This window comes from Gorilla gorilla, chromosome 17, assembly GCF_029281585.2.
Source record: "Gorilla gorilla gorilla isolate KB3781 chromosome 17, NHGRI_mGorGor1-v2.1_pri, whole genome shotgun sequence".
Lineage (NCBI taxonomy): Eukaryota > Metazoa > Chordata > Mammalia > Primates > Hominidae > Gorilla > Gorilla gorilla.
In genome coordinates, this window is record NC_073241.2 from 60828577 (window position 1) to 60972755 (window position 144179).

General features: G+C 39.9%; 2 protein-coding genes and 2 pseudogenes across 6 annotated transcripts in view; 1 reads left to right on the top strand and 3 right to left on the bottom strand.

Moving 5' to 3' along the window:
* TTR (transthyretin) overlaps positions 1-4303 on the top strand; it is a 6968-nt gene extending 2665 nt beyond the window's left edge. Inside the window, exons 3-4 of the mRNA XM_004059289.5 lie at positions 601-736; positions 4050-4303. Of these exons, the coding sequence (XP_004059337.2) occupies positions 601-736; positions 4050-4157 (244 nt within the window). The 3' untranslated portion in view covers positions 4158-4303. The remainder of the gene's footprint in view (positions 1-600; positions 737-4049) is intronic.
* Positions 4304-27698: 23395 nt separating this feature from the next.
* B4GALT6 (beta-1,4-galactosyltransferase 6) lies at positions 27699-91473 on the bottom strand. Of its 5 annotated transcripts, XM_055368280.1 has the most exons (10): positions 83258-89984; positions 82193-82299; positions 71949-72065; positions 63679-63792; positions 51106-51230; positions 44089-44205; positions 36391-36578; positions 32460-32582; positions 31745-31846; positions 27699-31223 (listed from the first exon to the last, which is right to left on the bottom strand). In XM_055368280.1, the coding sequence occupies exons 3-10, from the start codon at positions 72046-72048 to the stop codon at positions 31076-31078; spliced, it is 1017 nt and encodes a 338-aa protein (XP_055224255.1). In that variant the 5' UTR covers positions 72049-72065; positions 82193-82299; positions 83258-89984; the 3' UTR covers positions 27699-31075. The 5 variants fall into 5 exon arrangements, with proteins under 5 accessions (XP_055224255.1, XP_055224257.1, XP_004059334.1 ...); XM_055368282.2 differs by lacking the exons at positions 82193-82299; positions 83258-89984 and adding an exon at positions 91408-91473; XM_004059286.5 differs by lacking the exons at positions 82193-82299; positions 83258-89984 and adding an exon at positions 89992-91125.
* On the bottom strand, positions 74986-75075 carry LOC115931540 (uncharacterized; annotated as a pseudogene).
* A 40103-nt stretch (positions 91474-131576) lies between the features above and the next one.
* LOC109023962 (Golgi SNAP receptor complex member 2-like) lies at positions 131577-131958 on the bottom strand (annotated as a pseudogene).
* Positions 131959-144179: the final 12221 nt, after the last annotated feature.

Consider the following 144179-nt stretch of genomic DNA (forward strand, 5'->3'; position numbering starts at 1 on the left):
CTTCCATCCAATCATCAATCTTGAATCACAAGGACTCTTTCTTAAGTAAACATTATACCCGGCCGGGCGCGGTGGCTCATGCCTGTAATCCCAGCACTTTGGGATGCCAAAGTGGGCATATCATCTGAGGTCAGGAGTTCAAGACCAGCCTGGCTAACATGGCAAAACTCCGTCTTTATGAAAAATACAAAAATTAGCCAGGCATGGTGGCAGGCCCCTGTAATCCCAGCTAATTGGGAGGCTGAGGCTGGAGAATCCCTTGAATCTAGGAGGCAGAGGTTGCAGTGAGCTGAGATCGCACCATTGCACTCCAGCCTGGGTGACAAGAGTAAAACTCTGTCTCAAAAAAAAAAAAAATTATACCTACATTCTCTTCTTATCAGAGAAAAAAATCTACAGTGAGCTTTTCAAAAAGTTTTTACAAACTTTTTGCCATTTAATTTAAGTTAGGAGTGTTCCCTACTTCTGACTTAGTTGAGGGCAAATGTTTATAACATGTTTATAACATGTTTATGTGTGTTAGTTGGTGGGGGGCTATTATTTTGCCATGCCATTTGTTTCCTCCATGCATAACTTAACCCAGACTTTCACACCTTATAGGAAAACCAGTGAGTCTGGAGAGCTGCATGGGCTCACAACTGAGGAGGAATTTGTAGAAGGGATATACAAAGTGGAAATAGACACCAAATCTTACTGGAAGGCACTTGGCATCTCCCCATTCCATGAGCATGCAGAGGTGAGTATACAGACCTTCGAGGGTTGTTTTGGTTTTGGTTTTTGCTTTTGGCATTCCAGGAAATGCACAGTTTTACTCAGTGTACCACAGAAATGTCCTAAGGAGGGTGATGAATGACTGAAGGTTCTCTTTCCTATTATACAAGAAAAAATTCACAACACTCTGAGAAGCAAATTTCTTTTTGACTTTGATGAAAATCCACTTAGTAACATGACCTGAACTTACATGAAACTATTCATAGTCTATTCATTCCACTTTATATGAATATTGATGTATTTGCTGTTGAAATAATAGTTTATGAGGCAGCCCTCCAGACCCCATGTAGAGTGTATGATGTAACAAGAGATGCACCATTTTATTTCTCGAAAACCCGTAACATTCTTCATTCCAAAACACATCTGGCTTCTCGGAGATTTGGACAAGTGATTCTTGGCAACACATACCTATAGAGACAATAAAATCAAAGTAATAATGGCAACACAATAGATAACATTTACCAAGCATACACCATGTGGCAGACACAATTATAAGTGTTTTCCATATTTAACCTACTTAATCCTCAGGAATAAGCCACTGAGGTCAGTCCTATTATTATCCCCATCTTATAGATGAAGAAAATGAGGCACCAGGAAGTCAAATAACTTGTCAAAGGTCACAAGGCTAGGAAATACACAAGTAGAAATATTTACAATTAAGGCCCAGGCTGGGTTTGCCCTCAGTTCTGCTATGCCTCGCATTATGCCCCAGGAAACTTTTTCCCTTGTGAAAGCCAAGCTTAAAAAAAGAAAAGCCACATTTGTAACGTGCTCTGTTCCCCTGCCTATGGTGAGGATCTTCAAACAGTTATACATGGACCCAATCCCCCTGCCTTCTCCTTAATTTCTTAAGTCATTTGAAACAGATGGCTGTCATGGAAATAGAATCCAGACATGTTGGTCAGAGTTAAAGATCAACTAATTCCATCAAAAATAGCTCGGCATGAAAGGGAACTATTCTCTGGCTTAGTCATGGATGAGACTTTCAATTGCTATAAAGTGGTTCCTTTATTAGACAATGTTACCAGGGAAACAACAGGGGTTTATTTGACTTCTGGGGCCCACAAGTCAACAAGGGAGCCCCATCTACCAAGGAGCATGTCCCTGACTACCCCTCAGCCAGCAGCAAGACACGGACCCCAGTCAGGGCAGGAGCAGGGTTTCAGCAGCGCCCAGCACAAGACATTGCCCCTAGAGTCTCAGCCCCTACCCTCGAGTAATAGATCTGCCTACCTGAGACCGTTGTTTGCCCAAGAGCTGGGTCTCAGCCTGATAGGAACCATATAAAAAGGTTCAGTGACATACTGCCCACATGTTGTTCTCTTTCATTAGATCTTAGCTTCCTTGTCTGCTCTTCACTCTTGCAGTATTCATTCAACAAACATTTTTTAAAAAAAAGCATTCTATGTGTGGAACACTCTGCTAGATGCTGGAGATTTAGAAATGAAAATACATCCCCACCCTTGGAATGGAAGGGAAAGGACTGAAGTAAGACAGATTAAGCAGGACCGTCAGCCCAGCTTGAAGCCCAGATAAATACGGAGAACAAGAGAGAGCGAGTAGTGAGAGATGAGTCCCAATGCCTCACTTTGGTGACGGGTGCGTGGTGGGCTTCATGCAGCTTCTTCTGATAAATGCCTCCTTCAGAACTGGTCACCTCTACCTTGGCCAATGACCCAGGTGGTCATAGTAGATTTACCAAGGGAAAATGGAAACTTTTATTAGGAGCTCTCAGGCCTCTTCACTTCATGGATTTTTTTTTTCTTTTTTTTTGAGACGGAGTTTTGCTCTGTCACCCAGGCTGGAATGCAGTGGTGCAATCTCAGCTCACTGCAACCTCCGCCTCCCAGGTTCAAGCAATTCTCCTGCCTCAGCCTCCCGAGTAGCTGGGACTACAGGTGTGCACCATCACACCAGGCTAATTTTTGTATTTTTTGTAAAGACAGGTTTTCACCACGTTGGCCAGGCTGGTCTGAACTCCAGACCTCAGGTGATTCACCTGTCTCAGCCTCCCAAAGTGCTGGGATTACAGGTGTGAGCCACCGTGCCCAGCTACTTCATGGATTTTTGATTACAGATTATGCCTCTTACAATTTTTAAGAAGAATCAAGTGGGCTGAAGGTCAATGTCACCATAAGACAAAAGACATTTTTATTAGTTGATTCTAGGGAATTGGCCTTAAGGGGAGCCCTTTCTTCCTAAGAGATTCTTAGGTGATTCTCACTTCCTCTTGCCCCAGTATTATTTTTGTTTTTGGTATGGCTCACTCAGATCCTTTTTTCCTCCTATGCCTAAGTAATCCGGGTTTCTTTTTCCCATATTTGGAACAAAATGTATTTATGCAGAGTGTGTCCAAACCTCAACCCAAGGCCTGTATACAAAATAAATCAAATTAAACACATCTTTACTGTCTTCTACCTCTTTCCTGACCTCAATATATCCCAACTTGCCTCACTCTGAGAACCAAGGCTGTCCCAGCACCTGAGTCGCAGATATTCTACTGATTTGACAGAACTGTATGACTATCTGGAACAGCATTTTGATCCACAATTTGCCCAGTTACAAAGCTTAAATGAGCTCTAGTGTATGCATATATATTTCAAAATTCCACCATGATCTTCCACACTCTGTATTGTAAATAGAGCCCTGTAATGCTTTTACTTCGTATTTCATTGCTTGTTATACATAAAAATATACTTTTCTTCTTCATGTTAGAAAATGCAAAGAATAGTAGGGTGGGAGAATCTCTGGGCTTGGAGACAGGAGACTTGCCTTCCTACTATGGTTCCATCAGTATGTAGACTGGGACAATACAATAATTCAAGTCTGGTTTGCTCATCTGTAAATTGGGAAGAATGTTTCCAGCTCCAGAATGCTAAATCTCTAAGTCTGTGGTTGGCAGCCACTATTGCAGCAGCTCTTCAATGACTCAATGCAGTTTTGCATTCTCCCTACCTTTTTTTTCTAAAACCAATAAAATAGATACAGCCTTTAGGCTTTCTGGGATTTCCCTTAGTCAAGCTAGGGTCATCCTGACTTTCGGCGTGAATTTGCAAAACAAGACCTGACTCTGTACTCCTGCTCTAAGGACTGTGCATGGTTCCAAAGGCTTAGCTTGCCAGCATATTTGAGCTTTTTCCTTCTGTTCAAACTGTTCCAAAATATAAAAGAATAAAATTAATTAAGTTGGCACTGGACTTCCGGTGGTCAGTCATGTGTGTCATCTGTCACGTTTTTCGGGCTCTGGTGGAAATGGATCTGTCTGTCTTCTCTCATAGGTGGTATTCACAGCCAACGACTCCGGCCCCCGCCGCTACACCATTGCCGCCCTGCTGAGCCCCTACTCCTATTCCACCACGGCTGTGGTCACCAATCCCAAGGAATGAGGGACTTCTCCTTCAGTGGACCTGAAGGACGAGGGATGGGATTTCATGTAACCAAGAGTATTCCATTTTTACTAAAGCAGTGTTTTCACCTCATAAGCTATGTTAGAAGTCCAGGCAGAGACAATAAAACGTTCCTGTGAAAGACACTTTTCATTCCACTTTAACTTGATTTTTTCAATTCCCTTATTGTCCCTTCCAAAAAAAGAGAATCAAAATTTTACAAAGAATCAAAGGAATTCTAGAAAGCATCTGGGCAGAACGCTAGGAGAGATCCAAATTTCCAATGTCTTGCAAGCAAAGCACATATTAAATATGATCTGCAGCCATTAAAAAGACACATTCTGTAAATGAGAGAGCCTTATTTTCCTGTAACCTTCAGCAAATAGCAAAAGACACATTCTAAGGGCCCACTTCTTTACTGTGGGCATTTCTTTTTTTTTTCTTTTTTCCTTTTTTGAGACTCTGTTGCCCAGGCTAGAATGCAGTGGCGTAATCTCAGCTCACTGCAACCTCTGCTTCCTGGGTTCAAGCGATTCTCCTGCCTCAGCCTCCCAAGTAACTGGGATTACAGGCGCATGCCACCACGCCTAGCTCATTTTTGTATTTTTAGTAGAGATGGGATTTTGCCATGTTGGCTAGGCTGGTCTACGAACTCCGACCTCAGGTGATCCACCTGCCTCAGCCACCCAAAGTGCTGGGATTACAGGCATGAGCCACTACACCCGGCCCCTACTCTGGGCATTTCTTTGATTAAAGAGAAGGGGAGCGCCAACAAGATACACCTGCAGCAACTCAGGCCGTCTGATCAGTTCAGGCCAGATCCACACTGCAACCAGCCAGGTCAGGGGAAAACCAAAGAACCCCACACACCCAATTTACTTAGGCTGATCCAAAATCCATGTATGGAGAACTCACATGCACCAGGCACTATTTTAGGTGATCTGAACATAAAGAATAGGACCCAGTACCTGCATTTATTTAAAGAACTCACAGTCTTTTGAGAACATAACTGTTTCATCATGGTTTGGCAGGAGGCTATGGTACAAGGCACAGCAAGGGTAAGAAGGAGGAAGAAACCAACACCCTACAGAAATCAGGGAATGACTCTGAATAGGTGTCACTTAATCTGAGTGTTGGTAATTTGTCAGATAGACAAGGGAAAAGGTATTCTAGGTAGAGAGAATACAGTTTGCAAGGCCCAGCCAAGTGAAACCATTTGATAAGTTGAGAGAGCAGATGACGATTCAGAATGTTGAAGGGCAGAGGTATTGAGGTGGGATGGGTTATGCTGCTATCACAAATAACCCCAAATCTCGGGGGTTTAACAAAGTAAAAGTTTAGTCTCACTTGTGCCAGGTCCAATGCAGAACTCTTTGCTCTAGAGACTCTTTAGGGTGGCTTTCCTTCTAATGGTGACTGTTTGAGACAGTTTGATTTAGTCTTGTGGCTTCAAGGTCACTCTGGTGACATTTAGCCAGCAGACTGAGGGAACATAGTATGGTATTAGACCCCTCTGTGCTGAAGTGTCACACATGAGTCCCATTGACATCTCACTGGCCAGAGCTAGTTACATGCCCCCATCTAGATGTGCTGAGAAATGTGGCCCCTGGCTGGGAGCCATTTCCCAGAACAACTAACTCTATGCTCTGGAAGAGGAGCACTAATCTGAGTTGGCCAACAACCATCTCTACCACAGTAGGGTTGGGACTGGTGGGGCATGAGGCTGGAGTGAAGGTTGGTTTTATCTGCCACGCATTACAGCTGTGAATTTGTCTTAAAAGCAACACGGGTCCATTGAAGGGAACCTTGACATCAGTCATGTGGCTGGGACAAGAATAGTTACCACTTGCCCATCATCTCCAACCAGGATTCTCCAGGAGAACCTGAGTTAGACACATGGCTTAGGCCTAAACCTACCTGAGTGGTCTTTCTATTTTCCTCCAAATTCAAATCTCAAATCTTGCTACCCTCTAACTGGCTATGTTGAGAGAGGAAAAAACTTGAAGAGAATACAGCGTAGCTTTGGACTTTTTCACGTGCACTTTTCCCAAGATACGTAGCAAAATCAATGTCTCCAATTCTATTAATGTTGTTAGCAAGTCCTTGTTCCATGCATATTGGTTAATCCATAGCAAATTGCCATTTTTATAGATTAAATGGCCAAATATTGGCAATTTCATAAGGTTCAGTCTATTACCTACCATGATTGTATTGGTCACTAACCTGCCTATTTTTAGAATGCTACATATTCATGTGGCTGTTGTTAAATAGCTATGGATTTTTATAATCAAAACAGGTTGAAAATATGAATCAGTTTAAAACCACATACGGCCAAGCACGGTGGCTCGTGCTTGTAATCCCAGCATTTTGGGGGGCCGAGGCAGGCAGATCACTTTAGGTCAGGAGTTCAAGACCAGCCTAGCCAACATGGTGAAACCCCATCTCTACTAAAAACACAAAAATTAGCTGGGCATGATGGCGGGCACCTGTAGACCCAGCTACTCAGAAGGCTGAGGCAGGAGAATCGCTTGAACCCTGGGGGGTGGAGGTTGCAGTGAGCTGAGATCACGCCACTGTACTCCAGCCTGGGCGACAGAGCAAGACTCTGTCTGAAAGAAAATAAACTATATACGTATTTTTAAAGGAACTGGTTCATGCAATTATGGGAGCTGGCAGGTTTAAAATCTACAGGGCAGGCCCACAGGCAGGAAACCCAGGGAAGGGTTGATGTTGCAGTCTCATCCGGAAGCAGAATTCCTTTTTCCCCATAGGTCAGGAGGAGGAGCCTGAGTCTATTCTTTTAAGGCCGTCAAGTGATTGGAAGGGGCTCACCCACATTATGAAGGGTCATCTACTTTGCTCAAAGTCTACGGGCTTAAACGTCAATCACGTCTAAAATATACTTTCACAGCAACAACTAGGCTGGTGTTTGACCAAAAATAGGCCTAACCAAGTTGACTATAAAATTAACCATCACAGTACCCTTCCCCAAATTTGTTCATCATAGAATGAAATCTTTGGCCACATTCCTATTCTTGAGGTCACGGGGAAAACTGGTATATCATGATGAAGATCCCTCCAGCTTTAGGGAATTAAGAGATGCCTGTGTTTCTGATTAGTGGGGAAGGCTATGAATGGAATTAATTAACATACTCATTTATCTTTTGGGGTATCTTATGGGAATCAAGTGTAGGGCTGGCTGGAGCCCACCAAGGTTGATATGTTAGAAGCAGGATATTGGCAGGATTTTCTTATAAGCATTCATTGGCATTTCAAGGCTTTAGGTGAGCAGTTCCTCACCATTTAAATTAATTGAGAACTCAATAACTACTCTGGCAAAATTAAGTTTCTCTGCTTTTCAGGGCTTTCCAAAGCTCCCCAGATGGCTTTGGGCAAATTGCTTAATCTTATGTATCTATTTTATTATCCCAAAACAAGCCTCCAAACCTAGCATTCAGTGGCTCTCTAAACTGAACCTAACCTACCCCTCCAACTTTTTCCATCGTGAGTTTCCAGCTCTCTGCTTCTGAAAATCTAGTTCCCATCTCCCTCTCTGCTATGATCACACTAACTCCCACCAAGACATTTTAGCTGATGTGGTTTTCTACAACTTAGACAACTATTCCTCCACATGTCCCATCTTTTAAATACGATTCATAATCTCTTTAATATACACAGAGTTCTAGTGAATTGACATTAAATAAATGGGCCCCCTGTATAAGATGGCAGATGTGGGTGGACATGCAGTCCACATGAGAGGTTCAAATGGCGAATACCATGAGACAATATGGTCAGTATTGCAAGGCAAAACGAGAAGTTGAGCTAAATATTAAAAGTAATTTTTGACTTTCAGAATGGCAAACATTTCAATGAATATAAACCTAGGACAAAATTTGGAAGAACCCCGCAGGAGGTTTTATTCATTTCCTGGGGCTGTGATAACAAAGTACCAAAAACAGAGTGGCTTAAAACAACAGGAATGTATTGTCTCACAGCTCTGGAGGATAGAAGTCTGAAATTAAGGTATTTTCTGGGCCATACTTCCTCCAAAACTCGCAGGGGAGAATCCTTCCTTGCCTCTTCCTAGCTTCTGTTGGTGGCGCTTGATCTTTGGAGTTCCTTGGCTTGCAGCCACATCACTCCATGATCTGCCTCTGTCATCACATGATGCTCTCCCTGTGTCTTTTTCCAAATTTTCCTCTTCTAAGGACCCCAGTCATGCTGGATTAGGGTCCACCCTAATTACCTGCTCTTAACTAAATACATCTGTAAAGACTATTTCCAAATAAGGTCACATTCACAGGTCACGATTTTTGCAAAGGCACTTTTAGGTCTTTGTTGTTCTGTATTAGTATCTTCTGCTTATGTCCTTTTGTGGCCATTGTTATGGGTGAAACTATGCCCCCTGAAAAAGACATTAATAAAAATCTGACGTAGTTGGCTCCATCTTGCTTCTAACCGTCAAGCTGTACCTTAGTCATTCCTGGGCATAGGCCAAGCTAACTTTGAGATGAATGTATTTTCTAGTTTAACCTTAAAGCAAGAATAATAATAGCTTTTCCCAAACTAAACCACCTTTGTAAAACTAATAAAAGGGCACAAGTTTAGGATTTTGAGATGTGCCTGAATTATGCTAAGATACAGGCATAATTAAACACTAACCAGCCACTCACTATTCTGGAGGTCACAAGATTTATAACTTCCCCAATTACTCCTGTAAATAACATCACCATTATAAAACCTAAGATTGGCCTTTTAAAAGGTTTTTTCAGACTTTTACACTTCTGACAATCAACTGACTTGGACTTCACCTCAACCCACAACTGTGACTCAACTGGTCCTGTGGCCCCCACCCAGAGGCTGACTCAGTGCACAAGGACCGTTTTCCACACCCCTATGGTTTCAACTCCAACCAATCAACATTCCCTACTCCCTAGCCCCCTGCCCACCAAACTATGCTTTTTTTTTTTTTTTCCTGAGACAGGGTCTTGCTCTGTTGCCCAAGCTGGAGGGCAGTGGCACCATCACGGCTCACTGCAGCCTCAAACTTCTGAGATCCAACAATCCTCCTGCCTCAGTCTCCTGAGAAACAGGGACTTCAGGTGTACACCATCACACCTGGCTAATTTAAAAATGTTTTATAGAGACAGGGTCTTACTATGTTGCCTTGGCTGGTCTCCAACTCCTGGGTTCAAGCAGTCCTCTGCCTTGGCCTCCCAAAGTGCTGGGATTACAAGTGTGAGCCAGCACACCTGGCCCACATTTTCCTTTAAAAACCCCTAACCTCCAAGCCTTTGGGGAGACTGATTTGAGTAATAACTCTAGTTCTTCCACATGGCTGGCCTTGCATTAATTAAATTCTTGCTTTACTGTAATACCATGGTCTCAGTGAATTGCTTTTGTATGCACAGCAGGAAAAATGCATTAGGCAATTACAGACCAAGGGAGCAAACAACCATTTCAGTCGAAGCAGCATGGACAGAGGACAGTCAGCGACCAGATAACACATTCCCCTTTATGTCAAGATGCTCCATAGCCTCCAAAAGGTGGATGGAATTCATGGAAAAACAAAGAAGGCTGAGCATTAAACTGGAAGTCAAATTGAGTTGGTTTCAACAGGTAAGATTAAGTAGGCTGATACCAAAAGGAACTATGGACAGGAAAGCTAAGTTTAATTCAGATATATGTATAGCATCGCTCTCTCTCTCTCTCTAATACACACACACACACATACTCACACACTATTTGTTCTGTTTCTCTGGAGAACCCTGACTTATACAGGTACTGTACTGTCATCCACCCTTTGAAGGTCCCTTTGTATGGTAATAGGGAAGACTTGTAGGTTCTGGAGCAGGGGAACAACATGATGGAAGTTGAGTTTAAGAAAACATTTAATCACTGATCATCAGAGAAATGCAAATCAAAACTACAATAAGATATCATCTCAGTCCAGTTAACATGGTTTACATTATAAAAAAACAGGCAATAACAAATGCTGGCAAGAATGTGGAGAAAAAGAAGGGAACTACCATTTGACCCAGCAATCCCACTACTGGGTATCTATCCACACAGAGGAAAAGAAGTCATTATATGAACAAGACACTTGCACACGCATGTTTATAGCAGCACAACTCGCAATTGCAAAAATATGGAACAGCTGAAATGCCCATCAATCAATGAGTGGATATATATATATATATATATACACCACAATTTCTTTATCCACTGATTGATTAATAAAGCTGCTTTTTATGGCTGTGTAGTATTCCATTATATATATGTATATATACTTTTTATGGCTGAGTAGTATGATATAAAAGGAACCAGATAATGGCATTTGCAGCAACCCGGATGGAATTGGAGACCATTATTCTCAGTGAAGTAACTCAGGAATGGAAAACCAAGCAGCGTATGTTCTCACTCATAAGTGGGAGCTAAGCAATGAGGATTCAAAGGCATAAGAATGATACAACGGAATTTGAGGACTTGGGGAGGGGGGGATGGATGGGAGCGAGGTGAGGGATAAGACTACAAATTGTGTGCAGTGTATACTGCTCTAGTAATGGGTGCACTAAAATCTCAGAAATTATCCCTAAAGAACTTAATCATGTACCAAATACCACCTGTTCCCCCAAAACCTATGGAAATAAAAAATAAAAATAAATAATAAAGAATGTGGAGAAAATGGAAGCCTCGTACACTGTTAGCGGTAATGTAAATTATTGCAACCACTGTAGAGGACAGTTTGGAGGTTCTTCAAAAAGCTAAAAATTCAGCTACCACATGATCCAGCAATCCCACTGTTGGGTACATCTCCAAAAGAAAGGAAATCAGTATATCAAAGAGATATCTGCACTCACTCCTATGTTTGTTGCAGCGCTGTTGACAATATCTAAGATTTGGAAGCAACCTAAGTATCCATCAACAGATGAATAGATAAAGAAAATGTGGTACGTATACACAACAGATCACTATTCAGCCATAAGATCCAGTCATTTGGAACAAGGTAGATGGAACTGGAGATTATTATGTTAAATGAAATAAGCCAGGCACAGAAAGACAAACATTGCATGTTCTCACTTATTTGTGAGATCTAAAAATCAAAACAAGTGAACTCATGAACATAGAGAATAGAAGGATAGTTACAGAGGCTGTGAAGGACAGTGGGGGGCTGGGGGGAGGCAGGGATGGTTAATGGGTACAAAACACAGAAAGAATAAATAAGACCTACTATTTGATAGTATAACAGGGTGACTATAGTCAATAATAACTTAACCGTATGTTTTAAAATAACCTAAAGAAGGTAATTGGATTATTTGTGACTCAGAGGATAAATGCTTGAGGGGATGAATTTAAAAAGGAAAACAAAGTTTGTAGGAATGAACATCATAGGACTGATTGGGAGAAGGTAGAGGAATCATACTGACATATTTGTAGCAATGAAATTTGAGGTGATGTGATGTTGCATTAGGGAGGCAGACATGGAAATGCCGGAAAAGGAATGCATGTCAGATCTTAAAATGTATATGTGGTGGGAAGAGGTTTGATTTGCATTCCTCAGGGAAAAATCATGAGGTAGATTAAAAAGCAACCAATGCCTTACAGGGGGATGAATGATGAGGCTCTGATCCCATTTACCTGTGTGGACTTTCTACCTTGTGAATCAATCATTTGTATCCCAATATGAAAACACAAAGTCAGTCCTTGTAAAGAAGCTGTGTGTGCTGTGGGTATGGTTGACGGTAAATGTTTAACTGGCTCTTTGGAGAAAAAAAGCTAGCTCATGTTTGTAATGTTTGCCAATTTTCATGGTAAAAACAATCTCACCATGGCAATTTCAAACTACCACCATGATGTCACTAAATGCACAGTTGGGAAGAGTTATACAGTAGTCTGGTGTAGTATTTCTACCATACAGATACAATAGAGAGAAACAGCCTCAAGAGGACAGGTAAGGTAGTTAGGAAGTAATAAGATTTGACTATTTATTACCTTTGTTTGAATGTAAGTTAATGCTAAGTTCAATAACCAGCTTACAAAATTTCTGAAAATTTAAAATAAGCCATTAGTTGCTGATTCCAGCACACTACTGCATATATCCTCTGTGTTACAACTCCTTTCTATAACGGTGTGAGTGGGTATGTGTGTGAATATTGAGGGGGAGAGTTTAAACAACAGTGTCATTTAAAAGAAGGGTATTCATTCTCATAAAATGTCCCTGCCCTTTTTAATAAGATGAAAAAGCTACATATGATGTCTATGTAAGGCACACTCAAATAAACATAATATTTGAATGGGACATTTATATGTGAGAGGCTATTTCACAATTACCTCTTCTAAAGGCTCTCCTTTGCCACATATTCTATCTTTAGGGAACCAGGAATCCCCATTGAAATCAGTGGATGCCCTGAGACTATGAACCTAGACTTTACAGGTAAAAATTATTGGTCTGGTCACATATAGAAGTTGATTAGTGATTTTTTCCCATTAACCATCCTGATATTTCAAGATGCTAGATTGCTAAAGCCTGGAAAATCATTTCTGATATAAGAACAGATATTCAGCAGTTTTGGAGATGGAAGCAATGCCAGAGATGGGACTATTTCTTCTTATTGTTTTAGATGTAAACATTAAAAAAAAAAAAACCAGGATGCACACTTAGTCCCTACCTCTAAGTGTATTTGTCTCTCTCTCTAGTCATCTTCTCCTCTCCCTTCCCAGAGCCCAGGACTGTGTTTTGGGAGCTGAGTTAGAAGCAGCTGCGGAATGGTGCTGCCTAAGGACAAAAGAGAAATTATTGGAGACGATATAATAAATGAATGGAGTCATGTGAAATAGGGGAGGCATGGAAATGAGCACGTGTGGTCAGCACTGCTGGAGAACCCAGGTCAGAGAGCAGAGGGCAGCTTGATGGATGTGGATAGCTCATGCACCTTGCCCCTTGTATGTCAGGCCAGGCACTTTGTTAGTGAAAGCAACGTAGAGGAGTTGTTTCTCCCACATCAATCGCAGGTTTTTAAGTAGAGATGCATCATGTTTAGATTAATATTCCAAATCAGTGTTTCTTATTTTTAAAAAAATCTATACAATGTGCTGTGGTTTGATTGTATCCCCTCCAAAATTCAGGTGTTGCCAATGTGATGGTACTATTTGAATAACCCTTATTTAAAATACTTGGGACCAGAAGTGTTTCAGATTTCAGATTTTTTTCCAGTTTCTGAGTATTTGCATTATTGGTTGAACATCCCTAACCCAAAAATTTGAAGTCCAAAATGCTCCGCTCAGCATTTCCTGTGAGCATTCTGTTGGAGCTCAAAATGTTTTGGCTTTTGGAGCATTTCAGATTTCAGATTTTCAGATTGGGGATGCCTGTATTAAGAGGTGGAACTTTTAAGAGGTGATTAGGCCATAAGGACTCTTCCCTCAGGAATGTGATTAAGGCTCTTGTATAAGACAATTCACACAGGCTTCAGCTCTCTTGCCCTTCCCCCCTCCAAAATGTGAGGGCACAGTGTCTCTCCCTTTTTGGAGGACACAACACCAAAGTAATCTTGGAAGCAGACACTGGGCCCTTACCAGCTGGCACCTTGATCTTGGACTTCATAGTCCCCAGAACTATACAAAATAGATTTCTGTTCTTTATAAGTTACCTAGCCTAAAGTATTTTGTTATAGCAGCACAAAGAGCCTAAGACACCGTGTTTATTTAATTTTTCATTTTGAACTAGTTTTAGCCTTTCAAAGAAGTTAGAAAAAATAGCACATAGAGCTCTTTACCAAACTTCTGTTAATGTTAACCACTTACGTGACCATAGTGCAATTATCAAAATCAGGAAAAGAACGCTGATAGAAATACATTTTAGTTTTATCCAACCTGTAACAGCTTCTCAGTCTTTCTTTGCTGTAGTAGTTTTCTAGAGCTGCTGTAACAAGTAACAACAAACAGCATGGCTTAAAACAACAAGAATTTATTGTCTCACAGTTCTAGAGGCCGGAAGTCCAAACTCAAAATGTTGGCAGAGCTGTGCTGTCTCTGAAATCTGCAGAGAATTCTTCCTTGCCTCTTCAAAGCTTCCTGGGCTTGCAGCTACATCACTCCAGTCTCTGCCTCTGTTGTCACAGGGCAGTCTCCCTGTGTGTCTTTGCCTTCGCATGGCTATCTTTTTATAAAGACACTAGCCATATTGGACTAGAGGCCACCCTAACCAGCATGATATCATCTTTTAAAATCAATATGTATTTATACATATGTATATGTATGCATCTAATTTTTAAAATGTAACCATCTTAATTTTTCAGTGTACAGTTCAGTAGTGTTAAGTATATTTACATGCTAGCGAAACAGATTTCCAGGACTTTGTCATCTTGCAAATCTGAAACTCTATACCCATTAAACAACAACTCGCCTTTACACCCTCCCCTCAGCCCCTGGTAACCTCTGTTTTCCTGTTTCCATAAATTTGACTACTTCAGTTGCACATAAGTGGAATCATGTAGTATCTGTTTTTTTGTGACATGTATGACTCTGTCTTGATGAATTACATCTGCAACAGCCCTACTTCCGAATAAGGTCACACACCGAGTTACTAGGGGTTAGGATGTGTTTATCTGTTTTGGGGGATCACAATTCAACTTACCACACTTGTCTTTCACGACTGACATTTTTGAAGAGTACTGATCAGTTATTTCGAGAATATCCCTCAATTTGGATTTGCCTGATGTTTTTCTTGTGATTGAATGGGATTATGCATTTTTGGTAAGAATATTATAGAAATGATACTGTGTTCTTCTCAGTGTGTTACATCTAGGAGTTTATGTTGTCGATACATTATATTCTGTGGCCCATTTTTGATAAACAAAAAGTTTCACACAATCCACTGGTGGGGGTGGGTGAGGTAATCTCATGGTAGCATGAAAAAGGCTGAGAGGGGAAGAACACTGGAACTTGGAAAACTACACATGATGTTGTTGCTGATGATAATAAAGGCTGGTGATGATGAAAAACAGGATTTAACTAGAAATGGAAAGGAGAGAATGGTGTCAATACGCTACACAGTCCACATCCCCCAGGAACACACCTATGCGGTTGAATCAGTTGGGTTTATTACTCCTTCCAGCAAGAGAAAACATATTCCATGGGAAACCGTGGGGCATCTCACTAAGAGGGTGTTAGAAAAAACCTATTAGAGGACTTGGGCTTTGGTTGGGTGACTTCGGGGAGAGCCTAAGGAACTGGGGATAATTCTATGATTGGGTATCTCAAGCACTTCTACAGGAAGGGCAGACCAGAGTAGAGATAAAGGTATGATTTGCAAAGCAGCAGCAGTTACTCATTTTAGTGGGAGGATGACATTTGGTATTTTATGGGTTTCACAGTGATTTTTGTTTTTGTCTTATGCTGTCATGGTCTCAGAGCGACCTTGTTTGGTGTTGATGTTCTGTGAGATTACGTCCAAGGGATCAACACAGCTCAGCTAGGAGAGAGCCAGACCAGCTTGTAATAACATTGAGGCCACTTCTCAGATACCAGGATGTTTAAATATTTCCTTCTTTTCCTTGATGTCTATAGGGGTATTTAGAATAGAAAATCAGCAGATGAGTGATGCTAGCTTTGTTGTGGGCTGTGAGAGAATTAGAGGAGTCTAGGAAGCCTCAGGCTTCCGTCCTGGCTAACCGTGTGAATGGATGAGAGAGTAACTGAGCTCAGGGATATGGGCAGAAGAACAGATTTGCAGTCACAGATAATGAGTCCAATTTTAGCCACACTGAGCCTGGGGTAATCAGGCCAGTTTCCAATCTCATAGCTTCGAAGCTGGCACTGTATGCACACACACAACCTGAAAACAAAAACCACTAATATTGAGATATCTTCTGAAAACAAAAATCACAAAGCCTAATCACAAATCACAAATACCTCCTGAAACATTCTGATAGCACCTGTCAAACAAGAAAATTTAGAGTATCTATGCCTCTAACCGCATTTTGAGCTACAGCAGAGGCAGCACTTCCTAAGACTGTTTATTTCCCACCCAAACACTTAGTTTTACAGCCAATTCCTTCCTCTGACTTCACACTTCATAGAACACACCCCTCCCTGAGCCCCATTACATCTTCTTACTGCCTTTCAAAATGGAAATAAGCTTAGAATCAATTCCATTTTCCTGGCTCCCCATTCTCTCTGGGTTAGAACTGCCCCAGTTAATTTAAAGTCAAGGCAGATGGTAATTCATCTTTGGCAATCAATGCAAGTGCTGAAGGAGAGGCGGGTCACACGCAGGCTTTCTTAAATCAACACTTGTGTGGAGCTTCCCTCCAGGCTCAGCAGTCACCTACCTGCTGTTGCTGCCATTACTTTCACTCCCCAGGAGGGGGAGGGTGGTGGAACTGGGTATAAGGCCTGGTGTGGAAGCGCAGTAACAGGCTTCAGGAGAGAATGCTGAGACTGACCTCAGAGCCTGGGCTGCTGCCTGAAGGACTTGTGCTGAGCTCAATGAACACTACTCTTGGCTTCATTAGGAAAGTGTATTTGGAAAAGATATGGGAATATATTTCTAAGTCTCTGGAGGACAGTGCCTAGCACACAGTCCGTGCTCAATAAATATTTGAGCAGGATGGAGCAGCATTCTTGGAAGGAAGGAATGAGAGGTTTGACTCTAGGTAGGCAAATAGCTCTCATCTGAACCCTTCCTGAGCCCATGGACTTTATGAGGGTGTTGTTTTTCCTCTTGCTCAGATGTGAGAAATGGCATCATGACCCACCAGTATATGAGAAATTGACCATTTTGTTGGGAAACACTAGAAAACTACCAGCTCTTGTGGGTAACCTTGTGCAAATATCGACTGGCAGTTTCTGCATCTGTGGATTGATTTCAACAACTTAGTCATTCGGAATATTTAAAAATAGAACCAGTCTATTCAAAGTGTCCTTCTGACTAGGGCCAGAATCAAAACAACAAGGGTTGCCTCTTTCAAAACAACAACCAAAACCTGCTAAGAAGGTGTTGATTGAGGGAGCTGAAAGACAGACACCCTCTGCTCTTCTAGGCCTCTTCACAGAGCAGCAGCGAGGGATGGGAGAACTGCCTGGATCCAGGCATTGCTAGGGTAGTTGGGGCCTGCACAGGGGATGGGGGTCCTACATGGGGATTAGGGACCCTCGCAGAGAGTCAGCGCCTTGCCTGGGATTCGTCTGTAAAAAGGTAAACACAAAAAAAGGGAAATTCACAAATGCTCCATAATGGACGTTATAGCTACAACACCAGCATCCATCCCATTCATTCTTCTCCCACAGAGTAGGAATGAAAACGATCTCAGCCATAGCTCCATGAGGAGGGGAGTGGGAGTGAGGAACGCATTGGTATAAATCAGTGAAGTCTCATCATCTTTGCCATGCACTTGGTTTAGGGATGGCAGGGATCTAAAATGGCCCAATCACAGGGAAACCCAGGGCTTCTCTTTTATGAATAGATAAAAACGTGGTAAGTCCCTGGGCAAACGCAGCCCCGGCAGGTGCTGGCAGCCATCCTAGGACTGCGAGGGGAGCCATCCTCGGGAGAGGGGGCAGTTCCAGGAAGGGAGAAAGTCAGTCTTGATGACACTGCTGAGTGGCTGAAGCACTATTTCTGGAATGTTCACCACATTAACTAAAGAGTTTCCTTTTTAAAGTGAGTTTGATTCAGTTATTTCGTTATTTATGACGAAGAATGTCTTAACTGATACAGCTATAAAAATATTCATCATCTTCTCTGTGGTAAGATAAAAGGAAGTACAAAGAAATCAGTAATGGATCTAAAATAGGCTTTCTCCTCACACATAATGTTAAATTGAAAGAGTCAATCCTATGATATATTGAGAATAAAATTGTCAGAATTTTTTCAAAGGTAATTATTTTATTATACTCTTCTTGAAAATAATTTAATGTTAAAGAAATTAAAATTATAGTAACCCACGGTTTTGCCAAAGTAGAATGTTTTTTATTAATAGATTATTAAAAATGTTTAAAGTTGCAATCATAACTGTGAGATTTTTTTTATGCTTTAATGATTTTATCATAACCAATTTCCCATGTTTCTCATACTCTACAATCATTTTCATTTTTTGAAAAAATTACCATCTTGTTTATATACTATAATTAGACCACCCCATAACGTGATACATACTTAGTTTCAACTTAGTTTTTTGTATTTGTAATTAGTGCTGCAATTAACAGATTTACGAAGCATACAGCTCTTTCCTTCTGCTGAATTTGAATTATTAAGTGAATGACCTAACATTTCTAGGAGTATATAACTCCTAGACTAAGCAAGGCCTTGGGTATCAAACTACTTGGGAAGAATTCTTGGCTCCATTCTCGCAAATAGTATTATCTTGTTATTGTCTTGTACAGATTACATAAGCTTTCTTTCCTTGTTTGTTTTTTCTTTTTCCATTTGTAAAATGGGAATAATCATAGCACCTACTCCAGAGAGTTACTTTGGAAACCAGTTGTCATAATACATGTCAAGGGACTTAAAACAATGTATGGTACATAATAAGCTCTCAAGAGCTCTATTACTGTTTGGAGTAATATTAGCATATGAACACTTTAATATAATAAGTTCTATGGCATTACGGCCTCACCAGTGCTGCTTATTGATAATATTTTGTCATTTTAACAGACCTACCATTATATCTCATAGTTATCTTAACTTTCATTTAATTACTGAAGGTGGCCATTTCTCCATGTCTTTTATTTTTTGTGTGTATTGTCTATGTCCTTTAATAGACGATTTTATAAAGTATGTCTAATAGTCCAAAGGGGCTGGGACTTGTTAATTTGTATAGGTATGTGTATTAGTTTCCTATTGTTACCGTAACAAGTTACCACAAATTCAGTAGCTTAAAGCAACACAAAATGGTCATCTTACACCTCTGGAGGTGTAATTTTAGACTTCTGACCAGAAGTCTAAAATTAAAGTGTTGGCAGGGCTGTGTTCATTCTGGATGCTTTGGGGAGAATCAATATCCCTGCCTTTTCCAGCTTCTACAGGCAACTTACATTCCTTGGTTTATGACCCCTTCTTATAGGAACCCTTGTAATTATATTGGGTCACCTAAAAAATCCAAGTTTATCTCCCCAGTTCATGATCCTTAATTTAATCACATATACAAAATCCCTTTTATCATGTAAGGTAACGTATTCACAGGTTCTGAGAATTCGAATGTGGACAGCTCTGAGGGGCAATTATTCAGCCTACAACGGCATAGATGTATTGATTCATTCAACGTACATTAATTGAGCACCTACTCTGTTCCAGGTGCTGGAGCTATAAAGGTATATGGAGACACACAGCCTGTTGGCAAGAAACACTCTTAGCAATGGAAAGAAGGAATGGAAGGAAGGAAGGAAGGAAAAAAAGAGAGAAAGGGAAGGAAGGAAGGGAGGGAGGGAGGGAAGGGAGAGAAAGGAGTGAAGGGAGGAAGGGAGCGATGGGAGGGAAGGGAAGGAAGGGAGGAAGGGATTAAAGAAAGAAAAAGAAAGAGAAAGGCTGGGGAGGGAGGGAAAAAGGAAAGAAGGGAGAGAGAGGAAAGAGAAAGGAAGGAGGAAGAGTGGAAGAGAGAGAGGAAAGGAGGGAGGGAGGAGGAAAGCATTGCCATGGAAATACTTAAAATGCTATGGTAGCATAATAGAAAAATGTGTTCTAATTCCTGCGGGCCTGGAGGCTTCACAGAGGAGGGGACAATTGTGTTCGTTCTTAAAAACTAAGTAGGAGGCACCAGGCAAATAACTAGGAAAAAGCCATTCCTGGAGCGAAGAAACTGCAGAAGGACTAAGATTTGAAACAAAACGGCAATATTCAGAGAAAGGTGAGCCAATTCCGTTTAGTTAGAGGCTCGGGTATTTCCTAGCGAATGGCAGAAGACTGAAGGGCTATGCTAAGAAATTAAAGAGCTTGTGTGTCATGGGGAAGCTGGTGAAGGTTAAGAAGGGTAACGATCAGATCTGATCGATGCTTTCTCAAGTGCAGTCTTGTGGCTGGGGGAGACTGAATGAGTGGAGCCGAAAGGCTGTTACAATCGCCCAGTGAAGGGGTGGTAAATTTCCCTTATATTTCTTCCGGTTTTTACTAATATCTAATAAAAAGTAAGGGAAATAAACTAGATGACTTTAAAGTTCCCTTCTTGATCTGTGATTTCATGATTTCTACTCAATTTGTTCCCCCAGTGAGATTAGTAATTAAAATACTTTAGCTTCTGGGCCTGGAGGGAAAAAATTACATTTACTCCCAGGAAATGACTTTTAAAAGAAGTTTTTAGGTAAGTAGCTACTAAAAATCATTATTAAAAAATTACTCCATCATTTCCCCCAATGAGTCCTAATATGCATTTGGATAGCTTTTATTTCCTTATAAAAATATACTATAAAATTAATGCCATATTCTTTTCACTTAGAAGCAATGAAGCCCTTCAGGCTGCGGACAGAAGGGTCAATGCGTGTGTGTGTTTAAAACTTTAATGCCCCTCAGCCCCCTACATGGCTTCAATGTGCTCCACTGTGTGGGTAAACAGAGTTTATTCAACCAGTCCTCGCTGGATAAACATTCAGGTGCTTCCAATCTTTTGCTAAACAATGTGTCCATCAACTTGAACATTTGTTGTTTCATATCTATAGAGATGTTTCTTTAGGATACACGCCTGAAAGAAGATTTCTGGAACAAAAGGTAAATGCTTTAGTAATTTTGTTGGATATTGCCAACTTTCCCTCCACAGAGGTGGTGACGATACCAGGCAATGTATGACCAGCAATGTATGACAATACCAGACTCTCCACAGCCTCATCAACAGTGTTCATGAAACATTTGGATTTTTGCCAGTCTGACAGGTCAGAATTGATACTTGCAAGTAATTCAAATCTGCATCTCTCTTACTGTAAGTGGAGTTGGTCATCTTTCATACAGGACCATTAACCTCTTTTTAAAATAAATTTTTAATTGAGAGGATTGTGGATTCACATGCAGTTGTAAGAAATAATAGAGAGAGATCCTGGACACCCTTTACCTAGTCCCCCTCCTCATGGCAACATCTTGCCAAATTATAGTAAGATGTCACAACCACACTATCGACATTGATACAGTCAAGATACAGAATAGATCCTGACCTTTCTTTTTATGACATTTTTATGTGAGTTGAATAAGATGGGGAAATTCCATTTACTCTTCCCAGTAATGACAAAAAAAAAAAAAAAAAAAAAAAAACCTACACCCTGTACAAAACACGTAAGTAACCTACCAGAAGACTCTGAAAGGTGCAGTGAAGAAGCACACCAACTAGGAACATGTGAACTGGAGGAACCCAGCTGTGAGCAACTTGAGTTTCTTCCGGCCTCCTTAACATCCCAGCCTGGGTGCTAGAGACATCTATCACTTAATAGAACAGCCGCACCCCAGAAATGCCAATAAGGCAGAGTTTTAAAAATCCCCCAAGAAAAACATGCTCTAAGTATAAGGACTTAAAACATGCTCTAAGAACTTAAAAAAGAGCAGCCCCTTTTTTAAATATATACATATTTTAAGTTATAGAACACATGTGCAGAACGTGCAGGTTTGTTACATAGGTATTCCTGTGCCATGGTGGTTTGCTGCACCTATCAACCTGTCATCTAGGTTTTAAGCCCCGCATGCATTAGGTGTTTGTTCTAATGCTCTCCCTTCCTCTCATTCCCCCAACCCCACCCCGCAACAGGCCCAAGTGCGTGTTGTTCCCCTCCCTGTGTCCATGTGTTCTCATTGTTCAACTTCCACTGCAGTGTTTAGTTTTCTGTTCCTCTGTTAGTTTGCTGAGAATGGTTTCCAGCTTCATCCTTATCCCTGCAAAGGACATGAACTCACTCTGTTTTATGGCTGCGTAGTATTCCATGGTATATATGTGCCACATATTCTTTATCCAATCTATCATTGATGGGCACCTGGGTTGCTTCCAAGTCTTTGCTATTGTGAATAGTGAAAAGCATCCCTTTTATCCATACCTGTCTGCTCTCCAGAGGGGCACCAGCAAAGAAGCTATGCCCCTCCTCTGCCCCAACCAGCACTGCTGTGGACGATCTGTTTCCCATCCTCACTCACACCCTCTCTGCGGTAACCAGACGAGGCCCCTCCCTTACACAGCCTAAGGTAGAACTCTGGAAGCTTTCCTTCTTTTATGGGACCTGTCCAAGACTTTTGCCCAATTTTCCATCAGGTTTACAAGTAGGCTGTAAAATTTTAGAGGAAAAGGGGGTTGGCCCTTTTGAGAAGCCCATGGCAAGCAGCTCCCTTTCTTGGTTATGGGCTGCTTGGAAAAAATTGTATCTAATTTACCCCCATTCCCCCAGCACTAAGCACAATGCTGAGACGTAGTGTGTTAATAAATGACAAAAAATTATTGGTGTTAGAGAGAATAAAGACAAGGCTACCTGAGTTGCTAAACAGGCTAAAAGACTGCATAATTACCCTATGCAAAATGACATTCATACCAAGGGCAAGGGAAAAAGAGTATAATAAAAGGGGAATCTAGTTACCATAGTGACCCTGTTCTGCTGAAACAAAAACACTCAACAGGATTTAACGAAGAATTAATAACCATCATGATTGTTCCTGATTCTGACAAAGACGGTGGTGGAAGAGAAGAAGGGAGAAGGAAAAGCAGGCAACAGAGGGGTGGAAAGGGAGGGAGAACTGTGTCAAGAACATCTAATAATCCTTGGAAATTAACTAGATACATTGCTAAAACTACCTCAGATGAAAATTATGCTCCAGAGATAAATTAACACTTTCTCTTTCATAAGCCATATTAGGTGTTTTCACAGTCTGCTCTGATGTGCTTTCCATGTCATCTAAAATCACACAACCCTGTGAGGAAAGGGACCCTGATTCCTATTTGCTACATTTCTTCTTATGACTATTACTGACAAATTTCAATTGTACACTTTTGCCAGTTTTACTAATTGTTCACATACATGATCACATATAGGGTAATCACTGACTTCATTTTCTAGTTGAATTAAAGAATGCAGTATCATTCTTTAATCTTTCATCAAAATATTAGGGTCATATAACACTGTATATTTTGTGGGAAGGGTGACTTCACTTTTCACGTTTTTTTAAAAAAACAATAAAAATGATCTTGGCAATGAATTGCTATTTTTTCTCTTACATACTAACCTCTATTAACTGACTTAGAAGATACCTTTTAATTTAAAAAAAATATTGAGTATAAAAGAGCCAGGCTCTCTATTCAGATACATTCATAGGTGTGTCACACATTTTGACAATGGCCCTTAATAGTCCTAATGAAGGCACTGATCCTACCTAACACAATCAAGTATGAGGTATATGTTTTCTTTTTTCTTTTTTTTTTTTTTTTGAGACAGAGTCTCGCTGTCGCCCAGGCTGGAGTGCAGTGGCGCGATCTTGGCTCAATGCAAGCTCCACCTCCCAGGTTCCCGCCATTCTCCTGCCTCAGCCTCCCGAGCAGCTGGAACTACAGGCGCCTGCCACCACGCCCGGCTAATTTTTTGTATTTTTAGTAGAGACAGGGTTTCACCGTGTTACCCAGGATGGTCTCGATCTCCTGATGAGGTATATGTTTTAATAGAACAGTAATTTAGAATGCCGTTTAGTTCTTCCCTAATTAGATGGCAAAGTGTTCCCCTGACAGACTCACTCATTCATTGAGCACCATGCCAGATGCTAGAAGTACAAAAATAAATAAGACACTGCTACTCTCAGATAGTTAGCAGTCTTTGGGAGGAAAGAAAATTTGTTAATCAAACACATGCAACAGTATAAGCCATGCTTTTAATGGAGTTTAGGTACTGTGGGCAGACGTGAAAGGAGTGAGTGGCAAACTGGTTGGCCAGAGAAGGCTTCCAGAGGAGCTTATTGAGTCAAAGAGGTATGTAGGCCAAGGTCGGTGGCTTACACCTGTAATCCTAGCACTTTGGGAGGCCGAGGCAGGCAATCACTTGAGCTGAGGAGTTTGAGACCAGCCTGGGCAACATAGTGAAACTCTTTCTCTACAAAAAAAAAAATACAAAAAAATACAAAAATTAGCTGGGTGTGGTGGCATGTGCCTGTAATCCCAGCTACTTAGGAGGCTGAAGCAGGAGAATTGCTTGAACCCAGGAGGAGGAGGTTGCAGTGAGCCAAGATGGTACTACTGCACTCCAGCCTGGGCAAGAGAGCCAGATCCACCAGATTCTCTGGTGGATAAGATAGGAAAGATTGTGTACAAAGGCAACGGTTAAGAGGCCAATCGGAGCAGCTCATAGGTAGCTAAGGAATGGAAAGAATGGAACAGGAGTGAGAGGTGAGATATCCGTCTTGGAGAGGCAAGGAGAATTCAGATCATGAAGAGCCTGGTATGAGAAGCAGTAACACTTGGACCTTATCTGTAGGCGGTGGGAAGCCCCAGGAAGATTTTCAGCAAGGTGGCATTTCAAAAGAGACAATTTCTGTGGCAACATGGAAAATGGAGTCAAAGAAGATGATACATCCTTGCAGTGAGAAAAGATGGAGTGAGGTAGGTGGATCACTTGAGTCCAGGAGATTCAGTCCAGCTTGGGCAATATGGTGAGACCCTATCTCAGAAAAAAAAAAAAAAAAATGGGGAAGGTTTGGGCAGTTGTTGAAGAAACAAAAGACCCAGGCAGATTGAAGACAGAATTAAAAGGTAATGTTGACTGTGGGGAGGAGAAAAAAGGAGGATGACTCAGATTCATGCCTTGACTTGCTAAGGGGATGGGAATACAGGAAAAGACTAGGTTTTGAAGAGGGATTTGATACATTTACCTAAGGACCTGGTGAATTAAAGTTTCTGTGAACAAACAGGTGGGGATGACCAATAAATTGATAATGAGTCAGATGCTAATAATAATTCCAAGCTGGAGATAAGGGCTTGGGAATTTCCTGTATATATCTAGTGGGTCCATGGAGTTAAAGCTCTAGAAGTACAAGAGATTGCCTGCTGCATTTGACTGATTAAAATTTAACAATATCAAAAATTGAGTTCCTTACCCTTACTACTGACATCTCAAATGCTTGAGAGCCACATGTGGCTAGTGACTACTACATCGGACAGCATGGACGTAAAACATCTTCATCATCACGAAACGTTCTATTGGACACTATTAAAAGTGAGTATTGATAGAGAGGGCGAGTGGAAGGCAGAGGAAGGACCTTCCAAGGAAACTGCAGATATGTGTGAAAAGCCAAACCCAAAAGCCAAGGTTGGAGAGAGAGAGAGCAGGGACTCCGGCACATCGGGGATATTTGACTTCCTCCGGTATGATACTGGGAGAAGCTGAGTTACTAAACGCCGTCCATGAACTACATATTGTAATGTGTGCTTCCCATACCATCTAAAACCACACAACCCAGTGAGGAAAGGGACCCTGATTCCTATTTGCTACATTTCTTCTTATGACTATTACTGACAAATTAATTTTTTTTTTTTTTTTTGAGACGGAGTCTCGCTCTGTCGCCCAGGCTGGAGTGCAGTGGCGCGATCTCCGCTCACTGCAAGCTCCGCCTCCCGGGTTCGCGCCATTCTCCTGCCTCAGCCTCCCGAGTAGCTGGGACCACAGGCGCCCGCCACCACGCCCGGGTAATATTTCGTATTTTTAGTAGAGACAGGGTTTCACCGTGTTAGCCAGGATGGTCTCCCATCTCCTGAACTCATGATCCGCCCGCCTCGGCCTCCCAAAGTGCTGGGATTACAGGCGTCAGCCACTGTGCCCGGCCGACAAATTTCAATTGCATACTTTGCGCCTGGCCGACGAATTTCAATTGCACACTTTTGCCAGTTTTACTAATTGTTCACATACATGATCACATGTAGGGTAATCACTGGCTTCATTTTCTATTTGAATTAAAGAATGCAGTATCATTCTTTAAATATAAGCCAAGAATGTGCATGAAAGAAAAGCTTGTTAATCTAAAGCTGAAAAACTGACTTAATATGAGCCAAGTTTTTGTTCCCTGTGTCAGGTACTGACACAGTGGCACTCAGTGCTCTACTACAGTTAGCTTATTTTTAATCATTTCAATTATCCTCGGGTAGAACATCATCCTTGATTGACAGAACAGGAAACTGAGGACAACAGACGTTTGAAAATGTGTTAATGTTTCACAGATAATGGCAGAGGACCCCTGGATTCAAACTCAGATCAGTCTAAGTTATAAGTAAAAATTCTACACTATTTGCTTATAACCCCCACCTTCCACAGAGCCCACCTTATGCAAAATCCTTAAGCAAATTTTTAAGGTCTATTGCAGAACAATTATCTCAACATCTCCTTCTAAAGTACATGTTTACAGCTGAGAAATACGTGCTGGAGAAAAGCTGCTCCTGCAAAGATGCTCAATTAGTTAAACAATCAACGTTTGCAAAGGACAGAAATGAGCCCCTCATTTGATAGCATGTGATTCTTCAGGTATTTCTGCTACATCAGTGTTACACAGAGAGGATGTAAACTCCTTGAGGGTAAGTAATGTCTGATACCTCTCAAGATCCTCCAGAGCACATACTTAAACTGATAAAATTAGGAAGATTGTATTAGCAAGGGCATGCAACCAAAATCTGTTAGCGGAATGTGTTGAGAAAGATGCAAGTTTTATTTTTCACACCGTTTTTTTTTCTTTTCATTGTATAGTTGAGTGGCAAATCACTTTTCTGAAGTCGCTTAAATCAAGAGCAATACAGTACATGCTCCTTAAGGACAGACTTCTCTAAATACAATTTAGGTCCAGAATATACCCAACCACCTTAAATCTTTGTCTAAAGATAGCACAAAAAGTGTGTGTGTGTACAGTGTGTGTGTATATATATAGAATCTCAAGGAGGTATATATGATCATATATACACACACACACATATATATATGATCATTAAATGGAGTTACTATGTTTTCACCAGACGGCACATTAATACCATAGTGGGGCAGACTAAGCTGACTAAATTTCATGGCTTTAAATGATTATGATTTTAATGATTGGTTTTAGTTGTGACATGCAGTGACAATATCCCTATAGATCATATTATACACAGAGTAATTACAACTCATTTCACAAATAGTAAGTTGATAAAACTCATGATCTTACAATCTAGTCTCAAATACAAATCTAGTCCCTAGGTATTTTTGAGATTTGGCTCTTTGCCTTAAAAATCATCGATACCTGAAAAACAAGTAGTAAATTAAGCATAACACACCAGCTTAGTTTATTGAAGTTGTGCAGGAAAAAGAAAATTTATGCTAAAATGAATTCTTAAATATTTATCTTGATATAATAGATTACTAATTGTTGTACTAATGAAAAATACTTAAATACTACTTTTTGAGATAAAAGGAATAAGGTGATCTCCACCTGTATTTAAGCTGTGGTTACCTTATGCTTATATTGCAACCCTATTGTCAACCAAGATATTCATCAATAATTCATTTAAAATTTAGGATAACAAACAAACAAAAATCCCAGGTAACCCAAAAAAGTTCCTGAGAGGAAAATAACTACATCTTCACACAAAGTCTTTAGAACATTATATTTCATAAAAGACAATGATAAAAAAGTACAAACATTTCCATGAGAAGCAAAAAAAGAAGAAAAGTGGGATACAAGAAATTACTAGCATTTATTTCAGTGCATTTATGTAGAAGCCTTTCATCTAAATAAATAAAATAATCTTAGGTACACTTCCTCTTCCTGATAAACAATACTATAACCATTTTAGTTCTCTCAACCGGCATACTTGCAAATACAAGACAATAAATCTACAATAGTATTTGTTTGAAAAACACATAAAGAAATATATCAAAGACAAGCAAAGGCCAAATAAAATGACAAAATCTGCTTTCACTTGTAGGAAGCCTCCAGAAAGCGAATATTGTATTGGACATTTTTCCATTTTGTTTTAAAATATCAGTATCTTGGCTGGCAAAAGGGTATATAAGGAAATTTTTAATACATAACTGTATCTACTTAATATTATAAAGTTTTCTTACTGAATAACTGTTCACAAAAACAAAAACTTAAATGTAGATTTTAAAAATACTCATAAAACCCTAGTTTTGGCAAAGAATTAACTATCTCCACTGTGAATTATATATAGTTCCAGCAAATGTGTACTCTTCTCCTTTTCTTCTCTACAGACAGGCCCATTAGTCATTACTTCTTTCTGTAGTTGAAAAGCACCACGTAATTTTCCCAGTTAGTGCCATAGGGACCTCCTATTAGCCCTAGGTCCACATATACCGGTTTCTTGACTTTGAGACTAGGAAATACAACAGATAAGTTATCAGAAGATGTCTTCATAATTTCAGAAAGATCTCAATTTGCTTGACTTCATTTGTTTAGAAATGAAGTAATAATACTCCTTCCATAGACATACCTAGCATTGCACTGGATATGGAATAGGCAATCAATATATGCTCATTAATAAATCCTCCAAACATCCTATAAAGAAGATAATTTGCATTTGCAATGTATTTGTTAATCTTTATGTAATAATTAATACAATGAAGATAAACGGGCACAGCTCTGTCACTTACAGAAACATATTAAGGTCACTGTTTATAGGCAAAAATAATTTTAGGTCTACACTAAAAAAGCAAAACAAACAAACAAAAAGCAAACTAGGTGGTTTTCACAGGATGACAAACCATATTCAAAACTGAAAAAAAAGCAAAATGTTTATATCTCACTCCTGAAACAAAAATTAACATCAGACTTAAGAAAATAAGGCAGATACTAGTAGTACTAAGTTTTCTTGAAACTGTAAAATATATATAAAAATGAAAAGATACCGAATGTGGACAGCTCCACATTGATCAACAAATGTTAACATTCTCAATCTCTTTCATTGACTTTAAAAACTATGTAATAGAAACAGAAAATGAACTAATACACAAATGAAGTACAAATATAATTTTCAGAAGGTTTGATTTTTCATCGAGTACCATAAAAAAACTGAAATATAAATATTTTGGAAATAGTTCTAAGAAATAAATATGAAAATATTTTGTTTGGTATCATAACAGAGAAGCTATCCATTTTCTCAAAGTATAAGGATTCAATTATTTTATGATTTAGTTTGTGGTCATTTGTGTTATCAATATTGCCATAAAAATGACACTTCAAAATAAAACTTACAATCTGAGATAAATAACCATAGTTCTGTTTTAGGTAAACAATCCTTGAGGCAAATATTATCCAAACGTTTCTCATATATAGATTTCTATTGCTCATCATTGTTGTTGAACATTCACTTTATAGATATTTAATTTTTTGTTTAAAATTTGTGAAAATATCAAGATATTTTAAAGAATCTTTATAATTGCTAATTTTCAAAAAAGAATACTGTTCGGCTTTACTGTGGAAAAATTCATCCAAAATTAAGATATGTACTTGATATCAGGTAGTAAGACCTTTTTTCAGAGAACAGTCATATGAAGATAACTGGACAAAGCCCTGACACTCATGCAAACATGTAAGATATTAGATATAGAAGACATTATGGCATCAGTGCACCAAATAACTCATCATGTATTTTAAGATAATTCTATTAAATTATGCTTTTAGATACTATATATAGAAGACATTATAATATCAGCACACTGAATAACTGATCATGTATTTTAAGATAATTCTATTAAATTATACTTTTAGAAAGAAAATTTTAGTAATTAACACCAGAGATATAATCTCTTAAAAGTGAAAAAAACAAAATACAGTTTGAATGAAACTAACATTCAAGGGTCCCCTCCAAAAGTGAAATTCTATGTCTGAGAACTAAACTTAAAATTTGTTTTTATCTACTAAGTATTTATCTTCATAAAAATAGAATATTTAATTCTTATCTAATAGTATAATTCATTTGTATAAGTACTATTGGGTTTTCTTCCATAGATCATTCTTTTAAAAAAACTGACTTGATTTCTTTTTAAATGAAGATACTTTTTTTTTTGGCTCTTCTGAACTGGAAATAATAAAAGTGCTGTTCACCGTGAATTTAAAAAAAATACAGAGTATAAACACACAACCCTGGAAACATTTTTTGAGGCACAAAATCCCTGACACACCAGAGGTACATGAAAGACATTTAACATAAAGAGATCCTTTATATCATGTCACATCACAACTTTTAAGATTTTTCTTGGTAATACTCATGCAATATGCATAAACAATATGGTTGTGATTTCTAGCAAAATCAGATGAGACTGCAAGCAAGGAAAAACATAGGTAATCCCGGTAGGAAGAAAAGCTATTTAAGTCCTTTCTTCTTTTCCTTTAAAGCCTAAGAAAGCTGTGACTTCTTCCACACAAAAGGCTGAGGTCTAAAGCTCAAAACTAGTATAACAGTTTACTGTATTAGTTGGCTGTCAATTATTGACAGTTCCTTCATTTCACACAAGGGTTAACCTTTGTTTAGTGATGTAAATTTAGTGAGTTTTTTTTCATGCAAATAAAAAATGTCTATAAAAGTCCAATAAAGGTATAACCGATTACATGCAAAACTGCAACAATCTAATTTTTCAACAATTTGCACACATTAATTTATATCACATATATACAAAATATGTTTAAACGGAAATAAAAGCATTCTCTTGAATTAAATTATAGATTTTAGTATAAAAATTTTCTCTTCGGAGGGAGCTCTCTTAACTTCCGATCTTAAGTAGTGGCTTCCGGTTTCTGCGGTGCTCGCCACAGGGGTGTGTCTCAGAGCAGGGATGACGGGTGAGAGAAGGGTGACTGTATATAGTCCCACTCTGTAAACACTGTGGACTGCTGGCTCTTCTCAGAGAAAAGGGCACTGTGACACAGCCAATCACTGACCTCCATTAAGAGTATGCTCCAAGTTTATGATCCAGCATTGTGGTCTACCTTGCCACGACAGCCACTTCTTTTAATAGTCTTCGATTGGAGCTAACTCTGGCATGAGGTTTACAGATATGTTTGTATACAACCTATCAACCAGTATTTTTGGCCTATATATTAAATTGTTCAATCCATCGATGTACTGACGCTCCTTGGAATACCTTAGTAATTTATACCTATAGTTTTAGAGGAAAAAACAAAAAAGCAACAAAACATGTTCAAAAAGGAAAACTGATAAGGACTGTGTTCAAGGTCATCTTATAATTAAAGCACTTAATGCCCTTTACAATTTCTGGTTCTTGTGCATAATTTAAGAATCTCTAAACCATTATTCTAAATTAGCAATTTTACTACTCAAAAAATGCCACCTGAAAAAATTATTTTGCACTTTTACAATTAGACATCTTTAATAAATAAAACATTATGCTTTATGTTACGTAAATACTTTTACATAAATAGTTAACCAGGCTCTTTAACGTAAATATGTGTATTTATTAATGTATATATAAGTATATCTCTTAAAAACAAGCACCAAAAATGCTTCCTGTTGTAAAGATTCCCTTCAGCAAAAAATACTTCCCTTCCATTATGAAAATTCCCTTCAGCAGCTTTTTTGGGGTTCAATGCATTTTTATTTACCTTTCATTTATTCAACAGCTTTGGAAACCTTGGTATCTGAAGATGACATTCAACTTACCGTCCTAAAAACTGGACTTCACCTCTATGGTGATGAGGAATTGACTTGTATTTTCCTAAGTCTCCCTCTGGTCTGGTTACATTATATCCAGCATAGTGAACTCTACAATGCCATATATGGAAATGAAAATATAGAGAAATAAAATATGAAAATGGGTTATGTGAGTTCAATTTTAAAACACAAAAGAATGCTCTAATCCAGGGTTCCCCAACCCCTGGGCCACAAACCAGTATAGGTCCATGGCCTGTTAAAAACTGGGCCGCACAGCAGGAGGTGAGCGATCATTACTGCTTGAGCTCCACCTCCTGTCGGATCAGCGAATGGCATTAGATTTTCAGAGGAACACAAACCCTATTGTAAACTGCACATGTGAAGGATCTAGGTTGTTTGCTCCTTATGAGAATCTAATGCCTGATGATCTGAGGTGGAATGGTTTCCTCCCGAAACCATCCTCCTGGGTCCTTGGAAAAATTATCTTCCAGGAGACTGGTCCCTGGTGCCAAAAAAGTTGGGGACCGCTGCTCTAATTATATGCTGCCAATAATTTCAGAAAGCAGACTTAATGAAAAAAAAGAGAAATATAAAATAGGGTTTAGAAACCTCAAACATATCCCATCCCAAAGAATGTTCTTGGAATGGATAAGTACTACAATTTACCTAATATAAATAAGATTTATAAAAATTCTATTAGTGAACAATTTGTACCTCAACATACCTGTTCCAAAGGTCATCATCTTCTCCTCCCCATCCCCAGAAGGCATTAGGAAAACCATTGATCTTTCTAAATTGTTCCACTGTCAGCCCACTTACACCACCAAAAAATTCTTTATATGGAAGACTAGAAAAGAAAGACACAGTATTCTAAAAATAAAATCATAATAGTTTCCCATGTGAAATGAAGGTTTCAGTCTTTCATGTGCTTTGCAAAATATGCCCTTATATTCTATATAGACAATTATGTTAGAAAATGTAAAGTACACCAAGACATAAAACATTTTTATATTCTAGTGAAACAAGTACATGTACATGTGTTATGTTAAATGTAAAGCACTTATGGAAACCTAAATTTAATATTTAGTATACAAATAAGACTCAAAATAAAATCTGTAAGGCTCAAAACCCAGTGCCCCAAAATTGTATATTTTCACAACAAAAGTAAACATGATTAAATATATTTATAATGGTCAATGCATATCAGATGTTCCTAAACTAGTAACACTTAAAAAATTAACTGAATTATAAATGCATTATTTATTATATAGAGCAGGATAAATATCAATTACAAAAGACAATTCTAGCATTTAATTTTCTAGCTACCTACTTTTATAATGATCTTATCTGTTGGAATTATACTCTCAAAATATTCATGGATATTTACAAATATATTCATTTTCAATGCATTGATATTTACAGAAATAACTATATTTTTATTTGGATTTTATTTTCCTTACCCTTCCCTAACTTACACTCCAAGGAATGTGTCAAACGATGCAATGTTTTTAAACTGTATTTTTACTTAGCTAAACTGTGTGTTTAGGTATAGATTGGCTTTCTGACATTTAGGCAGCGTCCTTAGACCTGCAATCCTGAATATATTCCCATGGACTGAAACATGCCCCTGGGGAGCAGATGCCAGAGCAGAGAAAACGTGACCATGCACAGCACCCAAAAATCAAGCTGAGGGAAACCTGGCTGCAACCACAGCAAAGCTGTCTCAGAGGAGGGAGCTTTTTGTTAGACACTCGCCTCACATTCTGAGAAGGACGTGCTGTTTGTCAGCTGGGGTCTTGTGTGGCACACAGACCAGGGAAGACTGGTTCCTTCATGGAAGCCTAGGGTTGTAGGAGAAAGCAGTCTTGCCCTCATCCTAGGTCAAAGGTACTCCAAGATGGTAATAACAACACTGATCCTAAAGACAACCATACTCTCCTGAGACCTCTCAAGGCTCACACTTGGGAGCTTAGTGTTCTGGTATTACAGTAAGACTAGCTGGGGGTTCCACAGGGCCAATAAGCATTCTTGGCACCATGTACTTCCCACATCAGATGGATTATTCTTGCCCAGGCTAGTAGTTTAGGAAAAACCTGAGATCGTCAGATAGGGAAACATGAATCAATGTGTCTGTGTGTTTATTGACATGTATAAATCAGCAAGCCTATCAATTCCATTTACTGCTCTAAGTGGAAATAATCAATTGTGCTATATGAATAATGGAAAGTTATTAGGTAAAATGAAGGTATAACAGATAAACTAAAGAAGAGAAAACAAAACCCAACAAGTCAAACTCTTGCAGTGTTTATCTTACACTGTAAAAGTGGGAGAAACACTACACCTGAGGGTCTGAGTTCTCTGGTCAGCAGTAGTGTGGCCATCACTGTGGGGCAGGGACGCTTCACCAGGCTTCATCCCACAGCTGAAGTCTATGCACTGCCCAGACCAGGCCTTGATCTACTGCCATTCTCCCAGAGCTACATTCTAATTTCTCTACAAACGTCCAAGATGCCTAACCAATCCAGGGACTAGTCTAGATGGATATAAATACAGCTGACGCTTGAACAACACAGGTTTGAGCTGCACAAGTCCACTGATACACAATTTCTTTTTCAATAAAAGTTACATAGAATGTGCCTCTCCTGCCTCCTTTTCCATCTTCAACTCTTTCACCTTGCCACCCTTGAGACCCCAAGACCAACCCCTCCTCTTCCTTAGCCTACTCCATGTGAGGACGATGAGGATGAAGACCTTCAGGATGATCCACTTCCACTTAATGGACAGTAAATATATTTTCCCTCCCTTATGATTTTCTTAATAACATCTTTTCTCTAGCTTACTTTATGGTAAGAATATGGTATACAATACATATAACATACAAAATATGTGTTACTCAATTGTTTATATTATCGGTAAGGCTTTTGGCTAACAGTAGGCTATTAGTAGTTAAGCTTTTGGGGAGTCAAAAGTTATACTAGATTTTCAACTGCATTCCGGCGGCTGGGGGAGGCGGTCACCACCGTAACCCCTGCATTACTCAAGGGTCAACTGTATTTTATTAGAAATTGATATTTTCAAGTTAACAACAAATTATTTAGACAACAAATTCATTTAGAATTTAACAATAAATTAATTTAGAAATCTTAGCTTATATGACCTTTATGATTTTTTTTTTTTTTTTTTTTTTTTGTGAAAATCGGTTACCCTGGATCTAATGTGATTCTAGCAAACTGACTGAAATCAAGTTTCCAGAAGTGGTAAGAACCAGATTGTTGCCGGGCACAGTGGCTCATGCCTGTAATCCCAGCACTTTGGGAGGCCGAGGTGGGTGGTGTCACAAGGTCAGGAGATCAAGACTATCTTGGCTAACACAGTGAAACCCCATCTCTACTAAAAATACAAAAAAATTAGCCAGGCGTGGTGACAGGCGCCTGTAGTCCCAGCTACTCGGGAAGCTGAGGCAGGAGAATGGCGTGAACCCGGGAGGCAGAGCTTGCACTAAGCCGAGATCGCACCACTGCACTCCAGCATGGGCGACAAAGCCAGACTCTGTCTCAAAAAAAAAAAAAAGAAAAAGAGAACCAGATTGTGAACCTTGATGGCCTTCTTCAAGGTAATCCCATACTCAAAGTTCAGACACAGAGGTAATAAAGAAAAAGGTTTTCTAATGATAACAATGACCAGCAAAGAAAAAAAAAAAAAAAGGAAGGAGGAGAAGGATGAGGTGGAGAAGGAGAAGCAGGAAGGAAGGAAGGAAGAAGAAGAAGGGGGGAGGGGGAAGAAGGGGAGCGGAAGGGGGGGGAAGGAGTGGAGCGGGAGTGGGGAGGAGGAAGAGGAAGAAGAAGAAAGAAACAAGCATTCTTTTCCTGCTTGTGTCAGACTTTTTGCTTCTCTGTACTCTAGATTAGCACCAGGCAAAACTGTGACACAGGCAACATCTTCCTGCCCTAAGCAACAAACAGCTTTATTTTCTCTCTACTCCCATTAGGCCAATGAAAACTGTGATCCTTTCCCCATATTAGACTTGCATTCTTTCATGTCCTTTTAAGTTACTATCTCAGCTCTGAAAACTCTTCACATTTTAAATTATCTCCAATTAGAGAAGGAAAAGATTTGTTTTTTTTTTTATTATTAAAGGGCAGGTCAAGAATGCACACCTTAGGAAGAAGATAAACAGCAGAAGAGAGGGCTTTGTGGCCCTCCAAACCATCACTGGGGGAGAGCAGGCAGGAGTCAAGATGAGTTATGCACCTACCACACAGCAGGCACAGAGCACATGTGATCTCACAGCAGCTCTATGGATGGAATCTATTATCCCAGTGAACAAGGAATACACCTTCAGAGATGCAAGTGACTAACCTGTAAGCCCTGGAACTGTAAGTGTGAGAACCCAAGTTTAAATCTGTGTGTGCTTGACCGCAGAAACCAGGCTCTCTTTCCCACCACACCACATTCAAACCTCTGTGTAAGGAAGCACCCAGGGGAACGAAAAGCCACTCTGTGTCCTGGCTCCCCAGGAGGACACGATGGAGTTAAAGATGATATTCTTGGGTTCTTGAGTTCTCTCAGATGTAGTGACATACTGCTGCTACCATTTCAATGCTATGACTGTGCAATTATATTGTACAATATCAGGAATAGTGCACACTACTTACATATACATGTATTTATCCAGCTTTGCAGCAAAATGACGTGGCATTTCTCCACATCCGTAATAGTTCCGGTCATTTTCAGGTAGATGATCCACATCGTGGAAGATTACACAGTCCCAGACACTGTCTTTCATGGCCTCTTTGAAGCCCACGTTGAAAAGCATTGCACGGTTAAAAGGTTGTGTGCCAGTCTTCATGGAGCAGACCAAGAGAAAAAAATAGAAATGTACTCACACTTCATCATCTGACTTTTTTCTTTTCCTTTTTTTTTTTTTTTTTGGTACTTTTAGTAGAGATGGGGTTTCACCATGTTGGCCAGGCTGGTCTCGAACTACTGACCTCGTGATCCACCCACCTCAGCCTCCCAAGGTGCTGGGATTGCAGGTGTGAGCCACCGCACCCGGCCCCCATCTGACTTTTTTCTATTATTTTTCAAACTTGTTGCATCATGGTCAAATGATTACAATAATTAGACCCAAATGAAATAGACAAATAATAAATATACTTCAGGATTTTCAAATACACTGTTTAATTTACTTACTATATTATTTTATAATTTAATAACACAGAAGAAAACAGTATCTAGTCCATTGGTACATCAGCACATTTAAATAATTTGTATTTCTGCTCTACTTCAAATACATCAGGATATAGATTACTTGTGGCGAGAAAAAAAAAGTCATTAAAAATAATATAGGTTTTATTTTGTTAGTGGAGCTTTCCATATGCTGTCAAGACTAAGAGAAGAGGAAACTGGAAGTGACTCAACAGTGACCCTTCTCTAAAGTACCAACACCAAGGAGGTCTAACTTTCTATTATTAATGCTTATAATAAATACCAAGAACATTTTAGACAAAAAACAATTGGAACTTACTACACAAAGCCCAACTTCCTTTATTACAACCATTTTCCTTTATTATTACAGAAAATACATTAGAGTACATGGGCAATAAATAGTTTCTACTATTGCTTATGATAAAGATTAAGGGCATTTTTAAGGGACAAAAAATAGAATTTTATTACACAGAACCCAACTCCCTATATTACAAACATTTTCCTTTATTTATCAGTGAACATATATTAAGGTGCACCGGCAATAAAAAACCTTCATTCTGCATATAAAGAAAATTAAAGAGCATTTACCAATGTTTTAGCAACATCTAACAAAACCATTTCTAAAATATATTAAAAAAAAGGATTACGATAGAAGTAAATGAGACACACATTGTAGTCATCATCAGAGCACTGCCTCAAGAGTGAAAAATTACTAATTTTTAGTCCTAGGCCTTGCACTAACTTGAGGTAATAGAAGTCACTTTATTTTTTACAGCCTCTTTTTTCACCAGTGAAATAAAATAAAAAGAAAAGGGAGTTAAATTATAATGTTATGACTAGTACATCAACATCAGCTTTAACAAACTACTTTTCTTTAAGGTTTTAAAAATTGTTTATATTAAATGTTTTATTAAATGTGGACATAATACTCAAAGGCTTATAAAAGAAATAAGAAGTCCCATATCTAATCCATCTCCATCCAAGAGCAATACATTTCAACTCTTCCCATTTATTCTGGTATTTATCTACATATTTTGAGGAAATGAGTGTTCTGATATTTCTTGCTTCTTTCACTTTAGACACTGTCTCTTGACTTCTTATCATGGTAGTGGAGGAGTTAAAACCACCACACCTCCTGCCCCTACTTCTAGTCTCTCAATATGGTTTTATCATAATTTTTGGTTAAATCAAGACTTTACATTATTAGGACTATGTAAATATTTAATATTTCTTCAGTGCTGAGTAAACTGTTTTCTTTTGCAAACTGGGAGTAACTACAGTTTTCTATATAACTATTATATTATTACTTTGTACTAAAGGCCCAAGAAATATGCCCTACACCTATTAATAATTGATGTAATCATTCAAACACATCAAATCATCTATCAATTCCTTCTCCATCTCTCAAGCCCAACTCTCCCTTGCCCTCTCCAGACCATGTGTGAATATCACCTGAGTCGTCTTCATTCCCTAAATCACCCACGTCTTTTCCTTGGCTTTCTCAATTTCCTGAGGCACATTCTTCAAGAGCTTCCTAAGTAAAGACCCATGGAAAATAGGCTTTTAGCCAATTAAGGACTGAAAATGCCATTAGTCTACTCTCACGTTTGTCATTTTGGCTGGGTAAAAAATTCCAGGAAAAAAAAAATTTCCCAGTATTGCTGAGAATGTTCATAGGTTTCTGATTCATAATCATTTGTCGTTTTTCCTAGAATTCCCAGTATCCCTCATCTTGTGCCTATGAAAGCCCTGAGATCCTGGCAGGAAGAGACACAAGCAGGTGGACGTCGAGAGGAACACACCAGCAATTAAGTTGCTCCTCTACTTAAGAACCTCCAGAAGGCAGTGGGGGGTTTTAAGCGGAGGAGAGACTTACATTAGGTCAGCATACATTAATATAAAATTACCACCTATCACATACATTTAAATGTGAAATATGAGGTAACAATACCAAAAGTGGTACAAGCTGGCATGGAGAACTGGTCTTCAAGTGTTACCAGACCTTCTTTCGGTTTCTAAAACATCACTTTATCCAGTGTCATCTGAAGGTTTTATGTAGAGGAGTGACTTAACCTACCTAACACAGGATAATCCAAGCCCTCACCCTGCACTTCCTTATTTGCTTCTCTGATTTCCTCCCCAGAATGTTCCTCAGCCGGCTGCTCTGGCAACATTGACCTCTTTGCTCAAACACACCAAGTATTCTCCTGCCTTCTCCAGAGTGCACAGCCTCTACAACAGCATGGCGTGCTCCTTTACATCATTCCAGGATGCTCTGATCTCACCTCCCCAGAGAGGCCTTCCCCAAATGCTCTGCATAAAAGAGCACCACTACCTGCCCTTACCACTCTCTGCCCTGAGTGCCATGGAGACACTGCAGAATGATTTACTACTGCCTGTCCTTCTGGGCCAGCAAAAGAAGGGGCCTTGTCTGGTTTGTTCACTGCCATATCCCTTTTGTTGAATAAATGAAACCAGGCTGCAGGGATCTGATAAAGTGACAGGCTGGCCTTTTCCTTTGGAGACCTTCAAATATCAGATCTGGACTCTTTTTCCAGGAGATAATTTATTTCTCTAGCAAAGACACCACTATGCCCTGCCACAGCTGGAGGGGTGGGGAGATTCATACCTGGCTGTTGGCTTCAAAAGGCCAGACAGGGAAAGGCCTGGGGTCCCTAAGGTCAGCATGCAGATTTACTCAATCCCCCTGGTTTTATGCCCTACCACACAGGTGCGTCAGCACTCTCAGCAGCTTCCTGCTACACTTTTTCCACAAGATAAACTGGAAAAAGTTTCTACAAGATACAACAGAGTAATGACCTGGCAGTACAAGTAAAGATGAGCAACTGGGAATGTGGCTGTTTTGTAGTCAAATTTTTAAACAATCTCCTTACTTTAGTGCAGTGCTTCAGCCTACCTTCTGTGACAGCACTGAGACAGAGGTGTGTCCAGCAAATTGACTCTAGTCTTGTCACATCACCCTCTACAAGCATGTGGGTTTGCACATCCTCTGTTCTGCTAGGCATCAGCACTCCATCTGCTTCCTGACTTAACCGAAACGTGTGAAAATCTCTCACCCACGACTTTCTGTCCTTGAGGTTTAATAACTTTTCAAAAGTTTTTTTCTTTCACTCTCATTTTAGGAGTTTGGAAAGAAGCAGTGAACCCATGTCCATCCTCCATATTTAACTAGAATTCCTGAGCTGCTCTTCAACTGCTTAGCACTCCCTGGGTACCTGTCTAGCAGAAAAATTACTTTTCTATTTCAAATATGGTGAAGATGTTTCTAGCTCAAAATCTCACTCTATCAAATACACGGTCCTGAATTAATATTGATCAAGCCTGAGATTAAGACTTAAAAGGTTTGAAAATAAAAACGCAGACCTTAGTTGCCTTGCAAAGATTGTTTCATCACGTACACCAAATAACTGGTGCTGAATTCTCAGGATAATATGCCTTTAAAAACAGAGACAGGCTGCAGTGACTCATGCCTGTAGTCCCAGCACTTTGGGAGGCCGAGGCGGGTGGATCACAAGGTCAGGAGATCGAGACCATCCTGGCCAACCCTGTCTCTACTAAAAATACAAAAATTAGCTGGGTGTGGTGGCACGTGCCTGTAATCCCAGTTACTCGGGAGGCTGAGGCACAAGAATCACTTGAACCCAGGAGGCAGAGGTTGCAGTGAGCCGAGATCACGCCACTGCACTCCAGCCTGGCGACAGAGCAAGACTCCATCACAAAACAAACAAACAAACAAAAAAACCCGAGACAGCTCTCTCACCTCTCCACACATTATGGGGAATTGAAGTTTACACAAAGGAAACTAGCACTTTCCTAGATCAGTAAAACTGATCTAGAAATCTACAACTACAGCTCCATGAAAGTAGATAAGAATTTTCACTTGTTAGGTAAAACAAGTCACATTTCACAGTACAGATTGTTACATTAAAAAGTACATAGGGCACAAAACTTAAAGAATGATTTACACACACAGAAGTATGGTATGTTATATTAAATACCAAGCATTTCCATGGAGAAAAAGCAGAGGTAAAAAGCTGAGAGTGAGAAACAAAACAAAAAACAAAACAAAACAAAAAGGCAGATTTAGAATAAAGGAACTGGAGAAACTATAACCATTTTAGGAACAAAAATTTGACTATTTTCCAAAAATGAGCCAGGCATGATGGTGGGTGCCTGTAATTCCAGCTACTCGAGAGGCTGAGGCAGGAGAATCGCTTGAACCTGGGAGGCAGAAGTTGCAGTGAGCTGAGATCGTGCTATTGCACTCCAGCCTGGGCGACAGAGGGAGACTCTGTCTCAAAAAAAGTTTTTTTTGAGTATTTTCTACCAAAAGAGAGAGATAAAAGTATCTAATAATACAAGCCAGGTAACTTTGTCTATCATTTATACTGTTACTTACCTATTCAAAACTAAGGAAATAAAGCCTAGCAGACTTTTTAGTAGAAACTGACAAGCAGAGTCAATGGAACACAGAGACCAGAAAAAGACCTGCATACATATGACGTGTATATATTAAGTGATTTTCAACAAAGATGCTAAAGCAATTCAATGGCGAAAACAGTCTTTGCAACAAGTGGTGATGAAACAACTAAACGAAACTTCACTCTTAGCTCATATCATATCTAAAGATTAACTCAATGATTAGCCTAAGTGTAAGAGCTAAAACTATTAAGCTTCTGGAAGAAAGAGAAAATCATACAGAACAATTTCTCAAATATAATACAAAAAGCCCAAGCTATAAAAACAAAAATCAATAAATTGGACTTCATCAAAATTTAAAACTTTTCAAAAAACAGTCAAAAGAATAAAAAGGCAAGCCATAGATTATATTTGCAAAACTTATGTCTTACAAAAGACTTGTATTTAAAATACATAAATAATTCTTACAACTCAGTAAAAACAAAGACAACCCAAGTAAAATATGAGAAAAAGATCTGAACAGAAACTTCACTGTAGAAGGTATGTGGGAAGCAAATAAGTGCATGAAAAGATCATCAACATTAATCATCAGGGAAATAAGATACTACCACAGACCCACTAAATGGCTAAAATTAAAAAGACGAACAACACCAAGTGCTGGCAATGATGTAAAGCAATTGGAAAGGTCAGTATACATTAACAGAAAATTACCATCTATCACATACACTTAAATATGAGGTGACAATACCAAAAGTGATACAAGCTGCCATGGAGAACTGGTCTTTAAGTGTTATCAGATCTTTTTTGGGTTTCCAAAACATCACTCTATCCATGTTTAGAAATAATGTAGAAAATTAAATTCTTTTTTTCACTTTATTTTTATTTTTATTTTTTGAGATACAGTCTCGCTCTGCCACCCAGGCTGAAGCGCAGTGGCGCAATCTTGGCTCACTGCAACCTCCATCTCCCAGGTTCAAGCACTTCCCTGCCTCAGCCTCCCAAGTAGCTGGGATTACAGGTGCCTGCCACCATGCCCGGCTAATTTTTGTATTTTTAGTAGAGACGAGGTTTCACCATCTTGGCCAGGCTGGTCTTGAACTCCTGACCATGTGATCCACCCACGTCAGCCTCCCAAAGTGCTGGGATTACAGGTGTGAGCCACCATGCCAGGCCAAATTCTTTCTTTATGTTTACACTTCATAGCCTTTAAACAAAGACTACAAAAAGTAAGTTGAGGTCATTTCAACTCTATTTAAATTAGCTATGTTAAAGAATTATGATTTATTCAGCTTTGATAGCATCTGTTCAGAAACAAAATGAACATGCTTTTTTTGACAATATTTTAAAATTCCATTCTCCCCCTGGTTATCTCTTCTAAAAGAATCATAGAATCTCAAATTTGGAAGGGATCTTGGGCATCACATAGTTTAGTCTTCCATGCAATGTATGCTTTTTTTTTTTTTTTTTTTTGACCTGTCAGTTCACTGGATGCATATTTACTTACCAACTGTAGAGCTGGGTCTATATCCTACAACAAAAACAGTCAAGGTTCCTCTACCAAGAAAGATGACTTTGAAAATGGAAAACTGAAAACAGGACAGAAAATGTTTAATGTATACTACTTTTTGTTTTTAGGTTTACTAACTGGCTGTCATTCAGGTGTCTCTGATTACCTAATAAATTAATCCAATATTGATTTTCAGGGATAGCCAGCAACTACCCCATAGTACAAAGAAATCCTCAATCGAGAATTAACTATGCTTTGCTATTGTGTTAAAAAAAGAAAAAAACTTTCCTTCCTTTTCTGTAGTTAAATTCATGGGTCATAAACTGAAATGTTTTTTCAAATTAAACACTGCGAATATAACCGAGGTAACTGTAGGGTGCTTTGGTATAATTTAGAAAAGAACTTTGAATTGTACCAGTTATGAGTCCAGATGTCTGTACATGAGTCTAAATGCTGCCAAGTAGCCTAAATTAGAAAATAAACAGTTTCTCAATTAAATGAAACTTTACAGAGGTTTTCAAAAATAAACATCATAAGCCTAATGAAAACATAAAAAGTAATAATACTACAAGCCAAAGACACATTTAATCCCGTAAGGTAAATATCAGCTGTACGGTTATTTTAAAAACCATAGATTGACAATCCAATATTTAGAATATCATTAAAATATAACGAGGCTGTCATACTAAAGTGAAACATGATTGCTGATTAAGTCATTTGACCAAATTACAATTATTATAAAAGAAATATATGGGCCCAATCCAAAATGTAAGTTCACCCAAGTATAAAACTAAGAATTTGGCCGGGCACAGTGGCTCATACCTGTAATCCCAGCACTTTGGGAGGCCGAGGGGGGCAGATCACGAGATCAGGAGATCAAGACCATCCTGGCTAACATGGTGAAACCCTGTCTCTACTAAAAATATAAAAAATTAGCCAGGCGTGGTGGCAGGTGCCTGTAGTCCCAGCTACTTGGGAGGCTGAGGCAGGAGAATGGTGTGAACCTGGGAGGCGGAGCTTGCAGTGAGCCGAGATCGTGCCACTGCACTCCAGCCTGGGCAACACAGCAAGACTCCGTCTCAAAAAACCTAAACTAAGAATTAGACTTACCTTATTAATCCTAAATATGTTTAATCTAACCATATCTAAGAGTTTAGATTCTAGTATACTTAGTGACCACTCTGAAAAGTATTCTCACCTGTTCAATGACATAAAAGGCAAATTCCAGCCGCTGTTTCTGGAGCATTGGAATCAGATGTAAGAAAAAAATTGGAAGATGTTCATGGCGATTACGGAAAGGAATGAGAACTGCCACCTTTAAAACAAAATAGTCATGTATGTAAATAAATATATCTAGCACATCCTAGAGGTAAGGATAAAAATCAATCCTTGAAAACTTCTGATGGTTTTAAAGCCACACCCTTATGAATTTTCTCATCAGAGATACAACAGTAAGCAAACACGGAAAAAGCCCTTGCTGCATGCTGCTATGGTCTTATAAAGCTGAGAGATAGAAGGGGCTCTGAAGGGCTTTCTAAAGATTGTGGTCTTTAACCTATGAACATCATGAGAAATTGAGAGTGATAAATCAGATGTGGTGACTGCAAAGACTACTTTGGTGGCGATATGGAGGGCAGACTGGAGAAGACCAAAAATTGACTCAGGGAGCTAGTTAGGCAATTAGTACCCTCGTTGAGAAAACAGGTAATGGTAGCTTAAACTAAGAGGAGGATAAAGGAGAAGCGAAGTACATGGGTTTTCAACACATCTAAGAGGTAAGCTAGCAGGGTTTGGCTATCAATTGGGCATGAAAAGTAAGGGAGGGGAATGTATCATAAGAGTAACGTCTCGGTTTTAGAGTAGATCCTAAATAATAACTTTCTGGATTTTGAATTGAGTTTAAAAGACATTTCACTTGAATATCTACTATCTTACACATGGTTTCTCTGTCCTAGAGATATTTTCAGAAATATAATAGAAACCAAAATCTTCACACTCCAGCCACAGCATACAAAAAACCTCAATCATACATGATATTGTCCCAAAATACACATGAAGTTTGATAATTAATATATTTTTCATTTAGTCAAAATGCAGAATTAAGTTTTTCACACATTTTAAAATTTATTTCAGTGGTAGGATAATATTCAGTTTAAAATGAAACTGGTAACAAACCATAACAAGAAAAGATGATGTAAGCAGCACAGACATTTGTCCTTTATCAACCAGAGAAATTTGTTCTCATACAAAAAGTAAAAGAAAAAACACGTACATGGAAATGAAAATAGTTTCTTAGTACGTTAATCTTTCTTCTAATATGAAATAAAAAATCTAATGGAACTCTCAAACCCAACACTTAAAAACACCATTTATAAAATGTTCTAGTGTAATACAAGAATAAATGAATGATCATCAATCATCACTAATTCAAATCCTCTATTTCTTGGATCCAAACTTTGTCATATAATCTAGATCTCCTTACAATTTAGATTTTGCCCTTGAAAAACCTAAAGTGTTTTCAAAATTACTTTTCTCAGCAACTTCCTAGCTGAGCTAGCTTTATTATTATTGTGAATTTTCTAATAAAATTGAAATTAAAGCAAGTTTTCTACAGATCATAAATTCCAAAATCATTAGATTTTCAAAAAAACACAACAGTGAAAGTATATCTAACCAAAATACCTCTGTGTTACTCTATAATCTGGATTTTTTAAATATACAATCTAAACCGGTTGTAACAGAATATTGTGAAAGAATATTAAATCCATGATTTACTAAAATTTTACCTATACCAAACAAAGTTTATTAATAAATAAGTAAATGCAAATAATTGACAATACTTAAGTTTTGCACCTAATCCTTTTAAAATCAGGACATGATATTAGATATCATCAAACGAAAATAATATTTAACCATGTATTTTACGTTACCAGGATCATAGATGGCAGAAATTTTTAAATTATTCAAACAGTTTCATTTATAAAGAGAACAAAAAATGATTTAGTAAAATTGAAGATGTCTAAACTATGAACTCCACCATTCATTTTCCCTTAATGCTGATGGGATAGCAAAAACAAGGGACAATGGCTGCTATGAGGCTGATGTTTTCATGATAATAATTAATCACGGCATATCTATCTGGCAAATGGTAGGAACTAAAGAGGTCTGGTGCTCCTGCCAGCCCAACTTTGGGTCCCATTCCTTTTTGGTTTCCCCATAACGTCTCTCTTGGCTCAGAAGCCTGAGGACCATGAGGCTACCCCAACAATACCGACCCAACACCCAAGACCTCCTTCCTGCCCCTGCACAATGGCTGCCAACTGTACTGGAACTATATACTGAGGGGGACTTACTGCTGGGCTTCAGCGCCAATGGCTAGCATATTCAAGGAATTCCCGAATCAAAACAACTGCCAAACCAGCTCAGGGGTTTACTTTTAGGATGGGAAAGTGCTATGAAAAGCAAAAGGAGCAAAAGAGGTTAGATGGTGAGTACATATCCCACCACTGACCTTATCTAAAGCATATCCATGTGATAACATGTAGCTTAATAAGTCAAGCCTGCCCTTCTTGATTTTGAATTTGGCCACGAGTTGGCCACCTATGACATAATGTCAATGAGCTGTAAAAGCAGTTAAGGCCAATTACAGATATTTGAGGGAAGAAATTATTAAATGGCTGCAGAGTCCCGATTAAAGACAGTGCATATTAATTAAAGACAATTAGACTGAGTGATGAGCTGAACATATAAGGATAACTAAAAGGTAAAGTTCTAGCTCCTAATACAATAATCTCTTCAATGAAGTATTTAAATATCAAGTGTTCTTTTTTTTTTAAATCTTATAAGGAAACTGAGATGGTAATAAAAGAAATTACCAGTGTCTTGGCAAATTCAAATAAGCTAACCTAATGTGCTAACAGCAAATAGATGTCCAAATTTTAATGAGAGGGTTATTAAATAGTGTGAATATGTGATAAATCTAAGGCAAAGCTTTTATTAAAATAAAGCTAAACAATATTTTTTTTTTTTTTTTTTTTTGAGACGGAGTCTCGCTCTGTCGCCTAGGCTGGAGTGCAGTGGCGCGATCTCGGCTCACTGCAAGCTCCGCCTCCCTGGTTCACGCCATTCTCCTGCCTCAGCCTCCCGCGTAGCTGGGACTACAGGCGCCCGCCACCACGCCCGGCTAATTTTTTGTATTTTTTAGTAGAGACGGGGTTTCACTGTGTTAGCCAGGATGGTCTCGATCTCCTGACCTCGTGATCCGCCCGCCTCGGCCTCCCAAAGTGCTGGGATTACAGGCGTGAGCCACCGCGCCCGGCCAGCTAAACAATATCTTAAAAGTTCATCTGGCACATCAGTTCTTGTGTTTGTGGAAGAATGTCCTCCATAGTTTACAATTTTTTTGTCTAGAAAAGATCTCAGTGTTCTGTGATCATTTATTTTAAGGCTTAATAGCCTGTTTCAGGACATTCTTCTATGTGCCCTAATTTGCTGTTTGAGCCACTCTCTTGTTGATACACCTCCAGTGGAGACCGAGAATATCTGGTCATTATCTTCTGATAAAACAACATTTCATCCTCCTGAATCTCTCCTCACCACCTCTTGATCAAGCAAAATTATTCCATTCAGTTTGCTCCTACTTTAAAACCACAAATCTTGCTGAACATATGCACCATTTTTTCCCTTGCTTATTTTCTCCTATATACACCATGAGGAGATCATCAAGAAAAATGTGTATCACATCAATTTTTCCCACCAACTTTCTGTCCTGCTTTCAAATTTTCAGCACACCACCAGCTACAGTGTCCCTAAATGACATGGCTTTAGGCTTGGTAACCTTAAGGTGAATCTAGTTATCTGCCACTGAGTAAGCAGAAGCTAGTAAGCCCTCATTCTCCTTCAGTGTTTTTAGTTTCACCTTCCTATTCCTCCTCATTTCCAGTACCTCCAGGAGCAGTTCTCAAACTGGAGGAACTTGGTTAAAAATGCAAGTTCTTGTTCCTTCCCACCAATAGAATCAGAATGTTTGAGGACTGAGTTCAAGAATCTGCATTTTTTTTCTTTTAGAGATGGGGTCTCATTCTATAGCCCAGGCTGGAGTACAGTGGTGTGATCACACCTCACTGCAGCCTCAAACTCCTGGGCTCAAGTGATCCTTCTGCCACAGTCTTTCAAAGCACTGGGATTACGGGTTTGAACTACCACACCTGGCCAGAAATCAGCATTTTCACCATATGCTTCAAGCAGTTCTGAAACAGGGAGGCCAAGACTCATCTTTGAGGTACATTGGACTATAAATGAAACTCCAGGCCTCTGGGTAGACAAGAGCATCAAGCAGCTGCCTGGTTCTTTAAGCCTGGAAGTTATAGACCAAAGTTGTTCATCAAGCCCTCCATCTGAAATCTGAATGGGAAGTCAATGTCACAGGTAAACACTTCACTTTTAATGACCTGCATAGCATTCTCATGTTCTTCTTTAGATACAAGCTTGCCCCAGAAGGTGTCCAACCTGCGCAGATCTTCTACTTAAACCTGCAGCATTCAGGAATACCTAGGAATTGCTGAAATTACTAGTGGTTTTTTGTTTGTTTGTGTTGCCCAGTCTGGAGCGCAGTGGGCACGATCTTGGCTCCTGGGTTCAAGCAATTCTCCTGCCTCAGCCTCCCGAGTAGCTGGGATTACAAGCCTGCACCACCACGCCCGGCTAATTTTTTGTATTTTTAGTAGAGACGGGGTCTCAACAGGTTGGCCAGCCAAAATTACTAGTTTTGAAAGATCTCAGTTCTAATTAATTTGCCATCAACTAACTGCATTGGTATTTTTCTCATTTAAAAAAGGGGCCTCAAATATTAAGAATCAAGTTGATGACAGATGTTTAACATAAATCTAGTTATTTCTTATTTCCCTCTCTCTCCACTGTTCCAATATGAGAATGGAACATTATCAGTAAGCAGGCAGGGACGGGTAGGGGGAGAAACCATTTAACTAAATATTTAGTGAGATGATAGTTATATAATATTTATATGAGTACAGCTCACTTCTGAATCATCTCCAAAATTCCTTTCATACCTTTAGCTGTGTAATTCTGAACTAAAGACTATATTCTGAGAAGGATTTGCTAAAAGTTGAAAATAAAAGCAGCATTATCATATAGTTCCTAAATAAAATAATTTATTTTGAGACAGCTTGCTCCCTCACCCAGGCTAGAGCGCAGTGGTGCGATCTCGGCTCACTGCAGCCTCCACATCCGAGGTTCAAGCAAATCTCACGCCTCAGCCTCCGGAGTAGCTGGGATTACAGGCATGTTCCACACCATGCCCGGCTAATTTTTGTATTTTTAGTAGGGATGAGGTTTCACCATGTTGGCCAGGCTGGTCTCAAACTCCTGGCCTCAAGTGATCTGCCCACCTCAGCCTCCCAAAGTGCTGGGATTACAGGTATGAACCTTAGATCCCTGAATTAGTTTGTTCCCAGGAACTCTTTTCCATACTGTTACCTACTGAATCATATATAGTTTATAGTCAGTCTACTAATATCTTTAAGTAGGAAATACTCATGTGATACACCTGTCTCCTGGAAAATGAGAAGAAAACAAACAAAAAATTTAAAATCCATCTGGTATAGATCACTGGAAACAGGAGAAGAATACTTCATTTTTCCTATCCTAAACTGTTCTACTAGTATGCTACCCAGAGCACACCTGAGGGGTGTGCTATATTCTGTACAAACAACTATCTGAGCATCAACCTCCATGCTATCCCACAGCCTCGGTGACTGAGTGTGCTTCTTTTTCTATTAGCATTCAATATACACACTCAGCACCCAAGTGTTAAAAATAATTTATGTGCCCAGGCTATTTTTAAAAGGTGGAATGTATGTAAATTGGGCCGCATTTCATATAGCTACGAATGTGAGGAAAATCAATCAAGAAATATGAAGAGATTCATTTGTTAAATGAATCTGATCTGGGAAATAGTGTAAGGTAATTATAAAATTAAATGTTTTGCTAAAATTGGTACTGGAATCCATTTAAGCAGCTTCACAACTTGTTCAAGGCAATAAGAAAGCTGACCATTTATTGAATCATTTGTAACAAGGCCAAAAAGGCTTTTATTTGCCTTATAGAGTCAATTCAACAAAACTGTGTTTAGTGCTTACCTTACACAAGACAACGTGCTCTGTGTTGGGAATACAGATACAAATAATACACATCTTCAAACACGAAGAGTTCATGGTAGATGAAGTCAGAGGGTCTTTTTCATGAGTTTAACAGCACATGATTTTCCTTCCTACTAGTGGTTTTTTTAGGGGGTGGGGGGAGGTGAAAATACAAATATTCTAGAAGTATACTAATTTTTAAAAGATAAAACTGAAACTGTTTCCAGATCAAGGTTATATCACAATCCTTTAGGAAATAACACTTGATTTATCAGTTGTAGTTTTCACTGGAATTACATAAATGTTATTTCTTACTCAAACGTAGTAACATTAGATGAATATGCACTTGTTAACCAATTTCACAGCTTTGAGGGCAAGTCTGGTTTAAATTATGGCTTTCGATTTTTTTAAAGCAGCAGAGGCAAACCCACCCCCTTACAGTTTTTCAAACAAAACACTGAATAGAATTCTGACATATCAAAAAGACTGAAAGCTTGGGCTGCGCCTTCTGAAGCCAAGAAGAGCCCAAAGTCCAACTTTTCAAGTCCCACAGTGATCTCTGAGCAGCCTCTTTATAATCTTGGATTCTGAGAAACAGAGCTTGAAGACCCCAATGCGAGAACAAACTGAAAATCGGGATATTAATATCCTCCCAGTGAGTTCTCACAATTCAGAAACTGATGAGGCTATGCTTGCAGGTGTCAGTAATCATTAGGGACAGCTGCAGGAGGCAGGGAACTCACAGCCTCTCTTCCAAACAGAACAGAACAACAAAAAAATCTATTTTCCAAGCCAAACTCAAGTCACGTATTTATTACCAGGAACTCAAAGAGAATGAACCGAGCATCTATTTTGTTCTACACAGGTGCATTTACAGTCTTCACACATAACACTTAAATCACATTTGAATTATAAATAGTAAACATTAAAGACAAAACTTTTGATGTTTTAAATTTATCAAGACTTAAAGACATTTGTCTCTGTATTTTGAATCAAGCACATTCTTTCCTCAAATGCTTAGTAACAATCAAATTGCTTATGAAAAGAATTTACCTCACCTTCCATCTGGGTTTACAGTCTTTTGGCCTCCAATGACCCCCTGGCTCAATATCTAAATCCTTGGAGAAGAGTTGATGAATTTCATCAAAACTGACTTCGCTTACATTGACATTGAGGAATCCTCCTACAAATTAAAAATGTAAAGAATTGTTTTAATATTTTTTGCCTCAAAGATCTAGTAGAACAAATAATAATCAGCAGGGTGATGGCATATCTTAGTTGCCAGGACAATACAGTTTACTCCTGTTACCACCACAAGATTATGAATAGCGCTCCCTTTCACTTTTAGTTTCAATGATAATATATATGGTCACCCTACTATGTTTGGTAAATTGGCCAAAGAAAATCAGATTCTTTTCAAAAACCTTTTTGCTTTTGGGTAATATATTGAATAATTTAGTATTATTTGGAAAATGTTTGCATGTCATTATAACTTAACTCTGCAATTTAACAACTATTCAAATATTTTAATACCATTTTTAACATTTCCAACACAGGGGACACAATGGCACAGTACTTAACAATGAAATAAGCAGTCAGATTGACTGGGAAGTGATTCCTAGCTTCTGTCTATTGGGAAAATGATTTAACCTCTCTGTGCCTCAGCCTCCTCCTCTGTAAAAAGGACAGTGATGTCTGCCTCCCAAGGTGGTTGTATCCATTCCAAGAAATCATCTGTGTGAAGGATCACATGCCGTGTCAGACATTAGGTACAACCAACAAACGTTAGCTACTATCACTGTTACCTACTGACATTTCTTAAGAGAGGGAATTTGCAAACACAATTCAAAGCACTGATTCTGAGCATACAAAACTGAAAAACCACTTCTGAGATATTCCTGGTCTAACAGGCACTCGTTCTCCAAATTAACAAATATATGACACTACTGGAGGTGTTCTTACTAGTAGCTTTTCTAATGTATACCATTGAAACAGGAATGAATCTTGAATGGAAAACCACTTCTGTTAACCCCAAAAGAGAACTAAGAATCAGGAAGCCTCTTTATCTCCCCCTGAATTAAAATAGCTGCATGATCACTAACATCCCTTCAAAGCAATGCTATCTTCAATGACTTCACTGTTAGAACAGGATGTAAAAGGCTATTGAAACTACAGATCATCTTTTAGCAGTTTTAATGTCATCCGTTAACTTCCAAATAGGTACAAATTGCTCTGGAGCGCCCTCCAGCCAAATTCTTCTCTCTTACCTCATCTCATAAAATACAAACCAACAAATGTTGAGGTTTCCCATTTCGAGTCTTCTGAGTTTCATGTGGCCACAATTTCACATAAAAACACTCAGTTCCTCTCTAGAGAGCCTCTTTGCTCCTGCTATTCTATATTTTAGGAGTTTTCACAATGGCCTCTCTTCCTGTCCCCACTTCATCCTAACCAGGCAGAGCTGTCAGTAGCCTCCACGCAGGCATGCTAGATTATTTTACATCGAAATACCTGCTTCCCAGAATAAGTTAGAAAAAGAATTGCAATCTTCTAATGCCTGCCTGTTCTACTGACAACATAAGCAGTCTTTTATAACCAAACACTCAGCCTTCAGCGTGACAAGATACACAAACTAGCTAATCTTAGAAAGGTCAGATTCATCTAAAAGAAAGAGAAACCTATGAACTCGCAGAGAAAGAGTAAGTAAAATGTAAGATTGATCAGTAAACATAAGTACAGACTATCATGACTCAGCTGACAAAGAACAGAATCTAACATTGTAATCAAATAAAATTTACACAAATAAATCTGATACATTTAATAGTATGCATGATTGCTAAAATGATAGTAATTAGGCTAAATAATAAGCAGTTCATATAAGTAACTGAAGCTGGTATTCTTTCTGCACTGTTAAACCACATTTTTTGTCTTTTTTCCAGCTTTATTGCTTCAACAGCTGTAATCATCATTATTGTCAGCAGTTTTCTCCAGCATCATTTGCAGTTTAATTTCCATCTCCAACGCATGTGTGCTGGCAAGAGACAGGCTTTATTTCTTTCCCTCAATAGAGAGGGCTTCCTCTGTCCATCACTATCCCCATGCCTGAGGTATCCTAAGTTCACACTCCTCGGGGTTGTGCGCCTCCCCCACCCCATCCACACCCCTCAGAGTCCATCAGGAGCTTTCCTATGTGCTTGTTGCCCTTTGCTCTGAAATCCTAGTAATTTGTTCATTGAAGGCTAAAGATTGACCTGGTGGCATGCTACCCATGATAAGAGCAACATCGCTATACTGGGGAGTGTAGAGGACAGGCCTCCCAGGACAGGTATTGCCACCACTGGGAACAGCGAAAGTGTGATCAGAGAGAGAGGAAGAACAAACATTCATCATTGTGGGGAGTGGTATTAGGGAGAAGATCCTGTACATAGGAAGGGAAGGGAAAAGGGCATGTTATAAAAAGAGTGGCCGGGAAGAAGTATGCTGCAGATAAACTAATGATGGTGTGGTTTCCAAACCGTCCTTGGGAAGGACCTCTCTCAGGGATCCTGTGGTTGGAGGAGGGAGGACTCAGGCTCCCCCAACACAGCCACTTTCATCTCTTTCGCGTACTCTTTTGTCCCCTTTAGGTTTCACTCAAGAAAGCCTTCCACTGCTTTAAAAACAAAACAAAAGGCATCGGAAAACCACCTGCTATGAATGAAGCTAGAGAGGGAATGTCCTTCCTGTAAAGAAGGACACCATCAACTGGTCCAGTCCCCTTTATTTCACTCGCTGAGATTTCAAGGCAACTGAAGAGATCCACTGAACTCCATGGAGAGCCAATCTTCACTCTCATCTGTGGTGAATCTGAGATTGGTTGTTGTTCTTAATCCCAGATGTGATAGTATCAATCTGAGATTTTTAACTGGCACAAGTGGTTTCTTTCCCAGTTAGAGATTTAAAGATCAGAAAATAAATATGTTGACTGAAATCCATTTACCCAGCAGTGTAATCACAATCAGCAAATGTAAATAATATAATTTACCAAATACTGAATTTCACTATTTTGAAGATGGCACTGGGGTTAGAAAGGAAAGAGCAGGAGAACTGAGTGTCTGAAGAGCGGAGGGGCTGCCAAGTACCTAGAGGGTCAAGGTGAAGGACAGGGAACTCAAGTCAGCTGGAAGCTACCTTCCAGTCGTGTGTGCCAAACTGCTTCTGTCATGTGTGAGGGTAACTTAGTTGCACCACTGGTTATGTAGGACATTTACTATAATTTCCTAATGCTGAATTTGCAAGATATGCAGCAATGCTGCCCATCTGGGAAAGCCAGGCATGCATGGGCCCAAACAACAGGCTTATTGTGCTGTGGATGATAATGTATCACATGACATGATTTAGGATTTTATTTTTTCTATTAAAATATAATTCTTAAAATAACAAATATTCAAAACCTATGAATTACCTACATTTATATTTTTCTAACATTTCAAGTAAAATTTAAGGCATATAATCTCCAGAGAGTTGTTTGCTCTATAAATCAATAGTTTTAAATAACTATTTCATTTTGCTTGGAGCCTATATCTATTTTTTGATATCTAAAACCTAATTCTGGATATGTTGGCTTTTGTCTGTTTTACCCTCAGGGTTTTAAATGTTCACAGCTCAAAGAGCTGATGACAGTGTCAGAGAAAGACCTGAATTTCCCCTAGAAATGTCCCTTAGGGTAAATTCCTCTCCAAAGCTAGAAAAGCATTTTTATGATAAGATGGGACATTCCCTCCCACAGCCTCTGTGCTGCCTCCTAAGCACAGCTCTGAGGCTGAACAGTTATGAGTCATCCAGCCATTGGTCACCTCCTGTCCCTTCTGAAGCCAACACTAGACACTGCCTATTTCAAATGCTTTACTTAAGCTTCTCGACTTCTAAAATTTTACAACCTCTGCTTAACAAACGATTTCTTACTCAAGCTTTCTTGAAGCAACCAAACCTGAGCATTCTAAACATAAGACAGAGCGTTAGTCACACATCCCCACTGCCAAGGGCAATGCCTGGACACAGAATGAATGAATGAATGAATGAGTAGGAAGATTCCTGTCTCATCCCTGCTTCCACCTACCTGCATTTCTACTCCCTGGCTCCATCAGGTGCTAAAATATTTCTTTAAGACATTTATGCAAAACTGTGCATCCAACAAAGGCCTAATATCCAGAATCTATAGGGAATTTAAACAATTCAACAAGCAAAAAACAACCCCATTAAAAAAATGAGCAAAAGATACTAACTTCTTAAAAGGAAACATTCAAGTAGCCAACAAACATAAAAAAAATGCTCCAAATCACTAATCATCAGAGAAATGCATATTAAAACCACGATAAGACAGCATCAAATACCAATAGGAAAAGCCATTATTGAAAAAGCGAAAAAACAACAGATGCTGGCGAGGCTTGGGAAGAAAAGGAGATGCTTATACACTGTTGGTGAGAATGTAAGTTAGTTCAGCCACTGTGGAAAGCAGTTTGGAGATTTCTCAAAAAACATAAAACAGAACTACCATTTGATCCAGCAATCCTATTACTGTGTAAATATCCAAAAGAAAATAAATCATTCTACCAAAAAGGCACATGCACTATTATGTTCATTGCAGCAATATTCACAATAGTGAATTCACAGTGACACCCAGCTGTGTCCAGACCCTGAATCACAGTCACCTAGAAATGACTGGCATTCAACTCTGACACTGCACCCTCTCATTAAAGCCTCTTTCTCTTTCACCTTCTCCCACTCCCCTCCCATGAAGCCCCTCGTCAATTCCATGAAGACTTGAAGTCCTCTCTGCTATATCCATACTGGCCTCCGTATAAAGTGGTTTGCTAATTTTGATGTGTGCCTAAGAATTACCAGCTGTGCTTGTTTAAAATGCAGCTGACTGGCCACATTGTCAAAGTTTCTATGTCAGTTGAAGCTCATGGGTCACGTTTATGGCCACTGGCTTTAACTGAACACATTTCAACGGCTTGAACTACCCACCATTGAGTCCTGCCTATGAAAGGAGAAAGCTAGAACCCACTCTCCAAACCCCTCTAGCAGGTAGGAGTGGTCATATGACCAAATGCACCCAAAGTGGTGGCAAAAGCTTCTAGCTTTACAGGAACCAAGAAGTGGCACTTCTGGTCTCCAGACCTGAGCAATGCTGGTAGGAGGTTTAAGCCCTGACAAGTGGCAGCAGGAGATGCTTCAAAGCGGTCTGAGCCTTGTTCTGGCTGCTCAATTTCTCAACCTAATTCTCTAGCCACCCAGGTTGTCTCTGGGCTCTCTAATATATTTTCATGAATTCTTTTTTCTCTTAAATCAGATAAAGTATATTCTGTGGTTTGCAACCAAGAACCCTGACTTTTGCAGTCTAGGGTTTAGCTCAGAGGCTGCATTTTTAACAGGTATCCCAGCTGGATTTTTTTTGAGACGGAGTCTTGCTCTGTCACCCAAGCTGGAATGCAGTGGCGCCATCTCGGCTCACGACAAGCTCCGCCTCCCGGGTTCACGCCATTCTCCTGCCTCAGCCCCGAGTAGCTGGGACTACAGGCGCCTGCCACCATACCCGGCTAATTTTTTGTATTTTTAGTAGAAACGGGGTTTCACCGTGTTAGACAGGATGGTCTCAATCTCCTGAGCTTGTGATCCACCCACCTCGGCCTCCCAAAGTGCTGGGATTACAGGCGTGAGCCACCGTGCCCAGCCCCCAGCTGCATTTTTAACAAGTGTAGGTCATCTGAATCACACTTAAGAGAAATGCAGCTCTATGACCTTCACCCGATCACAGCACCTACACACTGACAAACACCTTATCTACCACCCCCTCAACCTGCCACACCTGAGCTACAGGTCCCATCCTTGCAGCGACAATTATCCATGCTCCAATTCTTTACCTAATAAACAGCACTAAAGAAAGCACGTAAGCATATAGATTAATCCCATCATTTGGGTGGCAATACCTAACATATTGCCTCAAGCATAGTAAGTTTTCAGCAAAAACAAGTGTCACTTTTTTTTGTATTGTGACTCCACCAGGGTGGGGTGGGGGGCTCTCTAGGATAACCTGTTAGTCACCTTTTAATTTATGATTAGTTGACTTCACTTTTCATTCCCTATGACAACTTTTTAAATACTTACTCCTCCCTTTCAAGCTACTCAGTCCTTCCTGGCCATCCCCTCAGGGACACACGGCCTCCTGCTTTACTAGGAAAATAGACACAGCAGGCACGAGCACTCTACCTCTCCACCTCATCTCCAAATAAACTGCGGGCTTCCTCAGAGGAGGAGGCATTCCTGAGGCTTTCCATGCTCACTCTTCAACCTGAGGCATTGTCTCCATTCACTTTCTAACCTGGCTCTATGGAGACCTCCCTTGTGCTTCTCCCTCATCCTTCCCAGTTCTCTTCTCTTCATCTTTTTCTTTTTTTGAGATGGAGTCTCCCTCTGTTTCCCAGGCTGAAGTGCAGTGGCGTGATCTCAGCTCACTGCCAGCTCCACCTCCTGGGTTCACGCCATTCTCCTGCCTCAGCCTCCCCAGTAGCTGGGACTACAGGCGCCCGCCACCACGCCCAGCTGATTTTTTGTATTTTTGGTAGAGACGGGGTTTCACTGTGTTAGCCAGGATGGTCTCCATCTCCTGACCTCGTTATCTGCCCGCCTCGGCCTCTCAAAGTGCTGGGATTACAGGCGTGAGCCACGGCGCCCGGCCTCTTCTCTCCATCCTTTCTTTCCATGATGCCTACAACAAGCTCAAGTCCATCTCTTCCTAAAGGGCTCTTCCCTTACCTCCACCTCCTCCAGATCCTTTACCCCAATCTCCTTCCCTTTGGCGCCAAACTTCTCTCATTTCACCTACAGTCTACATACACATCTGACTCACTTCTCAAGAGTCTGCTTTGCTTCCTTCCCAATCATTTTACTGAAATCATGCTTGCTGTGTTCTCCATTCGTTTTCTGCACCAAATTCAGTGGCCCTTTCACAGTTCCTCACTCTCTCTGCTGTCTGGAGGTGTGTGACAAGACACAGCAGTCTCTTTCTGGGATGTGTTCCTCCCTGGCCCCCCAGACACCACCCTCTGGCTTCTCTAGGTTCCTGTCTCCCCTTCTTCTGTTAACCGCCACTCACCTCACAAGTACGGATTTTCTCAGGGACCCACTCTCGGCCTTCTTCCCATCTCACTTCCTCTAATGTTCAGTCCAGATCTCTTACGAAAGGCAGACCCCAAGTTAACTCTCTTGAACTTCAAACAAAACAGCCCAAACGGAACCCACTAACTTCCCCATCCTCCAAATGCGACGGTTACTCTGTATCACACTTCAGTTCATGGTCACCAAGTCAGAAACCTGGAAATTAACCCTCACCCCTCAACTGGTCGCCACATCTGGCCAATGGCACCCTGTAGGTTCTTTTTTGTGCCTTCTCCTCTCTCCAATGCCACAGCCTTGGCACTTGCCCTTGTTGTTGCCCATCGGCTTCCTGCAGCAAGCTCCTCATTGGTCTCCTGCTGATCCCAGTATTTCTCCATTCTCACCCATTGTTCAGCTTCTTATCTGAATAATCTTCCTAAAATACAATCCTAGTCCATCATTCACCTCTAAAGCCTTCGATGGTTCTCCATTTCCCTAAAGCAGTGGTGTTTTTTGTTTATTTTTGCTTTACTTTTTTTTTTTTTTTTGCCCCTAGACCCTTTGAAAATCATGCACTGTCACCTGAGAGAAATGCATACAGGCTCATAAATCAACTGTCTGCATATAAGCTCACAGGCTCTTCTCCCTCTGAAGCTCACCTCATGGATGCCTAGGAATGATGGAACCCACAAGGCCCTCAGATTCCTCAGTCCTTTACACAAGACCCTTCTAGCCAGCTTCATTTCCCATACACGCCACTTAACACACCCTCTCTGGGCAGAGCTGACCACTCTCCAGTCCGGGAATACACAGAGCCTCCCTTGTGGTGATGCTGTTCTCCCTCAGCTATCTTGCAAGACCCAGTTCTGATGACACCTCTCTCTGACATCGTCCTTTCCCTTCCAGAATAAACTGCTGTCTCCCTTTTGTCACATTCATAACCTTTTTTCTTTTTTTTTTTTTTTTTGAGACAAAGTCTCGCTCTGTTGCCTGGGCTGGAGTGCAGTGGTGCGATCTCGGCTCACTGCAACCTCCGCCTCCAAGGTTCAAGCGATACTCCACCTCAGCCTCCCAAGTAGCTGGGACTACAGGCATGCACCACTGCACTTGGCTAATTTTTGTGTGTGTGTTTTTGGTAGAGAGACAGGTTTCACCATGTTGGCCAGGCTGGTCTTGAACTCCTGACCTCAAGTAACCCACCTGCCTCAGCCTCCCAAACTGCTAGGGAACAGGCATGAGCCACCACGCCCAGCCTCATAACCTTTTCATAGCATGCCTTTCTCCAAGTGTGTTACCTGCTCCGAGCTGCCACACACATGACCATGTTCAGTCTTGTCTCTCCCGTGCCTGCTTCTATGAACAACACAGGGACCGCTGCACAGCGGCTGTTCATCAATGACTTGTTGACTCTAAAATGGCTCCTATCTCATTTTTCTTTTTTACAATAAACATATGCATGACAGTTTGTTACATTAGCATTATTTGAGCTTTGCTGACGTTTGTTTGCTTATCTTTTCCTTCTTTGCTGATTTTCATTTGAATTATTTAAATCCATCTCAAGAAGTCCTTGGAGCTTTTGTTATATTCATAAGGTTAGCAACTATAGAAACTATCAGGGTTAAACCATAAAGGGAACTATTCCACAAATAGTAAGAACAGAATATATAAAGGTCACTGCAAACGTATTCTATTTGAATAAGAATTAAAAGATAGGAAAACTAAAGGTAAGTCTATTTTCAGTCTAATGCAGAGTATGCAATTGACATTTTCCATTTCTACCTCACCCATAAAAATTAAAATCAAAACATCCACACTAAGCACTTATTAATTTTTAGCCTTAGACAAGGTGAAACTTCTATTTTACTTTGTTAGCACAAAGAATCTTACATAAATGCAATAAAGCTGAATGTGGATTTGCCCTTTGGAGAATCTATAAATACTAACATACGAGAAAGAAGTATTCACTCATACTCTTCATATAAAATATACACATTAAAATAGGTTTTATAGTGTAATTGGCCACTATTGAATATGAAACACTGCTGAAATGTATGAAACACATTTTATCTATATTCTAGTTTGAAAAATTCACTTTATTTTTACAGAAATCCAGTGCCAGTGTTTCCATTGCTATACTAAGTAAAAATCAAGGAAGTTTACAACAGAATAATCAAATACACCAGTGTTAAGCCTTAACTTCACTTTTAGTGACTATAAGTAAATATCACTTGTACTTGAATGGTTTTCATCTAAGTAGATCTAATTCTTACACAAATCCCTTCTAATTATTATTTGGGAAAGAATCATATTCAATTATTTTGTGTAACTATTATAAGATTTTATACTTATGTATTTTATTGCATTGTTCTCTATTATCAATGAAAACTATCTTTTTAAGTAAAAAAATGTAAGGATACATAGCTAATAATAAAACTTCTAAACTCCACACATTTCTCCTAGGTGTCTCATTTCCTTGACCATTGTAAAGTCTGGCTCTATTATCCAAAGAAGGAGGGAGAAGGAAAGGGAGAATCAAATTAATACCTATCAAACTTCAAGCACTGTGCTTCATTCTATCCTTACCACACTCTGCAGATGGTATTGGAATCCCAGGTTTTACAGGTAGGTAAACTAAGCCTCCACTTTGTGGAGGTCACAGGACAAGTGAAGTGCTCTGTCGGGCAGCTCGTGCAAGGCTCTCTTGGCAGAAGCCTCGTTATGTTGGCTGTACCCATGGCTCCTTTCTGAAGCCTTATCTGTATGTGGCTGTATTTTCTACCAAATCACCTTGCCACCATGGCCACCATGGCCACCACTAATTGGGCACAAAATTGGGACAGGACCCAAAGTTGGCAGCCCATGAGAGGGACTGCTGTGAAAAGATGGCTGGCCACACCAGTGTGATCCTCTCTTATAAAAGAATGCAAGGATCCCAGGGAAGCAGAGAGAAGGGGCAGTAGTGCTGACACCCCTCCCCACCCCCAGTGAAAAGGCAGTGCACAGCAGCCACGCACGACGCAATCTCTCAGGCACCACAACAGAGATGGTACAATGGGCTGTGGGGCGGGAGGAGAGGAGTACCAGAATGAGGAAGTGGCAGACAGATGCTCTGAAATAGAGTTTAATTAGTACTCATAAAGCACTAATTAAAGAAAATGGCAACTAAACCAAGAACAGAAAGATTTCCTAAAACTATAAACCTTGAATATGAAAATTATGAAGATGAAATTATTGTAATCAATATTTCAACAGAACATTACCCAGTGGTTTCAGTATTACACAGACAAAAGTATTCATTTTTAGGAAAACAAGGCTGCAATAACAAAGTAATGACAACCACAAAAATCACTGAGTTCCATTCTTTATTATGGTACAGCAAAGAGACAGCAAGATTAGAATCACCTGAGAATTTTTTTTTTCTTAAATACCAGGGACCAGGCCCACTACTCTAGATCAGTGGGTCTCAATACGTGGCCCAAGGCTCAGCGGCAACAGCATCACTTTGCAGGACTTGTTAGAAATGCAGATTCTCAGGCCCGCTCCAGACCTGCTGAGTCTGAAACTCTTGAGAGCTGGACCAGCAATGGGGCTTGACAAGATGATCTGGGCGATTCTGATGTACCCCCAAGACTGAAAGCCATTGCCTTAGATGATATTAGAAGGTCAATCTTTCTTTTTATTATTGATATATAATATCTATCAACAATAAACTAAAACAAATCCTACAAATATGATAGGCAAAGGCTAATTTCCTCAATTAAAAAAGCTCTTGTCAAGAATAAAAAACACAGATACAAAATACATCAGAATATGGATAAATAAGCAATTCAAAAAGATGTTTATTTAAATCTTTATATCAAATCCAAGATACAAACCTATATGTACAAAGTATGCTTAAAAATCATGGGGCAGGGGTAGAAGATATACAAAAAAAAAAGCCAAAATAATAGCCATGTGGCTTCTGAGTGTTGACAGTACAGTATAGTGTTTTTTTTTTAAATAATGATAATGTATTATCTTCATAATTTAAAAAATATATATTTAAAGTACAGTAGCTTTATCACTACCACATATTACACACAAAGGTTAAAAACAAAATAGTAAAATCATTAGAAGGAAATAAAGGTATTTATCTGTATGGCCTCTGGGTAAGAAAAGGTTTAAGACCAAAAAAAAGCAAAACACCTAAGTAAAGTTATTAAAAAATTTGAAAAGGTCATAATTTTAAACTTCCATAAAATAAAAGACAAAATAAAACAAGAAGCCTGGGAATGTGAAAAGATACTTACAAAACACATAGCAGACAACAGGCCACTGCCAGAATATAAAGAATTTCTACAGATCAATACCAACACACAATAACCAACCAGGAACTGATAAAGCCCATGATGCCAGCAAGTCACAGGAGAGAAAATTTAAAAACACAAACATCGGAAAACTTACTCAAACCCACCAGGAATGAGGGAAGTGAAAATTGAAACAACGAGAAACCATTTGTTAATCTTTCAGATTAGCAAGAATTTAAAAGTCCATCAATATCAAAGTGGTATATTCATGCTTTCCTGTTAGGGATATAAATTGGTATAGCTGCTTTTGAGAGCAATTGACAAAATCTGGAAAACCTGAGCCAACCTACCCAGCAATTCCACCACTAGCCATCAACCCTCAAGTACACATGCATATACGCACAGGAAAACTCACACTCTGTTGTTCTTTATACCAAAATATATATATATATTTTTTGCTATTTTGTGATAGCAAAAATGTTGAAACCACCTAAATGTTCATCAGTGGGGAAACAGGTAAATGAGATGTGATACATTTATACAAAGACGTACCACACAGTAATAGTTAAGGGAAAAAAATTAGATCTATATGTAACAACACGGGTAGTTCTCAAAAAAGTATGTAAAAAAGCAAGTTACAAGAATGAAATGTACTTTATAGACCAATTTACATAATTTCTCCTTTGAAACAATATCTATTTTCTATACAGACATCTATCTATGTAAAAAACAATTTTCATAACCGGAAAGAATACTCAGCAAACTCTCAGTAGAGGTGAGGTTACTTCTGAGGAAGGAATGGGGAGCCAGCACTGGGGATGGTGGTCAAAAAGGACTGGCTTAATCAGGAACATTATAACATATTCAAAAGGAGACTACACATTAATTGCTCTCTTAAGCACTGTTTTAAAAGAACTTGGACATAGGTAAGCCGAAGTATTAGTTTTTAAAACTGGCTGGGAACAATATGGGTATTTGTCATTTTCCCCCTTTGTATTTTTCTTCAGCTTTTCAATCATCCCCCTTCAAAAAGTGCTTTGCCAAAAAATAAATAAATAAATAAAAGTTCAAATAACATGCTGCATAATATAAACATTTGCACCCAGGTGCACATGACCTGCTCCTGCTGCACTCAAATCATGTGGTTTTTATGACTGTTATTGTAACACAAGTAAACAGTTAAGTCAAAATTAGATGACGACTTACGCATATAAGGCAGCTTTTCTGGACAGGGGAGGTATGGTGAGTATGTGAAGTTTTCCGGGAGATACGTTGTTGTTTGAACAAGATAATCACTTGAATTATTGCCTTCGGGATAATCTTGGAAAGAGAGAAAAGAGTTACAAAAAAAAAAAAAGGCCTTTTGCTTTCTCCCTGGAATGAAATACGTCACTATCACTGGGAGAAAACTACAATATACAATCTACAGAAGTACTTAAAATCAATTATCTTTAAGGAACTAGAGAACAGCAAACTGCTGCAGGGAACAGACCTCTCAGCATGATTTCCCAAGAGACATCTAGAGAGCAGCACACCCTTATCCTTGCACACATACATAGCAGTCCCATTTGCAACCATGTGAGAACACCTGCTCCCGTCCCTCCCCTGGCTGAGCCCGATCTAAAGGGCGTGTGAAAGTACACCAGGGAATCCCCTCCACTATGACACAGCCAGGGGTGTTCCAAACCGCTGCGTGCTGCTACTAGCATCCACAGAGCAGAGGGGTGGGAGTAATGTTTTCTTACCACCTCACACTGTAGAAACTGAAATTTACCCACTCAACTTACTTTTGTAATATAGCTCATTCTAAACCTTTAAGTTAGTCATTCCCAGCCTGTGGGCTGCAGCCCCGGGGGAGCCCTGGAGCTATTATTACATTAGGTCCATTATCTTTAGAGTCAGCAAATTAAACTGCATACAGGGCACCAAAGTCAAATGCCTGAGTTCAAATCCTTGCTCCAACACACTGTAGCTGTGTGATACAGGGCAGGACACGATTTGGCTTGCCATCTATGCCTACTTCATACTGTCATTTTTAAACTTCAATAAGACAAAATGTGTAAGGTGCTGAGAACAATCCCTGGCCCACAGAAATAGCTAATAACTGTAGCTATGAGCGATTAGAGATGAGCACCTGACCCATGAGACAGTCACAGGCTCAGGATTTTTGAATGTGGAACCAGAGAGATCACATTTCAGTCCCTTTCTGGAGCAAAGTTCTGAGACGCAAATCTAGAAACCATGACACACAGGTTTCCTGCTATGTAGGGAAGCTGGCCTAAGAGAATGACATCAACATGCAATGAGTGAAATGAGAGATGGAAACAGCTCATTAAACTACCGTCTGTCTCCTGGATCACAAACGGTGTACTACAGAAAGTGAAACTCTAGCAGACACTTTAGGAAAATGTGAAGATATTCTTTGAATCTTGAGTAATCTGCTCCAATGAGAGACAATGTAGAAGCTAAACCCTCTGACCATAGGGAAATGACAGAATCCTGCGAATTAGATAGGAAGTATGTAAGAGGAGCCAAAGAAAACTAAGCACCTCCCTTGCACACCTTTACCTAACATCAATATTCAGTCATTGTCACAATGGAGTTGGTGGGGATGCTGCCTAGGAGTCAGGACAGTACTTCAGGGCAGAGACTCACGCCACCTGCAAGGCTGCTGAATGAAAGAGGCCCTGCCACGGCTGCTAAGCAGAGGGTGTTGGGACGGGCAAAGGTTCCAGGCTGGGTATCAAGGAGGAAACAGAAGCCACAAGAGAAGGTCCAATTCCAAAGAAGTGCATGGAAACCCCAGTTACAAATTTCACAGGGCATCAGTAAGGTGTTAAGGTAAATGCATTCCCAGAAAACCCCAACATAGTAGAGATCAATGATGGTACAACTGCTAAGGCCTATCCTACCAGGAAGTGGGAAAGCCCCAATGAGACAATCCTCCCCACCCTCCCTGGGCGAGTGCTGGAAAGTGTCTGACAAGGAAAATCTTCCAAATAACAAGGGGAGGAGAAATTCAGTGAACATTAATTGTTTTGTATGCCCAGTGACACCCCAAGACCACAGACACTACACTGGTAGCCCATGCTCAATGTATTCCCCATGTGTCTAAAAGATTTAAAGATACCAAGCAAAAGCAAGTGTAAGGAAGTCCAATAAAGTTCTGATTCTTTTCCTTTTTTTTTTTTTTTGAGACAGGATCTTGCTGTGTCACACAGGCTGGAGTGCAGTGGCGTGATAATAGCTCACTGCAGCATTGACTTCCTGGGCTCAAGTGATCCTCCTAGCTCAGCCTCCCAACTATTAATAGCTGGAACTACAATCATGCACCACCATACCCAGCTAATTTTGTATTTTTTGTAGAGACAGGGTCTTGCCAGGCTGGTCTCCAACTCCCCAGCTCAAGCGATCCTCCCACGTCAACCTCCCAAAGTGTTGGGATTACAGGCGTGAGCCACCATGCCTGGCCTGATTCTTTACTTAAGATGTTTTAAATATATATATCTACATATATACCAAAATTCTTGTTTTTTTCTTTTTGTTTTTGTTTTTGTTTTAAAAAAAAGGGCTTCTCTCTCTATGGGGACTCCTACTTTGCTAGTGGTAGCAGCAAGTGCAATAAGCATGAATTGGGTTTCTGTCACTCCCACCAAAACTGCTTAAGATTACTATTGTTATGAGTTTTGTGACAGTGTCTAGTCAAGTTCATTGATTTATACCTTAGAGTTACTTATTTATCTTCAATATTCCTGGAAAGGAAGATAAGGCATTCTTATTTGAGGGAGACAGTAACAGTAAGAAAAGAAAAAAAAAAAAAGAATTCTTAAAAATAAGTTTGCCAAAGTTTAAAAAATCAAATCAAAGCATTGTAGTAAAGTCAGAGCAATCTCCCAGAAAGATAGAAAGGAAAGAAAAAGAATTGAAAAACAAGAGAGAAATAATACACAATAGGAGTTCCAAAAAGAAAGGAAAATAACAGGAAGACAAATTATCAAAGAAATAATATAAAAATATTTTGGAGAAATGAAGGGTAAGATATTCCATACTGATAGGACTGCTCCCAGCAAGAGAAGAAAAACAAAGCTCCAAGATGCTCTTTGTAAAATTTAAAAATACAAAAAGATCCCAAAAGTCTCCAGAAAAAACTGGTCCATGAACAGTAACTGCCATCAGGATGGTCAACAGACTTCTCAAAAGCAGCACTGGAAGAGAGAAGACAATGGCATGGGAATTTTGGAAACCACCCCTTAGCGTGGTCAACTCATGTGCCTAAGGGAAAATCAGCGATAGATTAAGAAGGCTCTGCAAATTGGGGGGAAAAAGAGTTAACAAGTAACATCAACAAAAATAAACAGATCTACAAAACGAACAATTACAACTAGACTCAGGAAAACAAACCATTATCTACATTCTCTTAACAACATCAACAATACCGATTTGAATTTAAATTGTGACATAATTATATTGGGGATAAGGATAGGAAAAATTGGGGTGAGACTATAATACTAAATGTCTTTCTTCCATAACAGGAGTAGTTTAAATTGATAAATCAAGAGACAGCAGGATAGAAACATAAAGATAAATACAGAATAAATTGTTAGTTCTCTGAGGATTGGAACTCAGGGAGGAGTGAGCTAGGAGACTGTTATTACATTATACCCTTTTCTACTTTTAAAATATAAAAAGTTCTACTTAAAATAAAAATGCAAGAATATGAATAAATGAGCAGTTAAAACAATAAATAATGAAGAGCAAGTTCTTCATTAATTAGCTAGTGTGCGCTCTCACTCTCTCTCTCTCACACACACACACACACACACAGAGTTCATATTATAGCTTTTGTTGCACATATCACCAGAAAAAAAGATGGGCTAGCTATATAGAGATGATAATTTTTCTGAATCTCTTCCATTTTTATTAAGGACATACTATACACTACACATTCACAGGAATGAGACAATAAATAAGGTTGTCCTTGGATGTACAACTATGATATAACAATATTTTAAAATACAAAAAAAAAAAGTAAGTTTGTCCCTGGGGGTCATCTGCCTTGAGATGTTACAAGGCTCATTTTCTTATAATCCTGAGGCAGAAAAATATCTACATTTTCATTCAATCCTTTTGTTAATGTCATGCATTAACTTTAAATAAGAGTATTTCCTTACTCTGCATAATTTATTAATTTTATCATTAATGCTTGGGCTCCTTCTCTTAGCCACATGCTATGATTCTCTGAACCCACATCCAACTCACAGAAGTGCTCGGCTCTCTAGATATTTCTGCAAAACAAACTATTAACTCCTTCTGGGGAGTCAGATGGCAACAGGAGGGCCAGAGAGAATTGTTCTACTTTTTATTTCAGTGCTAGAATGACTGAATCACAAAAGTAAACATTCCATCACTTTTATCAGTTTTTAAGAACCACATTTAAGTGCCTTCAAGTTACGCAATATCATTATATTCACTTCACTGAATACAAAGTTTTAGAGCTAAACATGTGCTATTCTTGGCCACCTCGTAAGGAGCTCAACTCACTGCCAGACTTAGAGAAACACCTCCACACTCCTTCAGTACTCTGTCCAGTGGTATTTGTGTCTTCCCAATGTATTATGTGTATATAGTCTATCTGCCACCCCGGCCATTATTCTGAATATCTCTTTTAACTGAAATCAAAGTATCTTTGATTTCTAGCACCTATTAAAAGTACCTACAACATAGTAGGAACATACTATAAATAAACACCTCACAAATGATAATACAGCCAATAATGATTTAAGCTTTTGGAGATTTTACTGTAATAAACCCACAAAATTGGCTGGGCATAGTGGCTCATGCCTGTAATCCCAGCACTTTGGGAGGCCAAAAGGGTGGATCACAAGGTCAGGAGATCAAGACCATCCTGGCTAACACGGTGAAACCCCGTCTCTACTAAAAATACAAAAAATTAGCCAGGCATGGTGGCGGGCGCCTGTAGTCCCACCTACTTGGGAGGTGGAGGCAGCTGCACTCCAGCCTGGGCGACAGAGCGAGACTCTGTCTCAAAAAAAAAAAAACAAAAACAAAAAAACCCACAAAATCATTATTCCTACAAAAGTTGTTAGGTGAGCAATGTCCATCATGTATACCCACTGCTTTCAAAGTCAGGAAGCATTTTAAAAGGTTATGCATGACAGATGCATTTGGGAACCACCACAACTGCTATAAAAGATAGACATTATTTCATCTAATGAATGGATAAAAATAAAATGAGCTCTGGGCCCCCTGCTTTCTTCCTCCCTTCCAGAAACACAACCAAAGAAAAGGCAAACAAAGAATGAAAACTGCCAGATGGATCCCCTACTAATTCTCACTGGACCTTATCACTTAAAGGAAAAGGACAACAGCACCAAAGAACACCTTTTAATGGCTTTATTTTCCTGCGAAACAGCAGCTTAAAACAGGTGTTAGAAACCGATGAGAGTCCTAGTCTGTTTCCCACTAACTTGTCTTGTCAGTCTGGCAGTGTCTGGGGGCCTCAATTCATGTACCCATCAAATGAGGAGGCATGCTGGGTTATTTCCAACAAACCTATCCACTCTAACATTGCATGGCCCTTATCTGCTTCAGTAATTAGATGAATTCACTGAATACATCTTGTTTTCATAATCTGACTGGCTCTGTGGGCTACATGGCACCATCTGATTATGAGAGTATATAATTTATTTACAAAAATAGTATACATCTATTTATATTTGATGCCACAGAAAGTCAGGTACAGGATTAAAAACCCCTTTTGGAAATCAAATGTGCTTATAACTATCACAATCTATTTATCATTTAGTGTTAAATTGTAAATGAGCCACTGCATATTAATCAATTCTCCTCTAGAGCTCAGTTAGCTTTTTGTACACCTTATAGGCCATTATCTTCTTTTTTGGATATTATATCTATAGAAGTCTATGTAGAAATAACCAGTTGCATTATAAATAACTATTCATGTTTCCATCTCTCCCAGAGGCCTAGAGATCCTCATATTAAAGGAGACTGTTTTTCTTAATATTGTGTCTCCAATATCTAGTTAAATATACTAACTATAATAATTATTCGTAAATGTTGGCTAAATGAACATGGCGGAGCCTCATTGCTGACTCAAACTCCATTCTTCCCTTTCCCCGTATGTAACAGAATGCCAGTTTCACTAGAGTTCCAGCATACTCTGGTCAAGACTATATTTCCCAGTGTTATCGCATGTGGCCATGCAATTAAGTTCTAGCCAATTAAATGTACGAAGAAATACTGTGTGGGACCTCTGGGAAGGCTCCAGAAAAGAAGTACCTTATTTGTTCTTCTTTGTTCTCGCTTTCCTCCTTCCTACTGACCCAAGTTCAAACACCAAGATGGCACCCAAGCAGCCATCTTAGACTATGAGTTAACCATGGAGCCACATGACAGATGGCAGAAAATGAAAAGTGTGTGATGACTTACTTTAAGGAGCCTCCATAACAGCCACAGATATCCAACTTGCAGAGTTCTTTCACATGAGAACAGAAAGCCTCATGTGTTTAAACCACCACAGGCAGGTCTCTGTTACATCCAAACCTAATCCCTAATGTATACAATGACTGTTTCCCGAGAACAGTTTTACCATTAGTAAAGGAACCCTATGAAAAGTTTTCAAAGTTTCATAAAAGTAAGCAAACTTTAATCAAAGTATGCATTGGTTCTTTGGTCTTTATTGAAACTATGACTTCGTGAGAGGAGGAAAGGATTTTCCTTTTTTTTTTTTGGTTGCAGGATACTATGGGGAAAGATTGTCTTGCCCATGTAGTCATTCCTCCTAATCAAGCTCAACATACACACATATACCTTATTCATACCCCAGGGAAAACAAGCTGATATGCACAAATTTTTAGCACTCACACAAATACACCAATTTAAAGATGTCTATTTCCTTTCAGTTGAACAAACTTTCAGTGAACATTTTTACAATCAACTTATTCAACCAGCACAAATCCTACAGAAGCTTTTAAAATGTTTAAACTTCTAAAATTGACCTACTATTCAGAAGACTCATTCATACTAAAGAATAGTTAATGAGACTTTTACTGTAGAATTAAAACATCAACTATGTTGAGACAGTTCTTCTAAAAAAATTCCTTCAAGGTTAAAAAATTAAAATAAAACAAGAGTGTTTTGTGGCATCACAAACGTATTAGGCAAATGACTAGAATGGATTTTATAGAAGCACATGTGATATTAAATTGAGATCAATATGTCACAGTCTTGAATTTTTAGAAGGGTCTAAAACTATCACCCACCTTGACATACATTTAAGAAAGAACATCTACAGCTGAAAGACAGACTTTCTCTTAGTAGAATGTGTAGGTTTACAGTGACACAAGGAAGAATTACTAACACAAATTAAATCTTTATTTTTAACTGTTCAAAATGAGACCATAAAGGGTACAACAACTGACAACCCCACTGAATCCTTTAAAGTAACACCTAATAATACCCTGGCAGACACTGTGGCAACCCTGCCATAAAAGAGCATTCACATTCTTCCACAATAGTGAAATCTATTTACATCAATTCTACCATCATTAAATTATTGGTTCAGCCTGTTAGATTTTAACCTCCTGGGATTCTAATGGAGCTTCTACTTCCAGGTAACATTTTAAAAAGACAAGAGTAGGCCGGGCGCAGTGGCTCATGCCTGTAATCCCAGCACTTTGGGAGGCCAAGGTGGGTGGATCACGAGGTCAGGAGATTGAGACCATCTTGGCGAACATGGTGAAACCCCGTCTCTACCAAAAATAAAAAAAAAATTAGCCAGGCGTGGTGATGGGCACCTGTAATCCCAGCTACTTGGGAGACTGAGGCGTGAGAATGGCGTGAACCCGGTAGATGGAGCTTGCAGTGAGCCAAGATCGCACCACTGCACTCCAGCCTGGGCAACAGAGCGAGACTCTAAAAAAATAAATAAGTAAAATAAAAAGACAGGAGTAGCTACCAATTTCCAATTTTATAAAATTTCTCCTTTAGCTCCTTAAAAAGGCCATAACACTATTAACAATCTTCTATAATTAAAAACAACTATTTTCTAGACCTAGTTGGAAGAACAACTTAGGAACTAGAATGAACATAAAGAGAGATGGTAATATGGATTACTAAGATGAATAAATTATTCTCTGGTTAATTTCTCTTAAATACAACATATGAATTGAAAAAGTAGAAGCTGCTTTCTATATTTTGTTTGCAAGAATTAACTTAAGTGTCTGTACAAAACCTCATCATTTTTGTGACCACACGTTCATACATCCTAAAATAGGTAACAGTCTTGATTTGCACAGTAAAATAATCTACCAGGACGCTTAGGGGAAGATGCCTTCTTCATCTTTAACAGGAAGTTACCTGAAGGCAAAACAGACTGTAAAAGATTTGGTTTACTGCTTTGTAACTACAAGGGGTTAAGCAGGAAGTAGTCTTACCTGTACCGTTGAGCGTACTGTTTTTATTTGTGTACAGCCTGATCATATGACCTATTGTTTTCACATTTTCTCTCAACATTATACCTCGAGCTTGTACCATAAAGAGATACGTGTTGGCTATAAAAGAAAAATAGAGAAAGAATGTCATAACTCAGTAAGCTTTTTTTTATTTAACAAAATAATATTCAGAATTGGGGAAGTGCCCAATAAACATAAACTGACTCAATCAGCACGTCCAAACGCAAAACAGAAATATAAAATATTGCCTACTATAAAAACTGACAAAAACAAACTGATTTTTTAAGAATAAAAACAAAAAAAGTTGAAATATCCACCTATCAAATAGAATGAAACTAACTGAACAAACTAAAATATCATAATGAACCCCCACATCTGTGATTTTCTACTATAAAATATACTTAGAAATTTCAAAAAGGCATTTTATTACAGATGCTCAATCCTACAGTTACAAAATTCAGTTTCTCTAATTATATATTAATTTCCTCCTACCAAAAACTTCACAAAAGCTAGGATTCCTTATAAATCCCATAATATCTAGTAGGAATAAAGATCTTGCAATGGTCCTGAAAATTCTTGATGTGTTTGCGGGGAGGGGTGATCTAGGATCAGTATCCGTTTGGGTCATGTCTAAGAGTTAATTAAACTTTTACACTCCTTTTCAATCACAAATCTTTCTACCAGGATGGTAAAAGCAAATAAAATCAAAATCAATGTGTATTTTTAAAGCAGCTCAATTTAATTATTCACAATAAGTGCTTCAAAAATAGGCCCCAAATTTCTTCTGCTGGGAGAAACTGGTAAATTGACAAAGCTTTATCGCAAAAATCCCTAACTTTTGAGATGTCCAGACTCCCCAGAGGCACAGAACTAAGTCAGAAACTCCTTTCCTGGTCCCAATTCTGTTAGTGCTGTGCATAACTTTGTACAGCTCCTTGGATCTCAGTTTCCTCGTTTTCACAAGGCAGGTGTGCAAGTAGTGCATTCTTCTTTAAAGTCTCTAAACACAAAGCTAAAAAATCATAAACTCCATTCAGATGAGAGGCAGAGGCTCACTATCATGGCAAAAACCAAGAAACTGCAAGCCTCAGTGAATGACTCAATTTTAAGATAAGCTGTCTCTGAATACAGTAATGACACTCTCCAAAGATGAATGCTGAATGAAAAAAATTAGGAATGCTGACTAATTTTCTAAGTGCTGCTCCAGTTTCTCAAGATGGAATAGAGGGATGAGAGAAATTTAATGTTTACTACCTTCTTTCCCACTTTTTATGTAAATGTGAACTTGCTCAAAGTACATATGAAGAGAGCATAAATTAAACTACTAGAAAAGCAGAGTAAAATAAAACTTTTCTTTCACCTCCAGAAAAAAGAGACAAACAGAAATCCAGGTTTCACATAAGCTTTACAGATACCTTTTTTAAAAGCATGTCTACAGGCTTTCTAGAAAGTAGTCTTATAATTAGATTTAACTTGCCTACACCTGAATTTACTATACTAGTTTACAAATACAACACATTTTGACTACATTTTTGTACTTAAGTGGACTTTAAAAGAATGAAGACTCACGCCTGTAATTCCTGGGAGGCCGAGGTGGTTGGATCATGAGGTCAACAGATCGAGACCATCCTGGCCAACATGGTGAAACCCCATCTCTATTAAAAATACAAAATAATCAGCTGGACGTGGTGGCACGAGCCTGTAACCCCAGCTACTCAGGAGGCTGAGGCAGGAGAATGGCTTGAACCCTGGAGACAGAGGTTGCAGTGAGCCGAGACTACGCCACTGCACTCCAGCCTGGGCAACGGAGCAAGACTCCATCTCAAAAAAAAAAAAAAAATGAAGAACACAGTCATAAAAAAGAACAAAATCATATGCTTTGCAACAACATGGATGCAGCTGCAGACCATTATCCTAGCGAATTAACACAGGCACAGAAAACCAAATACTGCATGTTCTCACTTGTAAGTGGGAGCTAGACACTGGGTACTCATGAACAAAAGATGGCCAACAACAGAAACTGGGGACTACTACAAGAGGGAGGGACAAAGCGGGGCAGAAGTTTAAAACTACCTATTGGGTACCATGCTCACTACCTAGGTGACAGGATCAATCATACTCCAAACCTCTGCATCATGCAATATACCCATGTAACAAAGTTGCACATGTATGCCCTGAATCTAAAATAAAAGTTGAAATTATTTAAAATAAATAGACCATATGGGGGAAAAACTTATTGATACAATTTAAATATATATTCATAAGTAAGGTTTGTGGGTTTTTTGCCATCTATGTTTTTGTTCTTAATGTTAGTTTCATAAAATAGACTGTACACATTGCTGTCATTTTCTTAACTCTGAAACAACTGATATAGCGTGGCAGATATTAAGCCCTTAAAAGTTTGAACTGACTTCTCATAAAAAGCCCTCTAAAAGTTGTAATCTGGCCGGGCGTGGTGGCTCATGCCTGTAATCCCAGCATCTTGGAAGGCCAATACAGGCGATCTCTTGAGGTCAGGAGTTTGAGACCAGCCTGGCCAACATGGTGAAATGCCGTCTCTACTAAAAAATACAAAAAAAAAAAAAAACCTAGCCAGGCATGGTGGCGCACGCCTGTAACCCCAGCTACTCGGGAGGCTGAGGCAGGAGAATCACTTGAACCCAGGAGGCAGAGGTTACAGTGAGCCGAGCCAGGACTGGGCCACTGCACTCTAGGCTGGGTGACAGAGCGAGACCCTGTGTCAAAAAAAAAAAAAAAAAAAGTTGTAATCAGACACCTGTTCCAATTCCTCTCTGTCCATGTATCAGTTTGTTGATTTGTTGAATGCCTGCCCTCTGCCAGAAATTGTATTAGGTGTATTTCAGTTTCTATTTATTCTTGATACAATTTGGAGTATTTTGTCCCAGAGATTCAAAGTTTCATTGAGATATTCAAATTAGGTAAAGCTGTGCATAACTTACATAATTTTCGAATCTCTTCTACTTTTGATTTTTAATTGTATTTTCTCCCCTTTTGTATTTAAAATTTGAAAATAAACATGTCATCCTTGTGCAGGGGCCATGTTAATCTCTGTATTGTTCCCATTTTTGTATATTTGCTGCCAGAGCAAGCACTCCCTTTTATTTTTATAAGACTTGTCATATTTGTGTATTCCATTGCTTATACTTAAATAATCTGTCTTGAATATCTCAATTCTTTTTTCCTCTATTTTTAAATGTATTAGTTCCTGATCTTATTCTTGTATAGACTTTTTTCTAATTTCTTAATCCATATTAATTTTTTAATAATGAAAGTATCTACAGCAACAAATTCATCTTTGGTAACTACAAAAACATGGAAGAAAAGAGACGAAGAGAAAAAAGAAAACTAAAAGAACAGCCAACCAAAAATGCAGGAAAATGTTCAATAGAAGACAAGCTAATATTAACAACTCTGCCTAAGTGAAGACCCAAAGTTCAACTGAAATTATGTGGGCGGGGCAGCATCACATAGATTACTAATGACACCTGGTTTGCAGCACCTTGGATTATTTAATCCTAAAGTTACATATGAAATTTGTTGTCAGTAATATAAACATCTTATATTTGTGCTACACCAAACTGTGAAAAGAAAACCTGCCACAAAGTACTAGAACTCAGCCTAAGGCAAAAAACTTGTACTTCCAGGACTGACCCTGGCCTAAGAAATGAGATGCTAAGTAGAAGCATTATATGCATTATTATGTTTCCTGGAAACTACTTTTTAAATTATACAACTTGTAGGTAACAAAACTGTTAAAAATGATTTTTTTTTTTTTTTGAGACAGGGTCTCACTCTGTCATCCAGGTTGGAGTGCGGTAGCTCCACCTTGGCTCTCCGTAACCTCCACCTCCCAGGCTCAAAGCGATCCTCCCACCTCAGTCTCACAAGTAGCTGGAACTGCAGGCACCTGCCACTATGCCCACCTAATTTTTTGTATTTTTTGTAGAGACAGGGTTTCTCCATGTTGCCCAGGCTGGTCTCGAACTCCTGAGTTCAGGCAATCCGCCCGCCTCAGCCTCTCAAAGTGGTGGGATCACAGGCGTGAGCCACCGCACCAGGCCTTTAAAATGATTTTTTATGGTACCTCTAACAAAGGTGAATTATTTACCAAAAGAGTGCATTTACTATTCATTAGATGAAGACCAAAATTAAGAAAAGCTACACACCAATTTCTCCAAATAGAAAATCTATTCCTTTATTCCAAATCATTTACAGCTAATTGAGTTACATTCCTCAGGTTAATGGTCCTCATGGGTTTAATCCCTAAAGACCAAAACCCATTAGGGAATGAAGCTGTGTTTAAACAGAAAGTGGCTGTTAACCGGAAGAAAGTGCTATGTCACAGGGCTGCAAGACACACTAAACCAGCAGGAGAATGGTTCCAATTGTCTGCTTTCCAAACATAAAACTATGTTAACCCAAATCCAAAACTTGCTTATTAGTAGTAGTATAAAATGTAATGTCTTTTATTATTATACTTTAAGTTCTGGGGTACATGTGCAGAATGTGCAGGTTACATAGGTTTACACATGCCATAGTGGTTTGCTGCACCCATCAACCCATCACCTACATTAGGTATTTCTCCTAATGTTATCCCTCCCCTAATCCCCCAACCCCCGAGAGGCCCCAGTGTGTGATGTTCCCCACCCTGTGTCCATGTGTTCTCATTGTTCAACTCCCACTTATGAGAACACGCAGTGTTTGGTTTTTCTGATCTTGTGATAGTTTGCTGAGAATGATGGTTTCCAGCTTCATCCATGTCCCTGCAAAGGACATGAACTCATCCTTTTTTACGGCTGCATAATTCCATGGTGTATATGTGCCACATTTTCTTAATCCAGTCTATCACTGATAGACATTTGGGTTGGTTCCAAGTCTTTGCTATTGTGAACAGTGTCACAATAAACATACGTGTGCATGTGTCTTTATCATAGAATGATTTATAATCCTTTGGGTATATGCCCAGTAATGAGATTGGTGGGTCACACAGTATTTCCAGTTCTAGATCCTTGAGGAATTGCCACACTGTCTTCCACAATGGTTGAACTAATTTACCCTCCCACCAACAGTGTAAAAGCGTTCCTATTTTTCCACAACCGCTCCAGCATCTGTTGTTTCCTGACTTTTTAATGATCACCACTGTAACTGGCATGAGATGGTATCTCATTGTGGTTTTGATTTGCATTTCTCTAATGACCAGTGATGATGAGCATTTTTTCATATGTCTGTTTGCTGCATAAATATCTTCTTTTGAGAAGTGTCTGTTCATATCCTTTGCCTATTTTTTGATGGGGTTTTTTTCTTGTAAATTCAAGTTCTTTGTAGATTCTGGATATTAGCCCTTTGTCCGATGGATAGATTGCAAAAAATAAAATGTAATTTCTTATTGGCAAGTCTTTAGGTAGAGAAAATCCTTGTCTAAAATTTCTATTCCAATTTATAAGAAATCCTCATTTCATAAAATAGGGAAACCTACCACTGCTTAATTAAAACCATGCTGTGTGTTCTCTAATTTCATTCATTTTCTATTTGACTCTGCATTGTGAGACATAAATCTAACTTCTTTACCAGTTCTGCTTCCCAGAGGGTAACAACATCGGAAAAAAATTTTAAAAATAGAAAGAATAAAACCTATCTTCAACAGTTTATGAAAGCTTTTAGGCCAGGCATTCTATCCTGAGTTTATGAGGCAAACTTGTCTAATTCTTCACTTAAGAAAATTAAGGGACACATCTGCTATAAAACTGTGCCTCCCAGCCCCTTTCCACATCCAGCTTTGCTCACTAACAGTGCTGTAAGGATTCAAGATAAGAAGAACATGCCTGCCTGCAGGGATCTAGAACTGTTTCCTGGGCTTTGCAGGACACCAACGCTGCATCATCCCTGTGATCCTGATATCTCTGTTCCTAGCTGCTATGACATGCTGCCACAGTTCCCAGGTCTCTTAACAAAAGTCTAGTGAATAAATGATTTTGAGAGGGAGATGATGATCTTGGTCAGGCAATCTGGGATGCAGTTATAAATGTAGGACTGAAGCTACAAGAGGGCTAGAAATACCATTTGGGGAGACATTCAATAAATGTTAAAACCTGGAACTATCGTGATAAATTCCCAGAGGAAAAATTATCCAAAAAGGAGATAAGAAGGTGAAGATCTGATGTATGAAGACAGACCACAAATAGGCAGCACAAAGATAAAAGATCCCAAAGTGAATTAATCTCAGTTTGAACACAGTGAAAATGCTAATGGACTAAAGAAGAGGGAGAGGTAAACCACGTGAAATGCTGCAGATGCTAAGGAGAAGGACTTAAAAACAACAGCTTAAAAAAATTCAGCATACTCTCTTTGTCAAGCATACTTTACATATACTAACCTATGTAATCCTCACAAGCAATTCTATAAGGCAGGTACTATCATTATCCCCATTTTTCAGATAAAGAAATTGAAGCATGGAATTGAATAACTTGCCACAGGTCACATAGTTGTTAGTAAGTGGTGGAGCCGGAATTCAAATCCCAGCAGTCTGGCCCCAGCAAGCTAGCCCTTGACCATCACACCATTTAGCCTCTTTAAAAAGCCTACAGGAGATCACTGTAAGCCTTCAAGACAGCAGCTTCAGGAAGCAGTGGAAACCAAAGGAAAATAGTAAAGATTTCAGTGGATACTGACAAAGTGAAAGCAGCAAGTTTCAGAAAAGGAAAATAAGTGATTAGCAAGGTCAAGGGAAGGTTTTCTGGAAGAGCAGGGCGCTGAGCATGTCAGCAGCCTGAGTGGAAAAAACTAGAAGAAAGGGTGAATAATTTCAGGCACTAAAAGAAGCAAGATGAAGGAGAGAAAACCATTCTGTTGGTGGGAAAGTTTAAGCAGAGGCTGAAGTGCACAGGGGCAGTGCACACCCAGGGAATGACAATCTGCCCTGAGTGGAGATGGGTAGTAACGGAAGTTAGGAAGGGTCAAGCGGATGGAGAGTTTAAAAAAAAAAACAAAGGAGAGTGAGAGGACGAGAAGTCATTGTGAGGATGAGACATAACTGTTAACAGAGGTGAGAAAGTTCCAGAAGCAGAAGGTTAAGAAGGCGTGGTCTGGAGAGGTGCAAGGGAGAGCAGGCCACAGCTATGCTGACACCCAGGGCATGCCCAGGCAGAGTGAGGGCAGAAGACAAGAGCTAGACATCCTGGTGGTCAGCAACGAGGATGGACGCGGGGGACAAAGTGGAAGGCAACATTCAGAATTGAGCACTGACTGCCGAAATCTTCCAGGGATATAGAATCTTGGCAGGCATAGGTTTCTGAAGAGCAGAAGATGAACTAACATTTACTAAGTGCTGAGTTTGGTCAGGCACTGAGCTGAAGTCCACATATAAATATATGTTAAGTACACATACACAATTATATTTCCTTTAATTCTTACAACCACCTGGAGTTGGCTGACTGGAAATCCCCAAAAAGATATGCCCACACCCTAATTCCCAGAACCTGTGAATGTGACACTCGGAAAGGGGTCTTTCCAGACGCAATTAAGCTAAGGATTCTGAGATGAGGAGATCATCCTGGATTACCCAGGTGGATCCTAAATCTAATGGCAAGTACTCTTCTAAGAGAAAGGTAGAGATTTCACACACTCTCACAGACACACACACACAGACACACACACACGAAGGCAATGTGAAGACAGAGGCAGTGATGTGGCCACCAGGCACCTGAAGCTGGAAGTCGCAGAAGGATTTTCCCCAGAGCCTCCAGAGGGACTGTCCTGCCAACACCTTAATTTCAGACTTCTGGCCTCCATAATTCTGAGAAAATAAACTTGATGTTTTAAGCCAACATGTGGTAATGTGTTATGGCAGCCTTAGGAAAATAACATACCACCCCATGACAGGTACAAGTTTCTCCATTAGAAGATGAGAAAACAAACTCAAAAGAAAGTTAACATAAGTAGAATTAAAAACTCAGGATTCAAGCACAAGCCGGAGTGACTCTGAGGGGAAGGGATTTGGAAGAAATGTTGGTTCAAGGCCACAGAGGAGAGGGAGAGACAAGGAAAAAGAAATCTTCATTGTAAAAAGTTATGAGGGAAGTGAACATATGAGAGATAAACCAGATTTCCTTTAATACAAAGAGGAGGAGAAAGCCAGAAGAGATCCTTAAAAGTTACAGAAGAGAAAATGATTTCCCATATTATCTACGGAACACTGGAAATAATATGGACAAAAGTGAAAATCTTAATGCACCACTCAATAATAACTACAGATATGTGAATCAGGTATCTCTAAGAATTTCTAAGAATTTACGATAATCTTCTAAGTATCTGTTTCTGATGCTGAAAATTTTTCTTCTTTCCACATCTAGCCTCTTGTTCAATAAATCCCCAAGAATTACTCATCCATGTGGGTAAAGGAAAATACGTTATCTTCAATAACAATGGTGTAAACCCCAAAGTTAGGCCAGATTATATATGAAATATTATTCATACTACACCTAGGACTAAGGAAGGTATTACTTGGATTAAAAACAAAAAATAACAAATGTCAAGGATGTGCCAGGCTGTTTAAAAAAATTCTTTTATGTCAAAGTACTATTTGTCTGACCATGGTGACAATAATTCAAAACCATGTATGAACTCAAGGAAATCTGCAGTGCAAATTATTACTAACATATAATATCCTTACCTCTACTTTTCAAGTTATAAGCTGACAGAGTCTGCAAGAATTCTGTGTTCAGAGCCCCACTTTATCAAACAACAAATACAATGATCACATACAGGAGATCTATTTCAGATCTTAGCTAACAACTCAAGCTTTGCAGATGCAAATACTAAAAACTGACAAGAAATTCTTTGTAACAGGTGTCTTTACAATTTCCACTCTGCAGTTTAACAATTTTAAGTTATTTCTGGAGAATCTTTGTGTTTGAATACTGATCAAGGTTAAACATTTTAAATGAAAACTGACTTTTCCAATGATCTTACTAAAATTTAGTTCAGGGTGGAAACATGTTTATCCACATGTTTATTGAGTGTCTGCCATTTACCAAGCAATGCCAAAAGTTAAGGGGCCATCTGGCTTCCTCTGTAAAGAACCAAGATCCTGCAAAGGCACAAACTGTCTAAAACATCAGAAGGACTTTTGCAACAACCAGATCATTAGTTCAGCCTACTTTAACCCTAGTTGATAATTCAAAAAGTAGACTCTGAACCTAGTGATATGAAAACACTATCTAACAAAAGATAACTATCAGCCTTGTCATCTGCTAATGCACTGTGTAATTCACTTAAAATAATAACTATATAGCTTTTTTAAAGCATGACAGGAACCCTAAGAGAGTTATGAACCACACTGGGGAAAGTGGAATCAGGAGGAAATGAAGAAATCAAGGAAGGAAGAATGCAGGAAATTAAACAGATCTTAAAAATCTAATCAGGAAACTAACTTAATGACATTACAGACTAAAAGACCAAGCCATAAATAAGCAGGCCCAGGAAACATTATAAAATTGTTGAAAATTAGTGATGTCAGAGTATATAAGTGTACAGTATATAAGAAGTCTATCAAAATGAAGTAAAATGTGAACTATTTGAATATGTTTTATAATCATCTCCAATTTACTTGTGTTTTCACAATTAAAATACCTTTCAGAATTCCAACTTAGTATTCATGAAAGGAAAATGAGCCTAAAATGAGAATCAGAGAAGGGAACTGGGTAGGAAATGAATTTCAAAGACTTCCAAAGCATATTTTCAAATCAGTAAACAAGGCACCTTTTAATTCTCTACCTTTGGTCTCTTGATTCAAATGAAAATAATATCCAATTTCTCTTCCTATGAGTCAAACTGAAAATTGCACTATAATTAGAAGTCATAATTTCTGAGCAATTAACTTAATTATCAGGAAGGCAATATATGTAACAAGATTTCAGTAAAATCATATTAACACTTGCCTCAAATATACAAAAACAGGTCATAGTATTCAATCAAGATATCATGTCATAGTAACAAACTTCATATAGCTACTTAAATATACCACTGTAAAGATATTATAAAAATGACTTTTCTAGCCAAATGCTAGGAAATGCTTTGAAATTACTTCCACTGAGTAACCTATAATGCTATCCAGTTTAATAAATTTTATTGATCTTAAGTAAATTACGATGTCTCTAATAATTAAAAACACTAAATAACAAATTTAGGATGACCTAGGACCCAATCACCTAGTCACTGCAGACTCATAAAGGAACACATGATCCTGGTTGGTATGAATAATGTATCCGTCCATTTCTCTTCTGAAGGAAAAGATTCTTCACCATGATAGCCATCTCTATTGCCAGTAAAACATGATGTTATAAACAAGTTAATCAGGTTTTCAGTAAGTAAGATTAGTTCTATGAAATATCAAATGATGTAAGATAATCAATTTAGAAAAGTATGTAGCACTATTTTTTCCCCACCATTTGGGGTATTTTTCAGAAACATCCCTCCCAGTGTGCAGAAACATCTGGGTATGTGTTAAAAATTAATCAGAATCAGAATTTCCCATAAGACCTGGGAAATAAGCTTATTAAAGCATATCACCTTAAATAAACCTTAAGCACATTCATATTTGAAAACTATTTCTTGTAGTAATTCTCCACACATAACATTTGTAACAAGTAAAACAGTAGACCCTTCCTTCCAAATCAGTTTAACTTATATTAAATATATCTTCTTTTACATAGCTTTTGAATATACCACAATTCATTTGGACCTAAGAGTATCTGTGTTTCATCCTTAATGAACACATAACAACAATTTGGTGAAGCCAAAGACTTTCACTAATTCAAGTAATTAAACATAAAAACAAAGATGCAAGCAAAAAGCTATACTACACTTCTGGAGGAAAAAAAATAAAACATTAAGATTTGAAATTACTAAGTATATTTTCCTAAACATTTTGCTGTGCTTCATAGCCAAAAATATAATTACTGACCTAAACATCCTTTAAGCTAACTCTCCTATTTCAACTGAGAAGGGGGTATTGCTGTATCTTAAACCAAACTCAGCTAAATTTTGCTAAAACCAAAAACAATTATGTCCACAGGCAGTCTAACCATGAAACATAGCAAATCAAACTGGCCTAATACAGGATGTAAATGCTGAAGAAAAACAGAATTGAGTGCCACCTGAAAGTTTCCAGTGGGCCCAAGATATGAGGTAAAAATATCTCATTATAACTGGAGTAAATGCTTAATTTTCCAAAGGCATGTTAAAGGCATTATGGGTATCCTCAGAAAACTTACTCTCAATCTTCACTTGAATCGATCTTCAACCTGAATCACTGTATTACTTGTATATTATTCTCTTTGTTATTATCCTGACAAAAGGCAGAATTTGAATGAAAACATCTTTTAAATATTAAATCACCGTGTCCTTCAGGAATTAAAAAGAAAACATGAAACAGATTCAGAGGGACAAGGGGAAAGGAGAAAAGAGGAAGGGAAAGAGGTGGGGACAGCCAGCTTAGGCTGGCAAACCGCAGGCTCAGGCAGTGGTGACAAAAGCCAGCTTGGTCCAAGGCGGCCAAGAAAATGGACTAGAAAAAGAATGTTGCAAACATACAGGCCTGAGGAGCTCCCAATGGCGACCTAGGAAACCCAAGCTCTAGAAAAATCACTCCTCACACATGTCTCACCTCAGCCTCCCCTCCTACCTCCACATTTCTACTTAAGACAAACATGAAAGGCAGGCTTGAAAGGGAAAAGGAGTCACAAAAGACAGTGTGGGTGGGGGACAGGTAGAGGAGCAGGTCTGCCCTTTTGCAAGGTAAGCCAGGGTGCTGCGGAGTCTAAGCACACAGTATAAACACAGCACTGAGCAACAGTGTTTAAGGGAATCCAAGAGGTCTGTCCAGTATCCCAAACAAAGCACCCTCTCCAGGGTAATCACAGCTTTAAGAGGCGGTCATCTACCCTCACCTCACAATGTGTAAGGAAAGGAGCACTTATAAGGCCACTTATTTCACTGACTGCAGGTCAGTTAGAAGACTGGTCTTTTTTTTTCTCTCTCTCTCTTTTCAATAAGCCTCAACTCTGCCTCACTGTAATTACCCTCACTGTTAACTTAGGCTATCCAAAAAATTTCATCGCTCGTCTATACAGTATTCCTTCAAACTGAAAAAAAGAGAGCTTGTATTTCCCCAAAATCTTCCATTGTCCAGGGCAAAAATAATTAGTTCCTTCAACTCGGGCACAGTAGAATGTGTCAGGAATCCTAAGGTGTACATTTCAGCTCTTCCAACAATGATGTGTGACACTTTAGGCAAGTGGCCATCTTCCAGAGCCTGTCCTTCCTTCTCTCATTTCACAGACAAGGCTAGCCCTACTGGCAAGGGGTCAGGGGTGTGGCAGGGAAGACATGGATCTCCAAATATGGACAACGCGGTGGGCTCTCTTTGGGATTTTGCTCTTGGGGCTGCTCTGCTCATAGCTCTGGCTCCAGAAACCAATGCTTCTATGCCCAAGTTTCCCCTGGCCTTGGGCCCTTGGACAGGGGGGCAAACGCAAGGGCTCTGAGGGTGAGAGGAAAAGCCACAGCTAGAACCATCAGAGATGAGGCCCAGAAGGACAAGTGCCTTGAGAAGCCCTGCAGGACAACCTGTGAGAAACAGGCTTTCCACAGGACGGGTTAGGAAATTAACTACTGTGTACCACACTGCCTCAAAAGGAAAATGCATTTTAGTCCCAACCAAATTACAAGTAGTGTTTGGAATACCTATTACACACAGACACTACAAACGTAGGTGAGAAGTTTCTCTTCTAAAAGTAATCACAGACATGGCTATTTTTATCTTTAATAAACATTAAAGGCAGTAATGATAAGCACTGCTGCAGAAAAAAACACATCTCTGCCTCACTCTGCCACATTGTTTAACAGACTTCAAATGTATTTGTAAAAGGAAGGCTAAGGTGAAAAATAGCAGTTAGCATTGCCAGATTTCAATGAATCGAGTTTCCCTTCAATATTGCCTAATTTCCCACAAGGCCGTGGGATTTGGATTAGTTTACACTGAAGAGATATAGCTGAGTCACATATGCTACTTAGGAATGGCAATCTGACTGTGGAAACAATCTCTAACTCATCTCTCATCTCTTGAGTGTGGAATGGACCCAGTGACTCTTGTAACAAAGCTAGGGAGTGAGAAGGAGGGTAGCAAATCCCATCGGATACTTTCAAACTATACTTGGTCTTCCTCTGTATTCCAATTTAACCCGTGATTCCATGTTTCAGAGGAAGTAACACAGTGAGTCACTTCCAGCTGAAGAAGTGAGTTTTATTACTCAGATGTGTTGGAGGATAAATAAATACCATTCACCTACATGATGAAGACAATCAAATCTCTCTACCGGGCAGCAAGCCCTTACTTTCATCTGCCTACCTACTAATTCTTCCTGGATATCACACAGGGATCCCAACTCAATTTCTCTGAAAGCAAAATAGCCTCCCAAAGACGTGACTTTCTATACTCCCTATTAATAGCTACCTGAATGTCTAAGCTAGAATCCAAACCTCATGTTAAAGCTGTTCCTGTTTCTTCAAACCCACTATTCCCATCCATTCAACTCTGCCCTGATGAACTACCAACCTCAACAGTTCTAATCTTCTATTGTCCATTGCCCCCTATAACCCATCCTTCATGCTAGAAGGGTCACTCTAAGACAATGGACTGCATCGCTTTCAAAACTTCTGACATCTCCTGTTACTCACAGGACAAAAAAAGCATGGGACATGTGGCCAGTCAGGGAGGCCCAGAAAAAAGAGATGCCCAATACCATGGCCCTCCATGATATTCGGATACCAAATCCGAACTCCTGAAATGGGCCATGCAGATCAGAGCACTGGGTGAATAAAACTGAAAGACCTTTGAAACAAAGCAGACTATTAACAGCTCCAAAGAACACAGCCAGGCCCACTTGCCAGGGCCAGGAGGCTAAAGGGCTATGACAAGAAAGCTGCAGGGTTAACTAGCTACCTTCCGCGCTAGCCCAGGAAGAACCCCAGCCAAAATGCCAGAGGGACTCTGAGGAAAGGACCTAAGATACCTCTCCCACAACACACATGCTTGCACACAGACCCCACACTTTGACTACCCATCGCCATCAGCTCCACCATTCCCAGCAGGGCACACACGCCAGGGAGGCCCAAATAACAAAGCACTCAGCCAGATAATTCCTCCAAGGGCCCAGAGGAAGCCAGACCAAAGTGGCCCAACCAGATTTCACCTCTACCCAGAGAGCAAAACAGCCCGTCAGTGTGTCTAGGAAAGGTCAGGGCTTCTGGTGAGTCAAATGGACAGTGAAATCCCCACTCCCAGGGAAGTTATGTAATCTCCTCCCATTATATAGCCCCACTGATTACAGGCACTATCAATTTATTTTGTAATCACAGAAGCTTTGATAAAGCTGTATGAACAAAGACCAGTCTCTCTCTGCCAGGAATTTTAGAGACCTCAAGCATCTGAACACCATGGCTGGACACTGGAGCCCCAGAGACCTTTCATAACCTGGCCCATGTGCCACTCCAAGCCCTAAGCAGTAGCTGGATGGAGCTACTCCCATTTTCTAGAAGCTTTGCTCATGCTGTTCCCTCTGACTAGGATCCCTTTGCTCAGTCCAGATAAATCTCATCCATTACATTTCAACCACTTTCTCCTCTGGAAATCCTTAACCAGCCCTCACTTCCCACCACATGCCTTCCAAGGATTTACTACAGCAGTTTTATGGGGCTCAGCCCATTGTACTATGACGGAAGAAAATGAGCCTTAGTCATCTATCTTCCATACCTCAAACAATGTCCAGCCTCTCTTGGGTGCACCACTCCTATTGTTGAATGAACTTGTAAGTCAGCTCATCTTTGATATGACAGCAAGAAAATGACTACGTTATATTGGAAGTTATATTAATAAAGGTTTCCTATTAAATGCAATTCTGTTCTCAATCCAGCCAAGTCAAAACCTTGGAGAGAAACTGCACTCATCTTTGCAATCATGCACAAAGGTAGACACAGAATAAGAAATAATTTATGGCTCTGGCCTCTAGGGGTGGGCTAGAGCAATCTGTCCATGGACTTCCTATGGTGTGGTGATGGGGCAGGTGTCTGCCATCCAGTTTCCCTGAGTACTAAGGTTTATAATGTAAAGACTATCCCTGTGTTTCCTGTATGCATTAGACACTTCAAGAAAAATGGTTCCTTGAAAATAATGAGCTTTGAGTTCTATGGAACTCACTGTAGTTGACCCAAATAGTCCAGAAATGCTGAGGAACATCTGAAAACACTGGAAACTAAACAGATTACACTGCCTACAACTGTGTGATGTATCTGCTCAAGATGGCAAAGAAGAGGAACTAAAATGACAGAAGATCTACCTGGGAAGAAGGCCCATGACATACACAGGGCTCAGGACAGAAAACAAGTAGGGAAAGAGAATTAAAGTTTACCAAACAGGTTGATATGGTAGGATTAATAGGAATTTCTTAACAGAGGAGAATTGAAACGCTTTTTAGGGCACATAAAAAGTACTTACAACATATATTTTAGTCATAAACACATTTTGCCCCAAGATGTAATTCAGGCTAAAATATGAATTATTTTCTTGAAGTTATTATTTCAAGAAAAATCTACATACATCGAATAAAAACTAGTTATAAGAACCTAATTACTTCTGGATATGTCTCATAAATAAGAAATCTGAAGCACTTGTGCAATTGATTGATAGCTGCAGTATGGACTCAACAAGCCACATTTTTCATGGAACATCATTTTTACTTGAAAGAACAACTGAAAAACTATGGTTAAACTTGTGCATCTGACCTACATTTTCTCGAAAATGAGCAAAGTGAGCCTGACACTTCAAGAAAAACTGACAGTATTTGTTGCCAATGATAAAATTCAAACTTTCAAGCAAAAATCTGAATTTTGGAAAACTGCTTCCCAATACTTAAAGATACAAAAGATTAAAAAGGAGGCTTTTTTTGGCTAAATGGTACAGGGTTTTGGAAACAGATTCAGCTTGACAATTTCACAGCATTTTGTAAGTTTTTGGTTTGCACTCTTCTAACTGGTTTTAATAACTTATTATCATTTATAAGACCTACAAAAACAGAGTAGGTTAAGCCACATCAATCTAATTGCCTACAAGACATGTGCCAACATTTTTACATTATATCAGTGACAGTTCTATGGCAAACATTAAGCATTCAAATAAGGAAAATTTATTAGTATTTCACACAAGTTGAATTAAGAATCTACAAATAATATACTGACGCACTCACTTTAAAAAAAAAGGGATGACTAGAATTCTGATTTCCTTTGGTTAGCTTTTTGAGTAATATAACTTTAACATGTTACTCATAATACTAAGAAAGTGGGAAAATTGTTATGTAAGTGTGAAAAAAACTTTTCCTCCAAAATCTTTCAAAGTTAAACTCTTAGTAAAAAAAAATACCCCAAAGATGTCCAAACTTTTAAAGAGTTACATGAGAAAGTAAAAATTGCTACAGAATGAAGAGTTAATTTATAAGACTCCAAAATGGCAAAAAATAAATAAAGCTCTTGTTGAGTATCTAGATAATATCAAATCCACTAAGCTACCACTGTCATTTGTACTATAGGCTTCAAGGGGTAGGTTTTTGTGAGGTTTTTTGTTTTTTCTGGCCTAAAGGAAAACTGCAATAATGTTAAAATATTCTTCAAACTTTACCCTAAAACTTCTATTTTGGGATACATCAACGTTTCACAATTGCATTTCTTCTTAAACATCATCATCTGAGTTTATACACCTCACTGAATCCAAAAATTAATTATTAAAGAAAAAGTCTCATAGTAATTTTAAGAAATGAAGCAGTCTGGATTAGGTTTCCATCTTCCTTCCCTGCTGCAATTCACTGCAATAATCTACTACACTCAAGACAATGCCCTGATCATTCCATCTGAAAATTCTGCAGGTGTTTTCACTCTGTAAGGGGCATTACATTTTTAGCTAACTCGGAACAAACAGCACTGGCTCAAACGACCACAGTGTGTAAGGAGAAATGAGAGGAGATGCTCACTGTTACTAAGTAATTGAACATTAAATACGTAATAGCCAGGAAAAACTCAGAAAAGTTTTGGAAATATGACATATTTTAATATGCATGTGAAGTTCATAATTCTCATTCACTAGAATTAACGCCGCATTGGCTCCTTTTCAACAAAAGGGGGACGAGGAATTCGGATATTTAATAAAGAAGTTAATTCAAGCAGTTTTACAAAAGTGTATTTTGCACCAAAGGCCAAAAAATGATAAACCGGTTAACATTTTAAACTACAAGTTCCCTTAGATAACGGTTATTTTAATCACTATTTTCTCAGAAGTCATCCTAACAGGTAGCAAAGGCAACGTACCCTTGAAAATAACACCCAAGCAGACTAAAATAATGGAGCATTGTTTTTACAAGACAACTCATCGCCTTAAAATTCCCCAAGTATGGCACAAAAAGAATGGGGTCCACTGACCCCATTCTAAAAAAGCGACCTAGGACCCTAGAAAACACACATTGTTGGACTCAATCACATTCCCTGCTGTTGGCTCCTCCATATTTTTACAACCAGTTCTTATACCCGAGAGTGTTTGAATAAAACTACGATTAAGCACTCAGTTTAGGCTTAAAGACTTAACATTAAATGGATAAAGCTGTCATGAACACTCAAGAAAGCGACTAGGGCATCCCGGGCCATCACACTAATTTTGCTATGTCTATTTAATGCAATCTTTTACGTTATTAACAAACATGCATTAACAAAATGCATGCATTAACAAAACTCACATACCAAAGCCATGCCCTGAAGCAGTTTGACACGTCTGAAATAACATTTAAAACAAAACGCTTTTCTGCGGGTCCCTGTTTAAACAGCTTCCAAATCCCAGAAGTAACATCCTTAACAGCCTGCGCTGGCTGTGGTGTGACCAGGGGAAGCGAGGGTGTGTCTCGGTGCTTACCGATGCCTGGGGCCACATAGATGAAGTACAGACAGGACGAAGAGAGGGAGAAGAAGAAGATGAAGGCGAGGAGAGAGCGATTGGAAACCCGCATCATCCGCCTGAGCACAGACATCTTCCTCTTCCCTGCCAGCAGCCCAGGCTGCGCTCTCAGGCCGGACTCGGGGCCACTGTCCAGGCCCTAAACTTACATAAATGTGCTGAGAACCCCGAGACTGCAGCGGGGTCCGCGCGGGGAGGCTCTGGGGAGAGGGCCCGAGGGGAAAGGGGAAATGGGAGGGAGCGGACGGAATGAATGGGAGGCCAGACAGTCGGGGGAGGGGAGGCGCGGAGGCAGAGGGAGAAGAGGTGGAGGGGGGAGAGGGGACTGGGGGCTAGGGGCCCGGGGACGGCAGGACAGAAGAAGGCCGGGGAAGGGCTAGGAGGAGCGTTTTCTCCGCCAAGCAGCGGCGGGAGGAGAGGCTGCAGGTGGGAGGAGGCGCAGGCTGCGCGCCGCGGGGCCCCTGCGGAGAGGGGCAGCTAACTGCAGCACGCCCGGCTCCGCTGCCCGCGCCCGGCGGAGTCCCGCCGCGAAGCCCCGTGTTTAGGGTCCGGGCCGCCCGCGTCCCCTCGGCAGGCCTGCGCCGCCTCCTGCTCCGGGCCGCGGCGTCTCGTGCCTGCGCGGGGCTAGCGTGGGCGCCGGGGCCGCAACCAGCGCGCGCCACGCGCGGGGGCCCGCGGAGGCCCTGGGGGCCGAGGAGCTGGGCGCTCGCCTGCACCGAGCCGCCTCCTCATGCCGCGCCGGGCCCCGGCGCCCCGCGGCCGCCGCGGGAGCTGAGCACAGGCCAGGGCGGCGTCCCGGCCAGCGACGAACGCGCTCCGACTCCGGCCGCCGCCAGCTGCCTGCCTGGCCGCAAGGGCGGCAGCGGCATTACCGCCGCGCGCCCGGAGTGAGGCGCCCCCGCCGGGCCCGCGGACACCAGGCGAAGAGCAACCGGGCGACCCGCGCTGCGGGCAGAGTCGGGGAGCCGGAAGAGCAGAGGCCGAGCGCCGTCGGAGCCGCGTCTGGTTGGAGAAAGAGGCGGACGTGAAGGGGCGGGGGAGCCGCGGAGGAAAACCGGGACCGGCGGGAACGTCTCGAGACCCCTGCGCGCTTAGCGCGCTCGCTCGGAACTCGGCAGGCGGCGCTGCGCCGGGCCCCGAGGAAACCTGGAGGTCCCCGCCCTCCCCGCGCCCGAAACACCGCGCGTCCTGATAGGCCCGCGCCCAGCAGCCCCCTCCCCGCGCCCGCCGCACCGGGGCCCCACCGCCTCCTGCGTCACCGCCGCCCCCGCCCGCCCGGGGACCCCGCGGTGACCGCGCTGCTGGGGGTTGAGGGACGCGTTGCGAGCCCCGGATACATTGTACCCTGGGGGTACATAATGAAGGATGCTGTACCTGAAAGGAAAAGGGCATCTCCAAAAGGGGACTTCGCGGGTGGAATTTCCTTCCAAAATCCTCGAGGAACAAGGTGTATTTCCGACCTGGATTAATGAATCCCCCCTCCTATCCCGCACTTCCTGTGGAAACAGTGTCAGGATGTGGCGCGGACCTATGTGCGTCCCTTATACCAGGACTTGCCTTCAACGCTGAAGGTGAACCCTGGGTCATCCTCGCTGTATTCAGGCGGCGCTGAAAAGGCTTCTGGGCAGCCAATAGGCCCTTGAGCGCCTCAGCCCCATCTTGCTTCAGTAGGCAAACGGACGGGTGTCTTCATCCACCTCCTAGGCCGTGGTCTACCCTTCGTTCAAATGTTTCTTCCTGCTAGCTGACTGTCCAGGTCCTTAGCTGTATCACATTGTTCACATGTGTGTGCGCAGGTGTTTCTTTTTCAACTAATCATGCAGGAAGTGGCGGGATGCCTTACGGCCATTGTTTGCTGAGTATTTCCAGATGGAACTGTAGTTGATAGCCAATAAATTTGGTACGTTTTTATCGGGATGCGCATGCCATAGATCGTCCCTGAGATAATGCTTTGCAACGTGGAACCTGAAACACCTATTTATAAGCCCAAGCCTTTCATTAATATTAACTGTGAGACCCCTGGAAGCTACTACTTTGTGTGAGCCTGTTTTCTCCGCCCTCAAACAGTGGATATAATACCCCCTTGCAAGGCTGTGAGATTAAATGGGTAACTGTGCATAATGCTAAGCGTGGTGTCTGGGACGTAAGAGGTTCCTTATATCCCATTAGTTCACTAGGTGAGATCACCAAGTTGAAATTCATTTTTTAATATTTTGCTTATTGGAGTACTCACAACTCAACTTCTCTGGCTAATTTGATGTTTAATTTGAAAGGTTGACACTATTTTGTAACATTTTTAGATGCTTAAGGGAAATTTGAAATGCAAAGTGGAACAACGTTAAAAGGAAACTCACTTGTAAAATAAAGAAAAACAAAATCTATGCAAGCCAAAGAAGTCATGAATGCTGAGGAAGCAAAAATTGTGATTTTCCCCTCTCCAATCCCACTGACTTTTCATTTATCTTTATTTGCATCAGTTAGACTGGTTGTTTACAAAGCTAATACCACCATACCACTAGTCAAAAGAGAGTTCCATACCTTTGCTGACCTAGTGGTAGACCATTCTTCTCAGGCAAGGTTGGCTTTTTCAAAGGAAAGTTTACTATAAACTGAGAGAGAAGTAGTAACATTATAGAATGTGATGATTCATCTATAAGAAATCTGAAGACTGTACAGATGAACCTAGCTGGCATAGATGACTGCCATCGGTATCTCCCCTAATTTTAACCCTATCTCTTGATTTCTCTTGTTCGGCAAGTGTCCCCCACGGTACTTGTTAAGACTGATTAGCTCTCCCCAGGAGTAGACTTTTATCTGTTGTACCAGAAAACAAGCCTAGTCGGTGCAGCCATTGTGTGAGGATTAAATTAAATGAATTAATGCCTGTAAAGAGCATGGGAGAGGCTGGTACATGGTAAGCACTATTCGAGTATTTGTAAAATATATTTTTAGAAATCTCTCCTTGCAGTCACTCTCTGTCCACAGTAACAAATGATGGTTGTCTCTTTCTGTTTAAACACCAAATTTCCTAGTGGGTCACCCATTAAGTCTGTCTCTCATAGTCTGAGGGATGCCTCAGGGTCTCAGCTCATGTTTAAAACAGAGATGGATTAAATACTCAGTGCACAGGAAATGCTAACTGAGCCTTTCCAAACCCACAATATCAACTGATATTTCCTCAGGAGCCAAGTAAGCCCCATAACAGAGGAATGACCTTGCAGAAATCTAAAAGTCTATTTTTTAATGCCATTAAAAAGACCTTAATCCTGTAACAGTAAGACATAACTTACAACAGTAAGACAGAAATAAATTTTATTTAATGGCTTTTTTCTAAGTTTATTACCACCAAGTATTCCTTTTATTATTTTCTGTCCACTAGGGACACCGTGCTCTTAAATATTTGGGTATCAAACTGAATAAATTAAATCATAATTAATGGTTTTCTAGTTGTATTAATAAGAAGTATACACAGAGATTGCAATTGAAAAAAGAAATATGTACTTGTTAATGAGATGGATGATATTTTACTTAGTCCGTGCTGAGTGAGGATGAACAATATACACTGTGTTTTGAATTTGCTTGTGAGCATGGTAAAATAAAAATATCTAATTTTTTTCAGTGAATTGGGGGGAAGAAATGAATGAAAAATAGTGTATAGAATCTCTTTTATGGTAGCTAAAGATTCAGATCTTCATGTTACAATCACTGATTAAAAATAGTAATTATATCTGTTTAAATGCATGGTCTCAGCATCTGAGACTCAGCTAAAGAAAATTATTAGGTTGATGAATTATGCTTAGACAATTGAATTTGTATTTATATAATTGTAGATCATATAAAAGACATTGGCATGATTCATAAAATGCAATACTTATATACATATAATTGAGTGTGTATATATATATATACATACACACATATGTAATTCCAAAATGTTGTGGTACAGATACTTCTCATAAATAAAAATTTGTATTGTGAATATGATCAGATCTCTGGTGAGAAAAAAGATATTGGTCCCTGTATCTTATTTAGATTATATAAAAGAAATTTTAAATGTCTTACATTTCAGAACAAATATGATCACTTTAAAGCCAAATTTTAATAATTCTATATATATGAAATAATATAGAACTGTATGATAATTCTGTATTGTAGTTAAAATCTTAAAAGAAAACCACTGTAGTGGTAGCAGCCCTACTTCAGCATTTGACCCAAATTTCTTACTAATCTCAAAGTGCCTGAACTCTTTGATCTTAGATCCAAGATCATTCTTTCACATCATGCAAATGTCCTAGCATTTTCAAGCATTCCAACCACTTTGATATCATTTTCACAACATCCCTTTGGGGTTGGTATGGCAAGTATTATTATGTCCTTCTGAGATGAGGAAACCAAAGCTCGGGAGGTAAAATACCGGGCCTGAGGTCACACAGTATAAAGGTAGCAGAGCTGGGAAGAAAGCCCAGATGTTATCAGCCTACTTCAGTGCCCTTACTACAAACCACACCAGCTCTTATCTTCACACACATTATTTTGCCTATCAGGGTAAGTGTTTTCTTCATGTATTTTTTTTCATTTTTTAGAAATAAATATATGTAATCCATCTTCCAAACTTTCTTTACCAATTTTGCCTTAAACATCTGTGCCAAGAAACTATATAAAGTGTACTACATGGTACACTGACGGGAAAAACTGGTACATAAAGTGAAGGCCCGACTACTATCTAGTCCTTGCTTGTCATCAGTTGGTAAGTCAAAACTAGAAAATTAATGGATGGTGTTAGCTTTATTCATTCTTTTTCTCAGCTTAATGCTAGGTTTATTCAGTAGATTGCTGGTTTTGCCTTACAGGGAATCTGAGCTGCCAAACAATTACCACTGACTGGACTCAAGGCCAGCAAATCCTAGGCTGACTGGAAAAAGAAGCCAGCCCAACAGAAATGAGAATTTGTTCAGAAAACTATGGGGTTGGAAAGTGGGAGGGCAGACAAGGAGAAGCAAAGATGGAAGATTGATAGAGTCCAGTCACACAACATGGTGCCCAGTGCCTTCCATGGTAAGGGATGATACTTAAGCATTCACCAGGGTAAATAGAAGAGGCTGGGCCGGGCACAATGGCTCATGCCTGTAATCCCAGCACTTTGGGAGACCAAGGCGGGTGGATCACGAGATCAGGAGTTCAAGACCAGCCTGGCCAATATCGTGAAACCCCATCTCTACCAGAAATATAAAAAATTAGCTGGGCATGGTGGCGCACACCTGTAGTCCCAGCTACTAGGGAGGCTGAGGCAGGAGAATTGCTTGAACCCGGGAGACGGAGGTTGCAGTGAGCCGAGATCGCACCACCGCACTCCATCCTGAGCGACAGAGCAAGAAAAAAAGAGGCCACCTTCACCAGCTTGAGGCTTAAGCTGTGTGGGTCCCAGGCAGCCCCCTGAAGGTTGAGGGAAATCAGTCTTGGCACCTATGTAACCCAGACACACAGGGAACCTTAGGTGTTTTGCATACCAGCTGGGCAACTCAACCCTAGAGAGAAAGTTCATAAACTTGGCTACTGAACAGGCAAAACAATATCCACAATACTAGATCTTCCTTGAATTCTATGCAGTGTTACTCCTGAGAATCTCAAGAGATAACTTTCTTGTGGACACGTGCATCTTTATTAAAAGGATAAAAGAACTATTACTTGACACAGTTCAAAAGAATTAACTTATTATGGCCAAAATAGCCTACCTTCAGTCATTTAATGTTTTGGGAGTTTTTTGTTTGTCTGTTTTATTGAGACAGACTCTCGCTCTGTTGTCCAGGCTGGAGTGCAGTGGCATGATCTCTTGGCACACTGCAATTTACGCCTCCTGAGTTCAAGCAATCCTCCTGCCTCAGCCTCCCGAGTAGCTGGGATTACAGGTGCCCACCACCATGCCTGTCGAATTTTTTATTTTTAGTAGAGACAGGTTTTCACCATGTTGGCCAAGCTGCTCTCAAACTCCTGACCTCAGGTGATCCGCCTGCCTCAGCCTCCCAAAGTGCAGGGATTACAGGCGTAAGCCACCATGCCCAACCCCTGCAGTCATTTAATATTTTGTTGTTTTTGTTTTGTTTTGTTTTTGAGACAGAATTTCACTCTTGTCGCACAGGCTGGAGTACAATGTCACTATCTTGGCTCACTCTAACCTCCGCCTCCTGGGTTCAAGCGCTTCTGCTGGCCTCAGCCTCCCAAGTAGCTGGGATTACAGGCACCCATCACCACACCCAGTTAATTTTTGTATTTTTAGTAGAGACGGGGTTTCACCTTGTTGGTCAGGCTGGTCTCAAACTCCTGACCTTAGGTGATCTGCCTGCCTTGGCCTCCCAAAGTGCTAGGATTACAGATGTGAGCCACCATGCCCAGCCCCCAGTCATTTAATGTTTTAAAAAGTCATTTTATTACTATGTAGCCATAAAAAAGAATGAGCTCATGTCCTTTTCAGGGTCATGGATGAAGCTGGAAGCCATCATTCTCAGCAAACTAACACAGGAACAGAAAACCAAACACCGCATGTTCTCACTCAAAGTGGGAGGTGAACAATGAGAACACAGGGAGGGGAACATCACACACCGGAGCCTGTCAGTGGGGTGGGGGGCAAGGGGAGGGAGAGCATTAGGACAAATACCTAATGCATATGGGGCTTAAAACCTAGATGACGGGTTGATAGGTGCAGCAAACCACCATGGCACATGAATACCTATGTATACCTGCATGTTCTATACATGTATCCCAGAACTTAAAGTAAAATCTTTTAAAAAGTCATTTTCTGAACATGATTCTATTTTGATGATATGTGTTACTATCCTAGAACCTAGTACAAAAACAGGGCAATAAATAATTATTGAATCAGTGGATTAACATAGTCTTAACCTCTTACATAATTTTACATATATATATATATATATATATATATATATAGCTCTGGGTTTTGTGTAATGGAATACAAGTTAGTTCACCTTAACTCATCCAGAGCATATTATCAAAAGAGCCATCTTCATAGGCGAATGACTCACAAAAGCAAAAGATAAAATATATAGATGAAAGATAGTATACTATGAAAGTGCCCTTTTATCATATCAAGAATCTTATACCTGTAGCCAACAGAAGCAATTCAAGAAATGTAATTATGATACAGAGTATAGTTTTTAATGAAGAATATTTCTAGGCCATTTTCTATTCATTTATTATCATATTTAATGTCATAAGGCTCATAAGATTTTCTCAGTCTGTTCTTTTAATGACTAAATCATTCTGGGGGGAAAATAGTTTCCAAGCTTTAATGGGTTAATATTGAATTAAGATATAGGATTCAGGTAAATTTGATAAAGGATTTCAGTATTTCTGTGTCTGAAATGTTTCTGTGTCTGAAACAGGAATTCTGGACTAGCAACGTCCTCTCTTAAGCTAAAATCCACAAGTTTATGGTCACAGGAATGATTTAAGTTACTGTAAAAAATAAGAAGTTTAGGTATATCAGAGCTACTCAAAAGAGAGAAAGAAACTGACCTTTTCAGTCAGCAAAGTATTAATAATACCAATTTGCCATGACCAATAAGGAACAACTAGAAATGGAAGCACCTGGCAACATTAAGCAAATTATTAACATAATTCAACATATTAGGTCAAAGAAAAAAATACAGTATTTTTTCTTTTTTAGAATAATTGTATAAATATTCTAAATATCTATTATCCTATTATTTGTTAATGAACATTGCTTTTCAATTTGAGTCAACAATAAATTGAACTACCATAAACATATGCACATGTGCATGCATTTGTGTTGGTTATATATTTAGTAGTCAAAATTGTAGATTTTATGATGTGTGACTACTCAGATTTAAGAGATGCTGGCAAACACTTTCCCAAACTGGTTTTACCAATTTATGCTCCCACCAGCAGCATTTAAAAGTTCAAGTTGCTCACATTCTCTTCAGTACTTTCTATAGTCAACCCGATTTTACTGTTACCATTTCAGGTAGAATGTAGTGATGTCTCATTTTGGTTTTGATTTACACCTTTCTAAGAGCTAATGGGATTGAGCAATTTTCATACACTTTTGGCTTATAATGTCTTTTATAGAGGCTAGGAAGCATTTGATATGATTAAACAATTCCTGATATTAAAACTCTTCATAAAATAGGGATAAAAGGATGTGTTCTTATTTTGTAAAGAGCTATCTTAAACAAGTTACATCAACATGATTAATGTAGAATCATCTCCATTCAAATAACAAAAAAAGACATGTTGGTAAGAATTAGCTAATGCATATGGATGAGAAAATTAAGAGGTAAAAGTAAGGGAAAGAAAGTTATAAAAATTATTGTTATTTGTAGTTTATGCTCTTACCCCCAAAAATAATTCACTAGAAAACTCATTAGAACTAACGGAAGAGATTGATACAGAATCAATCAAGAAACATATGCACACTTACCCAGTTTAGCGTGGGGATACATTCCTAGATGTTAGGGCTCTAACTGAACTTACTTATATGGGGTCCTGTAGTTTCTGTGGAGATGTAATATAGGTATTGTACTTAAGTGATTGCTTCATCCTCAGTTTTTAGCAATGTTTAGAATGTCCTTCGAAATGTCAAAGACTTCTACCAATCTCCTAATTTTCTTTATTCTCTGCTTCCTCAAATATTTCCTTAAAAGCATCACAAGTTGGCAGAAAATGTGTGTCCTCAGCTACCTCCTGATTCTCTGCCTTGTTGGTACCATAACTTTGGAAGTCAATGCATATAAAAATGATTTACTAGAACTCAAGACTGGAAGGAGAGGCTCAGGCAGAGAACACGAGAACACAACACACATTGTGGAACCACTCAGCTCAGGATGGTTTGGCCTTTGTTTATTGCTTGTGTACACCAGTACGCAAGTACACCAGTACATCACTGGTGGAACATATGATGGCACTCAGTGCATGGAGAAAAGTCCTATTAACAGAATGTCATAGATGGATATGTAAATAGCTGTTACACATATGGCATATTCTACTTTTTAAAATATCATAAAGACAAACAGCAAATGGGAGATATAATATACCTAATTATATTACAAAATTAATAAAATATTATAGCTTACTTTATGCAAATGTTAACATGAGATCATATAATAATAACCAAAAGATCCTAAGTGCAGTAGCAACAAAATATACATAATACTATAAATAAACTGAAAAGGAAATATACAAAACTAATGTGAAGAAAGAACTCAACAAAGTGAAGACAAAAAAGAAGGCTTGAAAATGAAAAGGGCTGGCTGGGTACGGTGACTTATGCTTGTAATCCTAGCACTTTGGGAGGCTGAGGTGGGAGGATTGCTTGAGCCCAGGAGTTCAAGACCAGCCTGGGCAATATAGTGGGACTCCATCTCTATAAAAAATGCAAAAATTGCCCAGGCATGACAGTACACGCCCGTAGTCCCAGCTACTCAGGAGGCTGAGGTGGGAGGGTCACTTGAGCTTGGGAGGTCGAGGCTGCAGTGAGCCATGATCATGCCACTCCAGCCTGGGAGACAGAGTGAGGCTCTATCTTAAAAAAAAAAAAAAAACATAAATAAGTAATGAAAAGGATAGGAAATTCAATACTATAAAGATGTTAATTCTTCCTAAATGTAACCATGAATGTTGGAGAGTAACCAAGCTAGAGAATTATAATCACTTATCTTAAAATAGGTAAAGGCAAGACAGTAAGCATGCCTCCATGGCAAGAGACAATACCCTTACCATAACAATATTTACAATCACGACCAATTATGTTTCCAATATTCTTCACCTGACTAGGCATGAATAATATGCCTGAGAAAGAAGATTAATCTATCTATAAATAAATGAAGCCTTTCCTTCAGGAAGATGTAAACAGGAAGAGCTTCCAGACTAGTCTGCTAGAGTCTGAAACAGAGATCAGTACATATAAAAAAGACTTGCCTTTGAAGGTGGAAGTACTACTGCTTGCATTAAGCACAACACTTCTTTCCTTAGCCAGAACACAAATGTGTCCCAAGCAAGACTGAATATCTTTAAACACACCAACCTCTTCAGGACAATGGAGCACTAGATAAAGAACAATCGCTCAGAGTCTCTCTAAACTCTGCAGTTAGTTGAAACAGCCAGTGTACCAAGGAGAGGCCATGAAGTGACTTCAGTCAAAGGCCTTTGCTATAAAGAACGAAAAGTGCCTGTAGGACTTTTGTTCACAGGATATTTGCAGCAACTGGCCATTAGTACTGAGTTATAATTGACTTAGGTTGTAGTCCTGATATAAGTTGTCTTAAAATAACTTTTTTCAATAGAAATGTTTCCTGTTTTTGCTATATGATAGAAAATTTTCAACTGAAATATCACTTTACCAACATGAAATTTCAAAAAAATGTGTGTAACTGTGAAACCAAGAGTACAAAACAACTCAAATTTTACCCATCTACATTTCACATACTAGTTATCCCAGACCCTGTTTGTCTTTAAACTGTTAATGGTAGAATAATTTTAGAAATATGAATTGCATAGTGATTAATACATAGATATTTCATTTTAAACATTCTTGATTGAGTTCCTCACCCCTGTCTATAAAATGACATTAAAATATTCTAGGAGACTTCATTGTATAACAATTCTTAAGAATCATGCTATACTACGGAGAAGGAATATTAATGCCATGAAGTACAAATCATTAAAATAAAGCAGGACTGACTTTTTTCCTATCTTTGAGAAAAAAATTTTCCCACTGCCACAGAGAAAATAGGCTAGAACAAAAGTATTACACAGGTAGCAGGAGGAAAACTTGTTAAAGGAGGGACTGGCAGAAGGTGGTTTCCAGTTTAAACTAATGAAATAAAAATAGTTCTGCTACTTCTCCTCCCTGAAATTAAAAAAAAAAAACTTCAAAGATGCCAGAAAATGCCTAAAATCCTGAATAATTATGTATGAAGAAAGCCTGGGAATATTGTCCCCACAGTCAGGGAGAATGCCAGATGAAGATTCCTGCTCAGTACACTTGGGACACAGCAGAATTCTTTGTAGTGGAACCCCCCAGAGGCAAAACAGCCACTGCCTCCTGTAGGAGAGGCCATATCTAGGCTGCCTGGACCTCTCTGACCTCTTTTGACAATGCGGGAAGGGAAGAAGTTTTCAACCAACAATGCGTAGACACAACATTTCTGTAAGAAGCAAGCTACTGATGTGCAATGAGAGGCAAAACCTTGGATCATCTTACAGCCCTGAGCTGCCAATTTTTGTAATCTGAAGAGTAGTGAAAGCTAAGGCAAAGGTAAACACACTAGAAAACTATGTCATATGGAGATTCATGGAAAAAATAGTGCAACTTCTTCCAACCAGGTTAGAATCATGCCACAAGGCAAAATGTCACTGAGAAAACTTTCACAGGCAACATCTTGTAATCCAGCTGCTCCTCAGGTACACTCCCTGGCCCATACCTCCAAATAGACCAGGAATAACTCCATTCGAAGCAGAAATAACCAAGAAAGAGCCAGGATAAGACACAAAAAGAAGAGGAAGAAAAAGAACATGACATATGAAAGGTAGACAGCCAGATGCCAGAAAGATTATATCAAGAATGAGATTGAAATCGATTTTTTTAAAACTTCAAATGAATTTTACACACACACAGACACACAATCCCTGGGAAACATGGAGAGAGAGTTAGAAGGGTTCACAAAAGCTGATGCAAAGAGAAGAACAATATCATCACAAAAATCATGGGCACATGGAGAGCAGACATAAAAAGATAACAGATGTTGCTGAAAACACAATTAGATGTGAGATAGCAGGCTTGAGATAACTGAGCAAAGTAAAATGATAGAGAAAAAATAAATATGGAAGACAGGTAACATGATCCATCATACGCGTATTTGGCATTGCTGAAGAAGAAAACAAATGCAATAGAAAAAATTCAAAAATACAACTAAACTAAAAAGAAGGAGGCCCTCCATTCCATTTAGATTCTCTTGGCTTATTTTATTCCTATCAAGTCTTGCCTTTGATTTATCAAGTTTTACTTCATTGCCTTTTCTTCTTTTTCACTTTTCTACATTCTATTATTTTATTGATAATCTTCAAATTTTTACTGTGTAAATTTTTATTATTTTTAAGTAGTTCTAAAATTATTGGTGTCTGTTTCTCAACCAAAGATATAGAACAATTTAGCTTCTCTCCAAATAGTCTCCATTCCATATAACATGCCATGCCTACTATTTCATTTCAATTTGTTTTAAACACCATCAAATTGCTTTCAGGAGTAATAGGTAGATTTTTCTATGAGGTTTTACCCATTTCTCTTCTCACGATGGCATTTTAGATCTGTTGCTTCATGTGGGCTTATTTTCTTCCTTCCTGCAGTATAGCCTTTATAGTTCTAATAGTAAAGGTCTGTGGATATTAAACCCTGAGTCATTTAACGCAGAAATGTGTCTTTATTTTGCCCTCACTACTAATGATTGTGTAGTTGAGTCCAAGCTCGTACCACTCACAGCACAACAGCCAATTAGTTGAGAGACAAAGTATTGTGGCAAGGCAAGTGACTTTAAGAGAGCCAGCTAGGCCAGGCGCGGTGGCTCACACCTGTAATCCCAACACTTAAGGAAGCTGAGGCAAGTGGATCACTTGACCCCAGGAGTTAGAGACCATCCTGGGCAGCATGGCAAAATCCCATCTCTACTAAAAAATACAAAATTAGCTGGGCATGGTGGTGTGCACCTGCAGTCCCAACTACACAGAAGGCTGAGGTGGGAGGATCACCTGAGCTTGGTAGGTAGAGGATGGCTGAGATTGTGCCCCTGCATTCCAGACTGGGCAATGGAGTGAGACCCTGTCTCCCCCACCCTGAAAAAAAAAGAGAGAGAGAGAGACAGAGAGCCAGCAAATGGAGAAGATGGCAGGCAGACTAATGTCCTAAAGAACCACCATGAGTTAATAGAAATTTCAGACTTCTTTAATGTTAGAGGCAGGGGGAAGAGGGAGGGGGTTGAGGTACAGAGGTGACCAGTGATCACAGACATCTGGGTGGCAGCGAGGGTCGGGGGTGGGTTGAGAAACTTTGTCCTTTGTCCTTGCTCCTGGAAGTCTTTAACATAACATTGTTACTTACTGTTACTTGTGTGTACACTCTCATTATCTCTCCGGGTTAGTTTAGGGGGAACTATTATCATCCTTGCTTTAAAGTTAAACTACAAACTAAATTCCTCCCATAGTTAGCTTGGCCTATGTGCAGAAGAAAGAAAAAGCAGTTAACCTAAAAATATCACATGGATGAGGGGGCTAGGAACAAAGTGGAGTTAGTCATGCTAAGCCTCCTTTTCACTGTTACACATTGTTAGCTTGGTATAGAAATGTAGGTTGATGGGTTTTTTTCCCCAACCTTTGAAGATATTATTTATTTGTCTTATGGTATCTATGGCTGCTATTTGTCTAATTATCATTCATTTGTAGATAGTTTTCTATCACTATTACAGGTTTTTTTCTGATGTTCTGTGGTTTCAATATCTTGTTTCTCAATAATGTGTTTTCATTTATCCTGGTAGAAACTCAGTGTTATGATGTCTTTCTTAAAGTCTGGAAAGTTCTCAGCCATTAGTCCTCTGAGTATTGCTTTCCCCTCATTCTCTCTATAGGCTCCTCCAGGGATTCTATTGGCGTATGTTGGATCTTCCCATTCTCTGCCTGTCTTTTGCCTTCTCTTTTAATTTTCCATCTCTTCATCTCTATATGCTTCATTCTGTGTTAGATTCTCAGCTGTATATTTAATTCAATTATTGCCTTACTTTTCTCTTCTTGTTTTTGACCTTTTGACCTTGTTTTGACCTATCAAGAGGAGGCTTCTCTCTTAGATACTCGGTCTACCATCTTACAAGAAGTTGAAATCTTAAATCAACAGGCTCAAAGAACACAACACTGGCCAGTCACAGTGGCTCACATCTGTAATCACAGCACTTCACTTTGGGAGGCCGAGCAGGCAGATCACTTGAGGTTAGGAGTTCAAGACCAGCCTGGACAGCATAGTGAAACCCTGTCTCTACTAAAAATACAAAACAATTAGCCAGGCATGGTGGTGCACACCAGTAATCCCAGCTACAGGAAGGCTGAGGCAGGAGAATCTCTTGAACCCAGAAGTTGGAGATTGCAGTGAGCCAAGATCGTGCCACTGCACTCCAGCCTGGGCAACAAAGCAAGACTCTATCTCAAAAGAAAAAAAAAAGGAAAAAACACAACATGTCCCAAGAAAAAATTAATATAGATTGATGACCACTAACCAGTATACTCAGTAAATAGCAGAAAGGAAAGCATCTTAAGGGCATCCAAGCAAAAAAAGTTCAGCTCATTAAAAAGAAAAAGTAAGGCCGGGCACAGTGACTCATGCCTGTAAAGCCCAGCACTTTGGGAGGCCAAGGTGGGTGGATCACCTGAGGTCAGGAGTTTGAGACCAGCCTGGCCAACATGGCGAAACCCTGTCTCTACTAAAATACAAAAATTAGCCAGGTGTGGTGGTGCACGCCTGTGGTGCCAGCTACTTGGGAGGCTGAGGCACAAGAATCACTTGAACCAGGGAAGTGGAGGTTGCAGTGAGCTGAAATGGCACCACTGCAGCCTGGGTGACAGAGCCAGCCTGGGTGACAGAGTGAGACTCTGTCTCAAAAAAAAAAAAAAAAAAAAAGAAAGAAAGAAAAAGGAATTCTTTTCTGGCTTTAATGGCTCAGACTTCTCTACAGGAACATTGAATTCTACAATAATTTTCAGAAGTAGTCATCAGGGAAAGAAAACATCATGTAAAAATTTTATACCCACACATATCATTGCTTAGAATAAAGGCAATAGACAGATATTTCTTTCTTTCTTTTTTTTTTTTTTTTTGAGACAGATTCTTGTCCTGTTGCCCAGGCTGGAGTGCAATGGTATGATCTTCGTTCACTGCAACCTCCACCTCCTGGGTTCAAGCGATTCTCCTGCCTCAGCCTCCCAAGTAGCTGGGATTACAGGTGCACGCCACCACGCCTGGCTAATTTTTTGTATCTTTAGTAGAGACAGGATTTCACCATGTTGGCTAGGCTGGTCTCAAACTCCTGACCTCAGGTGATCTGCCTGCCTCGGCCTCCCAAAGTGCTGGGATTACAGGCGTGAGCCACCACGCCCGGCCTAGACAGATACTTTCAAACATCAAAGAAATCAGGAAATACACTTCCCATGAGTCTCTTCCTGGAAAAAAAAAAAAAAAAAAAAAAAAACCTGCTATACGAGAACTGTGGCTCTCGAAGTGCTAAAGGAAGAAACAATGGTGAAGAGAATAATGGTGACCATTGAATCAATAGAAATTTAGAACAAACAAAGACTGAACAATGAGGTTATTGTATATAAAGTGTAATAACTCAGCTCACTAAAATAGGGAGGAGGAAGCAAAGAGAAGATAGACAGTAGTTATGTAAGTTTATTGGTTTCCCCATCTATCATAGAAGGAAGAAAAGGAATTGTTTAAAGCTGATTAGTCAAGTAATAGAGATCTAATGTGTTTGAAAATAAAGAGGAAATTACAAAATAATTATTTTAACCCAGCAAAATCAGATAGTGGGAAAGAAGAAGGATCAAAAACAGGCAAAACTAATCTATGAATTATTTTTGGCAGGGTACTAACTGGGAGAGAGCAAGAAAGCATCTCCCAGGATCCTGGTGGTCACACATAAAGATCATCAATCTCTACTCATAAGAGGTGTGTCCTTTACGGTATGTATATTATAACTCAATACATGTTTTTAATTCAAAGAAGTTAAGTTCTTAAAAACTGTTCAGCAAAACTAAAGAAATGAAAAAAATAGAATAGTAGAAGAAATATAATTTATTCTCCTTAATCTAAGAAAGCCACATAGACAAGAATAAGATATAGAGGAAGCAAATGATATAATCAAGCATGTAGATCTAACTAAAATATATGTGAAACTTCATACTCTGTGAAAGAGAATATACTTTTGCTTCAAGTGCTTATGGGACATTTATAAAATTGACTATTTGTGTGTGTGTGTGTGTGTGAGAGAGAGACAGAGTCTCGCTCTGTCACCCAGGCTGGAGTGCAGTGGCACAATCTCAGCTCACTGCAAGCTCTATCTCCCAGGTTCACGCCATTCTCCTGCCTCAGCCTCTCAAGTAGCTGGGACTACAGGTGCCCGCCTCCACACCTGGCTAATTTTTTGTATTTTTAATAGAGACGGGGTTTCACCGTGTTAGCCAGGATAGTCTCGATCTTCTGATCTCGTGATCTGCATGCCTCGGCCTCCCAAAGTGCTGGGATTGCAGGCGTGAGCCACCGCGCCCGGCCAAAATTGACCATATTTTAGTTAGACTACAAGGATGGCCTTTGGTGTCATAAGATCAGTGCTGCCTGTATCAACCTGGATCTCAGAGTGACGATGTGGAGCAAAGACCCCCCCCCACACCCATCTGCAGCAATCAATCCACATTGATATAGAGTCTGAGGGAGAAATGGACCTTCATTTTATTAAGCAACTGATATTTCAGGAATAATTTATATCATGGCATAGCAAAGTCTATGACAACTAATAAATTAGATTAACAAAAACAATGGAATAAAATAGAAATTCAGAATTAGACCCAAATAAACATAGAAATTCAGTATATATTGATATGGTTTGGATCTGTGTTCCTGCCCAAATCTCATGTTGAATTGTAATCCCCAATGTTGGAAGTGGAGCCTAGTGAGAGGTGATGGAATTATGGGGACAGAGTTCTCATGAATGATTTAGCACCATCTCCTTGGTGCTGTTCTTGTGGTAGTGAGTGAGTAAATTATCACAAGATCTGGTTGTTGTAAAGTGTGTAGCACCTCCCTTCCTCTCTCTTGCTCCTGCTCTGGCCACGTAAGACATTCCTGCTTCTCCTGCACCTTCCGTCATGGTTGTAAATCTCCTGAGGCCTCCCTAGAAACAGAAGCTGCTATGCTTCTGCATAGCCTGCAGAACCCTGAGCCAATTAAACTTCTTTTCTTTATAAATTACCTAGTCTCAGCTATTTCTTTATAGCAGTGTAAGAACAGGCTAATACATATATAAAAGTGGCATTTTTTTTCAAGTCATGGGGAAACATAATAATAGTCATAGAGAAGGAACAATGCTACCATCCGGAAGAAACTAGACCTGCTTAATTTCTTATACCAAAAGTGTCCACAGTTCAATGTTTTAAACATAAAAATGTAAAAAGTAAAATGGTTAAAATACTAGGAGAAAGTGTGAATCTTTCTATTGTCTCAGGATGGGGAAGGTCTTGCTAACAAAGAAAATAAATGATTGACAAATGTTACTATATAAAATTTAAATTTTCTTTATTGGAAGTGTTTCAAAAGTTAAGTTATACATCAATGCAATATGAAAATAAATATTTGAAATGCATAAGAGAGACAAAGGATTAATTTCCTTAATATTTAAAAAAGCACTTACATAAGAAGAACATATTACATAATATTTTAAAAAGCACTTACATAAGAAGAATATATTACATAATATTTTAAAAAGCACTTACATAAGAGAAATAGGGAAGAAGTCTCTCAGGGAAAAAATCATTTTAACTACATGGAAAGTTGTTGTACATCTTAAATTTTGAATATGCAAATTAAAATGGCAATAAGATACTTTCTTGCACCTATTGGTTTGGCAAATAATACGCTATAATGGCAAGACACTGTCAATGGTAGTATAGACTAATACAGACCTCTAAGTGGCACACTTGTCAGTACTTACTAATGTTTCAAATACAAATACTCTTTGGTGTAGCAATTATTATTTTTAAAAATTATCCTTCAGTTAACACTTATATATATGTGCAAAGATACAAGCACAGGGATCTATGTTTGCAGTAAAGTTATACATAGGGTGACTGGAAACAACCTAATTGCCACCAATAAGGGACAGAATAAAGAAATTACATCAGTGCAATTGGAAATTATGCTTATAAAGGCCTCAGGTTGATTCCATGTAAGTTGATACAGCCTGATAGCTAAGCTCCAGAAAATCATATATGTGATGCTCCCATTTGTATCTTTGGGATCCCTATAGGCAGCAAATAGCACAGTCTTGCTAGATAATCTGAGTTTTAACAGGAGACTGTTTATAAGTTCTGGGTGGGGTGTGGAGAAACCTCTAGAGACAGGATGAGGCACTGTAACCACAGAAAGGCCTAGGACAAGTGAAGGAAAGGCACAAATACCATAAATGGAAGAAGAGAGTAGCCGGAGAGAGCCACAGTGGTATCTCAGGAAGCCAGGCCAAGGCCCCACTTCTCTTCTCTTCGCTCATCTTCCAACATGAAGCCCAAGGTGCAGGAGCCTGAGGATGTATCCAAGGGGAGCTCTAAGTGAGGAAGGAAAGGTCAAGAGTGGATATGGAGGGGAAATGGGAGGTATGCAGCACAATACTTTTCAAAACATGGGGATATAGACACACTTATGTTCCCAAGAAACTGCCACGAAGAGATGCCTTTGAGTAAGAACCATGAGAATTAAGGCCTTTGCAGTATGGGATGGAAGGAAATCACACTTTCTCTGCATTCTCTTTTTTACTGTTGCAAGTTTTTAAATCTTATGCATGCATTATTCTTTTGATAAAAAAATAGCTGGCGGCAGAATTTCTTTTAGAGGGAAAACTCTTTGGTTTAACAAAGCATCTTGATAGTCATCTTAGCTGAAGAAAGGGAGGTCTGAAAAGCAAAGGAGCAAGGAAAAGAGGGGGAAAAAACAATTCTTTCTTCATAAGAATGGGCAGAAAGTGGGAAAAAGTGAACAATTTGAGGAGAGATACAAGGGCTCAGAAAATGTGGGGCAGCTGGGGTCTGAGGAGAAAAAAAAATACAAGAATGACACAGATTTCTAAGTACAAGATTTTTCAGTTTTATATTATGCCTATCCTTCAGAAAAGCCAACCACATCTACTGCCTTGTTTATAGTATGTAGTCAGTTAGGGTCAGTGGGAGAAATTAAAGGAATAGGGACTCTGCTTCCTGTTTGGATTGTTTTAGGACTGAGAATCAAAAAGAGCTACTGTTAGATCAATGAGAAAGAGAAATTTCATCCTCAACCAGAAATTGGGACAGAACCTGACTTGAGAAAACGTAAGCCCCTAGAAAGTCTTCAGCAGTATAGGAGAGATGCAGATTTTCACCATATTTGAGGTCGGAGGTTAAGCCAGTATTAGGAAAAGAATGAGCCTAATAGCTGATGCTTTGAGCATGCCTGGGGAGCTGTGTGATATATGGAGAATTAAAGCAGAACCAAACAAATGCATTCAAGGACAAATCTGTCTCAGGTGTTCCCACAGATGTCTAAGAATCCATATGGAGAAATATGTAAAGCTCTGAGCTCAAGTATTTTGCATTGGTTCTTTTGCATATGTATCAGCAAGGGTGAGAGGTTTAAATATTATTCGGAAGGTTAATAGTCAGTGCTTTATGATTCAGAAGAGGCTAACCATCAGACTGTCTTTGATCACAATAAAATCAGGATTTTAATCCTTTTTTGTTATCTCCATTTTCCACAAAAACAACATTAATGACAACAGCAAAAACTTAATGTGAAAAATTGGTCTTAAAAGTTTTGCAATAAATATAAAAACATCAAGTACATATAATAATAATAATAATTTTATAATTAGTTACTAATCTGAAGAGGACTTCAGGATATCTGGAAATAATATAATTGGTTAGGCAAAACCAATATCTTTTTATGAAAGAACATGAGTTGTTTTTTTTTTTTTTGAGACAGAGTGTCACTCTGTCACCCAGGCTGGTGTGATCTCAGCTCACTGCAACCTCCACCTCCCAGGTTCAAGCGATTCTCCTGCCTCAGCCTCCTAAGTAGCTGGGATTACAGAAATGCGCCACCATGCCCAACTAATTTTTTTTTTTGTATTTTTAGTAGAGATGGGGTCTTACCAGGCTGGTCTCGAATTCCTGACCTCAGGTGATCCTCCTGCCTCAGCCTCCCAAAGTGCTGGGATTACAGGTGTGAGCCACCACACCTGGCTGCAGTCTTTCTTATATCAAAGGTCTGCATCTATTTTTACTACAACTTTTGTCATACCATATTCCAAATATATAAAATCTCTGACTCAGGTATTTGGACTTGTTTTTCTAAGAGTAATGATGGGTTGCATTTTTAGAAGATACAATATGTAGGGTTTTGCTCTCTCCTCACCAACAATACATACTTGTGAATTAACCAGTTGGTTTAAGGATACTAGCAATGGCCATGGAAGAGTTTTTTTCATATTAAAGTTAAACCACCTATAATAGGCTCAAGTGTGCAATACATACAATAACCAACTAGAGTAAGTGGCTCAGAGTCTTAGGAAAATGAAAAGACTCACATGGTTAATAATTAATTTACAGTTTGAGAGATATATGTAGAGAAATGTACATAGGCATACAAAGTTAAATCTTTTTTGAGGTAACTATATTAATATTCTATCTACCTACCAAAAGAATATGACGTAACTTGTAATTTAAAAAAATCACAGACACAATATAATGCCAAATCAGGCAAACAAGACAAATAAGACAAAAGTCTGGTAATAAATATGAAACTAGACAGATACAGTTATTCTGTTTTTATAGATAGGAACATACACTAGAGATGACCTACTCAAATTCATGTCTTTTTACTGCCATATATGTTTATGTGATTTAACATATTTAAATCTGATTTATTTGCTTAACATTACCAAGTGAAAGAGGATAATACACGTACTTATACAATAGGGTATGTTAAAAGTTATCATCTAAAACTTGAATATAAGGCAAGGAGAGTACCACATGTGCTTTCAAAGTCCTGCTAGGGCATTTTTTAACAAACTCACTCATGGATTACTTAATTAACTAGGGCAACTTTCCTTTGACTTTCATTTATTTATTTATTCATTTTGAGATGGAGTTTCAATCTTGTCGCCCAGGCTGGAGTGCAATGGTGCAATCTCGGCTCACTGCAACCTCCACCTCCTGGGTCCAAGCGATTCTCCTGTCTCAGCCTCCCAAGTAGCTGGGATTACAAGCACCCACCACCACGCCCAGCTAATTTTTGTATTTTTAGTAGAGTCAGGGCTTCGCCACATTGGCCAGGCTGTTCTTGAACCCTGACCTCAGGTGATCCATCCGCCTTGGCCTCCCAAAGTGCTGGGATTACAGGCATGAGCCACCACACTCAGCCCCTTTGACTTTTATGTGGACCTTTTTGTATGATTTGTACAAAAATTAAGAGCTTAGACTCTGTGGAATTTTATGGTAACTTGTATCAACAGATAGATTCAGTGGAGCTACAAGTAATTTCTGTAAGGTAGAAAAGATAACCTCAAATGTTATGTTTTTTTATTGCCCTATAGAACAATCTTATTCAACGTTTTTCTCAAATGCCTATACACACCCAGTTCCTCAAAATACTCTTTAAACCACTTTGTCATTTTGCTGATTCCCTCATTAATGAGTTAATAAATCTTTAACATGTGCTTCTTCTACGCTGGAATGAGAATCATGCTTTTAGCTTTTTGGAAATTATATTTAGACAGGTAGTTATGCTGGTTAAATGAGATAACATGCCTAGAACATAGTAAATGTTCAATAAATGTTAGATTTTAAGTTTCATGCCCTAATCCCTCCAACATTATAAGAAAAAAATACAGCTCTGTTTACAGAGGGAATAAATACACATATGTATATGTATAAATGTGTTTGATGTACACATACATAGATATATTCATAATACATACAGGCAAGAGGAGTATATGTAATATATATTACATATGTGTGTATATAATATATAGATGTATTTATATTTATCAAACATTTACCATGAAGAACATCATATAACTTTTTGGCTGAGCGCAGTCCTCATGCCTGTAATCCCAGCACTTTGGGAGACCAAGGCAGGCAGATCACTTGAGGTCAGGAGTTCGAGATCAGCCTGGCCAACATGGAGAAACCCTGTCTCTACTAAAAATACAAAAATTAGCTGGGCGTGGTGGTGGGCACCTGTAATCCCAGCTACTGGGGTGGCTGAGGCAGGAGAATCGCTTGAACCCAGGAGGTGGAGGCTGCAGTGAGCTGAGATGGCGCCACTGCACTCCTCCAGCCTGGGCCACAGAGTGAGACTCCATCTCAAAAAAGAAAAGAAAAAAAAGAACATCATGTAACTTCTAAAGACTCTCTTCATTTCCATAATTTTATGGTTAATGTTTTATAGCAAAATGTAACATTAATAACCAGTAACAATGTATTCCAGCCTGATTTTTGTTTAAGATCCCCAGCTGAAAGAGCTTAAATAGACCAAATCAGAAACAGCAATAGCAGTGTCATAAAGATAACTTCCTAAGAGCTGTGCTATTTCATCAGAGAAACTTACTGAGTGCTCTGCGAGAATTCTAAGACATTAACCATGTTAATACACCTAAATTGCAGGAGTTGCTTATCTATAAATACCCATCTTGAATGGACATTTGTCTGCCCCTGATATGTATGGGGGTGGGAGGTGTAAACGCCAGAAGGAAACGACACAGAGAGACATACATTACCTATACTACTCTGTCCTTTTTCTCTCTTCATAAGAGGGACCACACAGCAGAGTGTCTGGGAAACTATTTACCTTGCAAATAAAAGTATGGTCAACTTTTTCCAAACTTTTTACTCCGGGACTCAAAATTATTAACCATGCCCTATCTGTGAGAAATGGTAAATTTATTTTAAAATTTCTTTTCTTTCTTTCTTTTTTTTTAACATTTAATGACTTGTAGGAAAACTGAACCTATTCTCCATCTCCAATAAAATATTCACCCACATTCCAAGATACTCCAGTGTTAGTATGTAGTAATATATCTCAGGAGTGCCTGTGACCCAAACAGTGTATCTGTGTTGAAAGATGATCATTTTATTCTTTCTCTTAGGAAAGCTAGTCAACTGATCTCATTACCAGTTGTAGCTTTTGCCACAAAAAAAAGGTGGGCAGTGAATTTTGTTTTCTTTCCTGTTCTAGATGAAGAGGTTAATTTACAAGGTAAGTTAAACATGTGCTATCTGTAATTTAGAATGGTCGAAAAGAGTAAGCTCAAGGAGAAGATGAATAAAACGTTTTTACAGTGGTAAATTATTTAAATAGTGTTAATTAATTTAATCTTCCCTGACATTGTCATTTAAGGACAGAAGCTCCTAGGCAGTTTCTTATTTTAACACTTCCCCCCCACATTATGCATGGTTCATAATAGACTCAGTATAAAAATTCAAAAATGGAACTATACTGAGCAGAAAGTGGAAGTCCCTAATACCACTGTAGAACAATGGCTCTATATTCTTTCTGATATTATACATATATACATACATATTCACAATATGCTATAATTGCATGTATATGTTATGTGATATATATTACAAAATAAATGAAATCATCTTAAATCTATTATTCTTTCACCTGACCTTTTCACTCAACATATTATGGACATTTACCAATGTCAATTCATATAGATCTACATTATCTTTTTGATGGCTGCATAGTATTCCTTTGCATGAATCTATCATGAGTTGATGCATTAATTAGCAGACTTCAGTGTGCATTATGATCACCTATGAAATTTGGTCATTCTCCTCTTGCCAGTGTCCAGCTTCTACAGAAGGTTTGGCATGAGGCTCAAACATTCATATTTTTAGGAGTGTTTGGAGGAGACTCTGAAACACACCAAATTTTGAGAACTACCTATTTAATGAATTTGTTGTTGACAGGCATTTCATTTCTTTCTAATTTTTAAAAACACAGCACTACAGCTGGGTGCGGTGGCTCATGCCTATAATCCCAGCACTTTGGGAGGCCAAGGCGGGCAGATCACTTGAGGCCAGGAGTTCAAGACCAGCTTAGCCAACATGGTGAAACACCACCTCTACTAAAAATACAAAAATTGGCCAGGTGTGGTGGCGGACGCCTGTAGTCCCAGCTACTTGGGAGGCTGAGGCAGGATAATTGCTTGAACCCGGGAGGCAGAGGTTGCAGTGAGCTGAGATCGTGCCATTTCACTCCAGCCTGGGAGACAGAGTGAGACTCATCTCAATAAAAAATAAAAAAATTTAAAAAAAAACCCACTAGAATAATATTGACACCTGAAAATAGAAAAAGTAGAAAGCTGGAAGGGGAAATTATATTTTTCTCTCTTCCCTTTATTTTTTTCCACCTTTCTTCCTGTTTCCCTCCCAGAGTCTGAACTTCCCACTTCTCATTCCACAGAAGGAAAAATAAGAAAAGATTAGATAGATCTGGGGAGAAAATTAGAAAAATGCAAAATGGTGATGGCAATGGGGGAGAGAGGCCATCCTCAGGTTTTGGAATAAATGAATGAAAAAGGATGAAGCCAGGTTTCTCATTCTAGGTGCGCCATTAGGAAACAGGAATGCCAATTTTCATTTTGTCAGTGCTTCTGTCTATGTACTTAACTTTCACAGTTGTTGCAAATTTAATTGTAAGCAACAGAGGTGAATGGAGCAAACACTAGACTTTAGTGCTGTCTCTTTCACTCTCTAGCTGTGTGACCTTTGATATGTCAACCTCTCTGTGCATCAGTTTCCTTGTCTGTAAAATGTGTGAGCTAGATTAATCTACAGTCCCTTTCAGGTCTATCATTCTTTAATTCCATGAAAGAACATTTTGTTTCATTTTGTAACCAACCCCATTTCAGAAAAAGAACTTTTAAAAATTCTAATTTATGTATTTTTTTTTTATTTTTTAGAGATGTGATCTCACTATGTTGCCCAGGCTGGTCTCAAACTCCTGACCTCAAGCAATCCTTCCTCTTCAGCCTCCCAAGTAGCTGGGATTACAGGCATGCACCACCATACCTGACACCTGACTAAAGCTAATTTAAAAACCCATGGGCATTAGAGTATGTGACAATGAACATTCTGCAATTCATACATACATATATATATATATATATATATATGGTATATTCTCTTGGCACTCTGTGTTTCAGAATAACATATGGTATCCAATGTACCTTGGATGAGAAGGGTTACAGTAGGATCAATAGGATATGTGTGTGTGTGTGTGTGTGTATACATACACATATATATATATATATATATATATATATCCTTCTATGTAATCCTGCATTGATTGCATGAAGGTTTTAATACTTCAGTGGAAATCAATCTGCAAAGACTAATAAGACTAATAAGTGGGAAAATGATGCTCTAAGATACCAACAATTTAAAACAAGTTCCAGACAAATAGGAAATTTAGGCTCAAACTCAAAGACTGTAGTCAGGGACTTCTCACCTTTCAGAAATAAGAAGTGTGGCCAGGTGTGGTGGCTCACGCCTGGAATCCCAGCACTTTGAGAAGCCAAGGCAGGCCGATCACCTGAGGTCAGGAGTTCAAGACCAGCCTGGACAACATGGTGAAAAACCCATCTCTACTATAAATACAAAAAATTAGCTGGGTTTGGTGGTGCACGCCTGTAATCCCAGCTACTCGGGAGGCTGAGACAGGAGAATTGCTTGAACCCGGGAGGCAGAGGTTGCAGTGAGCTCAGATCATGCCATTGCACTCCAGCCTAGATGACAGAGAGAGAGACTTTATCTCAAAAAAAAAAGAAAGAAAGAAAAAAATAAGAAATGTGTTCATGATAACTATGCTTTTCTGATTCAGACAATTGTCTGGTAACAATAAAACCAAGTCACACAAGTATGAAATGAAGTCCTGCCAAGGCTAAAATAGACACCAAGTAAGTGACGAATACTTGAATAACAGTGAAGCATAAATTGATATAAATAAGAAATTCAGTGATCACATGATATCGGCTAGATTTCTGCCTAATGTCTTACCATGACTCCTCTTACGTGGGTTAAATGGTGGCCTCCCAAAAAAATATGTTTACCGGAACTCGTGGACATTACTCAATTTGCAAAAAAATGTCTTTAGAGATGTAATCTGCAATTTAGAGTAGCCCTAAATCCAATGGCAACTATCCTTACATCAGAGGAGAAGGCAACGCGAAGACAGAGGCAGAGATTGGATGATGCACTCCAAGCCAAGCAGTGCCAAGGACTGCCAACAGCCACAAGAAACGAGGAGAGAAGCCTGGACTAGACACTCCCTCGTAGCCACCAGAAGAAACCAACCTGCAGACACCTTGATTTTGGACTTCTGGAATTCTGGCCTCCAGAACTATGAGAGAATAAATTTCTGTTTTAAACCATCCAATTTGTGGTAATTTGCCCTGGCAGCCCCAGAAAAACTAACGCACCTTTTTAAAAATATAGTTTCCAAAAATACTAATCTACTCAGTTTCCTGAATACACCACACACACACACACACACACACACTATAATCCCCAAATCTTTTAAGGATTAGGTGATCTTGGCGTAAATCCTACTTCTACGACCTGTGACGGCCAAAACCCTCCTCCATGTGTCCTGTAAATTTCCACGCATACTTCCTCATGTTTGGGGCTGCCACACTGAGTTGTACAGACTCCCTGGCTAGAAGACCTTCTGTAATGCACAGCTTGCAATCTACAGGCACTCTGCCCTCAAAGCTATGCACCCTGCCATGAGGCTGCAATGCATGTTTTTCACACAAAGGTGTCACTCTGTCCCAAAGAGGTATCTTTTAAAAATTTGTACAAAAATGGCATGTCACGAGCAGTGATTCTCCCTGCCCGCTCTCTTGCCACTGATCCTTGCCACAGCTCTCCCAGGACTGGTATCCACAAATCATTCTTTTATTTTAAATTTTTAAATTTTTATTTTAGGTTCAGGGTACATTGTAGGTTGATCATACAGGTAAATTCATGTCACAGGGGTTTGTGGTACAGATTATTTTATCACCCAAGTACTAACTTGGTACCCAATAGTTATATTTTCTGATCCTCTCCCTCCTCCCACCCTCCATCCTCAAGTAGACCCCAGTGTCTCTTGTTGTCCCCCTCTTTGTGTTCATGTGTTCTCATCATTTAGCTCCCACTTATAAGTGAGAACATGCAGTATTTGATTTTCTGTTCCTGCGTTAGTTTGCTAAGGATAATGCACAAATAATTTTTAAACCTAGTGAGATTACCAGAGGTTGCACAGAAATTACATCATATACCATAAAATTTCATCATCAAGTTTAGTTTTTCGTTCATGTTCTCTCCTTTCCAATGTCCTGAAATTCTTATACATGACTTTCCTACTGATATAAGCCATACCATCAACTCTGTCTGTGCACCAAATTCTGGAGAATAAAATTTTCCCCATCTTCTTTCACTATTTTAAGTCTCAGGGACTTTGAACATGCAGGCTTCTTATCCCTTTTTCAGAAATAAACTCTTGTCTATTTATCTTTCAAACACTACTGCAAAATGAAAGAAACTGAATTATTAAAAAGTAAAGACCACAAATTCACCAGTCATTGTCTATCTCCCACAGACAGGCCTCTGTTCTCTCCTGCCTCTCCCCAACTGGATGATAGCTCTATAAGAGCACAGCCCTGACTACTTGCTCCTCCCACCCTGCATTTAATCACACACTCAAATGTTTGTTTTCTAAGCACTTTTCTCATAATCAGATATCCTAAGAGGATTGTAGTCAAATGACTATAATCAAGTTTAAATTCCTGTCATTTTCCAAAAATCAATAACATTAAAAGTCTGACAAATTCTGCTGGCTACCACTCTTTCTAGTGACTTAGACACAGGCTATAATGGAGTCTTTTTCTTTTTTGCATGAGATGTCTGCAATAGTTCGGAGTTGCCCTTGTTTTTTGCACTTCTACTGGAACGTTATTTTTTTTAATTTTTATTTTTTTGTAGACAGGGTCTCACTCTGTCACCCAGGCTGGAGTGCAGTGGCGTGATGTTGGCTCATTGCAACCTACACTTCCTGGGTTCAAGTGACTCTCCTGCCTCAGCCTCCCAAGTAGCTGGGATTACATGTGCCCACCACCACGCCCAGATAATTTTTGTATTTTTAGTAGAGAGAGGGTTTCACTTTGTTGGCCAGGCTGGTCTCGAACTCCTGACCTCAAGTAATCTGCCTGCCTGATCCACCTGCCTCAGCCTCCCAAAGTGTTGGGATTACAGGCGTGAGCCACCGCATCTGTCCAGTCACTTGGACATCTTTCCTTTTGCCTTGCTCGCATAGTATCTTTTAGCAAGAACACTTTGATTTCTTCCTTCCTAATCCTTTGGTTGTGCTCACATTTACATCCATTGCCCTATTTTTCAGGGCTTTTGGTGGTATTATGCTCCTTCTGAATTTGATTTCTTTTTCATTTCTGGTTCCTTTCCAATTCCAAATTAAGAATGCCGCTAAGCAGCGAACATCATCTTGACAAGCTCAAAATGCAGTTACATTTTTGCATGGTTTATTAGATTGTGACCCATGAGATTAACCCAGAAATCATATAAAAACAATATTTTATTTTATTCCTTCTTTATAGGCTGCAGCAATTTATTTTTGATGTATTAACAAAAAAGTCTGTTTTCCTTGCACTGTTTGGTTCTTACCAGTTTCTTTCCAAAAGTAACATTCTTATCTAAATATAAAAATTATAAGTGGGCCAGGCACAATGGCCCATGCTTGTAATCCCAGCACTTTGGGAGTCTGAGGCGGGTGGATTACTTGAGCCTGGGAGTTCAAGACCAGCCTGGACAACATGGTGAAACCCTGTCTGTACAAAAACACAAAAATTAGCCAAGCATGGTGGCACATGCCTTTAGTCCCAGCTACTCAGGAGGCCAACATGGGAGGATAGCTTGAGAACAGGAAGTAGAGGCTGCAGTGAGCCAGGATCATGCTGCTGCACTCCAGCCCGGGCAATAGCGTGAGAGTCCATCTTTAAATATATACAAAAATAAGTTACTTTCTAAATTTTATTACTGAGCACGGACCTTAAGCAGTTTATACACCTCATTTCATTAGGGCTTCATAATAGCAATACAAGGTCCCTACCACTACGGGTTTGATGCTGCAGATGGAGAAATTGAGTTTCTGAGAGGTGAAGGGACTTGCCCAAACTTGTCCATTTAGAATGTGATGGATCCAGCATGCAAGCCTGCTAAGACAGTTTGAAGCCTCTGCCTTCCTGTACTTGGCCTTTTTTTAGTTAGTCTGGGAGAGGCACCTTCTAATTGATATCTATCTCAGACACCTCCTAAGGTCCAAATTCCTAAAGCAAAGTTAGGAGTTTAATCTTTTCCATAAAGATGAAACCGAATTTTTTTCAAGCAAGGATTCCCCAAACCAAATGCCTGTGGCAGCCAGGCAGGTAAAATAAATGGGAAAGCAGGCAGAGTGCAAAGCAAAACAAAAGCAAAATAACTGCTGACAAGCTCGAGTTCATTGGTGCATCACAGGATCGTTGGCCCGGCATTGCCAGGTAGCCTATTATTTTCAAAAGAAAACAGAAATTCAAGTTTTCATTTGAAATCTCTCAATTATTAAATGTCAGCATCTAAATCAGATTTGTTTGTTTTTCCAACAGTGCAAACTAAATATGTCTATGAAGCCCACAAATTGCCAGCCAGTGAGTGGCTCTAGTATGGACTTGACCTTGGCCCATAAAGCACATGTCCAATATGGTAGCCATAGGCCACATGCAACTATTTAAATTTACATTTTAATTAAGTGTAAATAAAATTAAAAATTCAATTCTTCAGTTGCACTAGCCACATTTCTGGTGTTCAGTAGTCACACGTGGTGTGTGGCAACTATAATGGACGATACAGAACATTTCCATCATTGCAGAAAGTTCTATCAGACAGCACTGAACTGGAGCAACAAGAAAATCAGAGCTGCTTTTTTGTCCTCCATCATGATCACCAGCTTGTACTAGAACGCTAAAGTTACTGCTCCCCCAGGACCACTCCGGACCCTTCTCTTTCATCTGAACAGACAGAGGTTGCACAGACAATCCCACCTACTCCCCTGGGGTCTGACATGAAGCCAGGTGGGGATGCACAGATGGGCAAGCCTGGGAAGAAGGCAAAGTGTGTCTTTAGCATTTCCCAGTCCCTGCTTTGGGACTCTGGGACTTACAGTCAGGCCACCACCCTCCCCTCTCTACAGAGACCAGAGCCTAATAATCTCTTTGCCCACTCTGAAAAACTTATGTCTAGGTCATTCAACTACAGTAAAGTGTAAATAATGGATATGTACCTGAAGTTTCTACCCCTGCCTTGGAAGTTGATATTTACAATGTAGAAAATTCTAAGAGTAAGGTGTCAGGCCTAGGGGAGATGGTGAAGCAGGGTTTTCTATTCTCATAGCAGAAGACCACGATCATCTCCCTGAAGCATCTGAAATCTTACCTTGCAGGCTGTCAGCTCATTTCCCTGGCTCTATGGCAGGCCCTACTCAGGATCTGGGTCAGTAGTCTCAAAAGCAGGTTGCTCGTGAGGATCACCTCCATAGGCTTGCCAGCTTTAACAAGTGAAAATACAAGATCCCCAGTTAAATCTGAGCTTGAGTTTCAGATAAACAATGAATTTGTTTATTATAAGTATGTCCAGTATGCTATGCAATGTGTATTTTATTGGAAATTTTACACCTATGGCCCTTTTTGTAAAGATACTTTCTTGCTGGACCCACAGATTCTCAAGCTCACTCAGGTTTAGGAAGCCTGATCATATTTAACTCAACTGCCTCTGGGAAGTGTTTCATTTCTTAGTCAATTTCTGTCTCCTTAGAACTGTCTTTTTATTTTATTATTTATTCATTCATTTGTTTTTAGCGACAGGGTCTCGCTCTGTCACCCAGGCTGGAGTGCTGTGGCATGATCACAGCTCACTGGAGCCTCAAATTCCTGGGCTCAAATGATCCTCCTGCCTCAGCTTTCCAAGTAGCTGGGACTACAGGCATGTACCAGCACACCTGGCTAATTTTTTAAAATTTTTTGTAGAGATGGGGTCTCACTATATTGCCCAGTCTGGTCTTGATCTCTTGGCCTCAAGCAATTCTCCAGCCTCAGCCTCCCAGAGTGCTGGGATTACGGTCATGAGCCACAGCACCTGGTCTGGAACTGTCTTTTTTTTTTTTTTTTTTTTGAGATGGAGTTTCGCTCTTGTTGCCCAAGCTGGAGTGCAATGGCACGATCTCAGCTCACTGCAACCTCCACCTCCTGGATTCAAGCAATTCTCCTGCCTTATCCTCCTGAGTAGCTGGGATTACAGGCATGTGCCACCACACATGGCTAATTTTTTTTTTTTTTAGTAGAAAACAGTTTCACCATGTTAGCCAGGCTGGTCTTGAACTCCTGACCTCAGGTGGTCTGCCCACCTCAGCCTCCCAAAGTGCTGGGATTACAGGTGTGAGCTGCCACGCCCGGCCAGGAACTGTCTTTTTTAATGGAATCACAGTTTCCTGTAGTGGAACATCAAGCTACTCATGACTATTACCTTCATTATGTCATCTGATCATCACAACAGCCTGGTAGAGTAAAACAGGCAAAAAGTATCCTTACCTTGTCAATGAGAAAACTGAGGCTTAGATACTTAAAAATTTCAGGTAAAACTCTAATAAATGTCATACCTAGGACCCAAACTCAGGTCTTCTGGGTTCCCATTTCAATATTTATTGAACTATTCAGTGCTGTGAGTGAAAGGGGATGGCAATGATGAGGGAGAGAAAAAGAGAAGAGAATTTTTCGTTAAAAGTATGGCTACCTCACCAATTACCACCCTTTTGATTCACACCTTTCCAGCCCACCAATCAATTCTAAAGCAGAAGGAGAAGGCCAGGGATCCAGAATTCAAAAAGTCCCACATCTCCAGGGATCAAGGAGTCTGAGAGAAAGTTCAAACTGGATAATGCAATCAAAATAATCTGGAAATTGGCTTCTGGACTGGTTATGGCAGTGACAACAGAGAATGTCTGAAAGAACTGTTGTTAAACTATGTAATGAGATACTATACCTGTAATTTACCTCCACCACCTAGTTCATACCCTGGAATTTTCTTACAGTAACGTAATGAGTAAGCTCTGTGCCTCATCTAACTCCACGTGCTACACTGCAGTGAACAGGGTCAGAGAAAGGTAACCACTATAAAAGGAGTGGAAGTAGAGAGAAACCATAGACCTAGGTTCTAAGGTCCAGAGGGCAGATAACTAACTACCCTGCCCCACTTGAATGCCTGCGGGTGGTGGCAGAAGTTGACCTACCCTGGAACTCATCTCCATAAGCTCTTTGCTGTTGAGAGCAATCTCTTGGAGGTACCCCAACTCATCACACATCCACAATTACATGGGGCATTAATGTGCTAACAGAAAAGATTCATTCAACTTTAAGAAATAAAATTAGTAGGCCGGGTGCCACTCATGCCTGTAATCCCAGCACTTTGGGAGGCCGAGGCAGGTGGATCACTTGAGGTCAGGAGTTAGAGACCAGCTCGGCCAACATGGTGAAACCCCACCTCCACTAAAATCACAAAAATTAGCCGAGCGTGTGGTGGGCGCCTGTAATCCCAGCTACTTGGGAAGCTGAGGCAGGAGAATCGCTTGAATCTGGGGGTGGGGCGGAGGTTGCAGTGAGCGGATATCGTGCCACTACACTCCAGCCTGGACGACAGAGTGAGACTCTATCTCAAAAAAAGAAAGAAGGAAAGAAAGAAATGTTTATAGCAGTTTTATTCAAAATAAGCAAAAAATGGAAATAATCCAAATGTTCAACATAGAAGAATGGATAAATTATGATATTTATATATGAAAGAATACTACTTAATCAATTATACCTTAATAAAGCTGTTAAAAATAAAGAATAAACAAAAGAATACTATTTAGCAATAAACTCAAAAAATTAAAATAGCAGTTGTCTCTTTGAATGAAAGGTACCTTATGGAATTGACTGAAAAGAGGCACAAGGGGAGTTTCTGGGTGCTGCAAATGTCTATATTTTGATTTGGGTGATGGTGACTTGAGTATGTATACTTGTAAAAACTTATCAAATTGCATTTTCTGCATATAAAACATATACCTCAATAAAGGAAATAAATGGCTAGTTAAAAATAATAAAATTACAATATATTCATACAGCGAAATAAATTATGATGTAGATCTATATTTACTGACATAGAAAGATGCCTATATTATTAAATATAAAAGCAGAATCCAAAACAGAATGGAGAATACCATTTTTGTAAAAAATATGATATTGGCAGGATGCGGTGGCTCACACCTGTAATCCCAGCACTTTGGGAGGCCGAGGCAGGCGGATCACCTGAGGTCAGGAGTTCGAGACCAGCCTGACCAACATGGAGAAACCCCGTCTCTACTAAATACACAAAATTAGCCGAGCATGGTGTCACATGCCTGTAATCCCAGCTACTCCGGAGGCTGAGGCAGGAGAATCACTTGAACCCGGGAGGCGGAGGTTGTGGTGAGCCGAGATCGTGCCATTGCACTTCAGCCAGGGCAAAAAGAGCGAAACTCCGTCTCAAAAAAAAAAAAAAAAATGATATTATATATTGATATGGGTATGCACAGGAAAAGGGAGTCATGCATAAATAAAGCTGCCGAGATATTAAAACTGGTTACTAACATTTTATAATGAGTTTTAACTACTTCAAACAGAAATCATTAAGATAGTTCCACATTTTTTAAAAGCACAACATTAAAGCATTGCAACAACATCAAAATAAGACCAAGGTCTAAATTTGTGTTTCTCAACAGAGGTGATTTGTCCCCCAGGGGACATTTGGCAATGTCTGGAGATATTTTTGGTTGTCTCAACTAGGAGGGAGTGATAGCAACATTTAGGGTAGAGGCCAGGGATGCTGCTGAACATCTTACAATGCACAGGACAGCTCCAACAACAGCCATCTGTACTAAAATGTTTATAGTGCCAAGGTTAAGAAACCCAGGTCTATCTAAGTGGACGTAAGATAGGGCCTGTTTATAAGACAGCAGTGGTACAGTGTTGACTTATTTCTTTTATTTCAAACAGTTCAGAAGTTGCCTGTCATTCAGAATCTCCATAAATCCCAGTGGCAACCAGCCTTCTCCTGCACCTAACACAACGCTCTCCACATATCTGGAGGGCTGGTGCTTGGAGAATCAGTTGTGCAGAGTCACTAAGAGCCAGCCCCGACTTCCATATCAGAAAAGAATATTTATAGAGGCAGAAACCTCTGAACTGGCCATGAATAGCCAAAAGGGAGGGTGTGATATTCCACCCCCTGCCTCCTCTCCACTCCTGAGAGAAGAAGCCGCTACCAGGAAGGGCACTGATTCCTGGAAGGACCAACTCCATCACATTAACCTCCTTATGGGCCCTCATAACCAACTGCTTCCTAGAAAAGAGATTGACATGTTGGGTTTTTGATAGCATAAGTAGCATTTTTTGAATCCTCAGCAAGACGTTACCAAGATAGATAAAAGTTTTTTGGGGAATGTGAGGGTTATCTGGCTGTGACATATGTCACCCCATTAATGGCCAGGATTGATTTGGCTGATCTGGCTGGCTAGGTGGGTGTCCTCTTCCTCCCTCACCCCTACATGTGCGTCCCTCCTGAAGCTGCATGCTCGTTCCAAGAGGATGACCATCCCCAATAGAGGAGGACTGGTCTTTGGTCAAGGGTATACGAGTAGCTGCACTCCCCTGCTAGAACCTCCAAACAAGCTCTCAAGGTAAGAGTTTTTTGGAGAGATAAATAGTTTTCTGCATTCTTTAAATTCCAATCGGTATATCAAGATTTAGACCTTGCTGACTTCACCATTAAGCCAGGAATAGGGAGAACTCAGGCTATGCTGTAAGGGAGACCTCTGCCATGTGGGAAGGGTAGAGCTGACATACTCCATTCCCAGAGCAGGGGGCAAGGAGAAAAGAGATGCGGGAGCAAAAAGAGGCAACTCATCTGGCAACCTGCTCCAGACCAAATTCCCGGAGGGGAAAAATCAATGGACACATCTAGGCAAATATGAAGGAAGCTTGGGGCTAGTTGTTTTCTTCACCCTGTAAAACCTAAGGGAGCTGAGAGCCTCCAGAAAAAGATCATGCCCTGTCTGATGGTATAACCACCCAATCTGTTCACCTTGCCCGCTGCCTAGACAGAGCCAATTTACCAAGACGGGGGATTTCAATAGAGAAAGAGTAATTCATGCAGAGCCAGCTGTGCAGGAGACCAGAGTTTTATTATTACTGAAATTAGTCTCCCTGAGCATTCTGGAATTAGAGTTTTTAAAGATAAGTTGGCGAGTAGGGGTAGGGTAAGTGGGGAGTGCTGTTTGATCAGGTAGAAGATGGAATCATAGCGGATCAAAGTGAGTTTTTCTTGCTGTCCTCTGCTCCTGGGTAGATGTGGCAGAACTGGTCGAGCCAGATTACCAGTCTGGGTGGTGTCAGCTGATCCATCAAGTGCAGAGTCTGCAAAATATCTCAAGCACTGATCTTTGGTTTTACAACAGTGATGTTATCCCCAGGAGCAATTTGGGGAGGTTCAGACTCTTGGAGCCAGAGGCTGCATGACTCCTAAACTGTAATTTCTAAACTTGTAGCTAATTTGTTAGTCCTGCAAAGGCAGACTGGTCCCCAGGCAAGAAGGGGGTCTTTTCAGAAAAGGGCTGTTATTAATTTTGTTTTAAAGTCAAACCATGAACTGAATTTCTTCTTAAAGTTAGTTTGGCCTATGCCCAGGAATGAACAAGGGCAGCTTAAAGGTTAGAAGCAAGATGGAGTTGCTTAGGTCTAATTTCTTTCACTGTCATAATTTCTTCAGTTATAATTTTGCAAAGGTGGTTTCAATAAGAAGAAAGACAGGTGGATGAACCTGAAATACCGCTCCTAGTCCCTCACTTCTGAGCAGAGTGTGCTGTGGATCCAGACACTGGTGTGTTCCCTGGGAAGGGGCAAAGAGATGCTGAGATAACCAGCAGGCTCCCTGAGGCCTGGGCTGGAGAGATGTCAAGGACTGCAAAATTGTGGGCAAATGGCAGGACTTCAGCTATGGGTGCCATTGTGATATCCAACACCACAAGGTACAACTAAGCAGTAGCGCTTCAAAGGACACCAGACCTGGAGCAGGAACCAGGGAGGTCCCAAAAGGACTGACACCCACCCATGTGGATTAGAGGTCCCTCAATTCCCTGTCCCCAAGAGGCCCCTTGAATGGGGGAAAGAAATTTGAAGATGGAACATTGACCTGAATGAGACTGTGTGGATTGAAATGGAATGAAATAACGTGAATTGGCACGTGTGTCACCCTGCTCACCTTGGCATGTGTGTCACCCTGCTCACCACCCGTGCCATAGGGTCCTCATGACCAGAGTTAGGCCTGTCAACCTAAATAACAAACAGAAAGAGACTCTTCAAAGATAATAAGCTTATTTGGGTGTGCACAGAGGATTTGCAAATCTGGGATACGCAGGCTTTGGAGACCGTAGGCACATCCAAAGTGGCTGAGGCAGGGGGAAGTGTTTAAAGGCAAAAGGGAGAAGTATACATCATTTGTTTTAAAACAGAGAATGTTGGTTACAGGGGATCATCACAGGAGTTGACACTGGTTCATTCGTGGAGACAGTGTGTCAGGCTAGTGTTCTTGTGCATCCTGCTTGCTGTCCTTGTGACTCATGTAGCAAGCTGCAGTTTAGGAAGTTCTTGGCAGAAGTTCTTGTTACAGGCATATGTGCATGAGAGTCCTTCAGAAAGTCTTTGTAACAGCGTATGTCCACCTGGGCCTGTCGGGGGGTGGGGGGCTGGGTGGGGGATAGCATTAGGAGAAATACCTAATATAAATGACGAGTTGATGGGTGAAGCAAGCCAACATGGCACATGTGTACCTATGCATCAAACCTGCACGTTGTGCACATGTACCCTAGAACTTAAAGTATTAAAAAAACCAACAAAAGTGGATGTCAGCAACTTCATGTTAAACATCTGTGTTACATTTCCATAGTAGAATGCCTAACATATACATTATAAACCATCATAAATCAAAACTGTAAAAAATAAAAATAAAAACTTACAAAAAAAAATAATATGTGTCAACTTGACTAGGCAAGGGTGTGCAGTTGTCTGGTTAAACACTAGTCTAGGCATCGCCATGAAGATATTTTGTAGATGTGGTTAACATCTTTAAGCAGTTGACGCTAAGTAAAGCAGGCTACCCTTGATAATGTCGATAGGTCTTATCCAATCAATTAAAGGTCTTAAGAACAAAGACGAAGGTTTCCCAGAGTAGAAGGAATTTACCTCCAGGCTGAAACATAGGTGTCTTTCCTGAGTTCCAGCCTGCTAGCCTGCCCTACAAATTTCAGACTCAAGACTACAATAATAACTCTTGCCTGAGTTTCTAACTTGGCATCTTGCCTTACAGATTTCAGATTTATCATCCCTCACAATTGTGTGAGCCAATTCTCTCTCTTTCTCTCTCTCTCTCTCTCTCTCTCTCTCTCTCTCTCTCTGTGTGTGTGTGTGTGTGTATGTGTGTATGTGAGTTCTGTTTCTCTGGAGAGCCCTGATTGATACACTTGGCAGTATCTATCAAGTTGCAAAGGCACATACCCTTCGAACTAGGAATTCTACACTAGGAATTCCACCCTCAGATGTACTCATGCATAAGTGAAATTATGCATACACAAGATTCTGTAGTACTGAAGAAATAATTAGATGCCCTTTACTGAAGTATTTAAAAATTATGATATACACATAGCTAGAACAATTTGCAACCATAAACAAAAGCTTCCTGTATTCTTTTATAGAATCTCATCCAAGATAATATTAAGTGAAACCAAGATACAGAATTGAGTATATGGATACTACCATTCATATAGAAGGAGGAAGGAGTGAGGGTATTGTATACACAACACACACACACATACACACGTATTCTCTGGAAGAATACATAAGGAATTGGTAATATTGGGTAATATTGATTCTGGAGAATAAGAATATATTTTTGTAACTTTAGAGCTTGGTACCATATATCATGAAAACAAATCAATTGTGAGTAGAATTAAAAGGCACACCACATAACATTTATAAGGAAAGGATGCAGAATCCTAGGTGGCTGCTCACATTACAATGAGTCTTCCCTCAGTAGTGCTCTCGGGTTTGTGATTGTTCTGCCCTCTAGAGGCGGCTTTGAGAAGTGCTTGAGATGAACGTCTCTGCGACTCCCTCATCAGCAGGCTCAGCTTAGTCTAGGAGCACAGGCCTGAAGTGGGTGCTCACAGGATGGTTTTCCTCTGCCTACTTGCCTTCATTTCATCTGGCAACAGTGGTTCCGGTAATGTTGGCAGTCAGTGGCTACCACGGTGGGAAGAATCAGAACCTGAATAAACCACAGCGCTACAATGATCCCGTTCTTAGTGGCAGAATCACACACAATAAAAGAGAATTTGAGGTCTTCAATCACTAATGAAATACCAAGACCTCTTTATTACTCAATTTGGGTCAAAAAATATCAACTAGAAAAGGAAGTTGGGAATGATTATTCACGTTTATTTATGAGTGTAGCCTCTGACATATAAATGAATTACATACTAATCATGAGGTTGGATTTTAAATCTTGGCATACTCAAAATGTACAGAAAAGACATGTTTTCACTGCAGGCTGCAGCTGAATAATGAAATATGAAAAATACATTTTTGAACTATTTAATTTTTTGAAATTTAAACATATAATTTAGCAGTATAGCATACATATTTCCACCATCACACAGTGTTAATATTTTTCTTGTTGGCTTCTAATTTCTTTTTTAATTATTGTTTTATAATAGATCCCTTTTATTGAAAGCTCACTGTTTGCAAAGCAGTCTACATTCATTATCCCATGAAATCCTCAAACAACCCTAAAAGGTAGGTGTCAGTACCACCGCACTTTGTGATTGTACCAGACAATCAGTAATAAGATAGGTAAGAATGGCTATGGGGGAAGTCAGCTGGGTTCTAGTTATAGTCGCATTTCAGAAAATTATTTAACATGCTGACTTTAACAACCTAAGCGTCTTCTCCCTGTGTGCACACAGGGTAGACCTCTGAAGGGTGGCGCTGTAGCTTCTAGGGTAAAGGCTGTGTTAAGTCAAGGCAGGATGACAGTTCAGCTTCCTCCCAGGCTAGTGCAAAGGGCTATTCACTAGGATTCAAGGCCTTCTCTCCCAGACTGAATTGCTCACCCCCCAAAACCCCTCCTACAGAAAATTTGGAGTCCTCGTTTATTCCCTGGCAGCCCCTGCCTAATAGGGTGGTGAATTAATTACCAAACATGCAACAAAGGATATCAAAGATTTGGCGAAAATGGCAACATTTTGGAATAAATGACCGTAATGTGTGCTCTGCCTGCCACCCTAACTGGAGCACATTTTGCAGGTCAGTTGCTTTCCCTATGGCCAAGAGGAGGAAAAGCATCTCTCGGATTTCAGCTTGGAGGAGGAAGAGTTCAGGCTGCCAGAACTGGACTGGCACTTCTGAATATCCCGAGGCAAGGTCCCATAACTTCCTTGGGAAGCTCTGCCGCACCTCCAACCCACCCCACCCCACCCCACCTGGCTGCTGGAGTCTTGGGACCGCAGACCCCGCGGCCCAAATTCTTCCTTGCAGAGGGGAGGGGAGGGGTGTTCCGGCCCGGCAGGGCGGCAGGGAGGCTTGGGCTGGATTGTGGGATAAGATTGCCCTGGTGAAGCGGAGCGGATCTGGACCCGAGCCTAATAAAGGCTGCGTAAATAAAGGTGTAGTTAATAAAGGACGGGATGGGGCGCGCGGTTGCCAGGGGCGCCAGCGTCTCGGGGCTGCCCTAATGGCTCCGGCTCAGTGCGCGGCGCCAGCGCTTGTCTTGTCCCGGCTGCGTCTCTGGGCCCCACTGGCCCCTCCTCACATGGCAACTATTGTGGCTACTAGTCCAGGCGGCTTAGCCTCTGGAGTGGGTCCAGGACCCGCTCCAGCTGACCTCTTGACTCCCTGGGGCCAACTGAGCCCTGGTCTTCCCGCTCCTCCGATCTCCCACGCGAATCGCCGCCATGAGCTAACTCCCCACCCCCGGGCAGACCCGGGAGAGCTTTGATTACCTGGGGTCTTCTGCTTCCTCCCAGATGTCAGCCCCGCTTCAGGAATCGACTGAGACTTTGGCTCAGAGTTTGGTTCCATTCCTGGACACGGATTCAGCTGGAGAGCTGCCCCGGGGCCAGAGCAGTTCGCTGCTGCACACTGGGATCTGAATGACAAGCTGACTCGGCACAGAAGTCTCCCAGAGGTGGTTGCAATGCTAGACTGGGATAAGAACCAGGCCCCAGCTCGGCCTCTTCGCCTCAAAAGTAAGTTTCTAACTGTAGATCTAGATCAGGCTGCAGATCATCAGGCATATGAAATACTTGTTCCACCTCTAGATAGAAATCAAAAGCAAGGAACTTTACTGTTTCGCCCAACAACGGGAAGAAAGATCTAGCTCAGCATCAAAGGCTTGCCAAGGTTGTTGTTGGAACTCCATACCGATTTGTATCAAAACCTCAGCGTCAGAAACAAACTCTGCAGAATGGGTATTTAGATTCAAGTATGGATATACTGTATCTGGGCAGCCTGCCTCCAGAACTCCAGGTGAACTCAGATGAGCCTCCAGGGCCTCCTGAGCAAGCTGGACTTTTGCAGTTCCATCTAGAGCCTGAAACTCAAAACCCAGAAACCACTGAAGAGATCCAGTCCTCTACTCCAGCAAGAAGCCGCAGCGCAGCTTCCACAGCTCCCTGAGGTGGTAGAACTTTCTTCAACCAAAGCTGGAGGCCCCAGCTCTGCCTTCACAGTCCCTTGAGGGGGTCCACTCTTCAACAGAGCAGGAGGCTCCAGCACAGCAGCTACCTGCCTTTGAAGAGATCCTAGCTCCACCATTGATACATCATGAGGTAAATGTTCCATTGAAAAGTTGGAGTGAAGTTCAGCACTCACACTTGCCCAGTGTCACAATCAAACCTGTGGACGTGGAGCTTACGGTAACTCCACAGCCAGGTAAGAAACTTACGACAAGCCAGGAACAGGCCCCAGCTCAGCCTCCAGAACACCCCAAAGAGGTGGGCTCTTCCTCAACCCAATTATAGCCCCCAGCTCAGACTCCAGACCCCCCTAAGGAGGTAAAACCTTCTCCAGTCCAGCAGAGTTCCCAGATGAGCCACCAGAGCCTCCTAAGGAGGTTGAACCATCTGCAACCCAGCAGGAAGCCTCAGGTCATCCTCCGAAGTCCACTGAAGAGGTCAGTCCTCCACTGCAGCAGGAGATACCAGCTCAGCCATCAGAGCCACCTGAGAAGGTCAAACCATCTCCAGTCATAAAGCAGGCCCCAACTCAGCTTTTAGAGCCACACTCAAAGTAACTGGTATTATCTGTCCAAGAGATTGGATGGATAGGATGTTAAACTTCTGGGAGATGCCTCATTATTTGTACCAGTGGCTCCACATTATTTCTTGATTAATTGTGCAGACTGAGAAGCTGACAGCTAGTTTTTCCAATTCAAGAGTCATCATGGGGATGTTCTCAATTGTTGTAAGTGGGACTTGTGTTGTTTCCATGTCGAGATATTTTAATGCCGGTAATTTAAACAGATAATAATCTCCAATAGTTGTCAGAGGATTGCGATTGAGAATTGTTAGTGGTGAAGGTTCGAGATAGGTTCTTGCTGTCCCTCCTGCTGCTCCCTTGCATAGCACCAATGCTGGAAGTTTCTGAGAGCAGTCTGCAGGTGCTGAACATCATACTTAAACTGGTCAACCTGAAGTTTGGCATTCTGCCTTTTGTTAGGGGGCTCCTTGCTGGACAAAATCTCCAGATGTTCTAGATGGCTGAATATCTGGTCTGTCCTTGCTTGGATTTCACCTTCTACTAAGTGCACAGACTGCTTGTCTGCCGTCTCCAGGTGTCCCATGTGAGAATGTATCTCATGGACCTGCTTGTGCATTTGCTGGTTCAGGTGCTCCATGTCACCGGCCCAGCTGGCCCCAACTCCAGCTCTGGCTTCCTTGGAATATGTCCTCGCAGCCCTGCTTCTAATTTATTTTTTTTAATTAAGATGCATTGGTTTTTTGCTGATCAAAAATTCTGACATCTGGCCGGGCGCGGTGGCTCACGCCTGTAATCCCAGCACTTTGGGAGGCCGAGACGGGCGGATCACGAGGTCAGGAGATTGAGACCATCCTGGCTAACACGGTGAAACCCCATCTCTACTAAAAATACAAGAAATTAGCCGGGCATGTTGGCGGGTGTCTGTAGTCCCAGCTACTCGGGAGGCTGAGGCAGGAGAATGGCGTGAACCCAGGAGGCGGAGGTTGCAGTGAGCGAGATCGCACCACTGCACTCCAGCCTGGGCGACAGAGCGAGACTCCGTCTCAAAAAAAAAAAAAAAAAAAAAAAAAATTCTGACATATTACTGACAATTTCGAAAACAGGAAAAGTCTGACAGTATTAGTAGGGTTGACTAAAACAATATGAAATTGACTAAAATAAGTGGACTGTTTTGCAATTAAAAAATTTTAAGTCAATGCAAACATTTATAACTTTAAAGTCTCCTCTAAAAGATAACCAAAGAGCTTATTTAATCCTGTTTTAAATGATGTTAAATTCTTTGCAGATTATTACATAGGATATATTTTAGTAATGATTTAAAGGAGGAAGAAGCAGCCTATCTTATGTTCATTATAAGTGTTTCTAATAATCATCATTGAATGGTATTAAGTAGCCAGGAGCAGAGATATTGGGGTTATGGTGCTCTGTAAATCAAGTTAATGACATGCCTTTTGATTTTCCAGAACATAAACTCTCATTGCTAATACCCCTCCCTCTGACCATTGCTTTTCATCAAAGTTCTTTCCTAGATGTTGTGTCCTCTACAAACTGTCAGTGATGGTTGTTGCATTCCCCTGGTTCAGTGGTCACTTGCATGCTGGTGACACTGGACTCCAGGCTTGCTGGAGCTTCCAATATGGGTATCCCTGGGAGTATCAAACTGAATGTGTCTCTGTACTCCAGCCTCGGTTACAGGCTGGAATTTTGTCTCGAAAAAACAGAACAAAACAACAAACTCCATGTGTCTAAAAGTGAAATCACTCTCATTCCCCCAAAATTGTTCCTTCATTCACTATCACCCACTTAGTCAACCAGGCACTGGGTTCTATGCTATTCTCCTTCCTTGCCTTCATATCAAATTCTTCAAACCTGTCCAATTTTTCTACCTAAAATGTCAAATTATCCTGTCCTAGATCGGACCCTAGACACCTCTTACCCGCACTATTTCAATCATTTCCTGATTTCTTAACTCTTCTTCCTGTCTCCAGTCTTTCCTCCCTCTGCATTCATCCACAACGTAACCAGAAGGATGGATCCAAAACGCAGTTCTGGAGACAAACTATCACTTCTGGTCACACAACTTGGTATATGAAAAAGCATGAAGTCAAATAACCCTACTATATCTTCTGATTTATTAAATATACGTGTATTTCAATATATGGAGAAGTTTGTAACATATAAGCAGAAGTTTCTAAGACAGTTTTCTACATACCATTACCTGATGCATAAATGTCTCTCACCCGGACAGAGATGTCTTATTCAGGAGTTCACCTCCACATTGAACAACTCCAGACACACTGAATTCTGAGGGGTGCCCCTCTAATAAGAACAGTTCCCCTTAGAATCGGCAGCAGAGCAGTACTGCCCGGACGCCCCCTCTCTTCTGTGCCAGAATTGCGCCTTTGCATCATGTTTACTTTCCTTTTCCTTCCACTGCTGAGAACAGTGGGGCTCTCTGCCCGCTCATGATATTCTGGGGACTCTTGTGTGATTCCCTACTACCACTTAGGTCACCAGGATCCACCAGGACCCTCTTTAACTGCACAGGGCTCCCTCAGATGCCACAAGAACTCTAGGAACCTCACTGCTGCTGTGGAGACCCTATAAAAACAGCAGAACCAGAGTGGGCTGTATAAGGAGCTGTGATTTGGCCTCACTTAGTGGAACCCAGAATTAATTTCCTCCCAGAAATAATGCGGTCATTCTGGTTATGGTTTGTACTACTGCTACTACCATCATTAAATTCAGAGGTGCTGGTGGGGCGCAATGGCTCACACCTATAATCCCAGCACTTTGGGAGGCTGAGACAGGTGGATCACCCAACGTCAGGAGTTCGAGACCAGCCTGGCCAACATGGTGAAACCCTGTCTCTACTAAAAAATACAAAAATTAGCCGGACATGGTAGTGCATGCCTGTAGTCCCAGCTACTCGGGAGGCTGAGGCAGGAGAATTGCTTGAACCCAAAAGGCAGAGGTTGCAGTGAGCCAAGATCGTGCCATTGCATTCCAGCCTGGGCGACAAGAGTAAGACTCCATCTCAAATAAATAAATAAATAAATTCAGAGGTGCTAAATAGGACTTTGGGTTCATTCTAAAAAATTAAACTACTACAGAAGCACTATGGGCTGTAGGAAAATGTGCGCTGAACTGACTTACCAGGGACCATTTGGAGTGTAGTCGACCAATATTTGAGCCCAAATAAATGAATCTTAGAATCAGGTTAATGTTAATTTGATGTTTTTAAAAGTCCACTGGAGGCACTATAATACATGAACTATAATATCCATCTTTTTTGCATTATTCATTTTATTTTACTTTATTTCTTAAGTTCAGGGGTACAAGCTCAGGTGTGTTACATAGGTAAACTTGTGTCATGGGGGTTTGCTGTACAGATTATTTCATCCCCCAGGTATTAAGCCTAGTACCCATTGGTTGTTCTTCCTGTTCCTCTCCCTCCTTTCACCCTCCTACCTCCAATAGGCCCCACCCATCTATGTGACCATGAGTTCTTATCATTTAGTTCCCACTTATAAGTGAGAACATGTGGTATTTGGTTTTCTGTCCCTGCATTAGTTTGCTAAGGATAATGGCCTCCAGCTCCATTCATGTCCCTGCAAAGGACATGATCTTGTTCTTTTTTATGGCTGCATAGTATTCCATGGTGTGTATGTACCACATTTTCTTTGTCCAGTCTATCATTGATGGACATTTAGGTTGATTCCATGTCTTTGCTACATAATATCCATCCTTACCAGTACATGTATTCTCAGATGTTTTCTCTAGCACTCTAAAGCAATGGACATGGCTTGCTTGTGTAGGTCATCGTATTCATGTCATAGGGCACACCCTGAGATGGAATTTCCAATATTTTGAGGGAGTAGCATAAATAAAGCTGACTATCTGAAGTCATTTTGTAATGTTATTCCTCTTGCACCTTTACTCCAGCCTCACTGGCTTTCTTGCCATTGCTCAGAAACACCAAGGTCATGCCCAGCTTAGTGTATTCCTATTGTTTAGCATGCACATCTCAAGATTTTGCTTGACTCTCCCATAGCTGCTTTTGTTCTGTTTGCAGAAAAACCACAGCTGAGTGCCCAATTTAAAATAGCCTCCTCCTGCCCAACTCATCTAATCCCTTTGTTCTGCTATATTTTTCTTTAAAACATATATTTATTGTAAATATATAGGTTATTTGTTTTCTGCTCCTTCAACTGTTATGCAAGACCTATGAGGATAAAGAATTTCTCCATCTCCTTCACTGCTGAAAGTGTCCAGCATGGCATACAGTAGACATGCAATGTATATATATTTTGAAGGAATGAATGAATAAATTAGTCAGTCTTAATATTTTATCTTCTCTCTTTTCTCATTCAGAATTGTTACAATTCATCTCTTCCAAGTGCAGTGCAGTGCAAAGAACAGTGCAGTGGTTAGAACAGACCTCTAAATTTGGCTAGAATTCTGGCCTCAGCACTTACTAGCTTTATGGTTTTGGACAAACTATCTCACCTCTCTAAGTCTCCATTCCTCTTCTATTGTATAGAGATAACCAAAGAATTTTCCTCCCAGGATGTGATCATTTTTAAATGAATTCATACATATAAAGCTCCCAACGTGGTGCCTGCATATTGTTTAAGTATTATTAAACTCATGGTTTCATTGGTTCTAGTGTATATTCGTGTGTGTGTGTGTGTGCGTGCACACTCACACATACAGTAGTTTGCTCCTTAAATAATACATTTCTACCTATCTTTTAAAATGTACTTTTTAGTATGTTGGGGTGGTTGTTAATATTCTAGATTCTATATTCATAGGTGGCCATTTGCTCTACATTTTCAGCTTCGTCCTCTGAATGCTAGTCTTGCTCAAATGTCTCATTATTTTCCATTTATTGCCTATTTTAATAAATAAAAGGTCAGACATTTTCCCAAGTGTGGTTGGTAGAATATCAGTTGCTTTTTTTAAAAGAGGGTGAAAAAAACATTCCTAGGGCCTCACTATTGAACAAGAGCCTCCTGGGGTGGGGCTCAGGAGCATGCATTTTAAACAGTGTCTAGAGGAGTCTTATATGCCCTAGAATTTAAGGAGCACCAAAGGAGGCTTCTGGGTATTGGCTGCTGGTGCAGATTTGCTCAGCTTCTGTAGGTTAGTGCACTGCTGAATGAAGCCCTACTCTCTCCTCCTCCTCATGCCATCTTTCCTCTGCAGAGGGCTGCCTGCAAGAGTTATCTGTGCTGTTTGCACCAGGTGAGCCCAGAGGACCATGCCACAACCTGCTTCACTATATGTTGGCCTTGATTGGTATTCCTGAAGTATTTTGGGCATTTCTCTTCCACTGCTCCTTTGGTTTAGAGGAGGAAAAACTGGCTCCTTTGATTAAAGGAGAAGAAAAAATTGTTTGGCTGAGGAGCTCCTTTTACTTCCAACACTGTTTGGTGGATAAATCTACCCTCCAGCTCTGTCAGTCTTGGCATCTTCCATGAAGAAAAAAACTCCGGGGAATTTCCTATCTTTGCCAAAGCTGTGCGTCTAGCCCTTGTGCCTTTTAGGTGAGAGGAATTAGCAGGAGACCTCAGTATTACCCCCACTTGCCTCCTACCACCCAGCAATGTACTCAACATCTGTCCGGCTGTCAGTTGACTGCTGAAGTCTTTCATTTTTGTTCAAATTGTGCTTTACTCCTTGTGGTTTATTGTCTACTCTTCAGCACTTTGTTGGCTTCATCCCAGGTGTAATTTTCTCCTTTGTTATTGCTTCTTTGGAGAATTTTCAATGACTATAGGGAGAATATTTATTTGATCTCTGTTAACACTACAATCTTTCTCCAGACAGCAGTTTTTAGAAGATAAATCTCCTGATGGAATCATTTCATTGCTGTTTATTTATTCTTATCTCAAAGAACTAGTTACTGACCAAAAGAGGAAAGAGGTATGCAGCCTCCACTGCAGTCTCCAGAGACCTTAGGAGTCTCTGGAAGGAGTTGTTGCTGCCTGGAAGGAGCAGGAGGCCTCAGGTCAGAAGGCATGCTGCAGACCACCCGTGAGTGATTCACATCCAAAAAAGTTTCTGTCTCCAACCCTGAAACCTGAAACTGAAGGGCTTTTGCCTGCAAAGACCATCTGAGAGCAGCCCTGCTGGTTAGTGAAAGGTTTTGGGACAGGCAGATTTAGAGCTGTTAGTAAACTTGGGAGAGTCTTAGACTCCGGTCAATATTGACATCAGGTAGTCTTATTCATAATGTAATTATTACCCTTTTGAGAAATAAAAAAAATCTTTAGACAAATGAAAATGGAAACACAACATACCAAAATTTAAGGGATACAGCAAAAGCAGTTCTAAGAAGGAAGTTTATAGCAAATAAAAGCCTAAATTAAGAAGAAATAAGATCTCAGATAAAAAACCTAACTTTATACCTCAAAGAACTAGAAAAAAAGAAAAGACTAATCCCAAAGTCAGCAGAAGGAAGGAAATAATATCAAAGCAGAAATAAATGAAAGACAGAGTAGAAAAACAATAGAAAAGATCAATGAAACTAGAAGTTAATTTTTTAAAAAAGATAAGCACAATGGACAAACTTTCAGCTAGACTAAGAAAAAAGAGAGAAGGTGCAAATAAATAAAATTATAAATGGAAGAAGATACATTACAACTGATATCACAGAAATAAAAAAGGATCATAAAGACCAGGCACAGTGGCTCACATTGGTAATCTCAGCACTTTGGGAGGCCAAGGTGGGCAGATCGCTTGAGCTCAGGAGTTCAAGACCAGCCTGGGCAACATGGCAAAACCTCATCTCTACAAAAACTATAAAAACATTAGTCGGGCATGGTGGTGCTCCCCTGTGGTCCCAGCTACTCGGGAGGCTGAAGTGGGAGGATCACTTGAGCCCAGGAGGTGGAGGTTGCAGTGAGCTGAGATCACACCACTGCACTCTAGCCCCTGTGCCAAAAAGAAAAAAAAAGAAAAAAAAAGGATCATAAGTGACGACTGTCAACAATTATATGCCAACAAGTTGAATAACCTAGAAGAAATGGATAGATTCCTAGAAACATAAAACCTAGCAAGTCTGAGTCATGAAGAAACAGAAAATCTGAACAGATCTATAATGAGCTAAGAAATTGAATCAGTAATCAAAAACTTCTCAACAAAGACAAGCCCAGGACCCAACAGCTTCACTGGTGAATTCTACCAAATATTTAAGGAAGTGTTAATGCTAATCTTTCTCAAACTCTTCCAGAAAATTGAAGGAAAGAGAAAACTTCCAAACTCACTTTAGGAGGCCATTATTACTCTGATGCCAAAGCCAATAAAGACACTGCAAAAAAAATTACAGACCAATATCCCTGATAAACATAGATATAAAAATCCTCAACAAAATACTAACCAAATTCGACAACATATTAAAAGAATCATATGCCATAATCAAGTGAGATTTATCCCAGAGAAAGGGTGGTTCAACATATGCAAATATGTAAGATCACATGAACAGAATAAAGAAAAAAATTATACGACCATTTCAAAGATACATAAAAAGCATTTGACAAAGTTTAATATCCTTTCATAATAAAAACTCTCAACAGATCAAGTATAAAGGAATATACCTCAACATAATCAAGGCCATATATGACAAGCCCACAGCTAATATCCTCCTTAATGGTGAAAAACTGAAAGCTTTTCTTCTAAGATTAGGAATCCGGCAAGAATGTCCACTGTTACCACTTCTGTTTAATATAGTACTGGGAGTCCTGGCAAGAACAATTAGGCAAGAAAAAGAAATAAAAGGAATCCAAGTTGGAAAAAAAAAGAAGTAAAATTATCTCTATTTATAGATGATATGATCACATATACAGAAAATCCTAAAGACTCCACCAAAAAAACCTGTTAGAATAGACAAATTTAGTATAGTTAAAGGATACAAAATCAACATAGAAAAATCAGCAGTATTCCTATATACTAACAACGGACTATCCAAAAAAGAGATCAAGAAAACAATCCCATTTACAGTATATCCAAAAAAAAAAAATACTTAGGAGTAAATTTAACCAAGGAGATGAAAGACCTGTACACCGAAAACTGTAAAACACTGATGAAAGGATGAAGAAGACACAAATAAATGGAAAGATATCCCCATGTACATGAATTGGAAAAATTAATATCGCTAAAATGATCATTGGCACCAAAACAATCTACAGATTCAATGCAATGCCTATCAAAATTCCATGACATTTTTCCCAGAAATAGAAAAAGAATCCTATGAAACCACAAAAGACTCCAAATAGTCAAAGAAATGTTGAGCAAAAGGAAGAAAGCTGGAGGTCTCATACTACCTGATTTCAAATTACACTACAAAGCTATAGTAATCAAAACAGCGTAGTACTGGCATAAAAACAAATGCATAGACTAAAGGAACATAATAGAGAGCCCAGAAATAAGTTTATGCATTTATGTTCAGTTGATCTTCAACAAAGGTACCAAGAACATACAATGTTCAAGAAAGCACAGTCTCTTCAATAATTGGTACTGGGAAAACTGGATGTCCACATGCAAAAGAAGGAACTTAGACCCTTGTCTCACCCATAAAGAAAAATCAACTCAAAATGAAATAAAGACTTAAATGTAAGACCTGAAATTATAAAACTGCTCAAAGAAAACATAAGGGAAAAGCTCCAAGACATTGGTCTGGGAGATGATATTTTGGTCATATATGACCCTTGATACACAGGCAACATAGTGAAAAGAGAGAAATGGGATTGCATCAAAATTAAAAGCTTCTGTACAGAATAGGAAACAATCAACAGAGTGAAAAGGCAGCCTACGGAAGGGGAGGAAATATTTACAAACTGCATACCTGACAAGAGGTTAATATCCAAAATATATAAGGAACTGAAACAACTCAATATTAAAAAGATAAATAATTCAATTTTAAAACAGGCGAAATACCTGAATAGATATTTCTCAAAAGAAGACATTTACAAATGGCCAACAGGTATATGAAAAAATGTTCAACATCACTAATGATCAGAGAAATGTAAATTAAAACCACAAAGAGATATCACCTCACACTGGTTAGTATAGCTATCATCAAAAAGACAAAAAATAGTAAGTGTGGGTAAGGGTGTGGAGAAGACAGGACCCATGCACACTGTTGGTGGGACTGTAACTTGGCACAGCCATTATGGAAGACAGTATGGAGCTTCCTCAAAAAAGTAAAAATAGAACTACCATATGATCCAGCAATTCCATTTCTGGGTATATATTCAAAGTAAATGAAATCATTATGTCAAAGAGATATCTTCATTCCCATGTTCATTGGAGCATTATTCACGATAGCCAAGATATGGAATCAACCTAAGTGTCTGTCAAGAGATAAATGGATAAAGAAAACGGGATATATCGATGCAATGGAATACCATTCAGCCTTAAAAAAGAAGGAATTCCTCGCTGGGTGCGGTGGCTCACGTCTGTAATCCCGGCACTTTAGGAGGCCGAGGTGGGCGGATCATGAGGTCAGGAGACAGAGACCACCGGGTGAAACCCCATCTCTACTAAAAATACCAAAAATTAGCTGGGCGTGGTGGCAGGCGCCTGTAGTCCCAGCTACTTGGGAGGCTGAGGCAGGAGAATGGCATGAACCCAGGAGGCGGAGCTTGCAGTCAGCGGAGATCATGCCACTGCACTCCAGCCGGGGCGACAGAGCGAGACTCCGTCTCAAAAAAAAAAAGCAAAAAGAAGGAATTCCTGTTATTTGCAGCAACACGGATGAACCTGGAGGACATTATGCTGAGTCAAATAGGCCAGGCACAGAAAGACAAATACTGCATAATCTTACTTATATGTAGAATATAAGAAAGTTGAAATCATAGAAGTGGAGAGTAGAATGTTGGTGGCCAGATGCTGGGGCAGAGTGGGGCTGGGATGGGAATGAGGAAATGTTGGTCAAAGAGTACGAATTTTCAGTTAGACAGAGGGATGAAGTTCTGGGGATCTCTTGTACAGCATGGTGACTATAGTTAATAATAATGTATTGTCTACTTGAAAATTGCTAAGAGAATAGATTTTATAATGTTCTCACCACAAACTAAGTATGTGAAGTGATAGATATGTTAATTAGCTTGGTTTAATGGTGTCACAGTGTATACATATATCAAAATATCACATTGTACACCTTGAATATATATAACTTTATTTGTCAACTATATCTTAATGAAGCTGGGGAAAAAATCAATAAAAAGTAAAGACACACACAGGACAACTGAAGATCACTTTTTATTTTGTAGAAACAGAGTCTGGTTGTGTTGCCCAGGTTGGTTTCAATCTCCTGGCCTAAGTGATCTTCCTGCCTTGGCCTCCCAAAGTGCTGAGATTACAGGTGTGTGCCACCATGCCCAGCGGAATATCACTTTTACTTAGGAATATAGGTCAGAAATATTTTTTTTAACCAGCAAATCAAACAATATATTAAATAATCAATTTAACAAAATAGGATTTAATTTAGAAATTCAAGAATAGTTCGAGCACTGGAAGAACATGATTTAATATTTTAAGAAATGGAAAGAGAATAAAAAAATGATCATAATAACTGAAGCTACAAATTCAACCAGACACTTTTGCATTCTTTAAAACTCATTTAAGATAAAGAGAAGCTTCCAAACATGTTGAAGTTTATTTCCTACAAATCAATCATAAACATTTCAAATAAACACAAATTATTTTCATTAAAATAGAAAAAAGAAGAATGCTGTCTACTACCCCTAATGGTCAACAGTCATTGCAGGGAGTATAATAGATAATGTGGTAAAGTAAGAGAAATAAATATGTAGTTTAAATATGGGGAAAAGCCTGTTTGATATCCTTTTCTATTTTGATTATAAATGTGCTTAGGTTCTTCAAAAGATGTGATCTGAGAGTAGCACATATTAAGGTCATGTCTTATTACTACAGGCTGTTCCAGAAAGGCCATGGGGCTTTCTCTGTTTATGGGAACAGCTGAATATGATCAAAACTGGATGGGCCAAGTGCATAGGGCCTGTGCTGCCAAGACATGCCTTCAAAAATAGGAAGTGAAAATCCAGTCCCATGCTTACGCATCAAATATAGCATTGGCCCTCAAGTTCAAACTGCTAGAGTATACTCAAATTGCTTCATTCAGCTAATTTTGGGAGTATACTAATGACCAAAGGACACTTTACTATAAAGTGACATTTGTTAATAGAGTTCCAGACTCCAAAATGCAGTTTCCAGGATACTTGTTAACAGAACATAGGGTAACCTAATAATTCTACCACTTAGTCACAAACCTATTTAATCCAACATTTTTTCGAAGTCATTTACTTAAGAAATTAGATCACTCATTACAATTAATTTGGCAAGCAAAGACAGCCAGCTGCTCAAGTGAGATCCTGAATTTTCTAACAAATTGAATAAACACTGATTTGTTTATTTGTTGATATGATTATGGAATTAGCAAAATGGCCTGTTCCTCAGCATGAAAAATTCAGGTCCAAATTGTTTCACTGAGGCTTATTTCTGTTACAAGTTAAATGAAAAAGAGAATCTATTATCCACAAATTTTTTTAAAAAATCATTATTAAAAATAAAGACCATCTGAGCATAGTTTGAAACTTCTAACTGCAGGTTTTCACCTCCATGTGGTCTTCACTTTTTCTCTAATATGGAGCCCACAGCATACTTTAAATGGCACTCATCCTTCTGAGACCTCTAGTCTCAAAGTGCCTTCCCCATATTATAAGAATATTTATTATTTATTTATTTATTTATTTATTTTATTTAAAGAGACAGAGTCTTGCTCTGTTGCCCAGGCTGGAGTGTAGTAGTGCAATCATAGCTCACTGCAGCCTCAAACACCGGGGCTCAAGTGATCCTCCTGCCTCAGCTTCCCGAGTAGCTAAGACTATAGGCATGCACCACCATGCTCAGCTAAGTATTTTATTTTTTGTAGAGATGGGGTCTTCCTATGTTGCCCAGGCTGGTCTCAAACTCCTAGGCTCAAGAGATCCTCCCACCTAGGCCTCCCAAAGCGCTGGGATTACAGGCATGAGCCACCACACCCAGCCAGAATCTTATTTTTATTTATGTATTTATTAATTTATTTTGAGACAGAGTTTCACCCTGTTGCCCAGGCTGGAGTGCAGTGGCGCAATCTCAGCTCACTGCAACCTCTGCCTCCCGGGTTCAAGTGATTCTCCTTCCTCAGCCTCCCAAGTAGCTGGGATTATAGGCACACACCACCATACCTGGCTAATTTTTGCATTTTTAGTAGAGATGGGGTTTCACCATGTTGGCCAGGCTGGTCTCAAACTCCTGGCCTCAGATGATCCACTGCCTCGGCCTCCCAAAGTGCTGGGATTACAGACGTGAGCCACCTCACCCAGCCTTTATTTTTAATAGGATAAATTTTCATGAAGACCTTATATTGTATACCCTTTATACACATTTCCACTATTTGCTATAGCTTTTCATAATTTCAGGAAAATGCTAAATAAGTTAAGCTTTATTTTTTTTATCATTTACATTTAAAGCACATTAATTTACAGAAATGATACATTTTGCTCCAAAAAATATTTTTTGTGCATCTGAGGAAAGGGAAATGCTTATTTTTATAAAGAGAAGGCACAGTACTGAAGAATATTTCAAACTTCTTTTCAATGCTTCTAACTCCCTGCTTTCCTTGAGACAAAGACAGACTTACCCGTTTGGAGATAGAGGGGGCAAATAATGGGTTCATGTTTGGTTCTCTCTCACTCTCGCTGCAGACTCATTTCTCTTCTAGCTCACTGCCAAGCCATGAACAGTGAGCTACACAGTGAGTGTACCGGGGAAGGGCCTAGGGCTGCTGCC

Coding starts and splice junctions, on each gene's coding strand:
- B4GALT6 (XM_004059286.5), bottom strand. CDS start 90,106: ATGTCTGTGCTCAGGCGGATGATGCGGGTTTCCAATCGCTCTCTCCTC. Junction 51,231..63,678: donor AGAAAAGCTGCCTTATATGC/GTAAGTCGTCAT, acceptor TTTAATTTGTAG/GAGGATTCCTCAATGTCAAT. Junction 31,224..31,744: donor GAAGTCCAGTTTTTAGGACG/GTAAGTTGAATG, acceptor CTAAAACTATAG/GTATAAATTACTAAGGTATT.